Source organism: Tenebrio molitor, chromosome 1 (genome assembly GCF_963966145.1).
Source record: "Tenebrio molitor chromosome 1, icTenMoli1.1, whole genome shotgun sequence".
In the NCBI taxonomy this organism is placed as follows: domain Eukaryota; kingdom Metazoa; phylum Arthropoda; class Insecta; order Coleoptera; family Tenebrionidae; genus Tenebrio; species Tenebrio molitor.
Window position 1 is genome coordinate 29,897,172 of NC_091046.1, and position 125,680 is coordinate 30,022,851.

General features: G+C 32.7%; 1 protein-coding gene and 1 long non-coding RNA gene across 3 annotated transcripts; both read left to right on the forward strand.

Moving 5' to 3' along the window:
• Positions 1-4,847: 4,847 nt before the first annotated feature.
• cmpy (crimpy) lies at positions 4,848-95,922 on the forward strand. 2 transcript variants are annotated; one of them, XR_011160481.1, is made up of 4 exons: positions 4,848-5,643; positions 55,345-55,530; positions 88,820-89,008; positions 95,564-95,922. XR_011160481.1 is itself a non-coding variant. In XM_069051616.1 (3 exons), the coding sequence occupies exons 1-2, from the start codon at positions 5,492-5,494 to the stop codon at positions 55,502-55,504; spliced, it is 312 nt and encodes a 103-aa protein (XP_068907717.1). In that variant the 5' UTR covers positions 4,848-5,491; the 3' UTR covers positions 55,505-55,530; positions 95,564-95,922. The 2 variants fall into 2 exon arrangements, 1 of the variants encoding a protein (XP_068907717.1); XM_069051616.1 differs by lacking the exon at positions 88,820-89,008.
• A 12,117-nt stretch (positions 95,923-108,039) lies between these two features.
• On the forward strand, positions 108,040-108,935 carry LOC138122364 (uncharacterized). The gene is made up of 2 exons (XR_011156450.1): positions 108,040-108,241; positions 108,618-108,935. It is a non-coding gene; the product is annotated as an uncharacterized lncRNA (long non-coding RNA).
• The last annotated feature ends 16,745 nt before the right edge of the window (positions 108,936-125,680 follow it).

The following is a 125,680-nucleotide window of genomic DNA, read 5'->3' on the forward strand; positions in this document are numbered from 1 at the left end:
GTTGGTGAAGTAGTTCAATGTGCCGCAAGCATTTTTAGAATGTTACTAGTCAACGTCTATCGAAAAGTAACTAGCTGATAAACGAGGCAAAAATGAATGGGGAATTCCACAATTTTTCTTGGAAAGAAAAATAATTGCCCCAGTCCTCCCACGTCTGTATTCTTAAACACTAGATAAATTTGAAATGTTAAAGGTACTTGAAACATTACATTTAATGTGTATATAGGGTGTCCCAAAATTGGCGTACTAACTACTCACTATCTTATCGAGGATGTTTAAATGTACAAAATATGGAAAAAAAAAATTCAGACAAAAAACACTGTGGAGTACTTTGTTGGTCCGGAATGAATGAGGCGGCTTGATGCGGATTTGAGTTTAATGTAACAACATGGTGAACGGCGTGGTTGGTGGTGCCGTGGTTGAAGTTGATCGGCGAGAGAGCGAGTCTAAGGGATGCGACGTCTTTTATCCCTTCGGTTGGCTCCCCCTGATGTCGACACGTACGTGTTGTGGTGCGTCGATAGAGGTCGCCACAACACTAATTATTATATTACAATTCGTATCCCACCTCCACCCGGCGGCACGGCAATTTTGCCGGAGTACATACACTATTACGGATAATACTATCAAGTAATAGTGCAGTGCTTATCAACATAATTACCGGCGTCTCGCCTCCACATTTTGACTTTTTTGTGTTTTATTTTCTGTGTCAATGTTAAGGAATTTCCTCACGATGTGACATGAGTATAATAATATACCTTTTTGAATTTCAACCACCAATGTGTTCTCTAAGTCCAAAATTTTTAAATTTTTAAAAAGAGATTGCGGTACTATTCCTGTTGCTGAAATTATAAATGGTAAAATCGAAATTTTTTCTAAACACCAAAGATTTCTCATAGCAACGGATAGTTCTAAATATTTATTAATTTTTGTATTATATGTTTGTGTTATATTGTGTGAATTTGGAACAGCTATATCTAAAAGATATGCTTGCTTTTGTTGTTTATTTAAAATAATAATGTCTGGTCTGTTATGCTGAATGTGAATGTCAGTTAAAACTGTGCGATCAAAATATAATTTGTAATTGTCATTTTCTAAACAACTTTCTGGTTTATAAATGTAATGTGGTTGTGTATCCTTTAATAAATTGAATTTAACTGCTAAATTCATGTGTATAATTTTTGCGAATATATCATGACATGACGTTTTTTATATTCGCTTTGAGCCAAAACGGTGCAAGAAGAAATGATGTGTTCAATGGTTTCCCCTTCAGTTCCGCAAATCCTACATTTATCGATGATCGATTGTAAACCGCATATGTGTTTTTTTATAATTTCTTGTATTTATAACACGATCTTGTATTGCAAATATAAAACCCTCAGTCTCAGGATGAATATTTGATTTTTTAAGCCATGCATGAGACGCTTGAATATTAATTTCTGGCTGTTCTAACTCTTTAAAATATCTCCCATGTAAAGACTTTTGTTTTATATTTGCTATAGTGTCAGGTATATTTGGCTCAACAATATCTGAAATTACATTATCACTTAAATTTAAAGGTGTGTAACCTTTATCCGCTGAAACCAAAGCATTAAAAAAAGTGTTATCACGAGCTCTATTGAGAAAATAATTTTTTAGTGAAGCAATTTGATTGTGTTGTAGAATTTCTAGATTTGAAAAACCCCTACCACCATTTTCGCGTGGTAAATTAAATCATTCAATAGCAGATTTGGGGTGATGTTTACAAAATTTTGTAAAGAGAACTCTAGTTTGAATATTTATATTCTGTAAATTAGTTTTGGACCATTTTATAACACCAAAAGAATAGGTCAACAATGGAACAGCATATGTATTAACTGCTTTAATTAAATTATTACCGTTTAATTTTGATTTTAAAATAGGTTTAATTCTTAAATAAAATTGTTTTTCTAAATTTTCTTTTATAATTGAATGTTGAATATTATTTGATTGATTAATACCTAAATATTTATAAAATTCTCCTTTATTTAAATTTTTAATGATTTCTCCTTCTTTAGTTATATATTCTAAATTTTCGTAATGACCGCGACATATTGATTGCGTTTTACACTTATCAATACCAAAACTCATGCCAATATCATTTGAGAAATTTTCAGTTATTGTTAGTAAAGATAAAATGTGATTCTTTTTAGATGCATAAAGTTTTATGTCATCCATATAAAGAAGGTGGTTTAATTTGGATAGTGTGGTATTATTAACTCTAATATTGAAACCATAAAAATGTTGTTACACAGTCTAGGACTGGTTTACAAATCTATGAGGGGCGTGATGACCAACTCAATAGACCGGGACCAATGGCTTAACGTGACTTCCGAATCACGAGATAGAATATAGCCTTTTTTTTTAATTTCGGAATCGAACCCGCGACCCTCGCGTCCCTGAGCCGAAACGGACTCCCTTAGGCTATATTCTGCCTTATATTATATTATTATTAACGGTAAAACAATGTAAACAAAGATATACTCGTACATCATTATTTTTCGATTTCCAAAGCTTCTAAATTCTCTATTATGCAGGATTAGATATTGGCAGTGAGTGATCTTGTACTTTGTGATAATATGTATGATTAGAGGTAGCTGTCATGACAATTTAATACATATATTTCGAAATTATTGATCTGTTAAATGCCACTTTCAAAGACCGCCAAATCAGCAAGGGCTGGTTGCACCAACGCCAGTTAAAGTTAACTGTAGATTAAAATGCTTCGTTTAATCTGTAGTTAAATTTAACTCACGTTGGTGCAACCGGCCCCAAATAAGTCCAATAGAATTTTTTTAAACATTTTTCTGACGTTTACGGTAAGCTCTTCTACACCGTAGTACACCGTTAGCACTCCATTTTTGGGACACCTGTATTTATATATTTCTAACACATTTCTCAAACATTGTTATAACAATAGGTAATTAAAGTAACGAAGCATTTTAACCTACAGTTAACGTTAACTGGCGTCGGTGAAATCGGCCGTATGTGATTTTTATTCTAATGCCGATTTGTTTTAATTTGTGTGAGTGAATAGTGAAATGATTCCGAGTCGTACCAAAATCATTGTAAGGGAACACCAGCTTGAGTGTTCAAAAAATAGGAATACTTTTTAATTTATAAAAAAAAGATTACAAAAATAATTTACAATTTTATTTTTTTCGTTTATTTAACCGAGTTTTAACATTCAAATTTTGGCTAAAACAATTTGAATAATAAACAAATTTAAAAGTATCGACTGCAGCCGAGTGTAGAACGTACGTTGTCTTTATAAAATAAATTGTGGATGTTCAATTAAGTATTCGCAAGTGTTGAATTCGCAATCAGAGGGGGAAAATGAACAAAAAGTACAAACATTGAGGAAACAAACATCTATTAGTTTAATTAAAGAGGCGTCTCTCATTTCATTGTACAGTTCGGATTTTCTTTTGATGAGTGAACTGAAACACCTCAGAAATCGTCTCACTTGAAGACACAGTTATTAATATTTTTTCACAAAGAATTTAACATTTTCGGTTTCAAACATTTAAATGAGCACAAAGTACATGAACAATAAAGAAAATTAATTAAAATTAACAGTTCGCACATCTCTCGGTGGTTTTGTCTACCTCTCTATCTCTATTTATATGTGATCAGTTCGACCTAGTTTTGACTCAAGCAACTCATAAATTAACACAAATTAACAAACTGCTGGATTACATGTGTATTACAATAAAAGCCCCAAATCCTATTTGGAGGATGCTAGTGGTCAAAATCTCTGATCTACCCAATCTCTAAACCTTTTATCATTTCTTTAAGTGATGTAAATTTTTTTTGCAATTAAAATTGTTTTATGGAAATCTTTCAACAACACTCGAAAACATGATGTTATTCAAAATATTTCTGTATATCTCTTTGTTAAAACAAGCTCCCTGATCTTCTACAGTTATCCACGCCCATACATTAACTGAAAACCGTTTACCATCATTTATATCTTTCTTCAAACCGTTGATTTCTTGGTCTATAGATCCGAAAACACAACGCTGCTCCAGAAATCATCTCTGTTAAAGTACTGGAGTGCAAATCCTACTCTAACTCTATTGTCTTTGTTTTTTTAACTTAAGAATTTCTTGGGGCTGCACTGTTTATTAATCCAGCTGTCCTTATACGTCTCCGTGCAGTTCTAACTGAACCTGGAAAATGTGCTTCGTCTAGGGCTTTCACTGCTGTGGAAACGGGTTCCTGGGAAATGTAATTTACCGAAGCAGCATCTTCTGCTTCGCCAGAGTCACTTGGACGTCCAGATCCGGGACGATGTTGAATATTATGCTGTTGCTCGTATTTTTTTATTATTTTTTTATTTTGGATATGCAGCTTACACTTAAATCAGCTGCAACGCGTCTTTATGACCAACCTTTTTCTAATTTTGAAATTGCTCTTTTCTTTTCGCTTTCATTCAAATGTCGAGGCATTTTATGGCTTTCAGGTTATTTTCATGTAGGTACTTAATTTGACATTGATATTTATGTAAATGAAAATCTACAACGCCTATGTTTGAATATCCTAGAAAAGACTTAATTACAAATCTAAAAAATAGGTTTTTCAATTTTTCTAGTCACAATTGTACCTATCTTATTTATTATTTTAAAGTAGTTTTATGTAATACTTTTGTTGTCACTAGATACGATTATATATTTACGGTATTGCAAGACTATTAGATTATAATGTTCGAATATATAATTACGGGGGTAGTGTTTTATTATTTTATAATTTATGTATGTACAAGCGCAAGCGCATGTCAGGGGTATTTCCGTTCCTCTAGCGCAGGGTACGCAGTGTTTCCCATTCGTTTTTCCTTAGCACCGGCGAAAACATCACGAGAAAAGTGCGCGGACCACGTGAAACCTAACATTTCATATAAAATAAATCTCATAGTGCAATTTAAAATTAATTGACTTAAAATTTGCAAATTTAATAATTCGTGTTTATAAAATATATCAGACATTTTTATTAGACCTAGGACAACGATTTACAATAAATAACTCTAAAAGTGCGTTAAGTGTTAAAATGTAAAGAAATTTAAAAGTGATACGTTGACTTTCATCAGCTTTCAAAAGATTACTCGCACTGAAAGTAAAAGTCGTTGCGTGAGATGAAAAATTAGGTAGCTGGAGCAAACTAATATCGTTTTCTATGGTGTTACCTATACGCATCAATCATTTTTACTTATCTAGAGGCTAAATCGATTTTTGTAACTTTATGCAAAACTCCTATATTAAATTTTCTTTTTCAAACGTTTAAAATATGGAATATTTTTTAAAAAAAGGTCTTCTGCAAATTCTTACATAAGGTTGAAGTTTTAATAAATTATAAGTTAAAATAAATTTAGTGTACACCAAAACCTAGTGTCTACTTAACATTCGTCAAATTTTTTGAAAGATTATTGCAGTGTAAACTAAAGTTTGTATAGATAATGTAAAATTTAACGGACACAATGAAAAGTATGTTAGTGTTAGCTTTCGTGGCCATCATTGCATTTTGTGGTGGTTTAACAGCTCCTGCTTGCGTGTGCGATAAAAGAGAATGTGAAATCGTCAACGAAGTGGACTGTCCTGGACTTGGAATCGTTGTCTGGGATCCTTGCAAGTAAGATATCACCCAACAGTATTTTGCTTCATCGCAGAGAATCGCAAAGTAAAAATACTACTTACAAATTATTTTCTTTCCTTCATGGTTTCGTCTATCGGCTAGAGTGTATTAACTCTCTTAAATGGGTATTCATAATTTATAATTAGGTCAAGCGACGGTCAATAAGCAAAAGCAATAGTGGTATATTCTACTGAAACCTTGAATACAGGATACATGTAGCTATATTTACCAAAGTGTTTTCATGACCTGTTTTGTTGTAGTAATTGTTGTTAGTAGTAACCACTTGAAAACCACAAAAACATCGACTAACAGAGCAATTGCTGTAATTTCGGTTTTATGGGTATTTTAGAGAAAATTTAATTAATAAATAATATTCTACCGCATATGTTGTAACTTATTAAATAAAATAAATAATAAAACTACCTACATCGTAATTGTGAATAAATTAACTTTTAAATACATAATCTTCCGAGAAAAACTTGTCATAATTTTTTAATTGTAATTAGCAGAATTTTGTATTTATCCGTTTTTTCGTTATTATTTTGCATCAAATTCTAAATACAATATCTATTTGAATTTTCGGCACTATTTCACTAGACTGTGTGCACTTTGTTTATCTGTAAAACTGAAATTGAATTTTTTGGTTTAAAATTTACGTCAATTATTTACATTACATTATAATTTAAAAATTGTTGTTTATGTACAGTCGTTCACCAAAATAAAATACGACAAAGTGTTACCTTAGACAGTTTCACAATTCAAAGAATTGTGTAGTGTAACTGGGACGTATGTGTCTCAGATTATAACTTGATTTAACTTAACAATTGATCTACAAAAAGTTAGGTTGTGTTTTTAGCACTGTATTTTTATTTATGTTTAATTCGGCAGCAATTGCACGTATTGATACCCCATTCCTTAATTTTGTGGTGATTACCGCTTTCTGTTCTAGCGTTAAGTTCGGCATTATAATTATCTAATACTGATTAAGTGATTAATATCGTCGTGATGACCGTTTTTTTTAATTGTTGACACTTTTGCTTCCTAAGAGATGGATTTTGCAGACATATCGAATTACAGAATCGAAATTTACTTTGTCCCATTTTATTTTGGTCAACGACTGTACGTATGACTATAATTTTCTAGAAAAAGTAGGTAAATATAATGTTTAAAGTAAATTTTTTTAGAATATAAGGAATAATTTTAGAGATTAAAAAGGTATGTTTTCTACGTGACATTTAGAACTTTATGAGCAAAGGTTATACACCACCTTATGAATTACGATGAAAAGACAACTCAAATATTTGTTGTGTCGTTGAAGATCGCATAGAAATCGATAATCTCTTATCTGAACATTGATATAAAACTTGTTGACATTGTCTACGCGAAGTAATCCATCGATGTAGTGCATTGGAATCATATTTTTTTTTAGTTGTTTGCTGCAATTATCTATATGCAAGGTGTCTCACTCAAATTTAAATTTTTTTCTAAATAGTAAATTTAATTGGAAATAAATTTTATGTTAACGTTTTGTCATAATGCAGAAGTTTAACACATACTTGCCTTTTAAATATTTCTTATAAATTGTCTCTTTTTTTAAAATGATTTATTTGAAAAACAGTGTTACTGTAAAATAAATATAAAGTTATTTTGGCTATACCCATTGTCTCTTTGCTAATATGTAATAAGCCAAATTTTTACAGTTTAATATAACGGTACATTTAAGTTTAGGAAAAATGAGATTTATAGAACACTAACCAAAAAGCTTTCGAAATTATTACATATTACATTAGCTGGTACATAATTATTAATTATCTTAGGCCCGCTTTCACCAACGCCAGTTAACGTTAACTGTAGGTTAAAATGCTTCGTTACTTTAGTTACCTATTGTTATAACAATGTTTTCGTATATTCCGTACATAACTCACGTTGGTGAAACCGGCCCTTAAAGTTGTAGAGTACCTAGTTACTGTATTACATTAATGTAAACTAATTGAAATGCCTGCAGCAATCAAAATGAACGAAATTTCGAACAGACTGTTATATTGGAAGCATTTAATTAGGAGTTTCACTTTTTGTAATTTGTCAGTTTAATCAGATTTCATTTTAAATAAATAAAATTAGTTTGGTAGTTTATATGAATTCGGTCATATTGACTTTTTGGAATAACAATTTTTGACAATTACTTACGGTCATAAAACGTGGTCACTAGCATTTTAGGATTAGATATTATGTTTATAAAACACACATTATTCGATTATTATTAGTAAAAGGAAATAAATATAAATAGTTGCACTATATAAATGTATTCGTTCGTGAACAATTCAGCAAAAATACCGGGTGATCAAGAAGGACTGTTTAAGTTGGTAGTACAATTAAGAAAATTTTTTAATTCGGTTATTTATAACACTGCAACTGGATATGTTTTGTTGGTTTATTTGACAAATATCTGATATAGGTATACCATTAATAACGACAAGCCACCAACAACCGGAAGTTACTCCTGTTATACGATTTAAAATACGATCCAGTGTTACCAACTTAAACAGTTCTTCTTGATCACCCCGTAGCTTATGATTTATTATTGTTTTTGTTGTTTAATGAATTGTTTCGATTGGAAGCATTTTTGATAATGACAGGAATTCTAATTTATGTATTTCATCATTTTTGAAATGCGTGACAAGTTACACATATTTTACAACTGCAATTGTATAAAAATGTTTAATTTTTTATATTACCGGGTGATCAAGAAGGACTGTTTAAGTTGGCAGTACAATTAAGAAAATTTTTTAATTCGGTTATTTATAACACTGCAACCGGATATGTTTTGTTGGTTTATTTGACAAATATCTGATGTAGGTATAGCATTAACAACGACAAGCCATCAACAACCGAAAGTTACTTCTGTTATACGATTTAAAATACAATTCAGTGTTACCAACTTAAACAGTCCTATTTGATCACCCCGTATATATTTAAGTTAAATTTTATTACTTAGTATGTATTAGAATTGATAATAAAACATCGATTAATTTCCATCCGCGGAGGACTGGTTTATTGTCTGTAAATTAAGTATAAATAAAAACAAGAGGGTGGTAATATTTACATTAAAAAAAAATCAGATAAAGTTGTAAGTTATACATACTAAAATATCATGGTATAAACATTGATACTAAATTGAATTGAAAAGGAACATGGCAGTCAAGTGGAATTTATTTTTCCAGAAATTCTTACTTGCTTCGGAATATGCCTCTGTTTAGAATGGCTAAAAACGTATTTTGCTGTGATTCCCGGACATCAGCTATTTAAGTTGCAAAGATAAGTTGGATATCGGTCTTTTTATATTGCCATGATTTGAACATATTATTTATAATTATGACATTAAGGCTCGGTTTATTCACCTTCAAGTAAATTTATCTGGCCAGCAGTTGCTATTGGTGGATCCATGGTAATTATCGTTCAAATAAAGTTACTTGAAGGTGAATAAACCGGGCCTTAGTCACAAGGCAAATAAATATTCGTAGAAAAAAATAACACTCACGAAACCTAATGTTAATTGCATTTTTTTAACGTACCTTCAGTTACAAATAAAGTTTTAGCCAATTAAGTAAATAATTCCCTTTGTTCTCTTATTTTTTATTTAAATAGATTGTGTAAACGATTGTGTAAACAATTCCTAAATGATGGAACTTATACAAAATATTTCACGAGTGATAATGAGGCCGGTGGAATTGAAAATGCAACCCACAATACAATACACAATACAATGTCAAAATTTACGAAACTGCACAGTTAACTATGTTTTATGTTTTTTAAATAAAAAAAAACAAATATCCATGTTAACTTTGGAAATGTATTTTCAATTCCGTCGGGCTCATAATCACTGGTGAAATACCCTGTATATAGATATTTTTTTAAAACTAAGTATGAACACTTATTATATAAACAATTAACAAATTGAATTTAACGAATGATGTTTTCAGAAGAATAAATATTAGCTCTAGTTTCAAAGAAACGGCATAATGTACGGTTGGCTTCAAAAAAAAACGGGAACTGTCAGAAAAAGTTCTGTCAGATTTTATTAAATTTTTATAATTTGAATTTAGGTTAAAAAACTGCACTTATGTGTCAGAAATACTACTGTCAAACAGACACAAATTGACATAAATTGACAAATTAAATTTCCAATTCACATTAGGTCAAATTTCATTTCCCGTTTTTTTTTAAGGCAACTGTAATACCGACGTTCAGTACAATTTTGCCCTTTGCATTAGCCATAGGTATATGTATATTGTTTTATTACATTATTAAGTCAATCATTCCTTCTTGAAGTGTAAAATGGTCAAAATAATTCTTTCAACTACCTCAAATTCGTTCGGGTACCATCATAAAGGAATTTTGTTTCTTTATTCAAATTTGAAGGTCCTACGTTAACAGAATGTAAAAAAATAATATTGCGTATATTCCAGACTGAAGCTAATTATTTTTTTAACCTTACTTTTTGAACGTAGTGTAATTAAAACATTAAACGACGAATAACTCGAGTAAAGAATAACAGTTTTTTTTGACAAGAAAATTGGCCTTGATAGTAGGTATACTTTTAAACACACAACATTTTGACTTTGTTGTGTTATATTATGTTCTGTGTCAATGTTAAGGAACTTCCTCACGATGTGACATGAGTATAATAATATACCTTTTTGAATTTCAACTACCAATGTGTTACCTAAATCCAGAATTTTTAAATTTTTAAAAAGAGTTTGCGGTACTATTCCCGTTGTTGAAATTACAAGTGGTAAAATCGAAATTTTTTCTAAACACCAAAGATTTGTTATAGCAACGGAGAGCTCTAAATATTTATTAATTTTTGTGTTATATGTCTGTGTTATATTATGTGAATTTGGAACAGCTACATCTAAAAGATATGCTTGCTTTTGTTGTTTATTTAAAATTATAATGTCTGGTCTGTTATGCTTAATATGAATGTCAGTTAAATCTGTTCTATCAAAATATAATTTGTAATTATCATTTTCCAAACAACTTTCTGGTGTATAACTATAATGTGGTTGTGTATTCTTTAATAAATTGAATTTAACACCTAAATTCATGTGTATAATTTTAGCGAATATATCATATCATGACGTTTTTTATATTCGCTTTGAGGCAAAACGGTGCAAGAAGAAATGATGTGTTCAATTGTTTCCTCTTCAGTTCCGCAAATCCTACATTTATCAATTTATCGATTGTAAATCGCATATGTGTTTTTTTATAATTTCTTGTATTTATAACACGATCTTGATTTGCAAATATAAAACCCTCCGTCTCAGGGTGAATATTTGATTTCTTAAGCCATGCATAATAATATTATTATTATTAGACTATAGTCTTAAATATTCTCATGGAATTTTTTGAAAGGTTGAAACACGTTGAGATGTTTCCGAGACTTTTATTTACTACATTTTATTTGAGTTTTATTTCAAGAGCAGAAGCACAGTTCAGTTATATGTAAGTTTTAATCTAGTAAACCTGAAATGAAAATCTGTTATTGTAAATTGTAACTTGGACACTTATTACAAATTTTTCGAAACGAAAACCATCGGTAGATCTCATTTATGATTGGCAAAATTGATTGGAAACCATTTTTTTTGCATTTAATGACCGCTTCTAATAAGAAGCTAATTAGTTTTTGATGAACAATCTTCTTATGTCACGACGATTCACTTTTAATCTATTTTATGAAGTTTTTTCTATCTTATTTTATGGTATTATTATATCAGGAAAATTTTAATTTATTTAAATTAATATTTGAAAAACCAATGTGGATTAGATGCTGTATAAAGAATATTTTTCACTCTAGGATTTGATCTAGCCGTGGGAGGATAAAAGATTAACACGTTTCATTTCTCGTTTGTATCACTTTCTTGTAGTAACTAACAAGACGTTGGGTTCTCGTGAAGAAAACTTTAATCAACGTGAAGTGTCGATCTCGATGCTGGTGTTGCGTTTTCTTATTTTACGTTGCGATCTAGAAATTTTTCCTTTTTAGCCGAACTGATTAAATTAGTTTTTTGGCATATTATTCGGTAGTTTTTATTATCCTTTTTAAAATAAAATTATTAGAATGGCTCATACGAGGCAAACAGGTTAATTATGTAAACCTAAGATTTTCACTTGGTAAATTCAACTTTATAAACGAGTTTAAAAGTTGGTTATCTAATTTTAAGGTGTAACCTGGTTACTTGGAAGACAAAATGGGATTTAGTCAGTTTGCGGGATCGATAATTCGTTTAATTGTTCGAAATAAATTCGAAAACCGTCGTCCTACAGCGAAAATTAAAATTCCGCTGCAATTCTGCAAATTCGACACAATCTAATTTACACTAGTGAAAAAAATCGAGTGGGGCCAAAATAATGGTGTTATTGCCGTCCTTATGGGACGTGATCCGACTTGAAATGGTTTCTGCTGCTACTGGATTATATAATGAAACCACTTGCTGTGGTATCATTAATTCTAAACACTCAGCTAGTATTAATTAGTCCCGGTTAAGTTAAATAAATAATGCAGTCTTCTAATGGATAACGAGTTGAAGGTTTACCTTCGCCAACCAACACTGGGCACTTTTGTAATTTCACTGAAACATCCTTATGTAGTTTTTAGTATATAAATTAATACAAATTAGCTACGCATCCTCATCTTATGAGATGATTTTCTTACTAGAAAATGAAAAATAAAATAATAAAATGAGGGAAATTAACGATTTATTGACGTAAAGTAAATATGTACTGGATTCTGTTAAGGCTTTTCAGAGAATAAAATCATAACAAAACTTATCGAATTTAGCTTAGATGAGGCGCTTTTATCCTCTTATCTCCTTACCACGAAGCAGTATAATGTAAACGCTGTGAAATCGTTCTATTTTGTATGATTTAAATTTTAAATGTAAATTAAAAATCAATGTAACCTAACCTATTGTATTCTTTTTTGCTGTTTTTTTTTTAATAAAACGCATTTACTTCTATTCCAAAATTGAGTGCTTCAGGTATGTGGGGTGTTTGATACACTGGACTGTATTGCTATATACATTTATTTACACAAATAAATATACACCATCATGTTGGGGTGTCAAGACCAGTTGTCTCGAACTCTACAATCTTCCTTTTACTGAGTTCTGTTCTATTCTGTTGTTACTCTACTTCACTACACTTTACATAACTATCACTAAATTCAAACAGGGTGGGGGTGGCTACCCCCGTACAGAGGGGCGCACATCTTCGGTACAGAAACCCAACCCTAGGTACTGCAAGTACCGTACAAGGTAGATCACCAAATATTTTTTTCCATTCCCACAACTGACCCGGCAGTGAACCGGCATTCAGGTTGAAATTCGTCATTAATCATTATAGATATTCCTTAGCTAAAGTGTACAGTATTCCTCGGAAAAACGTGGGGATTGTCAAAATCTACTTGTTTTTATTTTTATGTAAGAAAGTGTACGCAAAATATTATATTTTATTCAACACTTTTTATTATGAGGTCTATAAAACACTAGTGGACTTATATATACCGGGTGATTCAGTTTGGTATTCGCGGCCCTATATTTTTTTTGTTTTAAGAAAAAAGTATAGCAGACCATATACCGGATATCAACCACCAAACCTGGCCATAGGCACATTAGCACATTACACATATTAAAATAATATATGAGTTGCTATGAAATATATTATTGTGTAATGTCATATTGACGGCTATAATTATCATCCGTACAAACAATGCCATCAGGAAACTTTTGATGTAGGTAACGTAGAAAGTAGAAATAATTTTGAAATTTGGAAAAGGGAAGAACGATCACAGAGCAGTATTATGCTCAATTATTGGACAAATTTGACGAAACAATAATATGTTTCATAGCAACTCATATATAATTTTAATATGTGTAATGTGCCTATGGCCAGGTTTGGTGGTTGATACCCGGTATATTTGTAAATTGCTTATGAAACTACAATAGATGAGGTTGTCAAATCTTCTCTACGATGACATAACGGTTGTTTTTTTAAATTTGGCGTCGAAGTAGGCGTTGAACTGTCGATTGTGAACGCACTATACAGGTTACGGATCACGGATCAGCTGTTTGAATGTTACGCTTTTACACGAGTGGTGCGCTCTCAATCGACTCTGCAACGCCTACTTCGACGCCAAATTTAAAAAAACACCCTTTATGTCAAAGTTAAGACAGTCAACTTTTTATTTTTTATGAAGAAAAATACAATTAAAATTCGAAATTCACAAAATAATTATGGTAAATTATGAACCCATAATTAAACTGTTTTTATAATGAGAGAGAATTGAACAGTTTATTGAACATCAAAAAATGCAATACATAAAATTAGAATTATATGAAACAGGAATCTCAGATGAAATCATTTGTTGAGGCTTATGATAACATTTATATTCAGGCTATAAAATTTTTGGGGTTTGATGAGCAAGTTCTCATGGCTAAACATTTCTTTCGTGACTTATTTGCCTTATAAGATACTTGTATAATAAATAGCTATAATCAGTATGTACAGTTTCGTAATATTTGACATACATGCATAATCTTATTACTAGAAAAGGTTTAAAATTCCATCCACTCTATAAAAAGTGAGAAAGAAATTCCATGTGTTAAATTACATGAGATACCGCAACCAACCTGAAAATATAAGTACAGTCGATGGAACAATAAAACTGGGACAAAAATGACAATCACATAAGTCAAAATTTACAAATTTGCATCGTTTAATTACGACTTTATCACAAATAGGTTAACTTTGGTATGACATTTTATATAGACATTGACAAATATAATGACAATTCAATGGTCTGATCTACATAGATTACATAGATAAAAAAGTGTCCCAGTTTTATTTGTCCACCGACCGTACGTATATACGAGTATAGTATACCTACATGTACAGTGGCGAGCAAAAAAAGTGAAACATCAAATTCAAAGTGAGGTTAGGGTTAGGACCATGTATTGGTTAGTTCACGCCAAACGTCATGATAATGACTTTGATGTTTCACTTTTTTTGCTCGCCATAAGTACACAGGCGGCCACCCAAAACAAAGCATACATTTGTCATTAAAAAAATGCATTCATCACAAACGCCACTGGACAGGTCCCGTTTTAATCTAGGGAAGGAAAGGATACATCTTTCATTCCCCCCCGAAGGGGGGCGGGCTGCTGAGGCTTTTCAGAGCCGTTTCAGCCACACTGACGGGAAGATTCGGGATGGGTGCGGAAGGAAGGTGGTACGTACTGAGAGGTTGATACTGACCCAGCGTTCGCCTTATCTGTGATATGAAATATACCACGATGTGATGGTGTGGGAAACCTCAGAAAAAAAAATCCACACCTGGTCAGGCGGCACCGGGGTTAGAACCTGGGGTAAAGTGGCGCGCTAGGCGCTTGGCCACAGTACTCAGTTAATCTAGAGAAAAATTGAGAACCCTGTTCCAGGTTCCAGTAGTTACACACTTTTGTGTGGCCGCGTGTGTACATACAAGTCCTTTTTTTTAACGTTGGCTATAGGGATTTACATGGTAAAAAGTTTAGGGTCTGTTAATAAGCTTTTTTGCAGGAATTTTTAAATAAGATTTGGCAGAATATTAGAGTAATATATTTAACAAATAAATCTCAGTTTGAAATTATTTGACAATGTTAGAAATAAGCTTGAACCCCTGGAGGAACTGAAAAATAGAATAACTGAAGGCTGCCGTTTTATAACCGTTAGAGTTACAAAATGTTCGACGAAATTTTTATGATCGTCTTAACAGTAACTAGTTTAATATTGTTGAAGTAAGATTTTATTTATTTTGATGTAAATATGATTTCCTATGTTTTATGTTTATGAAATAAAACTGCAGATATTTCAAAGTCTATCCCATTCAATCATTTCTTTATTTGAAAAGGTGTCCATTGAAAATTATTACTGTTTGTCGTTTATTGAGTTTACACTATGTCATAGTATAGTCTACTTGGCAAGCTACGTGGTAAATTTAATAAATTTATTTTTGCTCTAATTCCATGATTATTTATTTTGTACGATGGGCCAAACTGAAATTGATATATAAAATACTAATCTAATATCCTGCCAAATTTCACTTGAAAATTCCTACTGTTATGTAGCTTATTAACAGACCCTAAACTTTTTAGCATGTAAATCCCTATGGCCAGCGTTAAAAAAAGGCACTGTATAATATCTACATACACTGGGGGAATTAGTTAACCAAGTATAGGTATGTACATACCAAATAACTTTCAGAGTACATATTTAGGTAATGTCAGGGGCTATGTTCTTATTTGAATTATCTTATTTCACACTGGGCTAAATAATTAGAATTCAGTTTAAAATAAATAATTTTTTCACAGAGTTTAGGGATGAAGAAATGATGTTATCTCCGTGGATTCATAGATACACAATCATTAAATACAAAAATATTTCGAGACGAATCTTGTACTATTGGTAACAATAAATTTGCGATTTGCGATTCAAATAGTTATTTGTGTATCAAGGCCCAAAAAGTGCATCTTTTTCGTCCGAGACTTGAAAACAAGCGAGGACAAAAGGCACTTTTTGGCCGAGGTGCACACAACGTTTTTCGTAGCATCGTGTAGCGCCGGCATAAGCATTGGCAGCATATCTGCACAATCCCATATGTCATTATGTATTTGTCATTTGTTTTTCCAGTTAACTTAAATTGGTTATTAGATTGTAACGCAATTTTGACAGCTTCACACTTGTTGCTCAATATTTGTTTCAAAAGGTAGTGTTATTAAAAAAAAATCTTATTTGAGGTTATACTTCTGATACATTGTTGTTTTCAGAATAAAAATCTCTTTCAGAATTACTAAAAAGAAGTAGGTATGTGTTCGCATTTGAAAAAAATATTTTGACAGTTTAACCTTGAAGTCCTTGGGGCTTTACGTGAATCTAGTAGGCCATTTTGTAGCCTATACACAACCATTTAATCTGGAGTCTAGATAATTAAAATCCTCCGATAAATTAGCGAGCTATGGACTCGTCTGATTTTTTGGGTTTTAAATCAAAAGGTAATTACATATTTCAAAAAGTAAGCCTGTAATCTTCGACCACATTTATTTCATATTTATTCTTTATTAGGGAAAGCTACTTGACGTAGAATTTAAATGAGTTAAATTAAAGCCGTAAAAACTGCTGTAAGTACCTATACCGTATAACGTATTTATTACACTGTCTAGAAGGCTTAGGTACTTGTGTCATATTTTGTTCGATTTTGCTTGTACGGGGTCATTATAAATGATTGTCTCATCGCAGTAGGCGTTGCTGACGTAGTTGAATGTGCCGCAAGCTTTATAACATGAGTGAGACTAGCATCGCCGATAGGTAGCGCTGCTGGCGGTAGTGCGAAGCTAGCGGCACATCCCAAATTTGTGTGGGTTTTCAACGCCAACTGCGATGGGACAATTATTTATAATGACCCTGTATTTTAGAAGCTATCAACTTGATTGGATGAATCGTGCAATTTCTCTTAGGCAAAAATTAATTATAAGATCGACACTAAGGCATAAAACACGTTGAAAATTAATGACAGCCAAAGTGTATTCGAACTTTCGTGAACGAGGAACATTTACAGAATTCACCAAGGAATTAGAAAAAATAGCCGTTTTTCTGTTAGGAAACCTTTACCATGCTTTTCGTTACTGTAGTTGACAAAAATGAAACCGACTTATCGGAACATAAATGATAGGTATCAGAAGCATTCGCTTCCTTTTATGACAATATGCGGCCTCATTCTGTCATTATGACTAGAAAGAGAAACAGTAAACACTACCCTATTCCGTGACTGTTTGGATTATCCAAAGAAGCAATAACAAAGGAAAGTATAGGTACTATAGATATATTTATAAGTTTACAAGTGTACATGTACAAGAAAGATATAAGCATTTTTTTCGTTGCCGCAAAAATGTCGCATAAACGTAGTCCCTGCCAGGGTGCCGCGGCACTGTTGTCTTTCGTTAATAATTTCGATATTTTTTGAGGTTGTAACAAAGGAGAGCAATTACTTGAATTTGTATCTTTTGAGATTACACATTGAGTTCGATTTCACGTTTGCTTTATTCGTCTACAATACAGTGGCGGCTCGTGACCTCTGGGTGAGGTGATGCCAAGCGTGACGCGCATTTTTTGGAACATTTAACAACGACATAACTAAATCAAATTGGGGATTCATGTTTGATGGTTGATCTACCTGTTACCTTACCAAAAATCAAAAATGTGCACTTAACCAAATCAAAATAACCACGGAAAATGACACAAAGGTGACCAGCACAGAAGAAATTATTATTCAAACTGTTACTGAATTATATTAGTTGGCGCGAAGGCGCCGCGTCACGACGGCCCGCTGGAGTAATAAACTGGCGTGATCTTTACGTCATTTTTGGAGGATGATTTCCTATTGGTTAAAAGGCGCGCGTTAAAAAATATGGTGTAGCTCAATGCATGCTGCCAAAATTGTAGTACGAGAGTCCACGATGCTCACCGGGAGGCCCCGAAAATTTCATACCACCTAGCAGATAAACCATTCAATGAGAGTCTTTTTTTCTCTGGAATTAGACCATAATACGCATGCGCAAAGTGACGTAAGTGATGGTGACGTAAGATCGGCCTCGATTCGTAGTAATTGACGCGGCCACTAGTGGATGCGGCGCGACGATAATAGTAGTTTATTTAACGAGTTCGTGTGTAATTTGGGCTTTTTTTGGCATGAGTGGGCCAGTTTAAAACTCGAGTGAAACGAGAGCTTTAAAGGTCCACGAGTGCCAAAAAAGGCTCAAATTACACAAGAACGAGTTGAATACAACGTTTTTTTGTTCGACGAGCCCCCCCAAAGGCTCCAAATCGCTGAAAATCCCTAAAATTAGCTTGACGTTTCGTTTTGACAAGTTGTCAAATTTATCAAAATCCGTTCACACAGGAGAAAATTCTCAAATTCTGACAGTGTCGAACAAAAAATATTAGAATATTTCCCGTTGCACTGGGAGCGCTGGATTTAAAATTTATCGCTCTCCAGTGGAACAGAAAACAAAATAAATGCTTTGGATACTACTCCTGATATTCTTGCTAGGATTTACTAGTTTGAAAATATATTAAATTATAAAATAATTATAATATCAAAACAAATCTGCAAAATACTAATTCTTAAAAATACATTTTTATTTAAATTCATGCTTAAATGAGGATGAGGCCCGGCCTCAGTTGCCTCACCTGACGAGCCGCCACTGCTACAATAGTATATTGGGATATAAGGTTAGGAAGTGCATTATAACAGAATCGAGAAAGAGTTTTCAACTTCCCAGATTCTGTTATGGCACTTACTAACCGTATATCCCATAACGTTTTTCGCACAATCGCTTATAAGAAAAAAAATGGCTTGGAACTAATTGTTTGACAGGAATATTTTGAAGAGATTAATGTCATTAATGACTTACCTCAGTAGGTATCGGTGTCGTTATTTACTTACAGCATTAGGCTTGTTAAGTTCAACTTTCAGATTGTGTCAACAACAATTGTAAGTAGCTATAATAACACGATTGCGCGAAAATACATATTCAATTGCTAGTTGTAAATCACTCAAGTGTGAACTATTTTTTTACTGCCACGCTAATGCTACAAAGCTCCTAAATTTTGTATCTGTAATTTGTCCATAGTTAGACTTGGTTAACATTAAGTATTTGACAGAGTGGACAATCGCACAGAAAACGTCATAAGCATCACGAACGTTAAGGACTACCCATCTCAGACAATAATTGGAGTCGTCGTTGCGTTCCTCCTCCAAACAATTGTCTTCAATCGGTATAATGTTAATAAGACTAAATCGGATGTATTGATTAACCTTAGCTCTGTTGAGTCGGCAGCAAATATCAGCAAAGTTAAAAATCTCAGAGACGGTGGTGTGATGCTTGGTTGTGGGGATGCGGGAAAAATCAAGCAACTGACGAAAGATAAGCTATCAGCGGCATATGAGATCAGTGAGGTGAAAACCTTTCGTCCAAGGATAAGGGTTGCTGGCTTCTCTAAGGACATAAACAGAGAAAACTTGTTAAAGTATGTGGTCGGGCAGAATCAATACATTTTTGATGATACTTCTGAATATCAGGTATCTAAGTTCTATCCTATAAGAAGCTCTAGGGATAATCTCTATCAAGCGATAATTGAGGTGGATATGACAACTTATAAGAAAGCCTTAGGAATAGGGCACTGTCTAGTAGGTTTGAATGGCTGTTCTATTTATAGTGCGATTGAGGTTACTAGATGTTTCACTTGTAATGGCTTTCACCACTCCTCCAGAAATTGTAAACATAAGGTGATTTGTCCTCGCTGTTCCAAAAATCATGATGTACACGAATGTAAAGAGGAAACCTTGACTTGTGTTAATTGTGTAAACCTTCGAGCGAAAGAAAATTCTGAAAACTCTGAATTAATTGCCGTAGATCATGTTGCCTGGGACTATAAGAATTGCCGTGCACATGAGCTGGTAGTCGACAAACTTAAAAAGGATTTATTTGGTGTCTCCTTATAGCAGACTCCCCTGTCCCACATGTCTCATTCTAGTCTTGATGTCACTTCCGAATCTGTCAGTTCCCTTAGATTAGCGTCAAAAAACTTTGTGCTCTATTATCAAAATGTTAGAGGTCTTAACTCTAAGCTACAGGATATTCGCTTGTCATCTAGTTCAGCTCCGTATGACTGTATAGCCCTGTCGGAGACTTGGCTGTCTGAATCTGTTTTGGATGGTGAGGTACTAGACTTAGATGTGATAGAAATTTTTCTACCTGCGGTAATAGAAGGGGAGGTGGTGTTTTGCTGGCAGTGAGAATAACCATCAGGGCTGTTTGCCTTCATATTAATGAACTTGATGACTCTAGGATGCCTAAACATGTTGATATCTTGCTGGTCAGAATTTTCCTAGATAGCTGCTCCGTCATTATTTGCCTAGTGTACATTCCTCCGGCTTGTAGAATCGACGACTATATAGTTCTCTTTGACTCCCTTATGGCAACTGATATGTTATTTGATAATAATCTATTAATCATAGGTGACTTTAATATGCCTGATTTCCTAACTTTATCACAATCGCGGGGTTATGCAACAACATCCGCCATATATACACATTTTTCTCGCTTTTTAGATTTCTTTAATATGAGGCAGTTTAACGAAATTGTGAATAGTATTGGCAGGTTGCTAGACTTAGTTATGTGCAATAAGTCCTGCCGTGTTGCTAAAGCAGACGATGTCCTTGTTCCGGAAGACAACTACCACCCGGCACTGGAGATAACTACGAGCTGGACGGAAGACACTCATAGCTTTCCGACTTTCTCTTCTTTGAACTATAACTTTAGAAAAGCAGACTTTTATAGTCTATATATTGAGTTGTCTAGTATAGATTGGTCGTTTCTAGAACAAGCATATGAAACTGAGAGTGCTGTCGATTTGCTTTATCAAAGGTTATACTCAGTTTTTGATAAACATATTCCGAGGAGGGGTGGGTCTCTTGGCACGTATCCTGCTTGGTTTGACAGGGAACTGATATACTTAATAAGGAGGAAGTATAAGGCATGGCAAAGATATAAGCGTTCAGAACGAATTCATGCCTACAATATTTTTAAACAACTCAGAGCCGAGGTTAAGGTGAAAGAAAGACACGCATACAATAATTACGTGAATAGGATGAGCGCCAGTGTCAAAGCTAATCCTAAATACTTTTGGAGTTTTGTGAACTCGATAAAAAAATCCACCTCAATTCCAGACGTCATGAATTATGATGGGTCTATATTAAAAGATCCTAAAGATATCGTAGATAAGTTTGCTGGGTACTTCTCGAAATCATTTATGGTAAATAATAAAAATCAACAATCTAATCAACGTCCTACTGAACTTGTGAACAAAAACGTGTTATACTTAAACGATATATCTGATGATGATGTACAAAAAGCTATAAAAAAGCTGAAAAATAGTCAAACGGCTGGCCCTGACCAGATACCCTCTTTTTTACTTTGTGACTGTAAAACAATTTTCTCAAGTCCCCTAAAAATAATCGTTAATCTTATTGTTAAAACTTCCGTGTTTCCAGCTAAGTGGAAGGAATCTCGACTCTGCCCAATATTCAAAAATGGTGATAAATCTGATATAACCAACTATCGGCCAATAGCAATAATCAACAACTTTGCTAAAATTTTTGAATTTATTCTGTTTGAAAGAATATATCACCACATATCGTCAAAAATCTCTGTTAACCAGCATGGCTTTATGGCTCGAAGATCTACCGTCACTAATTTGGTTTCCACCACGCAATTTTTGTGTGAAAGTTTGGATGCGTACGGGCAGGTTGATGTTATATATATGGACCTGTCCAAAGCATTTGATCGCGTGAATCACAGGTTACTGCTTTATAAATTTGATGATTTCGGTTTGTTCGATGGGTTGATTTTGCTCATTGAGTCATATCTTCAGGAAAGGGTTCAGTTTGTTCAATATAGAGGCTTCAGATCGGAATCTTTCTCTCAAACTTCAGGGGTTCTTCAGGGTTCTGTCCTTGGACCCCTGTTTTTTAATATATTTATCAATGATCTGACCTCTTTATTAAATGAAAATTTTCAAATGTATGCTGATGATTTGAAGATTTATCGTACAGTTTCGACACTTGATGATTGTTCTAGGTTACAGAAAGATCTTGACATCATTCAAAAATGGTGCAATGACAATGATCAGCTAATCAATACTAAGAAGTGCTATGTGTTGACTTTCTCAAGAAAGTTAGACAAGATTATATGTGACTACTGGATAGGTGGGGTAAAGATACTGCGTGCTACTGAATTCAGGGATCTTGGAGTTGTGTTCGATTGTGGTCTCACTTTTCGCAATCATATTGAATATGTGACATCTGCTGCCTACAAATCTCTGGGTTTTGTTCTTCGTAACAGGAGATTATTCCATAGTGCTGAGGCAATTGTATCGCTTTATAAGGCTTATGTGCGATTCAAATTGGAGTATGCTGGTATTGTTTGGTCACCAATATACAATAACCACACCTGGGCCTTGGAGAAGATTCAAAGACATTTTGCTAAATTTTTGGTATTTAATGAAACTGGTCAATACCCACCTAGGGGACTTCAGCAGGAAACCCTTTTAGAATGTGTTCAGCTTCATTCATTGGCGAGTAGACGGGATTTTGCTAAAATCAAATTTCTGTTGGATGTCCTCAGCTTTTCTGTTGAATGCCCCTACCTTTTGTCAAAGCTTCTTATTAAGGTTCCTGCTTTTAATTGTAGAAGATGTGAAGTTTTTGAACTAAGATCTGCGAGGACAAATATTCTACTAATGTCACCGTTATACCAGATGGTTAACAGCTGTTCAACCAAAGCTGACTCCAATAAAATCGAGATATTCTTTACAAGACCCTCTGAACTCAGGTCTGTCCTGACATATGTCTCTTAATATAGCAAGAATATATATAAGCTGGCAGTAAGTGTGATTCCTAATGGGAGAGTAGTATCATGCTGCTACTCATTCCACTTACTGCCTAACTAATGATAGCTTGCCTGTAATTAGGTCATTACCTGTTGGCAAGCTTAACTAAATAATAATAATAATAATAATGTCCTTACCGTTCTTGATACTTAATACATATACCTACTATTAGAAAAGGCAATATTATACTTCCTAATTAGCAGATTATTCGTATCGCCTTATGTTTTGAGTTGAATTTTTGATAATTTTTAACAGCCTATCAAAGTAGGAAAGGTAATTTCCAGAAGTTCAACAAAAGAGTTGTTATAATAAAGTGTTCTGCACGTTCTGACGCAAAGTTACCTTGGTTCTAGTTCTATCATTTCATTCTTAATTTATAAATCTCCATCCATACTTTTTCTCATTTTGATATTTAAGCAAGTTACTTACAGTTTAACGACAATACAGAGTGACCTTGAAGGTTGTGCAGATATTTGAACCTGTGATAGAACCCCTACAGAAAGAAACGATTGAGCCAATGATGCCTTATATCGGGTGTTTTTTTAAATTTCACCTCATAGTAGGCGTTGAAGAGTCGATTGTGAACGCACCAATCGAATAAAACGTAAGATTTTAAATAGCTGATCCGTGATCCGTAACCTGTACAGTGCGTTCATAATCGACTCTTCAACGCCTACTATGAGGTGAATGTATTAATGCCCAGCAAGGACCACGGGGAGGTATTATATGAGCATTCCTTGTCAAAAATAAATATCATTCCGCTTAAAAAATACAGGGTGTTAGGTAAATGTCCTGCCAAACTTTAACTGCGAGCTACTGGCTTCATGTAGAACTCGGAAAAAATATTTAAAAAATTCTATGTCAAAAAATAAATTGACATTTAATTTTTGAGGTACAATTTTTTTAACTGCTTTTAATCTTCTACGTTCTCCCACAACCTCGTAGGTAAAATTTCGGCATATTTTAAAAATACACCCTGTATATCATATTTTATAAAACGTACGCCAATGCGAAGTAACCTCTAGGAAATATGCTTTATATGTGTATTTTTAAAATATGCCGAAATTTTACCTACGAGGTTATGGGACAACGTAGAAGACTAAAAGCAGTTAAAAAATTTTTTTCCTCAAAAATTAAATGTCAATTTATTTTTTGACAGAATTTTTTAAATATTTTTTCCGAGTTCTACATGAAGCCAGTAGCTCGCGGTTAAAGTTTGGCCGGACGTTTACCTAACACCCTGTATAATAAAACCAACAATAATACGATTTGGACACTTCATGTGCACTTCCCCTCATAGAACACAATTTATATGTATACAGATGCATGTAAATTAGTCCGTCTCTGGATGATGAGAATGCAGGTGTTGACGCGAGCAACGCTGTCTACTAACCACTTTTTATGGTGACATGCGAATTTCGATCTTTGCGACGGATCTTATATCGTTACAGTGTACTATACTATACCTAGTTGTTCATAACGAAGAAAACAGACGACAACAGTATTGGCTGATTCAAAATGATTGTAGCCAAGTATGGCAACTATGTACGAAAATTTATGTGGCAACTGTGTGGCTGAGGTAGAGTTTTTGATATCATTATACATTGATTTGACAGTTTTCAAAATTGCGCGACTATGAACTGTCAAACAAATATCAATTCTACCCTACCTACACAGTTGCCACGTAAATTTTCGTATATACATAGTTGCCATACTTGGCCACAATCATTTTGAATCAACCAATATGTTAAATACATAGAACATGATTAGAAAGTATAATAGTAATTATCATTTTTATAGTAGACGACAAGTTAGGATTATTTAAAAGCAATGATACCAGTAACCACTTTAAATTTCAAAATGGAGTGTTTTTGAAATTGTTCCGTTTAAATAAAAATTGTGCACAGAATCTAATTAATACACTTCGCCGCAAAATTAACGCATACTGTTTAAAAACTTAAAAAAAGCCTGTAAATTTTAATTTTAAATGATGTATTATGAAAAATGAAGTTACGTTATAATAGTAAAGCATTTATTTTGTAATTTTTAATTAAATAAACGGAAATATACAGGGTATTTTGAAGCTTAACAAAATAAAATTCGAAAAAAAAACAATTTAATAACGCTTGTTTCATCCTCTTGCATTAATAACTGCTTCACATCGTCTACCCATACTCGATATCAACGTTCTAATGTCATTTTGATCGATAGTATTCCAAATTTCTGTAAGGTGGTTTCCAAGATCACCAAAACTTAATGCAGGTGGATACAAGGTTTTTAGGCTTCTGCCCATATTGTCCCATAAATGTTCAATGGGATTCAAAACCGCGCTGCGAGCTGGCCAATTCATAGTGACAATTATAACTTCCTGAAAGTACTGTCTCACTATCTGAGCTGTGCGAGGCCTGGCATTATCATTCATCAATATGGAATTTTCGCCGATGTAAGGTGCGTAAGGTAAAACATGAGGTTCCAAAATGGTTGTTACGTATCTGTCTGCTGTTAACCTTCCCTGTTTTACAATTACTAGCTCCGTACGGCCTTCTAAAGATATCCCACCCCAAACCTTAATTGAGCCTCCACCATAACTGACGGCCTGAGCAATGTTACATTGAACGTAAGGTTCCCCTGGTCGTCTATAAACCCTCATACGCCTGTCATTGGAAAATCTACAAAACCTAGACTCGTTCGTAAACAGCACTCTAGCCCAATCAGCTTCTTGCCAGTTTAAATGTGCATGAGCAAATTCTAAACGATGTTCTGCCGTTAAAAGTGGACCAGTAGCAGGAACGTAGGGTAGTAGCTGATGTTCTGCTAACCTTCTCCTAATTGTGTCTTGGCTGATCAGAGCGTTATACCTCAAAGAAAAGGCTTCTTGAAGGCTAGTACTTGTTACAAACCTCTGTCTTAACGTCTGTAATCTTAAAAATCTCTCTTGATTAGCCGTTGTCATTTATTTTCGCCCCTTCCCGGTTCGTCTTTTGTTGATTCCAGTTTCTAGGTACCGATTTATGACTCTTGAAATGGTTGATTGCATCACACCAAAACGTTCTGCAATACTTTGCTGCGTTCTTGCTTTTTCAGAAAGTGCTACAGCCACTGTACATTCTTCCGGTGAAAGATTTCTTGAATGTCGTTGATTACAATTCATTTTATTATAAAATATGACAGAAACAATGTCTACCTCACTTGGTTAATAAATATGTAGCAAAATTCTTCGATACCAATGAGCAAAAAGTGCAACACTTTGGTTTTTTTAGAATTTAACAAAAACTAATCAATGGTTTTTAATGAATATCGCACGAAAACATGAAGATAATCTGAATCAACATTTTTGGGTTCCAACTAGCAGTGAAAAAATTTGTAAAATGGAATACGATTATTTTTTTAAATTATGCGTTAATTTTGCGGCGAAGTGTAGTTTATTCTATTTTGGTCAATAATCGTCTTTGTACGCCCGCAAATTGGCCTTTATGGCACAGATCTGTCAAAAATCTGCCAAGCAACGGTTGGTTTAATTATTCAAACAATGGTATGAAACATTATTTGATTAAATAAAATCATACATTATATACACAGTAACCCTAACAACATCAAAATAGCTAACTAAATTTGCATGGACACAACTTTTAGTTGATTTCCTTTAAGGAATACGAAATATTTGTTTGAATCTTTTAGAAATTATAAAATAGAATAAAACGTTCCCTCGTGCAACGACCTAAAAGGATCAGTTCACTTAAGAATTCTTGATCAAGGGGGTTCTCAAGTAGGTACAGGTAATGGTTATTTTAGCCCAAAGTCAACCTGCTGTGAGCAGATGCATAGCAGAAGTGACAGCTCATTTGTTAAATGTGTGGATTAAATTTCCAAATTCAAATGAAGAAAGAGAAAGAATTAAAAGAGGTTTTTATGAATTGGGTCCAACTTTTGCTAATGTAGCTGGTGTGGTAGATGATGATACACATCAGAATTGTGACTCCACCTGCCGAACACTCATCATATTCAGGACACGCATATTACTGCAGAAAAGGATTTTTTTCCATAAATACCAAAACAATTTGTGATTCTAATTCTAAGGTTTTAATTTATTCTGTTCAATTTGTTGTAACAGAAATTTGTTGTTCTCATCATCTTCTACTTTTTGCTCATTCTTGTCAAACGACGCATTTTAATGCTATTTTTACAACAATATCGACGATATTTGAAAAATTAGTTCAAACGTAATAATACTTTTGGGATATTTTTAACGGGTGCGTTAATAGTATATTATACACCAAGATGGAGAAGTTCATGATTATAGTCAGAGCGCCAAGATTAGATTCCGAGGCGCGCCGTTAAAACCCTTTCTAATAATAATTATTAATTAAATTATTTTGTCCGATGTGACGATCCGAGTTCTCATTTTTCAACGGTTGCTATGGAAATTGAACATTGTTTGTCTACGTTAACCAATGAAATCAACGAAAATCTTTCGTTGCTAGGTGACGGCTGTTCATTATTAACCAGGAGGAGAGAAATTCTACTTCTGGGTTCAATTCGAGACTCAATAATGACTCCTTCTAAGACTAGTAGTGAAAAAAATATTTTATCGTATCATTAACGATTATGATCACTTTATGTTACATATTTATTGATAATTATGAAGTCCATAATATTAGAATAACTCAGCTTCCTTAGTTACTTATAATACGTTAGTTACTCATAATAATAATACATTAGTTACGCGCTCATTATACGTTAGATACAATGATACCATAAAGCTTTGAATATGACTCGAATATTGGCGATTTAAAGCATCTCGGACGTTGCAAATCGCAAAAAATTTGTTGCACAGTCTAGGACTGGTTTACAAATCTATGAAGGGCATGATGACCAACTCAATAGACCGGGACCAATGGCTTAACGTGACTTCCGAATCACGAGATAGAATATAGCCTTTTTTTTTTTTTAATTTCGCCTTGGGTCGGAATCGAACCCGCGACCCTCGCGTCCCTGAGCCGAAACGGTCTCCCTTAGGCTATACAGGGTGTTTTCGAAGTTGAGGCGTTCCTTGTAACACGAGGTACTATACATTATTCTTAAGAATTTTAGCCTAAATCTTCTTAGTAAAATGTTTGTATTAACGGAGATAATTGATTGTATATTTTTATTGTTTTCTAAAATTTAGAGTCCGGTCCTGTCTATTTCTCCGCTGTACTAGATTAATAATTGACGTGGCCCAGGATGGTGTCTTTCTGGAAATCGCTCTGCATACCTACTCTCTGGACGCCGCAGCTGCATTCTGATAACGTGATAACATTGCCCATACATTAGCAACATATCTGTGAGCTCATTATTTTCGTAAGGCTAAAGCCATTTCGACTAATTAGATGACAACTCTGACAGTATCAGCGCAAATTTTGTTTCACTCGCGTTTTAATCTGGCCCACTCATACCAAAAAAGCCCAATTTACACACGAACTCGTTAAATAAATAACTATTATTACGATAAACAATTTCTATTAAACGATTTAATTTAATTTAAAAAGGACAGACCAGAATTAAGAGATCCAGCAACAATGTACTTATTCAGAAAATATAACCCTAAACTGAAAACAACCTAACCTAACACAAAAAGTGTCAATTTCCTTTAGGGAATGTAGTTATCACCGAGGTACTGCCAACAAAATCACTAGATGGTCATAGCCAACTCGATCCCAAAAAGATCGTGAATGCCTTATACCGAGCGATCATTTAAAAAATAAATCGAGTTTGCTTTGGAGCCTATGTTATAGCATGGGTTGCCATAGGTAACACGCCGACTCGATTTAATTTTTATTTGATCGCAGAATATTTCAACCCTATATTGGAATGATAATTGATTTTTGCACTGCTTGTGTTAATTTTTGTTGACTGTATGCAAGACATTGCAGAATCATCACGTTTATCACAATACTCTATTTCGAACACTTCGGCTGCGCCGTCGTGCCCGAAAAATCGCGCATGTTTTAAAGACCACTTATCCACGAATACTTTACGCTATTTTCTTTTATTGGCACACTTTAAAATCATAAATACTGGTATTAATATTACAAAAAATGGAAATAAGAACGTGAATACATTAATGATGTCTATGTGACATCAGTATACCTTTCGTTGCCATGGAAAATGAAAAAAATAAAAATTAATTTGCAATCTGTCACTTAATTAATTTTTGTGACCACAGTTGTATTTTGCTTAAAAATGAGTTATACTCGTAACATTGATTACTTACATGGTGAACCAGAATCGCGGTTAATACCGCAAAAATCGGAATACGCTTATAAAAAGAATGCCACAAGTTTATCAAATGGATGGAAGAGCAAAAGATAACAGATACAGATGAACGAGTTATACTGTCGCGAGCAAAAAATTCTGGTTAGATTGTCACAAATTGAAAAATTACGCTGCCTGATCCCCATGTCGACAAAGTGTCAAAAAAAATGAGAAAAAAATGACAATTAATGTCAAACAACATGATGATAAGTTATGATATTTACGACCGTTTTACAATGGAGCATTGTCCATTGCGTCAAAGCATGATTTTGGCGACCAATTTTTTTTGCTCGCGACAGTACTTGCTTAACTTCAGAAAATGTCGGAAGAGTACAAGCCGTCAACTATGTGGGCTATCCATACAAGGTACTCCTGTCAGATCAATCATTAAAAAGTTGACTTCACGTTTCTCGGGTTCTCCCGGGTCGTTGCTGTTGCCATGGAAACTTAAAAAAACGCGCGTTTTTGCAAGTTGGATTTATACACGCTGAGGCGTACTTTAAATAAGCAAAATAGGTTACCAATAAAAAAAACACCATAATTAAGCATATCAGTGAGAGAAGACCTATAATTTCATGTTCAAGGTTAATTCAATTACAAACTTTGTTGATCACAGGATACACGAATGGATATGATTGAAGCATTAGGCAAATCTGTACCTACCTTAATTTTGGTTTATAGATTTTAAACTTGTTAGACGTCGTATTGCTCAGAACTGTTGTGACACATGAAAGTTACAATTTGGTTCATACTATGGGCCTCTATGACACCATTCACGTGGCATTTGCCGTAAAATGAGAAAAATTTTGAACGTCTAGCTGTTATCCTGATTAAGATACATAATTTACTATTTTAGCTTCCAATTTTGTAGGTTTCTCTTAAGGAAATATGTAAATAAATAACGTATAGAACCGATTAAATAAAATATAAAGTTTGAAAATTTGTGTAGACACGGGTGTTGATAATAATGATAGTATTCGACACCTGACGTTTGAACAAAATTTAGTCTTTATTAACGCAGAAAGATTTGTTACAGTGAACAAAGCTTCGGTTTGTTGTTTTTGTGATTTTAAGGAGTACTTTTGGTTGATCATTTGCTGTGCTGTGATCAGATGTAACAGGGGAGTAATATTCCAAATTAATTTCCAAAGCAGGTGCCGTTATTAAGAAATATAAAGGACTATTCCATTCACCTGTCATTTGTTAAAAATGGACTAATAAAAACACAATTTTACACATTTGTTACCATGGTTTAAAAAAATTGGACCGACTATTTCCACCGAAAAATTTAAGCCAATCAAAAAGCTTGAATATTTGAATTTTAGCCAATAGCGATCGAATTACAGCGATAATACTGTACTAGTGCAATTATCGATAATTTGCACTAGTGCCAAATTTTCGCGTAGTCCTAATTAAAACATCATTTGGTATTAATTTTATACTTTAAAAAGAATTACGTTTATTTGTACTTACTTATCATGTAAATTTTTCTCAGGAAATAGTCTGCCAAAATATCCTCTCGTGCATGTCAAATTATCGACAATCTGACGTGCACTCGGGATATTACTAGTGAATATTCCCACTCGTGGAAATTGTATCGGTAATACCACTAGTGATCCCAGCGAAAATTTTTAACAAATGAATGCAGCCATGAGAATTGCTTCCAAATGGACTCACGTGTCTTTTTTGTGTTGTAGGAAACATTTTCTTCGATTTCTGCGTTAATTTCTTCTTCCGATTTGCTGCCAAATTGCCAAAGCTGGTTCATGGAATAGCCCTCCGAATACAACTCGTAGTCCAAATTATGTAGACTATTTTTCAAACTGGTTTCGCTCATTCAATTGTGCTTGGGAATCTCACTCGTGCTGACGCACTCGTGGATTCATTCCTAAACACAATTGATAATTCCTGACCAGTTTGAAAAATAATCGACATAATTTGGACTACTCGTAGTATTATAAATGAAAATTTAGACGAGCTGTGCTACGTTCCCATAACTGCTACGTTTAAGAGCGGCTCGAGGCAATAAAAGAAAATCTTTTGAGGATAGCTCAACATCATTACACCAAACGTAGTTTGTCAGTCATAATCAACATATAGTCATATACATATAGTCATGTTGAGAAATAAAATTACGAGCGTAAATATTCTCAGTAAATTGATAATTGATTGTATATTTTTATAATTTTCTAAAATTTTGAGTCCGATCCTGTCTATTTCTCCACTGTACTGATGTGGTTCAGGCTTGTGTCTTTCCGGAAATCGTTCTCTGTGCCGCAGCTGCATTCTGATAGCATTGTCCATTCATTAGCAACATCTGTGAGCTCCTTATTTTCGTAATGATAAGCCGACTAATTAGATGATAACTCTGACAGTATTTTTGATTATCGTCCATGCTCATTTGATTTTTTTTTGTCAATTCTAATTTCTAACAAATCATCCTAAATTTGAGCAGGACAGGTTTCAAAGATTTCAAAAAATTGAACTTATTGTATCTTCACTGCTGTACACATTTTACTAAGGCGATTTTGGCTAAAATTCTTTAGAATAACGCATACTATTGCATGTTAAATGAAACGCCTCAACTTCGAAAACACCTGTAGGTATATTTTAATTTTATCCAACATACTCAACATGTCCGACATTACATTTGTCAAATTTAATCAAAATCATTATGTGGAATTATCACTTAAAACGCAAATTAAAAAACTATGGGGACATGTATTGTTGGTTGCATCAGAAATTTTCTTGGGCTTATTACTCGTGAATCACTTTGTATCTACAGTCCATTCCATTTAAGTATACAGTGTAGAATAGCATAGGGATTATTTTCCCGTCGTTGATTGGCCAAAATGAGAGAAAAGTTTACACTAGGCAATGTTCCATTTTTGATCCTACTGTCAAATTTTGATATTTGATAGATTTTTTGGTTATTAGTGTCAAACTTATTGTATCAAACCCTTGATCAAACGGATCATTAAACTACAATTTTGTTATTAAAATACCACTACCGTAAGTTCCTTTATTACTTTTTTTTTGTTAATTTTGCTTGGAATGTATGTTTTCAAATTTGCCGCGTTCGTTAGTGTGAAACGTTCTCCATTCTTAAATGGAATGGACTGTAGGTATATAACCTTTTGATTCTATCTCAGCAACAAATGATGTTACATACTTTGAAATCTACTATGGATGAGTATCCAAATGTTGACAAACAATTGTTAAGCTACATTTCATTTAAACAAATCTTTTTCGTATATTATGTAAACAAATCTTTTTCGTATATTCTTAATCGTAAAACAGTATTACGTGCACATGAGGGACTAGAAAAGTTCTACTTCAATTCACAAGAACATGGAATGAACCATTTACTTTTTCTATTTAAAGCTTGATTAACTCGACGACTGGAATTACATTTTTGTAAACTTGATGGTCACTTTACAAATAAAGCTTTGTTTCATATATAGTTGATAGTTTTTTCCTTTAAGTTGATCAATTTATTTATTACATATGTTGGTGCCCATTAAGATGCGAGACCAATTTATTAAATTGTATAACATTAATAAGCAAATAAAATAGCATTGATTAACTCTGCATTTCTTGATATTCTCTACCTACGTAAACAAGAAATAATGCTGCTCTAAGATTTTAGCTTTTAATTATTTATATTTACAAATTTTAGGCAATGTCAATGATAATAATTTATTAGCGATAAATCGAGTTATTTTATTTTTCCCGATGAGTCGAAAAGAAAATTTATTTCATTGATTTGTGGTTTAATCTTTCGTCGGTTATTATTTTTCGATAGCCAATAAATATCACTCAGGTTCACACATGGTCGTGTCTGCCATACAATAACCAATCAATCGGGTGCTAGATAAAGCTTCTCGAAACAGATAAGCCTTTATTTTAAGAGTTTAGCCCGAGGGAGAGATTAACATTCAAAGTTATAGGACTATATGTAATAAATACTCCGAAGGCTTTTACGTTTAATACTAAAATAGCGATAAAACTTAATAGACGAAACCTCTAATAATTTATGAAATATCACATTATTAGTTACGATGTTGGTGCTGTGTAAAAAACTTGATCGATTGACTTAGGAAAGTAGGTATTTTTAAATTATTCACTAATGTTAAATCAATGTTAAATACATCAAAGTAACTGTCTTTGTTCGAATAGTTGTTTTAAATGTATACTACAAACTTAATAATTTGTCTTGCCGGAGCAGTAATTGAATGCTGGTAGTAAATGTATTTTTAATGTTGGAAAAACGCCGTTGCTTGATGACTTGATAGCTACATCAATATTTATCTTTTGCTGATGCAAAATGAACAAGGTAGTTGAAGCTGAAAGGTATGAAATAAAATGCAAAAAGTAAACCAATTTCCATTTAAAAGAAAATGTATATTTGTGGAACAATTTGTCATTGCTCAGTAATTATCATTCGTATTTCAGATTAATTTATTTATGAGAATTGGTACTAAACATTACAACATTTATAACCGATCTCGTGCATATCGCAGCTCCGACATAACTGCAAAATTATTAAATTCTGTTTAATCAGTTTTGACTGGGCAAGGTAAGTACATACACACCGTTCACGTTGGATTGACCATTGCTAAATTCCATATCTATTTACAAGACTGATTTGATATTTTTTTTCAAATGTGTGTTTTTGTACAGTGTGGAATAAAATGATTTTCATCCAGTTACCTTTGCATTATTATTACCCTTGTAAAAATACGAAATGCCGCTCTACAAAAAAAAGAAGGCCTAACCTCAAAATATATATTCAAATTCCAAATGTGATTTATTGCGAAGGGATGATATGAAAGCAAAGTTGATATTGAAATTAAAAAGGAGCTAACAAAAACAAGTCACAGCTAGTGTTGAAAGTGGCCACCAACATTTGTTTATTCAATTTAGTAAATTGTAACAATTGTCAATTCGATTGATGACATTTATTGACAGAACTAATAGTTCGGCACTTCAAAAAAAAAAGTAGAGCGGTGCAGGAATATTTACATGTGCAAAAATTCCAAAGCAAAGATGAAAATCATTTTGTTCCACACTGTATATTATTTGAAATCAGAAACATTTTGGTTTGTTTAAACAATAATATTGCTATTTATGGAAAAAATTAAGTTTTTCACTATATTTATTGAAGCATTGAATAGTAATGGGAATGGGTATTTAAGTTTTTTTTTTTCATTATATCATTATGAAAAGCTTCAAATTATATTATAAATTAATTATATTTTAAATTAATTATGAATAGGATTTTTTTAAATTATACAGGTGATCTTTAATATTTCCAAAATGCTCTAATAACTTTATTTTTTGTCTAATTTCAATAAATGACATCAAATGAAAAGGCGTCTAAGAGACTATAAGCTGACATACAACAATTTTTTTAAAAAGAAGTAATGTAAGTGGGGTGATATTTAATTTTCTTATTTTAAATTGTGATTTTTTTATTTATTTTTAAATACATTATTTTTCTAAATCTTTCTGTATATTTATTTTTGAGAACGAATTAAGTATGTCATTTACTTTTTCAAAGCTTTAAAGTGGATTTAAATGATTTTACAAAAAATAATGTTTGCATTTCGGGCGTGAATGGCGATTTTGACCCTTTGGCGTCTTATAATCCCTCGGCCCTTCGCGCCTCGTGCTTATAATTCCGCCGCGGCCCAATATCACCTCCTTCACGCCCTTAATACAAAAATATCTATTTTATATATCAATGTTTAGAAAAAATAGAAAATATATATATATATCACAATTTGAAATAAGAAAATTGAATGTCGCCCAAAACTTACTATTTAAAATAATATACATATATACAGGGTGACTGACGAAAAACCTTTGACGCTGTATCTTACTTATTCTTTATCCGATTTGAATAAATGACACATCAAATGAAATAGTTCGAAAAACACTTCATTATTATCCTATTCGATATATTTTTCGACATCTATTTTTTGACAGACGATAGCCAACTTTTTTTTTTCAAATTACACTCTATATATTTTTTTATTCGTTCTTATATAGAATCTTCTTCTGAATATTCTTACATTAAAAGAAAAAACAAAAAATGTATTTTAAATGAAAAAAATTGAAAATCATAAATCAAGTAATCAAATTTGTAAACAATACAAAATCTATTCTAGTTGCTCAAAATTTCCTCAATGCTGTTGCAGACACTGTCGATACCTTCTAGAAATACCCACCTTTGCATTCAGTAAAAAATTTCGGGGTTTTTCTTAACATACTGGCACTATCTTTTTCTTAACTCTTTTTGGGTACCGGGTGGGGTCAAATAAACATTGTCTCGAAAGTTTCGAATGAATATAAAGAAATCCGATGGATTCAAATCTGGGGATCTAGCGGGCTATCGAATAGCTCCATGAGCACCCATTTATCGTTCACCAACACAATTTAAATGATTTAAAAATACAAAATTCATGCGTGCCTTATGTGGTATGGCCCCGTCCTGATGAAACACGACTCTATTCAACACTGCTACTGGTATCTCATCCAGAAAATTGCTTATTTCTTTTGATAATAAATAATATGATATTTTGTTTGATTGAGACTGCTATCAATAAAAAAGGGACCCACTAGTCCATTCTATCTCCAAAAATGCCACAACATAGACAGGTTAACATTAAATCGTCTTTGGAAATTTTCTTTCACAGCAACATTATAATATTATTATTATCAAACTGTTTTGACAAATGAATACTCAGAGCTTACTTAGTAATTTCGAGCATTTAGAACAAACTTCTCTCTTGTTTATTTTGGTCACTTGATTTTCAAATTTTGTACATTTACGCTTTAATTTTTTGACTTTTGTTTAATGAATGGGTATAGTTCTTCACATTTTTATATTTAGAAGACAAATCTCTACAATAATGAATTAAAAAAAATGTACAGTGCTATTTGAAAAAAAGAAGCTGATGTTCATCTGTCAAAAACTGGACGCCATATATTTTTTTTATTCAGTTGGTATTGAAGTGTTTTCAAAATTATTTCCTTTGATGTCAGTCACCCTGTAATTATATGACAATTGATAGACTTTTAGAAGCCATTTTAGTTGATACTTTATTTATTGAAATTGGACAATAAATAAAGGTGCTACAGCGTTTTGAAAATTTTAAAAATTACACTGTATAAGATTGATATAGAATTAATATATACAATAAAATTAGAAACGCTTATCTTAATTCATTCAAACTTTTGGCCATTTTAGCGCCATACAGTGTAAGAATACAGAGAGTAAGTACCTTAGTTGAAAATTACTTTTTCACTTTGATCGAAATTTCAGCTACTGCACGTAACTTGTTATCATAATTAAAAATTTTAACAAATTGATTTTTACCTTTTTTATAAAAAGCCAATATACTATCACATCCTGCGAACGCATGAATAAAGAAAAGAAGCCCCTTTTTGATATTAACAAACTGGTTTAAATTTGTTTTCGTTGAATAAATTCGCTGTAAGACATTATTTCTTCGTGGTACAATTCTTTATCATCTGGTGGTAGAGTCAACAGCTACATGAGGTAAGAGGCAATCTAGAGTTGATTGTACAATTATACGATCAGCCTGACTCTCTGCTTGACTACACTGAAAATTATTATTCGGTCAGTTTTTTGCAAAGAACATTAATAAATCTATTTTTATTTTTGCTGTTTGACATTTTAATCTGTGAAATAAGATACCACCATCAATTATGTAGAAAAACTTACTAACATCATTAACATCCGTTTTACATTGTTCAAAAATATCATATACCTATGTAGCGACGATTTAGTCGTTTTCTTCATTCCAGCAATCTTCTTTTTCACTTATGACCCTTACATTAAAATTTTTTAATACAATGGATGATACGTTTTGAGGGAGATTATTGGAAAAATCTTTTTTTGTTCGACACTGTCAGAATTTGGGAATTTTCTCCTGTATGAACGGATTTTGATAAATGTGATAACTTGTCAAAACGAAACGTCAAGCTAATTTTAAAGATTTTAAATGATTTGGAGCCTTTAAAGGGCTCCTCGAACAAAAAAACATTGTATTCAACTCGTTCTTGTGTAAATTGAGCTTTTTTTGGCACTCGTGGGCCCAATTTACACGCAAACTCGTTAAATAAACTACTATTATGCTTATATGTCATATGTGTGAGTGAGTGTTGGTTGAAACACAACGATAGCAGGTTGCGAATCACCTTAACAAACAGATTTCGAAATATATTTACGAATTTTCAAAATACTTTAATGATGAATTACATATCCATTCTGCTGTTTAACACAGGTAGGTACAGGTAGTAGTGCCAAAACCATATGTAAATAATATGTATACATAACGCATACGTATTTCTCGATTCTCATTGTACCGTATTTTTATGTTGTAAAAATTGAATTTTTACTAGAACTTTTAACTTAACTACTTTTTATACTACAATTTCAATATAAAATATTCCCTTTGGAATAAATATCGTGAAAAACTGATTTTTTTCCTTAAATAGCAAAATAATTGTTTAAACAATAGAAATGTTTATGTACCCCCACCAAAATGTTTCTGATTTCAAATAGTAGATATGTATATGAAAACAAATATTAAAAAAAAAAAAAAATCGGACCGTTCTTGAAGATTAAGAAGTAAAAACCTTGATTGACTCGACTAAAGGCTCGATAAAACAAATTCAAAATCATGACAACTAATATTGTTGAAGCATTGCATTTGCCGTTTCGTTAACGATTTGCAAATTATCTGAGTTTCGTGAATGACCCCCTTAGTCAGCACCCGAATGTTGACGTACTTCACATAATAGAATTTCTGTTACTAAGATATAATATACAACAATTCACTTTATTAATTAGAATAAATCGAAAAGGATTAAAGGGACGTAGACTAAAAATATATCGTTTCAATCAACATTAGCAAGCCATTATTGTTTATTTTTTTAATTCTTCTTTTAATTTGATAATATGTACATATAATTATCATAGAATTCTAGATATAATGGAATAATGTAATTTTCTTATTTGATTTGTTTCTTACTTGTCTCAGCATTCAATAAAAGTTTTTAGTATGATGTGTTTTCCTTTCAGACTGTCATTTTTAGTTAGTTGAACCTTTGATTTTATATTAATTAATTAATATAAAATATTATGTTATATAATTAATTATAATTAATATAATATTAATTAATAATTAATATAAAATCAAAGGTTGAACTGACTAAAATCTCAGACGAAAAGAAATAGTAATTTAACATTGATAAACTATTAGATACAAAACATTATACAGTGAGTTTTTTTTAAGACTGGCCATAGGGTTTTACATGCGAATTTTTCAACCCCCTGTTAACTTTTGTTCCGATAAAAATATTCAAACCATTTTTGGAACAAAGTTGGAAGATTTTTTAAACTATCGGATAGGTTACAATTTAATATCCCAAACTGTCGAAAAAGTTGTGAAAAAAGTACTTTTTGGGCGCCGAAATAATAGTACGTCGAGCGGCCGCCAGAGTAGCGCCATTGTTGGCTCAACCAGCACCTGACGATCTCCGCTTTTGGACGCTTTCGGCGCGCTAAAAAATATTTTTTCACAACTTTTTCGACAGTTTGGGATATTGAATTGTAATCTATCCGATAGTTTAAAAAATCTTCCAACTGTGTTTCAAAAATGGTTTGAATATTTTCATCGGAACAAAAGTTAACAGGGAGTTGAAAAATTAGCATGTAAAACCCTATGGCCAGTCTTAAAAAAAACTCACTGTATAAAGTTGCTGTTTTTGATAGTGTAGTAAATTTAGTGGCTTTAGTTTTAGCTTTACTTGATGGAACTTGAAAAAAAGATGCTAAAAGAAATATAAAGGTAACTTTTAAGAAAACTTTCGGGCGAAAGTATAAGATTAAATGTATTCAATGTAAGTACTATGAAACAAAGGAATTAATTACCTGCAGGCTCACTTTGTACTAAATATTTTGAACGTTTCATGAATAAGTAAGTATTTTAATTATTTTAAAATACGAGGGGAAGCTTTCTTGGTATTGAAAATTATAAAAGTAATGAAAATTGTAATGCAGAATTTAGTATGTCAGAATGTGAAAGAAGATAACTTTAAAATAATTACTTTATCTTTATACAGGGTGATTCTGAAATAAGTTTGGAAAAAAAATGTAGAGTATCCTTGATACAAAATAATTCTGCGTAAATGACTTTTGGAGGTGAAATCAAAAGGAAGGAAATTACCCTATGAATATAGGGAAAATTTGTCCGAATTTGTTCACTTCATTAGCAACCATTGTTACAACAACTAAATATGCCGCCAAAAACCAAAATTGATTGTGAAACGAAAAAACACTTACTTAGCGAGAAATACAGCCATATGCAACTGTTACAAGGAATTCGCTGCTTACGGTTACTATATCTTTTGTTTGTCACCAAAAACCGCATAGCCTCCAACCTGACCAAATTTCTGGCAACCTTGTTACGAATATCCCTAAGTCCTAGGAAGTAATTAATTTTTGACACGATTATAAACTACCGAGATAATCAGGTAATCACCTTTCACTCAGCAGCGTACTAGCAATTTTGACCAGATTTTCAATCATTTGTATCTCGAAAACGAAAAAACTTTTATAAGAATTTTTTTTTGTCTATCACTTCTTTTCATCATCACCAATTACCGGTTTTTTTCAAACTTATTTCAGAATCACCCTGTATTGCGTCTACATTACTACATAGATAGTCCTTCGTCTGAATAAGATAAGAAAAGATCGACAATAGAAGTATGTAATATCAAGTTTTTTTATAGACAAGTTATGTCGTAAAAAATAAGTGAAACTGTTTGGTATAAATGTGAATTTAATATGTCTAGGAAATGTATACCAATGTAAAGTACTTATGTATTGTATAAAAACAGATTTGTTCTTAATGCAATTTTTTTCTAATTTGCTGTTTTAACAAAGCTGATAACGCATCCATTTTGAATGCGTTAATAAGCTATTAACACATCCGAAATCTAGGACCTTTTTTCAGTTGGTAACACACATTGCCGGCAGCAAATTGACTCTGGTATTCTCTGCTATTTGTCGCGTTTATGTATGATTCATCTTTAATTGCAATTTTACTTGCGAAAAATTACAATTATGTTTAGTCTAGATTCAAAATTTGAATGATTTTATTTGTAAAAAGACATGTACTTATTTAATATGCAAATTAGAAAAAATGGCATAAAAAATTAGTTTTATAAAACTTAATAGCACTCGTCATTTACAGGCACTCCTGCCTGCGGCAGTCGTGCTGCAAATCTGACTCGTGTCTTAATATAAGTTTTATAAAACTCATGTTTTAATATACTATTACCACATCATAATATGAATTAATGTTTGTCAGTCACATTGATCAGAATCTAAATTTTCTTTTGTGATTGTGAAATATTATACAATACAATACAAAGTTTACATCTGGGTAAAATTATCCGTAAAAAATATCCTCTATGTTGTTATTGGCTTTGTTGCTGTGTCATATAAAAGTATTATTCTATGAGTTAAAAATATTAGCAATTGTTATGTGGTTTATACATACCTATATAACGTGTTTCACGTAAGAGTGTATTGAAAATGCAACCCAATATTCAATTTTCATGAGTAACTAGGTGTAATACTCGTAAATCATATTTTGCGGGAAAGCTCCCCAGCGATTGTGTTAGTTAGGGATGTCCAAAACTACAATTTACAATTTTTAATGTATCTGGTTCCCATTGTCAAATATATTTTGTGTTGCATTTAGACATCGCCAGGCTCATACTCTTATGTGAAACACGTTGTATAGTATAGTAATAAATTTAAATTTTACGTGAATATGCAACAAGCGTTATTATTACATTTTGAAAGTAGATTATGTACTTCAGAAATATTTTATCTAGATCTGGGTTTTTAAATAAAAATTGAGTGGAACGTTTTGACGTTATACGGCTCGACACCATTTATTATTTTTCCCCTAATGGTATATGTCTTGCAATATATGCTTAAGTCTTTTTTCATGAACAACAATGAAAACACAAATCATTTATCTTTTTTCTCTGAGAGAGCGTATTTTATCTATTATTGAACGGATGCTCGTTAATAAAAATATATCGCATGTTTAATTGTGTCGAATTGTGTCGGCTTTAGAAAACAAAATCTGAAAATGTGCGGCGTATCTTAATATACTGTCTCTTGCTAATTATTTATTTATTCGTCATTACTTGGTAGTGTAATGCCTGTTAATGACAGTTTAGCTCGAAGAACGGTTAACTGCCGGATCAGTGGAGGATATGAATAGTATTACCTTTATTTATTTATTTTCTTTCTTACTATTTAGACGTAATGGTAACCGTTCACCGACTGTTTAATGAAAATGTTTTTTTACACAATCAGAGGATTTTAGATTTTTTTACATAGGGTATTAGATTATACAGTACATTGTACTTTTTGGTTGTGTTGTTAATTAAAAACGTTATTAAGTCTTCTAAGTAAATTTCTATTTTATGTATGCTTTACTACTGTACCTACTGTACTTTAGAGAGTGTTTAATTATTTCCTGGAATCCTTGCTCAAAGAGAATAACCAATGATTTTAATAAGGCTGCATATAAAAGATACGTAAGATACAGTGGAGTGAAAGTAATAGTAAAGTGAGAGAGATATGTATATATGTGAGTTGAAGTTCGTGATTAAAGGTTGTGGAAGGTAGAAATTGGCGAGCGATTGAGAAATATCGTGTCTTGTGAGGAAAATCTATACCAATGCGTGAACCAAGGACGTTTATGTTGGTTCTCCATCTCCATCAAAGTCGTTTATGAACAAATAGCTCTTTTACTTCGATTCTTGCTTGTGAGAACAATAATATAAATTGATCGAAATGTCTATAAAAACGTTGCCGAAAATGACAATCGATAATGATAATGAACCGACTTTTTACAACTTTATCAGACAACGCCAAATTAAATTCTATTCCAACTGTCCATTATGCAAAGTGTCTATTAAAGAACGTATATCAATGGAATTCGAGTATACAGGGTGTTTCACGAGTGATAATCAGCCGGGCGGAATTGAAAATGCAAACCACAATACATTTCCAAAGTTAATTTGTGTATTAAATACATATACTGGGTGCCCAAAATTCGCGGACCAACTCAATGAGGCAATGTCAATTCATGTTAGAAAATAATGGGAAAAATAATAAAAAAATTCTATACCTCTCAGATTTGAAGATATGAGAGCACAAAAGGTACAGATTTGATCTCATTTATTTTAAATATAAAAAAAGTTTTTGACTATTTGGCTTTTACTAGTCAGTGGCATAATAATTCTGAACGATTATATCAGGTAGTAATTTTATGTCCGTTTTACCTCAAATAATGGACGGCAAACATGGCTTTGATTTTGCTCTCTCATTTCCATGGATACAATAAAAATGAAATATTTGCAGACTATTGGGATCCATGACTGGGATACATAGAATCTTTTTAATAAATGTTGCCACATTTAGTGTAACGAATAGGTCCATATCTCCAACAAAAACGAAGATTGATTTTTTTACACATTTTTACCTGATATTTAAATTACTACTTAAAAACGTACTGTAGAGCTGTTCTGCGAATTTTGGGGCACCCAGTATACCTAATTGACAATACCGATTAAAAGCCTTTTTTTGTAGTAATTCTAATAGAGATTTTTATTCTGAAAATAACAGTGGATCACAAGTATACACTTACATACCAAAAATACAGAAAAAAAGTAAAAAATAGCTACTATCGTCTATGCTAAAACTGCGTTCTGCGCAATCCCATTATGTTATTATTTTTGTCATTTGTTTTCCCAGCTAACTTAATTTGGTTATTAGTGTTATTACACTGTAACGCAATGCATTTTGAAATCTTCTCGCTTGGTGCTCGTCATTTGTTTTGTCATTTGTCATTTTTTTGGGAACACCTCTACAGTACCTATGTCCCCGGATTGAGTTTACAAGAGGAAAAACATTTTTATTTTTGATTTTACGTAAAAACTTCAGAGGAATAACATTTTTTGCCTCATCCGTTATTAAAATCACAGTATTGATACACTGTATTCTTAAATTAACATTTTTTGTTAAAATTTGGACTTGGAATTAATTTTTATGTTATAAATTTTATTAAAATTGGCCTGGTTTTTTGACAAACAAATGATTACTGTTTAAAAATGTGTTTAGAACAAAGAATTCATTTAATCCAATGTTGGACCGGTTTTTGTCACATAATTATAAAATTTAATGAAAAATTTCCCAACAGTTATGCATCAGGCATGGGTGTTCAGAAGCTTAAACTTCGATACAGGTTTGAATTATGTACAGAAAACGGCGCATAGTTAATAGAATAATTTTTTCTTCAAACGTCCGTAAATTATGACATTATCCTGCTGCATTGATAATGCTAAAGTGTCACTTCATTATCATGGCATCTAACGAACTGACGAGCGGCAGATAAAGTTATTATCTCCGCTGAGAGCGGCCGATAAAGTTATTATCTCCGCTGAGGGCGTCCGTGAAGTTATTATCTCCGCTGATGAGCGGCAGTAAAGTAAACTAGCTAAATCATTTGAAATTCCTACCTGGTTTCTTAACATGTCTTAAATAATTTGTTATGAAGGTTTGAAGAAAAAATAGTATATGTTATTCGGAGCAAAAATGGTTTTATGTGCTTTGGCTGGTTTGTCTGCCTCACTGCGTTCGGCAGCCAATCTACCAGCCGCAGCACATAAAACTTCATTTTTGCTCCTCATAACATAATATACTATTATATTCAATTATCATTTGATTTTTTCAAAAAAAAAGTAAAATATTTTTTCTGCATTTTCTTTGATTTTAATGTTAAGTCTTCCTCTGTGTTGAAAAAGACTTTTTAATAACAGAAATGGGGGTTTCAAATGAAGCAAAAAATGTTATTCCTCTGAAGTTTTTGCGTAAAATCAAAAATAAATTTTTTTCCCCTTTTGTAAACTCAATCCGGGGACATACTGTATAAGAATACTAAAATTTTGCCGAGACTTATAGGCTGTGCCAAACCACCACCTGTTGAATTAACTTGGTAAAATCAAAATTATAATGGCAATTTTGATATTACTAGGATGCTAGACCAATCAAATCTAAGTACCTACACAACGTTGCCGGTTGATTTTCTGGGTAGAATGCAGTGTTGGTGGTTATTTGGTTTTGGCAAAGACTGACTATAGATGCTATTGAAAACCGCTTATTGAACATTAAAAATTTTTTTTTTGGTCCGTAAGTTTTTAAAATACAAGGCCAACTTGATTTTTTTACATAGCAACATGGTTCAAAATGGGTACCAAAAAAGAGTTTTTTTTTCTGATTAAACAGTTTAATAGGTTCGCTTTTCACTTTTTGTGACATTTTATTTAAAACATATTGTGTATGACTATGAAACGATAATTTATTATCGAATATAACACCTAAATACTTAATCTCATTAACCCGCTCTAAGACAATTTTATTTATTTGTACTGTCATGCCTATGTTATTGATTTCAGACTGGGAATATCTGTTTTGAAATATAATATACTTAGACTTGTTTACATTGACACTAAGGCTATTGCTACATAGGTAATGATAGATACTCATTAAGTCTTCATTAATTTCTGTTATGATGTTTTCAATATTTTTCCCAGACTTGTATGAAATATGAAAAATCGGAACTGCATTACCCCGAAGTTGATCTAAATTAAAAAAGGTAATGTATTCATGACATTAAAATCACCCAAGAAAATTATTTTAGAACCATGCAGAAACCGCAAGGAAAGGAAAGCATAAGAAAATTCATTATATCTATGCAAAGTCAGAGCAGGAGGAATATATACAAGACAAATGTAGATAGTGGAGTTGACATTATGAATCTTAACACAAATGAAATCAATTTCCCGTAAATTATCAAAGGCTAAATCTACATCCATCAGCTTCACTGACAATATAGATCTAACAGCCAGAGCAACACCACCACCTCTGGACTGAAAAGTTCTACTAAAAGTACGATCCTTTCTGAACACAATATAATCAGAGGAAAACAATTCGGTAGTTAACACATCGTCTTTTAACCATGTTTCCGTCACAGCAACCACGTCAACATCAAGAACAGATACAGCATTATAAAATTGCACCAATTTGGTGTTAAGGCCACGTACATTTTGATAAAATATTGATAAAGTGTCTATTATTTTATCACACTGATTGGAAGAAAGATTAGTTAGTCACTTATTAGAGCTATCACCAGCCACAGAGTGCTGTCCATCAGAAATTTTGCTCACAGGCAGCTCAGTTGTGATGCCAAACAGATTTTCTTTGAACTTCGCCGTGGCAAGTTTGAAAGCAAAATATTTCTCATGCTCAAATGTTGCATGATTACAGTCAATATCTAATTTTTGCGACATGCGAATGTTCTTACAGTTGCGGCATTTGGGATTAGTTTCATTATCAGCACCTACGCAAGCATTTTCTTCATGAGATTTACCACAAAAAGGACACAATTGATTGTTCTTACAAAATTTAGCACTATGGTTAAAACCGTGGCATCTGTAACACCTAGTCACGCGTCGTAAACAGAACAACTGCTCAAACCAACAAGCACATGACCACATTCAAGCAAACATTTATACCGGGTGTAGAATTGGTTTACGAGACATAGGATTTTACATGTAAAAATAAGGAGATCCAATTATTGGCTCCCCTAATAATTTTATGGCAAAATGGTTAAAATGAAAGTTAGAGAGAATTAAAAGTACTGTCTAATTCCACTATTTGTTTTTTTCTAACATCTTATGGTACTGAAAGAAAAGCAAGAAAGGAGTTAAGACAAAAATACTAAAAAGCAGTACTAGCAATGAAATTTGACTTCTAAAATTATTTGTCGGGTGGTTTCACTATTATTTAATTTTCTTTTGATCTGAAATTGGTCGGTCTGGGAACCTGCTTGGAAGTTTCTTAAAGAAGATCCTCCATAATACCATTTAAAGAAAGAAATAAAATCATGCCTAGTAGTACTTTTTCGTATTTTTGTGTTAACTCTTTTCTTGCCTTTCTTTCAGTACCACAAGATGTTAGAATAAAACTAAGATTGAAATTAGACAGTAATTTTAATTCTCTCTACTTTCATTTTAACTATTTTGCCATAAAATTGTTAGGGGAGCCAATAATTGAAACTCTTTATTTTTACATGTAAAATCCTATGTCTCGTAAACCAATTCTACACCCGGTATGTATCCAAATCAACAGAAATTTCAGCTTGAAAAATTTTACCGTTTTTCTTTATAGCCCAAAATCTATGCAAATTGACGACAGAACCATCAGTGATTACACTCGGATTTTGTTTCCTGAAGTAGTCAAGAAATTCGGAATTACCAATATCCTCAGATATGCCCACAATTCTAAGACGAGGCAGAACGGGAGCCAACTTCTTAATGTCATAATATGACAGATCTATAGAATTGAAGTATGTAATTTGTTATACAGGATCGCTACAAAGTATGGCAACAGATAAATATCTCGAGAATGGTTTCTCGGAAATCCTTGAGATTTAGAATGGAGTTAAAAGCATTTGAATTCTATTCTTTGCAATGTTTTCAGTTTTATACCTTCATTTGTTTTCGAGATACAAGGCTAACTTGAATTTTTTTAAATAGAAACTGGGGTTAATTTTATGAGTTTTGAAAAGAGGTTTTTTTTCTGAATTCAACGATGTATCACATGTAATAATAGTTTACATAAGAATGGTCAAAAACATTTTTTTAAATTTAATTCAAAAATAAATAAACATAGTTACCTTTGAAAACAGTTTCTATTATTAATTTATGTCAAAGTGTGTGCAATCTAATTAGTTATTTATTTATTATAAAAATGCCTCATTTAAGTGAAACCGACCGGATAGAAGTTCTAATGATTGGATATGGTGATAGGAGACGAAGCTGTGCTGAAGTGATGACACTTTTGATGACACACAAAAAATGAAACGGTCATTGTGTGATACAGTGTTGAATTAAAAAAAAACACTCTTTATCATGAAATTAACCCCTGTTGCTATTGAAAAAATTCAAGTTAGCTTTGTATCTCGAAAACAAATGAAGGTATTAAACTCAAAAAAAATTACAAATGATAGAATTTAAATAAATTATAGAATTAAATGCCCATAACTCCGTAGCAAATTTCAAAGAATTCCAACAAACGGTAGCTACTTTTATTTATTTTTGAATTAAATTAAAAAAAAAAAATTAGGGTTCCTATGTAACCTAATTATTACTTGTGATACATCGTTGAATTCAGAAAAAAAATCTCTTTTCAAAAATCATAAAATTAACCCCAGTTGCCATTTAAAAAAAATCTAGTTAGCTTTGTATCTCGAAAACAAATGAATGTATAAAACTGAACAATTTGCAAAGAATAGAATTTAAATGATCTTAACTCCATACCAAATCTCAAGGATTTCCGAGAAACCATTCTCGAGATATTTAACTGTTGCCATACTTTGTAGCGAGCCTATATAATGCAGTTCCTGAAAAATGGTAAGGGAGACGAGGAACTGTTGAACGGCTGGCTAGATCCCCTGGTCTAAATTGTCTAGACTTTTTCTTTTGGCTACATTTGAAGAGTCGTGTATACATTAACATACAAGAATTTTTGGATTATTTAAAACAGCGCACTGAAAATCATATCAGAAATATTCCTCGAAACTGGTTAAACAATAACATCAAAAGGTTTTATCCGTTCGTTAATCTTCTACAGGGCCTTTCACAATTCGCGCCCCAGGGAAAATGAGAAAACGCGAGAAGGCATTAGGATGTGTAATTTTAAAGAAAATAAAATCTAGCTTGAATAGTATTCGAAAAAAGACAACTAAAAGTTAACCAATCAGAAGCCCCTGCCCTCCAGGTGTGTGTGTCATATTTTTATGTTAGGTACTAGGCTTTATAAAAATGCAAATATTAAAAAAAAATAGTTAGGTATTTGTATATCAAGGATGCGAAATCGTACTTTGACGAACCGAGAGAAAAATTGTCGCCAAGGCCGCTTTGCGGCCGAGGCAAACAATCTCGAGAACGTCAAAGGATTTCGTAGCCCAGGTGTACACAACATTTTGTGTGCAACCCGAAAATTTGTAATTATAAAATGAACAAGTAAAATTCCCGTCACTGTCAATAAAAATAAAGTCGGCCTACATGGCGCCATGTCGCTGTGGAAACGACATAAATAAAACAATTCACTTTAAGAAAAATTGCAAAAATGTCCGAAGAAAATTACGATGTTTTAGTTCCGTGTACTCATCCAGAGTTAAAAAAATATTATAAATTGTGCAGTGTCGCATTTGAAACCTGAAAAATCGAAACGGCAATATGAAAAATGTTACAGTACTTTGATGTAACAAGAAGAATGTGAAAACCGTGTCGGATAATGTTGTACTGGCTTACCTATTTATTGGAATGTATTTATTGTGGAAGGTAAATGTTCAGTTCTGTTATACTAGATTAAATTGTCACCGGCCCGGCTTTGAGAGAATTCAGTAATGAAGAAATGAAGGTTTTATTTAATTCAATCAACAAAAAAACAAAAGTTGTTAATACAAAAATTAAAAAAAGTAAAGTCAACTTGACAGCGACCGCGTGCTCCTTGATCGGTGCCTAGCGTCTCGCTTACTGGTAACGTCATCTGCGCCTTTTTAGGTTATTTTAAGCGTGGAAATATCAGGAGCCGTGCAAAGACACAAATAAACCAAAATGTTACAAGATATTTCTCTTTTTGATCGGTGAAAAATTAACCAAAATTGACCTAATTCACATGTGTATGTTTTATATAGATGATAGATCGATAATAGGGATCTTTCTTATCGACTCCTTCTCATGCGGCTGTCTAATTTGAAATTGGTGGGAATTTCAAACCGGATGAAAATTCTGTCCTGACACAAAATCAAACTTTAACTGTAACCAATCCAGATTTTGTAAGATTACACCGGAAATATGCGGAAATATGCAGATAGATATGTTGTAATTGTGATAATAAGTAAATATAAAAATGACTTTTACTTTTGCGGCCGTCGTCAAGGCTGCGAAATTCAATTTAGCGGCCTGTTGTACACACGCGAAGTGCTCATTTCGCGTAGGGTTGCACACAAAATAGGTTGGTGGCCGGAGCTTGTGAAAAATGTCAGTGTCAAATTAAATTTGACAAGTCAATGCGTAATTTGCACATAATCATCATGTATTCAGCCACTGATTATTGAGAAATGATTATAATTTTTAATTACTGGACTAAAGAGAGAAAATAAGTTAAAATAATTTTCAATGATTTTCATTATGCCTTAGCAATGGTGTTGAGTATATTCATGTATACGGCGAATAATAGGCTCAATAATTCAATAAAACTTATACATGTCCACGGTTAAAACGAAGATGGATCTAATGTTATTCTAAGCATGCGTCGGAATATCAAGAACTTTTAGAAAACGATTGATATCCTTGGAATAGTCGACACATTATTCAATAATTGCAATAGAGCTTAAAAATATCTAATTCCTATATTACTATATTTTATCTGTTTCCTCTACATATAAATTGAACAGCATCAAATCGTTTTAGGTTCTAGCAGATCTACGAGAATCAGAAATAAATTCCCTACATTCTTTATTTCAAACACTGTATGTAAATGAGGTTCAAAGTTTGTTTAAGTTAATTTTAATTAAATAGAAGTAAGAAGATGTAATTATTCTTAAGTCCTCGATTAATATTGCTGATGTCAAATGTCTACCTATACTTTTTATTTGTTATTTATTACTCTGAGAAGGTAGTTAAGGTAGTTGAAGTAGTTGAAGTAACTGAAAAAAATTGCTAATAGTTATTTTTTTTTAATAATATTCCAAATTTGTGACCTCAGTTACTGGAACAGAGTGCTCAAGAAATAGAATTTCGGAAAATCTGAACGTCATGGACATTATGAATTATGTATAGTAGTTTTATTATGTATGTATTTACCAAACGTTCACTTTAGAAAATTCATAAATTTCATCGTAAGATTCACTAAGCATCTGTCTTTTATTGCATTTTTTACTGATTATTTTATTAATTTACTTACCAAACGAAAACATATTAGTTATAATTTATTAATGATCTAATACTTATGATATGTCGACATTTGATCAAACATATTGCTACTGATCCTTGCGATATAAAAATTACGTCTACAGTTGTTATTATGGTTATTGTAATAAAACCTGCTGCAAATTGTTTTTTCTGTGGTGAATAAGATTGATTACTCTTTTTTAAAAGAATGGAAAAACAATGTGATTAATAGCATTTTTTCCAGGATTGTGAATAAAAGCATATAAAAAATATTTGAACAGAAATGCTGCGAAGGTCAATAATAAAATGAATTGCAACTGCAAATGAATTAACGTCGCCTTCCTGAAACTCCGATATTGTGTTCAGAGAATGCGAACCAACAAGTAACTATAATGTGAATAGTAATATACCTACGTATTAAATTAACACATAATTACCATTTATCAAAATTTACTGATGTACTGTTTGAAAATAAATATTACAAGTACTAGGTAGCAAGATTATGAATGCGTTTTTATATTACAATTGAAAATTCCTAATCAATCTAAAGCGCTCTATTGATTTTATATTGTTACCCTAGTTTCTTCGCTGACGCATCAACAATGCAAAGTGTTTTTAAACACAATCCACCAATAATTATATATTTGTATTTTAAGAAAACGTGTTTTGAATGTTTTATACTTTTTTAAGTTGTTTTTAAATGGACGTCACTGCAATTCGTTAAAAATGCTCCAAACAAAAAGCTATAAATTTTAGTTTACTGTTTTTTGTCCCTAGATAAAAATAATTTTATTAATTATTTTATGAATTAATAACAATTAACGACCTGCACTCCAATTTTTTTCATGAGGTTACTCTTAATACTCCTAGTATATTGGGATATAAGGTTAGTAGGTAAGTGCATTATAACAGAACCGAGGAAGAATTTGAAAAATCGAGACGAAGTCGATTGTGCACTCGTAGCTCCATGTAGCTCTACCACAAACTCGGGAAATTCCTCCCAGCATACATTTAACATTTACGAAATGGATACATTTTGATAGATAACGGGTGTTCAAATGAAAAGTTCATCAAGTTGGCTATGACTTTTTGATGAAAGAAGATACAGCGAAAAAGGGATGATGCCTTCTTTGACAGATGTTGGTTGTGTATTGCGTCTTTTTTGGAGTTGTTTTGTTTTCTGTGGAATTATAATAAATGAACTGCTTTCACAAGAACTTAAAAAATTGTTTTTTTCAAACACCTGTCGCAAATTTGATCGACCCACAGTAAAGAATTCAACATAAAATAATGGAAACGGACAATAATCCGATAATGGTGGAAAATCTGAAGAAAAATTTTCACCGTAGAGTTTTAAAATGTATCAATGACGCTGGTCAACATTTTCAACATCTTCTATAATTTTAAAAATTGTCTTGGTGTGTATTTGATGTTTTCAACATAAAGAAAAACACATCTAACTTAAGATTTTATAGATTACACATCGCTGCGACTTTCGTCAAATTAAGATTCAATGTTACCAAACATGTACCCAGAGACATGTCCTGCTCTAATTATAAACCTTTTTGATAACCTGCTACTCACATTACATATAAAAGGAAGTTAGTCAAAAATGTCACTTCTTAACACGATCCTAACCTAACTTTTTTCATTAGTCTTACACTTCACTTGTGAAAAATTCAAAGGCTACTTGATGAACGGATATGTTAGTACATATCGTGCGTTCATTTAAGTGTAACCTCAAAGTTGGCGTTGAAAAGTCGATTGTGAACGCACTACAGGTACGTACGAGTATTATGGATCATGGATCAGCTACGAGTGGTGCGATCACAATCGACTTTTCAACGCCAACTTTGAGGATAATTTAAACGAACGCACGATAGTAATGTTATTTAATTTTTTTTATTTAAATTAATTTGATTGCTTATTTTTAACTTATAATTTTAGGATGTACGAATGTGTTAGATTAGAGGTTCACTACAGGTGAACAAAATATTGAACTTAATTTGTCGGGGAAAGTAAATCAAAGCTAAATGACACTGACAATTTAATTTACATAGAAATGTCACGTTGACGATGACTTTAAATTTATGAACTCAGCTTACTCTTTCAATTAAATATAAAATAATAATTTACACTGATTTTTGAGTTTATAATTTTTTAAATACTTAAATATTAGTGCGACCTATTATACAGTATGAGTCAATTGTGGCTTATATCTGAAATGGTCTTTGATGCAACCAAAAATACTAATTCCAGCACTCACTAGATCTTTAATTTAAAACAAATTAAAATATTTTTCCAACATCGCTTATCAAAATGATACTTTCATCACTCAATTTAGTGAGGAAAATAGGCGTTTGCATCACTAGTGAGGAAAATGGAGAAAGTAAACTCACTAGTGAGGAAAATTTATTTAACAATCTACTACATTAACAATACTTATAAATATAAAAAAATTAAAACACTGTTATTTGAATTAATTGAAATTCCAGATCCGGAAGATTAAAAAAATAGGGGAGTAAAATAATTATAAAGAAATTTAAAATTGAGATTCATTTTCATAAGCGACGTTGGAAAAAATAGTATACACATTTCGTGATCAAAGTGCAATTTTTCAACTCGTGAGTATATCATGTATTGCTCGTTGAAAAATCAGGCACTTTCATCACTTATAGTGTAATATACCATAATCCACGATTACATTGCTTGGAGAATTGTCAATTTTGCCTTGACAGTTTTGCTAAAACTGTTGTATGGGGTACCTATGTCGTAAAAATGCCATGGTCGTTGCGGATCTGTATCTACAGAGATATCCAAATGGCAGGCATATTTTCATTTTTGATTTATTTACATTTTTTACAAAATGAATTAGCCCTTATTCCTGAAAGAGTTGGATTTAAATATACGAACAAGATAACTACCTATGTGGTTCTAGCAATGGACTCAACCTCATTTTCATAGAATTGTCGGACAATATCTAAAAACATTTGTATTGTTGCAATAACCTTTGGCCACCCCGAAATTCGGACTTAACGCCTTTTGATTTTTTCTTGTGGGGCGTATTAAAAGAAAGAGTCTACCAAACATCGGTACTTACGATTGAAGAACAAAATATTCGTGATGAGTGCATGCCCATAACTCCAGAGACATTACGCCACGTTCAAGGGTCCTTTTTAAACAGGGTTGAAGCGTGTTTACTCCAAAATGTTGAACAATTTTTACGTTAGTTTTCTTTTTACGTTGTCATTTTGCTGATTAAATTTCCTACATTGTCATTTTGACGTTTATAGCAAAAAACGCTATTTTGATTCAATTTATTATACCGTGTGAGCAACAATTACTGTTTGAGTTGGCAATAAATTCTGGTGACTTTTGGTGACTTTTATGTCATGTTCCAACGAGAAAACCATTTTATTAATAAAAGATTACAAAAACCAAGACGTTTAAATTTGAAATGCATGCCAGCTGTCAATAATGTCAATAAAACAAACAGAAATAGATACAATTCACAATTTTGAAAATTTCATGTAAAATTTTTTATTGCCAACTGAAACAGTTGTTGTTGCTCACTCGGTAGTAAATTCATTTCTGTAATGACGAATTAGCCGGAACTTTTTTTTTGTTAGATTTTTTTACAAAATAAATAACAATTTGTCTAATTTGTCTGTCGTTGGCAAAGATTTAAATTGTCATATAAAAATATTATTATTGTCGCTGCCAAAATGAATGAATTTCCAAAACGGAGTAAAGCGTCAATAAGCAGGCAGACGAAGCAGCACATTTTAAACTTTCAACAAAACAAAAGAAATTACACATGGAGACAATGGAAAAGTAATGAAAAAGTACAAAATTGTAGAAGCAAATGACGTGGCCCGCATCAGTATTTTTCAATTGTTTCATTGCCAACAGATTCAGTGATTGTTGATCACGCTGTGCACTTTAAAATGTGAAATCTGTAATTTCTGCATTTAAAAATAAATTTCCACGCGAATAGTACAATTGAAAAAAGACTTTCCAAATATGAACTTGCAGAAAGACAAATTACTTTCGGTAACAAAGTGCCTACATAATAGGTATATATTTTTCAAGTAGAAATAAGAAAGAAATGGTTTGAATGAACAACATAACTGGTCTGGGAACTGATTTACTAATTTACTTTACATAGAACAAATATAGGATTGTTAAACAAAAAGCCATAGAAAAATTAAAAGCATGTTTTTTAAATTAAACATGTAATTAACATAACGTTTTTCATCTATCGTCACTGCATTCATTTGATATAGCTTTTCATAATATGTTTTGATTACATTTGATGATTTTAAGTAATTTATTTTTCACTTTAGTATAATTGCATGATAACTCCTAGGATACGAAATACGTAAACATGTCCATAACAACCGGGGAATAATACAGGACGTAATAAGAATAAGCGGGCGTAATAAGAATAAGTGGGCGTAATGAATTCATAACGCCCTCATCAATTCATAATTGCAATGATGCCAGTTTTTTTTTTTTGTAGAACACGTATAGTGAAAAATAAAATCTTGTATGCACCACGGCGTCACCGAATGATTACGCCCATCGAACGATATCCATCTCTCGGGCTAAAGCCCTCGAGGTGGATTCATCGTTCTCCGGGCGTAATCATCGTTGTAACGCCCTTGGTGCATAAATAGCTAATCCTTAATTACAAATTTTCTTGTGTTGTTGCAGGTGTTGTCAGGAATGTGCACGTACGGAAGGAGAACCCTGCGGTGGAGATTTAGGATTCAGTGGAACTTGTGAACCGGGACTGTCATGCCAGCAACCAGGGCCGTCGCCAAGTGAAGGCACTTGTAGACCTATCATTTTTGACAATCACGAGGACACGTGAAAAATACTCTTCTTCATATTTTTTGTGTAAGTTTATATATTCGCATAACGTATGAACTTGATTATTTTTCATAAAATACTATATCATAATACCTATTCGAATAATGGATTTGAAAAAGTATTTCAGTGAAATCAATTTCAATTTCAATTAAATTCAATTCAATTCAAAATTACTAAATTCTACGTAGAGAAAGTAGTACCTAGCGCATGTAAAATTAGCAGTAACATTTTTGCTCCGAAATTATGCTCTAATTAATGTATTCTAACGCATTTTGTAGTGATGGGTTAATTTAATAAAATTTAAAATCTCCCAATCTCTCGCTGGACGAAGTTTATAAGAACTATAAGATTTTTACGTCTTGCATAAACATGACATAAATGACATAGACACATTTTCCATATCGTAAAATGGGATATAAAGCGCTTCAAGAAAAATACAATTATTCTTTTTTTTTAGACAATTTGCAACCAGTAATTAAGTATGAATGCACCACTGCTAAAAGAGTGGAAATATGTCAAGTTGTCTCTTTTTATAATAATAATAATGTTTATTTGCTCAACAGTTCTAGAAGAACCAATTACAGAGCAAAAATGACAAAAAATGACATTACTAACAACCATAATAATACATGAAACTAAATTAACGCTGAATGATATTCATCCTAACTTTTATTTACAAAATAGACCGTAAGAGATTTTCGACAATAACACCCAGAAACGTAATAGATGTCAAAATCTTTACAAACTGCATTATACAGACCCGACATAGGTGCACGAAGTAGGGTGTTAAATATAGGCATAGCCGCATAGAAAAGCAGAACGTTTCTATTAATTAATCGAATTAATCGAGGAATACAAAAACATAATCTCTGAAGTAGATCATCACAATCAATTCTATAATGGATCAGTTTATGAAGGAATAATAATATAATAATTTTTCTCCTATTAGCAAAAGACAAAAAGTTAAATTGCTCGCGAAGAATATGATTATGAGTTCCTACCAGAGGAAATACACCAAATGCTTTGAAATGCAAGTAGATTAAAATTTTTCTTTGAACAGCCTCAATAGAATAAACAAGATAGAAGCAGTTGGCTTACTGTGGAGCCAATTATTACACAAGAATTGTCACAAAAAAACATTTCGAATGGTCAGGAAGAAATAGTATACTATGCACGGAGGGAGTGAAGTGGATGATTTTTACCCGAGGTGCAGTTTGTAGCCCGAGGGTTCTACAAAGCACTGAGGGTGAAAATCATTCACTCCCGAGGTCCATGTACTATTTTTTTGCACGACCCAACGATTTTAATTGAAAAAAGCCGAATTTGTAAATTATCACTCAAGCTAAATTTAAGTGTCATGTTGACAGTTAAAAATAATTTTTAACTTTCCGGCTTTTTCCATGAACATTTTTGGATCGTGCAAATAATAGTATCTGAACCTCGGGACTGCATGATTGTTACCGTCGGTGCTTTGTAAGACCCTCGGGCTTCGCCTTCGGGCTACAAACTACACCTCGAGTAAAAAAAAAACAAATTATGTAATTTGAAATAAATATAACAGGTTGAATTGGCCATGGTCTTTTGCCCAAGGGGAAAAAAGATGACTAAAAGCTTGAGTTGGCTATGGTTTTTTGCCCAAGGGGAAAAAAGACCCGGTTTACTCCATACAATCAGGGAGTAAAGTTGCTCATTATACAGGGTTATTCACGAGAGGGGTATTTCTGAATTTCTTTTTACCGCAACCAATTATACACATTGCAACAATATCTTGATTTCAAATTTTGAAAATAATTATAACTGAATCCACGATGGCTCTTAGTTCTGTCTCTTTGACGTTAAAGCAAAAAATCTTTGTCAATTCGAAAAATGTGTTTTTACAATAACGACGAAAAGACTGACATGCTCCTCATTTATGGAGAGTGTGGAAAGAATTCTGTCGTCGCTGCAGATGTTTTGAAGCCGATGGTAGACACTTCGAATACCTTTTACATTAACTTAATTTGTTAATTTATATATTGAATTTTGATTAAATACAGGTTATCTGCCAATCTGACATTTCTCACAAAAATATCCAACTTACTTTGATTTCTAATTTAAAAAGAAATAACACATTTGATTTAGTAGTTACTGCCATTGGTATTGTTGGTTGCACCAAAGTAAAAATTCAGAAGTACCCTTCTCGTGAATCACCCTGTATACAGGTCGTGCAAAAATATTGTTTCACTAAAACAATTCATACGTTAGCAATTGTCTGAACTCTCTGAACTTCATAAACTTTAGTATTTGTTTTGTTATCTACCACATGAGAACGACGAGTATAGTAAGAGAAAAGGGAATATGTTTAAATTCAAAAAATAATAATGTTTCAGCCCATTGCAGAATTGTTAATTACTAAATTTAAGGAATGAAAATTCCACTACTACATAAAACAACAATAAAAAAAATTCTTGCCATTCATATTTGCAATATTATCTGTGTCAGTGATTTTAAGTTTTTTAGAGGTTTCCAAATTTGACAATGTCATGTCGAATTGCAAATTCTTCACAGTCCTTTCTGTTGAAACTTCACCATTTGTTGTTTCTTTTAAAATCCGTAGAAGTAAATCCACGAAAATCGTCTGAAAATTGCTTCAATGATACGATTTTCATAAAACGCCTCTAAAGCTTTGACACCGTTAATTTCAATTTCGAAACGTCGTCCATTTATTTGGGGTGCTGTCGAGATTATGAGGGGAATGCGGCACAGTTTTGATCAAAAAAAGTGAAGAACCAGAACCACCTTGCAATTCGCAGCTTTCACGTCCTTCGGTAAACTCTTTATCCCATCGAAATAGCTATTTACAATCCAGTGTGAGAAGTGACATTTTGCACCGCGAAGTATAATTTGAAACACGACGCCCAGCGGAGTGTTTTATAAACTGAGCGTTGCAAAATGTTTCACACACAAAAACGCCTAAAAATGTGTTGCGAAAACTTCAAGAATAGGCTTTCTTTCTACCATTCGCAATTTATTCTTCGCAAAAATGCGAATTCGCAAATAAACGATCATAGTCAAGAATTGACCTCCTGGAAACATGTTCCAAATTTATATGTTTCGTAGTGCTAGCAAATTTTTTAACAAATACTTTTCTTGTTGGCCCTTTTTTCAAAACATGTTTTAAAATATGTAAATATTACTTTGGGAGTAGGTTTGGATTAGTTGATATAAATCAATCAGAATGATGATTTCGATTACATGCTGACCGCATTTAATTATTATACAGGGTCTATCAGAACTGGCGGACCAAAATAATACGGTGACATCAGCATCTTCTGGGAATAATAGGAAAAATATTTAAAAAAAATCCATCCTCATTGGATTTTAAAATAAGAACGTTGTTAATTGACCAATCGCGTGTAGATACAAAATTACCTTAAAAAATTATATTAGTAACTATCGAAACAAATTTGATTGTTGCAAAGACATAATAATTGAATATTATGTGATAATAAATTATTTCTGACAATTACAAACGTCATTAAAAACGCTTAATGTTTACTTCTTCAGAATATTTTGATATGCTTGTCTTATATGGACAGTGTTATGAGAGTGCAACAGTTGCTGCTCAGGAGTACGCAGTTCGTTTTCCCAATAGGAAAAATCCTAGCAGAAATACTTCAACCTGAAAAATACTAAAAACCTAAAAACGTCCGTTATTGACAAACAATGCGGATATCCAACAATGCATAATGCATCATTTGAAATGCATCCATAGTTACAAATAAAGCAGGAAAACTAATTTATAGGTAAATTAACATCAACAACAGGATTGGTCCGTTTAAACTGCCTCTTTCCTAATCACTATTTAAGATAGATTTTTTTGAACTTTTTTCCTATTATTCCCAGAATATGATGAATTCACCGTATTATTTTGATCCGCCAGTTCTGAGAGACCCTGTATTATACAGGGTGAATTTGAAATGCATCACAATATGTAAACCAGAGTATCTTCAATAATAAATTGAATAAACCGAAAATGTGATTAAACATTTTAAATTCATAAAGTTCAATTTAACTTAATTCCATCCCGAACGAGACGCTTCTGAAAGCTCTAATAAATCGAATCATGAATATCCACAAAAACGCTTTAAAAACAGAAAGTGACAAAACCCTACTATGAATGAAATAGCCGAAAAAACATGTAAGGTTAAAAGTGAAAACCAAGTGAAAGGAAAAGTCAAAGCAAAAACCATAATAACTAAACAGTACCTACCGTACTTACAATTAGACACATTTTTCAAAATGTTGGCCATGTTTTCTAATACACGCCTGTGCCCTTCGGTGTAGATTGTCCCGAACCTTTGCAAAACTTGCTGCATCGTCCCGGATTTGTGCTGATGAATATGGGTGTTAAAAACTCCGTTAATAAAACTATTCGCAAAAAATCTTGTCGGCGAATGTAATCGTTTGGTTGCATTGCTTGTACCCCCTGAAAATGATAGGGGTGCAACTCTTGCTCTTTAACAGTGCGACATAACCACAAACTGAGAAACTTGAAATTCACGAGTTAACTGCCGGGTACTTGTTGACCCGCTTTCTTCCACAGTCTCTAAAATTTGGGGTTCGAGATCTAACACCCGTGGCGTATACACTTGGCCCCTGTTCACACTTCTCGGTCGAAAAGTAACATATTCCCGTAGACAATAGCCAGAAATGTTTGCGAATGCGGAACACGACGCGCCGGAAACTTTTCACGATTAAAAAGCTTGTGCCCTTAAGGCAACACCATCTGCACTTCCGTAACACAGTACCTTCGGTTATTTCCCTATTGGTATAATTTTCCATGATAATGACACACTTAGACACAAAATTTCAAGCAAACAATAGCAGAAGGTCGCACTGAAAGCAACTAATCTGCATCCGCGTAACAAAACTTTTTGTACCTTTTTTGCGTTGCACTCGATAACTTTTTAAATCTTACTATCCGTCCTAACGTGACATCAGTGGCGTACTCAACTTTTGTGGTTGAACTTTACATGGCTTTTCTGCCCTGATGCGGATCTATAGCGCAAAACTGAAAGCACGTGATTTTCACAATTGGTCTGAAGATCCTGGGGTTTTAAGATTGTGACGTATTTCGAATTCACCCTGTATGTCTTATAGGATAGGTATATTTTCCTGCAGTAAAATCTACGGTAATTTCGTAGGTATGAATTTTGTGAACGAAAGTATCTTTTCAGATAAATGTTTTTTGTTGTTGTTAAATCTTTATGAAAATCATTCAGTGCCTTTAACAAATACCTGAAACCTTGAATTTATCTAACTTACTATACATAATTACAAATTATATGTAAAATTAACAAGAATGGATATGGTAATAATTTTTTGTTCTGAATATGTCTTAATTGTAAGTACCTATTCAAAGACGTTTTTCGTTCTTACCCATTAAGTAAATTTCATTGCTGTTAAATTTCAAAGTAGCGCTTTTTATTTCATGTAGGTAATCTCACCATGACTTTTATTTATGGATAACAATAACCATTTCCGAAGAGATGTTTCTACAATTGCCAATGATGTAAGGCTAAAATTGTAATTGGACAAATGTCTAAGTTGCAGAATTGATTTATTAAAGGTGAAATTATAATCCAAAGATTTAGTCTTCATGTTGTGAGAATGCATAGATAGTAGTCACGCTAAATCGACGTTAATGCTGTTTCTGTAAACGAGATCACATTCTGTTAACATTAAGGTATGTTAACAAATTAAGAGTCGTTACAATGCTATCAGGCAAAGAAATGTTGGTATAAAAACGAAGGTCATAAGATAATTTCGACCAATCAATAGCACTGCTTTGAAGCATGCAGAAATACACATGAGGTGGAAATATCTTTCCACTAAACAATGTTTTATTTATGAAAATGTTACTCATGGTTACAAATGGTCATTTCATGGTGGGTAACGCAAAATGTATTTTATTTACATTGATGGTGTTGTAAAAACTACATTTAATCATTGTTCACTTTCCTTGTAATGTAGGTATAGCTACCCCGTTAGTTATATCGGGTGTTCATTTAATATTCTGGTAGTCTTACCTATGGAAATATTTTGTTTCTGTGAAGGCATGTCGTCGTTTGAACTTCCCGTTAGTAAATTTACTAACAAGTTTACTATTTGCTGGTGTTCACGTTAGAGCAGAAAACGTTTTGATTGAAGTTATTTTCGCAATGGTTTGAAAGTGAATGGTTCATGGATCTACTCCGTACAAAACTGCTTAGAAGAGTTTGTCGCCGAATTTCCCAATGTTATTGTTGACGGAAAACCTTCGAAGATAACCTGAGTCGGTGTGTAAAGTTGTTTCGTGAAACTGGAGGTGTTTACCGAAGAAAAACTACAGGTCAGCCGCTAAAACGCACTGCTGCAGTTAGTGCAGTTATTGAAACTGCATGAGAAATAATGCAAAATGCTCCACTCAGTTATCGCAACGCAACAGACTGAACCTTATGTAGGAAAGCAAGAACGTGCCACAAATTCTTACGAAAAGAAGAAGGTAGACATTTCCAGCACCTCATTTAATTAATTGATTAATTTGTGCGTGAATTAATTGTGTTACTTTTTTATCATAATTCGTGTCATGCTGTTATTTTTTAGTGAGGTTATGTCGTATTTTAACGCTGCGACATTCGTTTTTCAAAACAAAAGATTTCCATAGGTGATGCTACCAGAATATTAAATGAACACCCTTTATCATGCATTCAAATGAAAACCTGGGCTGAGTACCTAAGTGTTGAAAAAAGTAAACCATTTAGAACAGTGTAAAATTTAAATTTCACGCCGTTTGACACGAATGATGAGTGATGACATTTTTATGTTTAATTGTTTTTAGCAAAGTGTGCCCTTAGATATTTGGTTTGAGAATAGGAATCATTAGTTATTCTATTTTTTATGTAAAACATTGCCAAGAAATAAACAAACAAAAAGATTTTTTGTTTATAAACTTTAGGTTAACTGTCAACATGCTCTAATTACAACTGTCAATTTACGCTTTAAAAAAGCAAAACAATTGACGGTTTCCAACGCCTTCCCAGCCTAGGATTTCATTTGAACGCCCGATACTATAATATGTAGGAAAGAAGATCAAAAGAAGTTGTGACAAATAAAAGATTTGAAAACGTTTGGTTTAACTTGAATAATAGTAAATATCATTATTACGATGGTTTTGTTTTGAGAACAGTTCCTAGATGAACAATCAACCGACTGAGCCGTTGTTCTGTAAATACGGTTCAATACTACTATAATTCGCGACACGTTCTCGATGTTTTTGTTTTTCGCAGCCGCTTTTGATCACACATTTTTTGAAACATACGGTACCTAGACTATTAATACCTACACATATTTGTCACACTTTCTTATAGTAAGTTAGATTAGACCGACGGAACTTTGTCAACGCATGTATTAATGCGGAAAAAAGCATATTTACAACAAAAATTTAAACTCAGTCCTAAAGCATTTTGGAACACAATTAAGGACTTTAACATTAAAATAAAAAATTCAGATAGTGTCAAATTTAGTATTGAAGAATTAAACAGTATTAATAAAGCATTTTTGGACAAACCTGCCAATTTACAACCGGGTAACTATAACCTTATAAAAAATCAATGTGAAAGTCATAATTTCCCTCATACGGACAATATAGTATATTACATTACGAGGCATGAAAGTGATACTTTGCAGACAAGGAGGCTTGTTGAAGAATACGAGGATGCGAAAGCATCCGAGTACTTCTTCAAGCCTTCGAGTCAAGCATAGACACTGTCATGCTGCGTAATGTATTTCATTTTGCATTTTCCGTTTAAGTTTATTATGAATTGATTAATAGATTTCGGTATACATAACATGAGAATGATAAAAATAACAGAAATACATGAAACGATAGAACCCGCTGTTTTTTTTGTTAAATTATGATGATTAAAGGCGGCATACTCAAGGAATCTGCATAATGGCAAAATATGATCATTATTTATTATTTATAGTATTTATTATGGTCACTTTCCGTTTAGTTGACAGTGAATATAAAATATACTGAAATAAGCGGAAGGCGCAAGGAATAGAGGAAGTTTCGTCGGTAATACTTTTTCTTTTCTTCTTCTGTTTCAGAATAAGAGATGTGAAACCGACTTGGGTTTACATGTTTACTCAAATTCTCACGGATATTGATAAATCTAAAGTACCTAGTACGTTTGAAAGACAATTTTTTATATTTCTTTGTACGAGTATGTAACTACACAGGGTTATTTACCGTAGAGTTCCTGCGAAAACTGAATGTTATGGAACACAAAATACAGTTTAAAACATCGCCTAGATTTAATTTTAAATAATTTATAATTTATAATTCATGATGGCATCATTGTTAATCATTTTAGAATCTCACATAATACGTCAGTTTTTACGCGATTTTATCATGTATTCAAATGATGAAAAAACAGATATGATTGTGATCTTTGGTGAGTGCCGTAAAATACTATTCAAGCTGCACATGTTTACTCTCAAAGATACCCAAATGGGCCTAGTTCTAAAGTTTTTGTCTAACATTAATTTCTTCCAATATTTCTTCTTATAACCTTACATAGAGGACAAAATGTCATTTTGACTTTTAAATGAAATTACTTTGATTTCTTATTTGTCAATTTTTTTCTTGAATATTTTCAAAGCCTACGTCCTAAAAAATAAAAAAATTCAAATGCAACAAATGTTCAAAATGGACACCGTTTGTTTCTTGGCCAATTGCAAATCGATAGTAATATGCATCCCTTACGTTTTATAACATTTCCGGTGTGATTTGCCTAATTTCATGCCTAAAACCGAACAGTATTGAAGATCTTGGGCAACGTATTAGAGATGAAATTAGGCAAATCACATCGGAAATGTTACAAAACGTAAGGGATACATTGTTATTATCGATTTGCAATTTTCCAAGAAAGAAACGGTGCCCATTTTGAGCATTTGTTGCATTAAATACAATTCAAATTATAAAATTGGTTTTTATTTTTTAGCACGTAGATTTTGAAAATATTAGGAAAAAAATAGTGCGTTGTATTTCTTGCAAAGTAGGCTTTCAAACGAGGTATCACTAGTCATACCATTTCATTTGAAAAAAAAAAGTTAGGGGTGGTTGCGCACTTCCAGGAAGAAATATGCAACAACCATATACGCCAAAATGAAGGAAGGAAAAACAAAAATCGACCTGTTTCGGGATTTTTTACAAAAATCGCCTATGTCCAAGATATGAATTTTATTCTAGTTAAAGTTTCCACACTGTATAAGGGGAGCTGAAGGCCCTTTTACTTCGACAAAATATTTGAAAGACTGAATATTCTGTGTTCTATTCTGTGAAAATACTCATTTGTTCGGACTAGATTGACTGACGAAGTGAAAACCATTAAAAAATTATGTACTTATTTTTATAAAACAATGGAGGGCATTCTGCAAATTTAATCGAAGAGCAAAGTGGAGATACATACATATGTACTTAGATATCACATTATTGATTTAGTACCATCAGAATGCTTTGTAAGTAACTATTGTAAAGTGCACTATACTCGTAGATGTGGAGAATAATTTATTATTAGATATTATCGAACGACGAAACGCATTTTATGAAACAAGAATGTCATGCGTCATTTGTTGGTGGTTAATACGTAGCCGTATTAATACGCTTGTCTAAAGCAAAAATGTTTAAGTGAAAATTGGGAAATTTATCAGATATAAGTATTATAAAAGATTAGGGGCTAGTTTACAGAAGCTAAATTAAGTTAATCGTAATCAAATGTGAGATTAACTGATACGTGATCGAACCGGCCCATTGTCATGTTATTTTTGGAAAAAATAATTCCAGAATACAAACTTTAACGTTGGGTAATTATTTATTGATAATACAGTTATTAAAAACACTTTGAGACCTGATAGGAGTAGCATGCGATTTTAATCACTTTTGACAGATGACAGAGGAGTGGGACGTTTTTATCGCTATAAACATTTTTGATTGGATGAAAGCAAGCGCTCTGATGGGCTTAACACGCACGTTTGATGTACGTGGGAATTAATCTTCAAAATACCATAGCTACCTACTGCAAATGTGCTTTTAAGCAATTTATAAAACGTCAGACTACACATTAAACATACTTAATTCAATGTTATGGTACCGGTGAGCTTTACTATCGTGAGGTAATCAACAAATTTAATGAAATATATCCTAAAACCACAATTTCTCATGTGGCCTTCCGAAAGTTAGTGAAAAAAATTGCGAAAACTGGTTCCATTTTAAATGTTAAAAAAATAAGAAAATATTTAGACGAAAATGGTGCAGTTGAAGAAAACCCCCAAATGTTACTTAGAAATAGAGCTTTACAAACGGTACATTAAAGAATCATTTCGCGATATTGATATACAAATTGCAGATATTACTTATTTTTATATGTCAAAATAAAAAGAAACAGATCCGTTATTATTTAGTACTAAACAATTTTTTTTTTTGTTCGACACTGTCAGAATTTGAGAAACTTCTCTTGTGTGAGCGGATTTTGATAAATGTCACAACTTGGCAAAACAAAACGTCAAGCTAATTTAAAGATTTTAGGCGATTTGGAGCCTTTAGGGGATTCGTCGAACAAAAAAACGTTGTATTCAACTCGTTCTTGTGTAAATTGGGCTTTTTTTGGCACTCGTAGGCTGGCATACTCATCCCAAAAAAAGCTCAATTTACACACGAACTCGTTAAATAAACTACTATTAAACTTACTTTGGAATCGTAATGGAAAACACAAGAGATGCCATTAATATGTTCAACAATAAATATTTACAATAGATTTTTTATTGAAAAATTAAAATTAAAATTTTAATCATACCCGCTCAGTTAACAATTTACCAATTCGTTATTCAAGAACACGAAATAAATGATATAAAAAAACATTCCAATTGACAGTGCCCCTCCGAAATTATTTAAATCGGATTATACTTATTTCGGATTAGGTAAAATTGTGGTCCTTGATGCCAAGGTCTGTTGTTATCAATTAATCAATTTCGAATGTGAACGCCAATTGGTTAGGCACCTTCTTGATTTTTCTGATATGCCTCACATTCAGGGAGTTCTATGATATACAGGTGTCTCAAAATTCGCGAATTCCGAATTCAGAGCGTGGTAGGGAAGAACCCAGTGGAGCTCGAAAAATACTTAGAAGAAAAAAATTCGCTCTTCCTGAAAAAGATATAAGCACTTTAATTTTGTTCAATACATAGCAGCCTTCATATCCACTGTGACAAAATACTATTCTAGCTACGTTGCCGTTCCATTTTTAAGAAAAATTACAAAAATTTAAGATTTTTTTACTCCAAAGTAAAGCTATTTTTCAAAAAATTGTTTTACGTTATTATTTTCCACAATCATCTACACCATAAATAACAATAAGCACTGAACTTTTCAGCCTGTATTTGAAGAAAACGCACTTCTAAGAGTGCACCTTCAGACCAATGTATTTTTGTGGGGGGAGTCTCGATTGTTTTTATTTCCATATTTGGACTACTGAAGTGATCCCTTACAACGCTCTGAATTCAGAATTCGCGAATTTTGAGACACCCTGTATGGGTTAATTTTAAGTAGAAGATTTTTTTCAGTGGAATAAGTGTAAATAGAGATTTAATTATTAAGGAGGTCATTCACAAAACTCGGTAAGGCTCGATAAGACATTGCAAATTCAAAATCATGACAACTGACATTGTTGACGCATTGTATTTGCCGTTTGGTTAACGATTTGCAAATTATCTGAGTTTCGTGAATGACCCCCTAAGTGGTTAAATATGAAATTTAATGTGGTCGACCTCCTAACTTCAGTAACGACTCCAGGAAAACTTAAATAGGGACAATTTTTTTTAACTTTAGTTTTGCTGGGTAATTACATTTTTAAAATTTTAATAATGGCGTAATAAATATTCATTCAAAAAATGATCTCAATGTTAATTACATAGAGATACGAAAATGTGTAGTGTTGTATAAAAATGAAAGAATAGAAGTAGAGCACTGTGAACAGTCCAACAATATTATCAATGAAAAAAAGATAATTTAACAAAAGAAACAATCATGGTGAGTACCTAAAAGTAACGATTCACTCTTCGAACTTATTGAATTCCTCTTAGCATTCGAAAGTCAAGAGCGTATTTAGATATTTGTGTCGTAATGCGAATGTTTTGCACAAGTCGCTTTTTGTGCAGATTGCTTCTTACCCCACGTTTGCATTTTAGAATGATGTTTTAGAGATGGATTTTCTTATTTTCAAAGAGGCGTAGAGAGGTTTCTAGAAAAGAAAGTTACATACACAAATTTCGTATTTTATAATGCAAATTTTCCTAGATTAAAATATATTGAGTTCGGTGTCTCCTGGGTGTATGTGACAGCTGCGAACGTGCCACAGTAAGTAGGAAGTTTCGTTGTCGAGACAAGTTTCTTCTTTACAGTATTTTGTTATCATATTTGTATAGAGTACAAATAACAAACCTTCTTTTGTACATGCCGGTTTTGTATTTAACTTTCTTCACGAATAATAACTTTGTTGGTAGAAATTCAGGAGTGACGATGTAATAATCAGGGAATTTATTATCGTCTGGAAGAATGCTTAAAACATTTTCGGTTTCAAAACAAAATCTTTTGTGAAATTGCGTACAATACTCGTTACAAAAGAAAACGATAATGAAATGCTTTTGTAACTGATAAAGAAACTTTTGCTCATAATTTATTTCACTATAAAAGTTGCTCCTTACTTTATTTTAAAGCTAGTGTGTCAAATTCAAATTTTGTATTGTGTCACAATTTAAAATGTTATGAATTTTTATATTTTTATATTTGGTAGTTTGTAGATCTCGAAATCGTCCAGAAACATAAATGTCTCGGCGACTTAGTCCGGCAAAAAGTAGGGATTTGTCATCGGTTTCGGTTGGCATGTGTCAAGCGTCAACGTCAATTCTATGCACGGCTTATTAAAAATGTTTTTCTATTTACAATAACGTACAAACTAATAAGAAGCAATATTTAACTAAAATTAATTAATTAAAATTACGTTTTAAGGGACTTCTACGTTAACCAATGAAATCAACGAAAATCTTTCGTTGCTAAGTGACGGCTCTTCATTATTGACCTTGGTTAATAATGAAAGTTATTAATTATTAACCTTGGGAGAGAAATTCTCCTTCTGGGGTCGGTTCGAGAGTCAATAATGACGCTTTCTGAGACTAGTAGTGAAAAATAGTATACAGGGTGTTTCTGAAATAGGTGCATTAATTTTAACTGGTAATAGAACTCGTCAAAAGGAACAAATTTTCTATCTACCATTTTGCCGAAAAACGATGTTTAACTCAAAAAAAAAAAATTGGAGAGATTTTTCACTAAAATAGCCCTACGCCACTAAATACTGCAATGGCTAATTGAGATCAGCGCTAAGATAAAAAAAACGTCCATTTTCATCCAGAAAACGTGTTTTAACGCCGAAATCGAAATTCAAACAAATCTACCCGTATACTAAAAAATCCACTTCGTAAGAATCTGGTTGTTTCACGTTTTTAGGTAGCTTAGTTTTGGAGATATGAATGGTTTTAGGAAAATATTTCCTATTTTTTTAAGCCATTACGCAACGTTTTTCGCCAAAATGGCAGAGAGAAAAGTTGTTCCTTTTGATGAGTTCTATTACCAGTTAAAATTAATGCACCTATTTCAGAAACACCCTGTATTATTATATTGAGGGAGAGAAATACATGATCCTAAGGTGCAGTTTGTAGCCAGAGGGGGAAGCCCGAGGGCTACAAAGCACCAAGGGAAAAATGAGCATTCTCTCCAGAAGTATATATGTATACTATTTTTTTCACGGTAGGGAGTAAAAACAACACAAAAATCTCAAATTTTAAGAATAAAAAAATGATGACAAATGAGTTGTCATCTTTCGATGAATTTAATGGAATTAGTAGTCTTTGAGATTTATGCCTTGACAACACAAATTCCTTAATAAACAAGTTGAATTTTCCGAAAATTTTGTGTTTTACGTGACTGCGTAAATGGAAAACGAAGAACCCCTGAAATAATTGCCAAACAAATCAAGAAAGTTGTACGATGCCGCTTACAACCGATTTAGAGAGTGGTGTGTGGAAAAAAAAGCACGCATTTATACCGAGAACGTTTTGCTAGAGTATTTTGGCGAAAAATCCAAAGATTATAAATTCTCTACGTTATGGGCCCAATTCTCTATGATATGATCGTCTCTAGTAGTTATCACTGTTTGATTTCTTATTTCGTTTATATAAGTGGTTATAAAGACGTTTATGTTCGCTTAAATCAGAGCGTGTCAGAGGCATTGCACATTGCACCCGCGATATTTTGATGTTGCCCCCGCGATATTTTGATGTTGCACCCGCGATGGCTTCAAAAGGGTATAATTTATTGTTTGTGTGTGTTTTCTATAATACACTCCTGGACAAAAAAACCCGGACACTTAAAAAAAAATTGATTTTTTAAAATTTACCTTAAAATACAAGGGAGATACACATTTTTTCCAATTCTCTAATCATGTGTACATGTACATGTACATGTGTAAATGTCGATTGTTATAAATAAAAGTTTTTGTTATCATTTATTATTATTGTTCACTTTCTTAAATCTTAAATTAATTAATAAATGAAAAAATGTTAGTGTCCGGGTTTTTCTGTCCAGGAGTGTATTATTCGTATCCCACCTCCACCCGGCGGCACGGCAATTTTGCCGGAGTACATACACTATCAAGTAATAGTGCAGTGCTTATCAACATAATTACCGGCGCGGCGTCTCGCCTCCACATTTTGACTTTTTTGTGTTTTATGTTATTTGTCAATGTTAAGGAATTTCCTCACGATATGACATGAGTATAATAATATACCTTTTTATATAATTGATTCAAAAAATTGAAATTCACGCATAGTTATCTGTGCATGAAGTGGGTCATTTTCTTACGTGTCTTTCTTTTTACATTGTTAGTAAGATCGAATCCATAGAAACCATACAAAACAGTGTGTGAAATGCAATTTCACGCATACGACTATTTCTGTTTTTCATTTCACGCACTGTTTTTTATTAGTTACCTAGCAACCTGGTCACTGCATTGAAACTTCAGAGTTCCTTCAAAAATTTGAATTTTTAATTTCAATTTTTTGAATCAATTATAGAAAAAATATTGTTTATATTTCGTGCGCGAAGATGTTTTTGTGCATTCAAAGGCTTATACTGCCTCGACCTTCGTCTCGGCGTAAAAGACCTTTTCATGCACAAAAAACATTCTCTTCGCGCACTTAATATAAAAATAACTATTTTGAATTTCAACCACCAATGTGTTCTCTAAATCCAAAATTTTTAAATTTTTAAAAAGAGATTGCGGTACTATTCCTGTTGCTGAAATTATAAATGGTAAAATCGAAATTTTTTCTAAACACCACAGATTTCTCATAGCAACGGAGAGTTCTAAATATTTATTAATTTTTGTATTATATGTCTGTGTTATATTGTGTGAATTTGGAACAGCTATATCTAAAAGATATGCTTGCTTTTGTTGTTTATTTAAAATAATAATGTCTGGTCTGTTATGCTGAATATGAATGTCAGTTAAAATTGTACACTGTACGATCAAAATATTATTTGTAATTGTCATTTTCTAAACAACTTTCTGGTTTATAAATATAATGTGGTTGTGTATCCTTTAATAAGTTGAATTTAACTGCTAAATTCATGTGTATAATTTTTGCGAATATATCATGACGTTTTTTATATTCGCTTTGAGCCAAAACGGTGCAAGAAGAAATGATGTGTTCAATGGTTTCCCCTTTCAGTTCCGCAAATCCTACATTTATCAATGATCGATTGTAAACCGCATATGTGTTTTTTATAATTTCTTGTATTTATAACACGATCTTGTATTGCAAATATAAAACCCTCAGTCTCAGGATGAATATTTGATTTTTTAAGCCATGCATGAGAAGCTTGAATATTAATTTCTGGCTGTTCTAGTTCTTTAAAATGTCTCCCATGTAAAGACTTTTGTTTTATATTTGCTATAGTGTCAGGTATATTTGGCTCAACAATATTTGAAATTATATTATCACTTAAATTTAAAGGTGTGTAACCTTTATCCGCTGAAACCAAAGCATTAAAAAAAGTGTTATCACGAGCTCTATTGAGAAAATAATTTTTTAGTGAAATAATTTGATTGTGTTGTAGAATTTCTAGTATTGAAAAACCCCTATCACTATTTTCGCGTGGTAAATTAAATCTTTCAATATTTGTGATTACTTTAGTTAATTGATTTATTATTTTTCAAAATATGTAGGAATAATACAGGATCTATCAGAACTGGCGGAACAAAATCTGTGGCGGTCGTGAAAAAGTAGGTAAGTCGAAAATGTTAATTTTTCAGGCCAACGATTCAAAATTCCACATCATTCCTAAAATCCTGTAATTAAATAGAAACTTCTTTCTACCTGTACTTGCTTTCAATATAAGTAAATTTTAAACTGTGAAAATCTGAATTATTTAACTCCATGATTTATTATTAAGGTGTAAACATCGTTAACTCATTTTTGAAATTATTTGACTTACCTACTTTTTCACGACCGCCACAGAAATAATACGGTGAAATCATCATCTTCTGGAAAGGAAGGCCAATTTTGTTGCAACCGCGATAGCACTTTGAATCTCCCTCGTGAGTGTTTATACAGTGAGTTTTTTTTAAGAGTGGCCATAGGGTTTTACGTGCTAATTTTTCAACCCCCTGTTAACTTTTGTCCTCATGAAAATATTCAACCCAGTTTTGTAGTAAAGTTGTAGGATATGATAGTGTATTGAAACAATTTCAATTTAATAATCAGAAGCAAGAAATAAGTTAGCAAAAAGATGTTTTTTGAATTCCGTTTGCTTCAATTTTAAATTTTCAGTAGGCTAAAATTTCACCTGATATTTCTAATTTTGATAGGTAGGTAATTGATTGTGTAATTGCTTAACTGCCTATGGAGGCCATTTTGAACATTTCATTTCATTTTTATTGAAGTAAAGAACCTTGTTGTAAGTTATAACATAAACAAGTATTTTTATTCCATCCTAAACGATAAAATGGTATTTTATCTACTGTTTTCTTCATGGTAAAATGAAGTTTTATCGTCTAGAAAAATAAAATAATTAATGTTTAACATCCATTGTTGTTTTTCTGTTTTTGACGTTTTTTTGATTGTTGAATTTTTTTGACGTTTATAATTGTCATAATCAAAATAATTCAGTAATTCAATCGAAGTAATGGAGGATGGAATAAAATTTTGTATTGTACACGACGATAAAATTCACCATTATCTTCTCGAGCGTATTAGCCTCTCGGCTTAGGCCTCGAGGCTTAAACCGCTCTCGAAGATAAAATAAAATTTTATCGTCTTGTATAATAAATAACTATTTCGTACTCGACGCGTTTTTAATCTCGACTTTGTCTCGATTAAAAATCCCACATCTCGTACGGAAAAAAATCATTTTTCCTAACTTATTGCACAAATAGCTATTATCGTTATTGAAGTAATGGTCAGACTATTTTTGCAATTAACATTTTGTGTGTAAATTGTCTATTACAAACATTTTGGTATCACAAAATGAAGTAAATGGTGGTAAATGACTAGATAATATTATTGTTTAATCTAAAAACAGCGCTAAGCTTTGTAATTTTCACAAAAATAATAGTTCACAGAGGGTTGAAAAATTAGCATGTAAAACCCTATGGCCAGTCTTAAAAAAAACTCACTGTATACAGGGTGTCTCAAAAATGGCGCCCAATCTCTTGAGGGGATAACATATTCGAAGAGTAGAGTTACGAGTAAATTTCGTTGTCAATTTTTTTGTCCTTTGGCTAGTTTCCAAGTTATACAGAGTTTAAAGTAAGCAAATGTGGCAACATCGGTTGGTATGCACAATCAAATAAACCAATTCTCCTTTGAGGTCAGTGTTGCCGCTGTTATTTTAGCCTATTTTGGTAGGTCATTACTCTAAAAAGAAGGACTTCTGTGTTGTTCCACTACCCAAAGGGGTCTTGGAAAAATTAAAACAGTAAAGAAATTTATAATTCACCTGTAAAATTTGTTAATAAAGGAGATACATCTCTTTAAAATCAGCATATTTAAGAGCAAGTTGTACAAAATATATTGTTCCGATCAAAGTTTTGTATTGAGATTTACCTTACAAGACCTCTATTCTTTAAGACCCTTAGGAGATTGGGCGCCATTTTTGGGACACTCTGTATTTCATAGAAATTTTTTTACACAAATCCAAAGGGAACAGGTAGGTTAAGATGTTACCCTTCAAAGATTAATTTCATTTAAAATTGGAAGCTTTTAAATGTGTCTAAATGTTCCACCCGCGATAATGGAGTCGCCCAAATGTTTCAGGAAAATGTCAAAAAAAAAAAAACAAATTAATTAAATTGATAAATGTCAGAAATCAAGAGCGATGCTGATTTTAAACTTTAAATGTTTAAGTATTGAAAAATTAAATTAATTAGTATAATTCTGTGATACATAAAGACTCGGGGCTAGTTAATAGAAAGAGAATTAAATATTTAATTCGAATTAATTTGAATGCGCGATTAATTCATGAATTCGAAACTTTGATTGGTTCAATCTGATCACGTGTTCAGTTAATCTCGCATTTGATTACGATTAACTTAATTTCGTAGAAATTTCTGTAAACTGGCTCATGTATTTAACTACTTTCTAACTGCATAGTTAATGATCACAGCTTGAAGTTGAATATATTTGTTTATTTGTGAGTAGCTCAGGTCCTTGTTGAACATTGTGAACTTCTGTGCTGTTTTACGCAAAGTTCTCTCTTTAAAATCTAGTATGTAGTTTGGGAAACAACAAAAAAGTGCCACAAATCTCAGTCCAAATCATTATCTCTTGTGTGTGGCATAATGGTACTCAACAGGATTATGTTTGTTTCGTGAGAAATTATTTGAATAGATGTTTCGGTGATAGATCCACCGGTTGCGTGGGGCCGAAGTCTTAGCCAACCCGATCACTTGACTTGACACCATATTATTTTTTTGTGGGGATATGTAAAAGAAATACTATATAAGACTGAGCCAATAATGCCAGATGTTAGGAAGCGTAGGATTGCAGATGCTTTTTCAGACTTAACAGTGACACCAGTATTTTAGTGTTTAGAGAAAATTAGTGTTGAACAAAGAAGGAAGGTTTTTGAACATTTTTTTTATAATCTCCTTAAATTAAGAAATGGTGTTTTTGTGTTTTAATTTGTTTGTTATTTTTTTTTTTTTGACTTTCTACCCACTTCACGACAAACATGTGTCAAATTAATGCTTCCTACGAAGAGTTAACATTCCTTCTTCCTCTTTACCACTTCGCTATATTAGTTAAAATGAATACTTATTAAAAATTCAAATTGATCACCATAAAAGTTTTGAAGAATTTTAATTTCCTAGGAAAACTTCTTAAAATGTCCCACGTTCTTTAACTTTAAAATGATATTAAAGTTCTTGTGGTCGGAAAATTAGTAAATTAAAATAACCTTTGTTAAGACCCCATGAACTGTTATGGGCTCCAAATGTCCTACAAACTCTCAATTTAACGCTGAATAGCAGACGTTAGCTGCACTTACCGTTTTAATTACGTATGCACAGTATTGTTTGTTATCTGAACAAAAGGCACTGTTCGGTTCTAAAGAGGTCACGCTGCACAGGCTCACCGAATGTTATTAGCAACTATGCAACCTTTTACAGACCTGGTTGAGTTTTTTTTTGTATGTAATTACATTCTTTCAACCTATAATCATTAAGTTTCGGTATTAAATACATATACAGGGTATTTCACGAGTAACAATGAGCTCGAGGGAATTGAAAATGCAACCCACAATACATATGCAAAGTTAACGTGGATATTTGTTTTTTGATTTAAAAAATATAAAACATAGGTAGCTGTGCAGTTTCGTAAATGTTGACATAAACGTCATTCGCTTGGTTAAATGAAATTGCGAAAGAACGAAGTGTTTTTGGGAAAAAAATATTGTCTGCATAAACACGCAATCGCTGAAGCATTTTTATTGCATTCGCCATAAATTAGGATCATGTCTGTTTTCTCATCGTTCGAATACATTTTAAAAGTCATATTTTAACTGTTTTCTTCAATGTCAGTTGTGACTAATAAAATTATTGGAAGAAAAGCCATCCATCGTGGATTCATAATTTTATTTTAAAACAATACGATATTTAAATATTTAAAATAGCCACGTTCACTTTCCAAATGTATTGTGGGTTACATTTTCAATTGCTACCCTGTAGGTGGTATTAATAGATAATGCTAATAATAGTTATTTATATGACTCATAGCCGTTAACACACGTGTGTCATATTTAACTTTATCCACTCTCCAGAATATCGTTGAAAAATGATGACAATTGTGACAATTTTATTTGACAAATTAATTTGATCGACGATGCGAGAATCAGTTCACTCGTGATTATATGGATTTTAGATCACTAGTGACTTATGTGACACTTTATTTGTTTAAAACCACCATAGTTATTGTCATAATATAGGTATATGAGATGTTGGATAAAAATAATAATCACGACAGACTTCCGATAAAAATTTCATTATATGCAACCCAAAATACCAAAATAAGAAACACCTAGAACTTGATATTTTGTTTAATTCGAAATAAGTTAGCAATCTAAGTAGCTTGGCGAATAACTCTAATCATGACACTTTCTCTTAATTGAAGTTATGAACAAAAGGTTTTACAACAAACATGGATGTTGCCTATTTGGAAATCGCCGTCTGCAAATAAATGCAGCTTGTGCACCATTTTTTTTTTACATTCTCCATATATGAGAATTTTTTCATCTTTTGTATACATTATAAAAAAAGTCTTGAAAAATTATAATTAGTGTGAAAACTGACATGACAGACAATAAGGGCCAGTAATCGTTGATTTAAGTATTACTTTTTATAAATTTAGGAAGCTAGAAACTATTGGAAATTGTAGTTTCGGTTGTACATAACGAAATTTTCATCGGAGGTCTCTCGTGAATAACCCTGTATAAATAGTTGTAACGGAATTTTCTGTGATTTGTTTGTTTAACATAAAATAATGATTGATAATTTGTCCGGGATTTTCTACGGGATGGTATTTATAGAGAATGAATGTACGAGTATAAATACCTGCATATTGCAATGAAATTTTACAGGCGTCCACCTACTAATATTAGGTAGTTTATCAGTTACATACAGATATCATATCCAAAATTATGATAGGAGTAGGTATAGATAAAATGTTTTCATGATACCATACTGTTAAACGTGCTTTAACAGTACTCTTGATATGTGTGTAACAGTCACGGCCGTTATTTATTAACGGTATTCCTTAAGACAATCATGCATAAAAAATTGGTTAAAATATATCGTATCTTCAGATGCAGAGATTTATAAAACAAATCGCACTCCACTGGTGATAAGTGATGTGTTATTTACTACGACGGCATCCTCTTGGGGTAAATGGCACAAGATCTCTTACTTCTTCCATGTGACGGTTAATAATTACTGCAGAAAAGATAAATTTTCAGCAATTGTGGAACTTTTTGTGGTCGAAACTTCTTTCACCAAAGTAAATTCTTCACCGGTGCGTTTCACGAGTTATTTCCACATGGTTTGTTCCACCGTCCCAGTTTCAATTTTCCGCTCTAAGCTTCGCTAGATAAGGTCCAAAGTCGAAGAAAATTAGCTATATTGTAGGAAAGGATTGAAATTCACCTGGACGCAATGCTCTTTTATTTATTCTGCTTAAGCGATGTGATTCTTGCTTTTACAGTGACCACAATTTTTATTACAATAAAATGAAAGTGTTTATAATATAGTCCAATCAATAGGGACTTTTACCTTGCAAAAGGTACAGAAACGTTTATACTTGGCAGATATCTTCTATTAGGCATATTATTAATATTGCAGAGTTTGCGACCTTAGCGGGTTGCCGCTCGCCCCGCTATATTGGTGAATAGGGGTGGAAAATCACATTTTCGCGATTATTTCATTATCCGCGCGAGATACGTCTATCTAAGTTATTATAAAAAATGTAGAGCATGCAATTCTCTATAGTTTTTGTTCTTTATGTTTTTTTTTGTCAGATCAATAGTTTCGTAGTTACAGCGTGTTGAAACCGGGCATTTTTATTATTTTTGTACTTTTTACTCTTTTCCACACCACCACAGGGGAAGAGCAATAGGGTGCGTTTTTTTTAACGTGGTGTCGCCAGTAGGGATAGTCCACGATGTAGTGGAAGTTTACTGTTTAATCTTTTCCATCTCTTTGTGAACATAGACGGACCCGATTGATTTGGATTGATCGGTATAGATGAGCTGAATTCGTCAGAGTTTATGAATTCCTCTTGAGAATTTTCCTCTTGTTCTTCTGGATGATCATCATCATCATCAGGATCATCTTGCATTTGCCAGAATATAAATTCATTGATTTCAAGCATTTGCTCGTCTTCATCTTCAGAGTCAGGGAGTATTTCTGGAACGTCCGCGATTATTTTATTATTATTATTTCACTATTATTTTCTTGAAAGCCTTTAAATGTGTTGCTTCGTATGCTTGCTTATTGATGCCCTACTCCGTTTTGGAAATTCATTCATTATGGTAGCGACAACTGTCTAATTTTTTATTTATTTTGTAAAAAAATCTAAAAAAAAGGTTCCATCTAGTTCTTCATTACAAAAATGAATTTACTATAGATGCAGATTCTTCGTCCACTGCTTGAATTACAGTTATGCTGTCCTTTGATGGGATCTTCTGTCTGAAGAATAGTTCCGTATCAATTTTTTTTTCTAGTATCCTAACGAATTTTGTCAGGCAAAGCAATCGTGGATTACATGTTTGATTTTTTTAAGTTGATGAAGCAAATAATGGACGATACATAAAGGATGTTTTTTTAAATTTGGCATCGAAGTAGGCGTTGGAGAGTCGATTGAGATCGCACCACTCCACTCGTGTAAAAGCGTAAGATTTAAACAGCTGATCCGCGATCCGTAACCTGTATAGTGCGTTCACAATCAGTGAACAGTGACAATTCAACGCCTACTTCGACGTCAAATTAAAAAAAACACCCGTTATACATATGTATTTTGGGTGGATTTAAAAAAAAATCAGAAGTAACTCTTATGTGACTAACCTCCTGTATGTGAATAAGGAAATAAACACCGTTCACACAATTGACACTATTCTGACAATTCACACCACATTAGAGTTATGTTTAAATAAAGCGGCAAAAATTTCATAACATGGGTATGGCTTGTTTCGACTCCATGTTTCGACTACAATCATTTATAATAACCCTGTATAATAAATATGTATAATATTTCAGAATAATGTGAAACTTCAGTTCTCGTTGTGATGCAATATTTGAGCTAATTGCATTCGTACAAATATCGTCTGATTAAGAAAATTAAAGTTCTAGTAAATTATTTTGAAAATTGACATATGTATTTTTAATAAGTAATTAAATTTAATTTAAAAATTATCATCTACGCAATTGTTGTTTCATTTTGTTGGATTGCTGCAATTCACTCACGCAAATTTCCACGGCTCATTTGATCACAAATTTTCTAGATCACACCACATAAATATTCGTAGCAGACAAAAATTTCGCAACAAAAATCGCCCATCTACAAAATAGAGTTTTTGTGGTTCTTTATTAGAAAATCGCATTCATGAATCTATTGGGTGATTCAAAATGATTGTGGCAACTATGGCAACTATGTATGAAAATTTATATGGCAACTGTGTGGGTGGGGTATAGTTGACATTTGTGTGACATTTTTTAAGCGTGCATTTGATTTTTTTTATACTATTGCACATTGATTTGACAATTTTCAAAATTGCGCGACTATGAACTGTCAACCAGAGTTGCTATATAGATTTTTGTACATAGTTGTCATACCGGGCGATCCAAAAGTCTTTCTATCAAGTGAGCCATGACATTATTATAATTACACCATAAAATAAAGAAATGTGAAATTAAAAATATCAAAGAATACGGACAGACTATAAAACATATTTTTAATTTTCATATATTATACAACTAGAGGATTGAAAATTCTCGATTATACGAGACGTGTTGCCCGGAAACACCACGAGATCGTAGATCGCGTGGTGTTTCCGGCAACACGTCGAGTAATCGAGAATTTTCCATCCTCGAGTTGTATACGGGTAGACTATATCATGAATAAAATAAATAAATAAATAAACAGGTTCCCGAAACCGACTGGGCGCATTCAGTAGCAGAATGTGACGGCTAGCGCAAAAAAATTTGTAAGTTAAGGCGGCGAGCGAAAATACAAAGGTTGGTATATTCGAATATACAAAGGTTCGTATATTCGAAATCGCTCTGGTTACTACAATAACCGCTGTAATACATGGTAACTAAAGAAAATCAAAGATTCTTATTGGTTTATAAAGTAATGAATGATATAGTCATTTAAATATGCGCCAAATATGCTGCAGCCCAACGGCATTCGTGTCCACTGTCATTCATGACCCACTTGATAGAAAGACTTTTGGATCGCACGGTATTTTAAGTCTTTCAATAGTACCGTAGTACCGTAGTAAATGAATATTACTTTTTTCTTAAGTTGGGAACATTTTTCAAAAATCACTTTGGCGAACCTGATATGTTTATCAACACATTGGCATACGTACGTTATTTTGACATTTTATGTATTAGTAAATTTTGTCAAAAAGGCGAGTACGCCTATGTTTGTGTCAACTATTATATTAAACAGCAGAATAACCAACAATAGTATTACCAACCTATGAAAAAAAAGTTATTTATAGTCACCCGGTCCCGGTATATTAATGCACCTTTTAGTCTTAACCTTAGTGTTAGTCTTAATGTTCTTTTTAGTCTTTTCATAAAACAAATCAAAGTCTAGTTTGTGAGTTTTGAGGGGTGTTACAGCTCTTTTTCCTAATGCTTATGCAATCTTATTAGAATTTAAGTTCAACAAAACAATTTTTGGAACAGTCTTGAACTTAAAGACATTATTTGACTTTAAAAACCTAACCTGCTACAATATTTTCTTGTATTGATAACTTACATGACATTATTGATTTTTACTGTAGTTAGTCAACAATGTGAATGTAAATGTTGACACTAAGTAATTAAAGATTTACTTGGGTTTAATGTAAAGTTTCATGAACCTTTTGAAAACAAAACAAAACTCGTACCTGTTTATTAATGTATTATAAAATGCTTTGGTAAGGTTTCATATCCACATAGGTATTTAAATGGAATTTTGTGGTTTCACAAAGAGACAAGTTTATTATACTCCGCACGTTTTCAGCTGTCAGATATACAGTCGCGGACAGAAAAAAGTAGGACAATTCTTATTAACAAATTTAGATAAAATTGAGTTGAGTAAACCGGGCTTACTATAATAAATAAATAAATATTTTTAATAGTAACCATAGAAAAACGAAACAGACTTACATTAGCGAAAAAACATTGTCGTACTTTTTTCTACCCGCGACTATAGGTGCATACTTTCAAAACGTTCCCTTTAAAAAAATACACCCAAATACGCTTTATGAGTAGGTGTATAAATGATTAATTATTATGGTTATTAAAAATAATGATGTTCATGTCTTTCATTCATTAAATTGTTCATTATCTAAATTTATCGGATAAATAAGAACAGCGGTAGCAAGACCAAAAACATTTATCAAATCAAATACGTAGAACCTTAAATATAATAAATTGATATTTTAGCAATAGTAGAATGCTTTGGTTAAATTTAAATAATTTGCAACGTAAAGTTTAATAAACATTATTTTTCAATTTCAATATTGAGGAAAAGCATTACTCAATGTCATTTAAAAAATATATCTCCTGTCGGTATCATTCATCATTATCATGACATAATCTCGCAGTAATTTGTCGTTAACAAGTAAATTTTCATTAAAATTTAAATTCTTCGCTTTAGACAAAATAAGATTTTAAATAATTTCGCTCTAAACAAAATCGTCAAATAATCATATTCATTGTTAAATATTCTTAATATTGTATCTGTAACTAACATAAGAAGATAAATTGTGAAGTTATCGATATTATTAGTAAATAAGTAATAAAATTAATAACAAGGGAACAGCACAAATTAATTAACACCAGAAGGATTCGGGGAAAATGGTGACAGTATATGGACAGACAATTATTATTAAGGGTAGGGTTTACCTGATGAAAATTTCACAATTCGTGTAGTGTGGGTTGCATTATTGGAAATGTTTGAAATGAAAAAAACGGCTTTTCAATTGGCCTACTTTTACCTGAAATGGGTAAGTACCTGCCAGAAGGTGTAGTTAATCAGCAAATTTCATTACTAAGCTTTTAGATATTTTCGTCTCCCAAATAAACGTTCAAATGTGAATTTAGTGGTAAAATCGTACGTACGTATGTTTATGTATAATAAGATCTGTGATTTTTTTGGAAGCACGGTGATGGCACCAAACACTTTAAAATTCAATTTCCGAGGGCCCCATACTTTTTTTTTGTTAATTTCGAATTAGGTTTTAGTGTTACAGCTTCCTGGATAGTCCTCAAATTGAAATTTATTTTATTGTTATTTATAACGAAATCGAAAAAAGAAAAGTATGGGGCCCTAGAGGAAAGACGTATCTTTCAAATAAAAAAAGGACCTTGCCTTCATCTGTTGTGGTTTTAAAGATATGGATGTTTAAAAACACCGTTTTTCGACCGTTTCAAATCAGGTAAACCCCACCCTTAACTTAGAGACATTTGTTTGGAAAATTACCAATATAGCCGTTCGGTGTTCAATGTTTTGGACCGTGGAGGGAGAAAAGACTGGAGATGGCATTTCCTATGCTTCCCATGTTAAAAATCCGAACCCTCTAAAAGCACGTGCATCAACCTTTTATGACCCAGTCCACAATGCGCTAGATAAAGAAGCACAATGCGCCTGGAAGGAAGGCGAAGGAAGCTATTGGCCTAGCGTCTATATTCAGAAACCTTTTATGACTCTGTACTTTTCGCGGGCCGGTACACTTATTTGAATTAGTGCCATCTCCAGTCTTTTCTCCCTCCACGTTTTGGACAGACACTGAACTACAGGGTATCTATAAATGATTGTCTGGTCCAGTTTGCTATGAAAACTTGCCAAATTTTGAATGTGCCGTTTTATACTTAGGTATGTAGAATAAATTTGACACTGAATGTCACATTTTCAAGTTAGGTTGTTGGTTGTTAACCAGAGACAAGTTTCAACTGTGTTTTGCTCCCGCTAACATTAATATAATGTATTTAATATGGACACCATCAACAGAGGAATACTCATCTCCCCATCATACCATGTCAGAAGTGACCGTTAATAATGAATTAAAATTGGACATCTGTTTCAAAAAGACGGTACAATCATTTTTTTTTTGTTCGACACTGTCAGAATCTGATAATTTTCTTCTGTGTGAACGGATTTTGAAATATGTCACAACTTGTCAAAACTAAACGTCAAGCTAATTTTAAAGATTTTAAACTTTTTGGAGCCCTTAAGGGACTCGTCGAACAAAAAAACGTTGTATTCAACTACTATTTACAAAGCTTGACACTACAATCATTTATAGATACCCTGTATATGCTTGTACACACATACGACTACACTAGAAATTTGTGCTGTGTAAATTTTCAACATTTCAATAACGTCATTGTGACAATTGAAAAATTCCGCAATTAACAGATTTTTCTAAAAAAACATTCTTGAAACCCGAATACATGATGATGGTACCATTAGAAATATTACTGCCGACCTGGGTGTTAGCAATGTGTTGCGGCGGGTTTATTTTCACGTATTCTAAAATATGTCTACTAGTTTGTGTAACGTTACGAGGCTGGCGGCACAACGAAAATTTGTGTGGGTTTTCAACGCCAACTGGCAATGGGACAATCATTTATAATGAGCCTGTATAAATAAACGTTTAGAAACCGTCACCCCACTTTCGATTCCACTCATTTTGACATGCATATTGTTATTCTGCCAATCAATTTAAACTGTTTAAAGCTCAGATATTCCAAAAATCCGACCTGAATGAACAAAATTAGAGCACTCGTACATAGATAACCTGAGGTAAACGTTCTGTGTAGTAGAAAATGACAAAATAATATTTCGAGTTTTGAAATCTACCACCCAAAAAATACCAATCATAATCAAAACGGTAATCGTAATGGGCCGTATCACGAAACCGTTACTAAAGTTGCTGTTAACTAAAGTTGTGATTAAAGTAAAATAAAACGATATAGATTTATGAAATTATAACCTGCGAGAAAGAGATGAATTCGCCACCATAGTAATTAGAGTCAGAGTCAGGATTAAATTTAATAAGGGTGTCGTGATGATACGGCCCATTGTCAATAAAGTATGGATTATAACTTTTTTTTTTAATGACAGAAAATGACGGCTAAAAGTTTTTGGCCGGCATAGTACGTTCACTCAGCCTAAACTTTCAAAAAATCTCAGTGGCGTCCCAAGTTAACTGTAGTCGTTTTTTATTATCACGATGGTACTCTAGGTAAATAGTCAATCATAATTACTTTTTGATTTACTTTCTTGATTGTATTTTCTGAATAAAATTATTATTATTATTATTAAAACAGATGAACATGACACTGGAAAAACGACAGGGCTCACTACTTTTTGATAAAACGGCTTATAGAAATCCAAAAATATGTCAAAGCAGGTAGAATATACCGACATAGGTTAACTGCATCACTGAATGTTAAGAAGTTATTCATGAAATAATATTTGGCGGTGCCCATGTCAAAAACACAGAGTTGATGCCAACATAGTAAAGAAGATTAAATCCCACACACTTACTTTTTTTACGTGATGTTGACGAATAAATTCCATACCGGGTCCCCAAAACAACTCAGCGAGGCAATGTCAACTCATATTAGGAAATTATGAGAAAAATAATATACCTTTTAATTTTGTTGACATGGGGGCTCAAAATGTGCAGCTTTCATCTCATTTATTTTAAATATTAAAAAAGGTTTTGACTATTTGTTTTTTATTATTAGCCAATGCTATAATAATTCTGAATGATTGAGATCTGGTTTTCAATTATTTACTTCATTATTTCCAGCATTTCCAAGAAGTGATTTTATGTCGGCTTTACCTCAAATAATGTAAAGTAACATGGCTTTGATTTTTCTTTCTTATTTCCATGGATACAACAAAAATGAAATATTTGCAGAGTATTGGGATACATGGAATGTTTTATATTAAATTAATTTTAATTAAACTTTAAATGTTGCCAAATTTAGTGCAACAAATAGGTCCATATCTTCTACAAAAAAGAAGATTGATTTTTTAAAACATTTTTACCAGATATTTTATGACTACTTAACAACGTACTCCTAAGCTGTTCCGCGAATTTTAGAGCACCGGTATAAAAATTATAAAATGTATACGCCCCCGTGTCACCGAGTTGGACCACCTTCCCTAATTTGTGTTAATCTGATGGTCGAGTTCGACTTGTTTTTGCTCTTTTTTCAAAACTCAACAGTTTATGATTTATCGAATTGTTGCGTTACTTTTGCCCCTCACTGTATATTAAGGTTTAATAGGTTTAAACCAATACCTTCTTAGTTTTCTACGTTCTATATATATGTTACGGGTAACGTGTGTAGCGGGGCGAATGTACACATTTACCGGTAAACGTTCATAATGACCGGTTTCGTTGGTAAATGTGCATAGCAATCTTTTTCAGTCACCGTTTTCGCACATTCACCTTACAAACATGGATTGTGTGTACATTTACCAAAGGCGGATGGTAAATGTGGATATAAATTTACTACGACTGAGCCGACGCAGAATAACCGGGAAATCGTATCAACGATTTCGTGTTAACAACCTCGTTAGGGTGGACAAGGTTTTAAGAAATGCAGTTGCAGGGGAAAATGCGAAACAAAGAAGTGCCAGCTTCTACTATGCCACGGTAACAATCCCTGTCGCAATAAGGACTAAATAGCAATTTGGGTTTTCTTAAAAATTGTATATTGTTGTTCCTTATGTTTAGTTTATTTTCTATTTTAATTTGTTATTTTGTTGTTTTTTAAAAAACATACATATCTAATTACATGCATCGTACAGACCTTTCAACATCTTGGTATCAATTGCATTTTTATTTAAGTACTTAAAATTAATAAATCTGCTGAAGCCTGCTCTAGTTCACTAAATAGTGGAAAAGCACTAGGACACTGTACCGGGTGAGTCAAGTTTTACCGCCCGCACGATTAACCCTATTATAGTATTTAACATTACTACATGTACATGTACACTGCTATTAAAAAAAAAAAGCGTACAAGTAGTGAGCACAATTTTGGCTAGATTGCCATATTGTAAACCTATCCTATGTTGTTACTTAGAAACCTGTGACAAAACCCATTCTGATAGCCGGATTTGATAGATGTATTTTTCAGAGATTTTAATGTTTGTAAATGTTTTGCCTTATTTATTAGGCAAGTATTACCAATGACTGAATTACTACAAACACAACTCAAACTTTTATTCGTAAATTTATAGATAAAGGCAACTCTCAACAATCTAACAACAATTTAAAAATTTATAAAAAGCAATTTTCACACATTTGACATACATACAAAATGTCAGTAATACCGTAATACGTTTTCTTGGAAAGGATTAATTAATTTTTTTCACTACTAGTCTCAGAAGGCGTCATTATTGACTCTCGAACCGACCCCAGAAGTAGAATTTCTCTCCCAAGGTTAATAATAATTTTCATTATTAACCAAGGTCAATAATGAACAGCCGTCACCTAGCAACGAAAGATTTTCTTTGATTTTATTGGTTAACGTAGACAGACGATTTTCAATTTTCATAGCAACCGTTGAAAAATGAGAACTCGGATCGTCGCATCGGACAAACAAATTTAATTAATAATAATTATTAGAAAGGGTTTTAACGGATCTAGTAGTGAAAAAAATAATATATACACCACGCTAGAGAAGACAATTTTAAGCCTCGCTTCTTTATTCCCTACTACTACCTCGGCTTAAAAAAATGTCTTCTCTACCTTGGCGTATAACATACTAAATTACTCAAAATAATTAAAGGGTCAAACTTTTGAAAGGCAATATATATTTCATATTAATCTTGAATTTAATAAAAATGATAAATTCGAAAAGAAGGAACATTTATGATCAAAAGCTTAAAACAGTTTTACAGTGGTACCAACAGTTTCTAACAAATTGCAGATAATTAAAAATAACTCCAAAAATTAACAAATAATGCTGAATTGGCATAATTGTTTTTGATGCCATTTCGTGTTTATTTTTTCGGTTTTGACTTTTCAGTACTTGGTTGGACCCCCTCTTGCTTGAATTAAAGCCGCACAACGTCTTGGCATACTGCGGATAAGTCTGCGGATGTTTTCTTGGGGGATTTGTCTCCACTCTTCTAAAAGAGCATTTTCCAATTCCAGCAGTGTGATTGGTGCGTTTTGACGGTTTCTAATTCGTCTGCCCAGTTCGTCCCAAAGGTGCTCGATGGGATTCATGTCGGGGCTGCACGCTGCCACTGCATTATGGCGATGTTCTGTTCCTGAAGGTAATCAGTAACAATTCTCGCTACGTGTGGTCGGGCATTGTCTTGCATTAAGACAAAGTTCTCACCGCCAGCATGTGCACGAGGTTGTATCTGGGTCTGCAGCACCTCGTCAATGTAACGCCGTGCATTCAAAGCACCATTTCTTATGACGACGAGATCACTTTTATCGTCGATTGAAATACCGCCCCACACCATGACGGAACCATTGCCAAACGGGACTACTTCTTGGACTGTACTGGGCAAAAATCGTTCTCCTGCGCGTCGCCATACTCGGACTCGTCCATCATTCGAACACAGAGCAATCCTAGACTCATCAGTGAACATAATCCTTCTCCGGTGACGAATTGGCCAATTATGATGTTCTTGGGCGAAGTGCATTCGCGCTTGCCGCTGATTTCTCGTCAAACGCATTACTTTCGCTGGACGTCTGGATCTCAGGCCTGTTTCTCGTAGTCGATTTCTTACGGTCTGGTCAGAAATTTGTACACCTCTGGCACGTAAAAGATCATTTTGTAAAGTGCGTGCTGTGTTTGTACGTTTCCGAAGAGCTTGTAAACGCAAAAAACGGTCATCCAGCAGCGTCGTCGCTCTGTGGCGACCTTGTCCAGGAAGACGAGTAACGCTTCCAGTGTTTTGGAACCGTCTCCAAAGCCTCCATATAACGGATTGCCTTACTCCCAGCTGTTCCGCAACATATCGCTGTGTTTTGTTTTCTTCTAGAAGAGTAACAGCTCGAGAAACTTCTACTGATGTTAGTTGTCTTCGTCCACCTTGATGGACCCCTCTATTGCGTTCCATCTCTTCAGAACGTTTTCGGAACAGTAAAAATAAAATCACTCGATTCACAATTATCACTTTGTTTTTGCAACGAAATGACTCTAATTGGAATTTTTTAGAAAGTAAAGCTTTTTTGACAATTTAAGTTTTCCTGATTAACAAAAGATTGTCATAGCAACAGATAACCAGCCACCCAACATTTTTGCCCACTTTGTTTAAAACTGACAGCCTAAATAAAAGTTGACCCCTTAATTATTTTGATTAGTTTATTATCCCCATTTACATTAGCTCTCAATACGTGTACGCTTTTTTTTGAATAGAAGTGTAAATGACCAAGATTTACAACTCTATAGTGTCATAAATAAATATCTCATTGTGGGGAAACATCTGTTGACAACTTTTCTAGTAATTCTTAAGCCCCTAAAGGGCACCTTAAACAACCTACGTCAACTTCGTAGCACTTTAATATCAAATTCATTTATTTCAAAAACCTGTGAAATTTTCATGATTTTAATGCCACCAAATTTTTCCTAAATGTTTGAAAGGACTCTCAGGGAAAATTAGGTATATTAAAGCTTTACCTGTTTCATTAAAAATTTTGAAATTTTTACAGATTGTTCAGCAGTGATATACAATCATTCCTGAATTTTTTGAGAATTTTAGATTGATAAGAAGTGGGTGTTTTCGCTCGGGCGGTAAAACTTAACTCATCCGGTACATCTTTACGGGTCAAAGTGCATATAAGAGTAATTTACGTACATTGACCGGTTCTGCTGGTCAATGTACACATAATTGAATCTTTCTCAACATAATGTCGTTTATAATGATTTAGGTAGACTACTTGATCTCTTGGTTGCTGATTCCAACTGTGAAGTACATCATGATTTCATGCCTATGTTGATTGAAAGCAGACATCATCCTGCCCAGTTCTGTTCCTGTACTATTGAGGTTGCGAAGTCGTTTGCTGCACGTTAGATTCCGGATGTTGCCGCTTACAATTTTAGGAAGGCTGCCTTTGTAGGTTTGTATAGAGAACTTATGGGTGTTGATTGGAGTTTCGTATCAGTTTGTAATGATGTTAATGTTATGTGTGAACGTTTCTATTCTAAACTATATAAAATTTTTGTTCTTCATGTACCTACCACTCAAGAAATGTGCGACGGGGCACTATCCTGTATGGTTTAATTCTGCGATCATTGCTAAAATCAGGAAGAAGAGTAATTTTTTCAAAAAATATAAGCGCACTGGTCTTCCATCGTATTTTATAGAATTTAAGAACGTAAGACGTGACGTGAAGCCTGAAATTGGTGTGGCTTTCCGTGATTATATTTCTAAGGTCCAAGAAAACTTAGTCCGTGATCCTAAGAATTGTTGGTCATTTGTTAACAACAGGAAGGGTCGGAATAGGATTCCTTCCCGTATGAGCAATGGTGGTCATTCTTTAAGCCCATTTTTTGAAATTGTGAATAGTTTTGCGACTCATTTTAAGAATTCCTATGATACTGTTGATGCTCCTGCGAACTTGATAGATGTTCCTGGAAATGCTACATTCCATTTGTATAATTTTTTGGATGCTGATATTTTGGAATCCATTGGATTGCTTAAATCGGGCCTATGTTCGGGTGATGCTTCCTGCTTTTTTGATTAAAGACTGTAAGTACTTATTTCTCCATCCCCTTCGTGTTTTATTCAATTTTATTCTAAGGTCAGGTGAATCATGTGGAAGGTTGGACGAGTTTGTCCAATATTTAACTCTGGAGATAGAAGTCTCATCAATAATTACCGTCCCGTCACAATTCTGTCTAATTTTTCTAAGTTGTTTGAATCTGTCTTGTCTGTGTTAAGTGTCATATTTCGGAAAGTCAGCATGGTTTTGTCTCTTCGCGTTCGACGATTACAAATCTAGTATGCATTACGGACTACATTGCCAATGCTCTCGATAACAATACTCAGGTTGACGTGATATACACTGACTTTTCGAAGGCTTTTGACAGGCTTAACCACAACATCCTTCTTAGTAAATTGAGTACCTTCGGTTTCAGTCCTTCTCTTTTATATCTAATTAAATCATATATATCTGATAGGGTACTATACGTTGAGTATATGGGATTCAGTTCGTTTCGCTTTACAGTTAATTCTGGCATTCCACAAGGATCGAATCTTGGTCTTTTGCTTTTATTGTTGTTTATAAATGACATTAATGAGATTTTCACCGTTGATTCCCTTTTATATGCCGATGACTTAAAGTTATTTTCGAGAATACATAACATGCATGACTGAATAGAACTACAATCGAATGTTGACTTGTTGTCCGATTGGTGCTCAAGAAACAAATTGGTTCTGAATAAGGACAAGTGCATTTCTGTTTCATATTCGTGTAAGCATGACATTTGTCGATTTGATTAGAAGATAGACAACCATACTTTGTCTAGTCGTTCCTCCGCCAAGGACCTCGGTATTTGGTTTGATTCCAGGCTGGTTTTTGATGTGCATATTAGCTCTGTTGTTGCTGCATCGTTGAAACTTCTCGGATTTCTATTTAGATCTTGCAATGAGTTTCGTTCCGTCAAATACGTTGTATTTTTCGCTTGTAAGATCTGGTTTGGAATATGGTTCTATAATATGGTCTCCGCATTATGTAACATATATTAACTCTATTGAATCTGTGCAACGCAAATTTCTAAAGTACATATCTGTCTTTTAAGGAAGACGGAATTTATCCGCCGATTGGTGTTGATTATGATTTTTTGTGTTCCAGGTTTAATTTTACCCCCCTAAAAGTTAGACGGGTCAAGTACGGTGACCATCTTCTTTAAATTATTCCACAATAAAGTGGACTGCTCCAGTCTTTTGAGTGGTCTGTGCATCAGTGTTCCTCAGATTTTATCAAGATATTTCTATGTTCCTAGAGCTAATACAAATGTTCTTAATCATTCTTCTTCGTTCAGAATGTGTTCCATGTTTAACTGTTTTAATGATATTTGTGATCTTCATGCTATGCCACTTCCGAGTATACTGGTTGTTATATTGTGTAATTTGGATCGATTGTTCTTTTATAGACACTCTGTACTTTTCCTGCAACAATTTAGCTGTCGTGTTCCAAATTGTTTTCACACTGTATTCAATATCACTGATGGAGTCGTTTCCGAAACAGCAGTAATAATTGTAGTTGACTGTTGCTGAATTCTGTTTATATTTTTCCTGTTTTAGTCAACTTTCATTTGGACAGTAGTCTGTTAGTTGACATATTCAATAATAATAATAAGCCGGTAAATGTGCACATTGACCCTTTTTGGACTCTTACCGTAACATATACATCTCTGTCACCTTCCTCCTCAGGTTGGTATAACAACAAGAACAAGAAGATAACGCGTAAAAAGAAGCATAATTTTCCGTCATGGAATGTGATGAGAACAATATAAAACACAATTAACGTTGATGTTCCCTGACATTATCAACATACGAGTATGTACTGTCAAACAGCAGTTTTTATTGACAATATTTAAATTTTTTGAATTTAATTTAAGTAACATATCGCTGTAATCCACGACGAATAAGAGCCCTAACGACATATGGATCTATTAAAAAAATGTTTGATGACATTATAGCGTCACAGTGGGGGTCGGCAAACTGATCAAAAGTTTCCTAGTAAAGCTCCTTTAATTGCCTGAGTGTGTTACAGCAGTGCTTTTAAAAGTGTGTTGCATTTAGGTGTTTCTGGGGGGTTTTTATAATTAAATGTGTTTAAACTATTTTTAAGTTATATTGTGGTTAACAGTCTTCCCTAACGATCACTCGATTTGAAAGGTACACGTCTTCAATAAAAATCGCCACATATTAAAGAAAACAATTTAACAAAGTACACATGGATGTTTTAACAGAATAATTTGTAGGTACATAGGAAATTTGTAATTTTAGAATTTTATAAAGCACATGAATTATCCCTTACCGATTGTAAAAATGTAAATTTTAACCAATTACATACCTATCTGGTTAATTATAAGAGCATGTGAATTAAAAAAGCATAGCCATTTTTGCAATTCAGATCAAAATCGATCGTGTTGCGTTGTTTTAAAAACTCACGAATGTTAACTGATTTGAAAATGTATGAAAACCAAAATTTGTGTGTAAAAAATTTCAATTTTTAACTTAACAATTTAAAATCTAATAGAAACTAATCGTCCAATTATTCTTTTATTTATTTTTTCTAACACTAATATCTTATACGCTTTCCATGGTGCATTTGAGCTCACACCTTATGTTTCCCATAAAATACGCTTTTCTCTATAAGACACGTCGTCAATCTTATAGAATCATAAAATACGCTCACACATATTATTCAAGTAACATTTTATTCATCATTTTTACAGTAATTATCACAAAAGTGAAAAGTACAATTATTGAATTGGAACTGCCACATTAGCTTCGTGCTCTTGTTGCTAACATCTTCTTCTTCAACTTCTGCTGTTTCATCCAATGCAAGTGCCCGGCCATCGAAAACTGGCAATCTTTACATTTTCTTCAAATGATTCTTGCCGTAGTGTGAATTAACTTTTAATGAAGTTTTAGACACTTACCCCATATCAAAAAAAGCCAAAATGACATCTTCCGTTACCTCCGTGATGCTTTTTATTGTTCCGGCCTTGAAACGAAACATACATCTTTTCGTATTCACTTTTAGACCTCATTGGTAACAAGTTGCCCCTTTTTTCTTATTTCTTCTGGAACGTTTTGGCACATTTCAACGATGAAAATTGTTTTTTTCCAAATTTGTTGATATTATTACCATAGTACTCACGGCAACCTCCCCATTTTGTGTATTGTGACGCGCCTCGAATAATTTCTGAATTTATTAAAATTTCTGATAAGATGTTAGTGTTAGAAAAAATCTTGAAGACAACGCGTGTTTTATAGTTTAAAAATCTCGATCTATTACATCCTCGCTCCCTGCGGTCGCTCTGATTTAAACTACGATCTCGATTTTTAAATCGTCTATAAAACCCTTGTTGTCTTAATAGCTAAAACACAATGCACTATATTCTATTCTTTTTCTTTTAATTGTTAATTGCATTTTGATATGAAACAGTTAAACTGTTAACTCATATTGCATGACTTTTTTAAAAGTTGAACGGTCTTTGTTTATCTTTAGTTTATCGAAATTTATGAACAATAATGTTAGTTATTTGATTAGTAAGTTTACTTAGTATAATATTATAAAGCTTATTATGCTTTACGTTTTTTATATTTTCTCGATATTAATATTTTAATAATACAAATATGGATTCTTGCAGAAATAGATTATCATTCAATTATTTTTTTCTATTTTGCACCTTTAACACAGTCAGTATAACACTCAAACCGGTTTCGAAAAGGAGTTCTTTTCGATACGGGTTTCAGGAACATTTACTTAAATTTTTAATGTTGGCAGTGACTCACAGTGCCTAGTTGCTAGGTGATCATTGCACTTCACACTTCACGACACTTTAAATTCAAAACTTGCAATTGTTTGTCTAGTTACCAGTGTTACCAACCCTTTATATCTGCCAAATTAATTTTCCTAGCATTGTTTTGAACTTTTTTTAATTTAAAATTTAAGATAGGGGCAACATAGAAAAAATATTGTATTACACTCGTTTTATAAGCCATTTCGTCGCACTTGTTTTCTTTATAGCACTTCTCGCTGCGCTCCTCGTGCTCTAAAAGACCCGTGCGACAAAATGGTGTATTATAAAACTCGTATAATAAATTACTATTATCTTACAGTAGCGGTTATTGCCATACGTTATAGATCTGTTTTCATAGCCTAAATGAAGTTTACTCACTAATGATATAATGGGTAGTATGAATAAAAGTGAGTGTATAGGTACTTCATTCTCTAAAATGTGGAGTATACACTCCCAATCCTAATAATAAAATATGAGTATCACCCCAGACAGGAGTACATACTTTTATGTAAAATTTGGAATGAGTAGTTACTCCTTTTTCATAAGATTAAAATTTTTGTTCGTGCTCGGTTCATGTTCAAATTTGTGAGTAGATTCTCCAGTTCAGTTGAGTCTGGTCCGTTGCAGACCTCCACTTCGAAAATTTCGAAATGATGGAGTTCATAAATCCGATAAGAAAATTGACTTGTACTCGAGACCACACATCTTTGTATCGATTTGATGAAGTGAATGTTGAATGGATGGCAACATATTTTATGGGACAAGAGAAAAATTTAAAAAGAGGCGGTGCTTTATCATATGTCGATAAGCTTAAAATATTTTTGAGATGCGTGGGTGATCCGAGCTTCCAGACAGGAGTTGTTGAAGATATAAGCATCCACCAGACAACTGTTTTGAAAATGATTATCGAAATAATGGATAAGATTTTACCAAAAGCATCAACTTGGATAAAATTTGCTCAAAGGCAAAGGGAAGGCTGTAGAAAAAAAAATTACATGTACCTATAAATAACATCCGTTTTCGTGGCCAACACAAAAGACGAGAAATAGTAGCTCATATTATCTACAGCAAAATTTATAGGAACTTTGAATGAATTTTGATGAATGTATGAAGTAGTTTTTTCAATGTTACGGGCCGAATCCATAGTTATTGTAATGTTTATTGATTAAGTCAAAAAATTAGACGAAAACGTTTTTTTAAATTCCTAATTACTTTTTTTTTCTATAAATGCGTAGTAATAAAAAACGAAACAACAAAATCAATTTGAAATTATCTGTGAAACGTGTATGAAAAAATCACGTGCAAATTTTTAAAAACATTTTTTATAAATTAAAATAAACGGGTCGCTGAAATGTTCATTTTCCTGTTGTTTCGCTTGGAGAAGGTTCTGCTCTTTTAATTTTAATTCTTATGTTGTTGCAAGAGCACTAATCTTTGTAATGACGTGCCTAATCGGCGGGCTTCTGATGTTTCATATTCGTCCAATATTTTCTTAGGAGGTATCTCGTGCACTGAAGGTGTGGGTCTTGTGATATCAACCCTTGAGTTGTTTGAATCATTAATATGATTTATATTTGAAACAGTTCCTACAGAAGTTCCTCCTTGAAAAAGCAAGTATGTACATACCACAGAAAAAGACAAGGTCTGAAACATTTTACCCGAAAGAGAATGTATTGAAAGGTTGCTGTTTTCTTTGTAGTTATTCCAGCAATTTTTGTTCCCAATCTCGAAGTATTATTTTCTTATTTCCTGTACGATTTATGTCCGATTTCTTCTTTAATTTTGTTTTCATGTAGTTTACTTTCTTGAGTAATTGCAGAGCACTAATTTTTTCTCCCATATTTTTTTAGTACATCTCTTAAATTTTTCGCTAATATAAAAATACACATTTATGTATTATGTCCAATATATGATTGTTTTTGTTATTTTTTGTTCATTCATTCCAATGCTAATGTGAATAACTTTCTGGTAGCCTTAGGTACATACTTTTATAAAGTTTTAATTTTACCTTTAATAATCTTGAGGAAACAAAAAAATCAATTAAAAATTATTCAAAAACATTTTTAGGCGTAAATTATATTATCATATCGCGTGACTTTATATATTACAGTATACTAAGGAATTCTTTTTAGTTTGTTACAGCACGAAGATCGTGATTGGAAAATACGACGTGAAATGAACTCAAGTGGTGAAAAACTGTAAAGCAATGAATGAAGTTGAAAACTACAGTATGAAAAAACAAAATATAAAGTGTAAAGTGTAGTTGAAGCTCAAGAAAATCTTCAAATGAAGCTTACAAGAGAATGAAAAAGGATACCATGGATCCAGTTTTAGTTTATCGTTATTTGTGACTGCAGAATGGAGACAAAAATCGTGTAAATTTGTGACAATACCATTAGTATATAATACAAATCAAAATGTGTAAGTAAATCAATAACTTTGGTAGATTTTGTGTTTGAACATGTAATCAATAAATTGGTTTATTTATTTATACTGACGTTTTAATGAAATAATGTGGATTATAAATTTTCATTAAGATAAAATGTAACAGTTTCAAGAAGCCATAATATTTCATTTAAAAAATTAAATTATCCCAGTTCGTAGTTCATTTTACTAGTCGTGTTCAGTGTTAAACCCTAAAAGCAAATGAATTCTCAAATGGCTAACATATTTCATTTCTAAACCGACCAAGGCGTGCGTAACTAGTAGAAGCTCGTGAATATTAACATTTTAATCATGTGATCGATGTTCCTCTGAACTTCTGATACATCCCTCTTTGTGTATTTCCAGATCTTAGAGGCATCCGAATTAATTAAATTTTTATAGAGGTATAAAATTTAGAATATCTTTTGAAGAATGTTGGTTATCGCTTTTTCGTAGGAACGTAATTTCTGTTTTAAGTTTACGTGTTTATTTTCTATTAAAACCCAAGCGGAATCTAATTTATACATCGAGCCACTTAATTTGCTTTTGTATTTAACTAAAATTACTTGGTCAATTTCACAAATATTGTCAGAAGTGTAATACTTACTTGCATACATCAAACTAAATTAAATCAGCAATCTTTGGTGTTTACTTTCAACAATGCATCTATTTACAGCAAAAAAAATAACTTTTAAAGCAATTAACAGAAAATTTGCTTGACCTTACCTGTATTGATTATATGACTGTATATCTTTAGATATGTCCAATAAACATAAAAAAGGTGCTTGTAATGGCAGTGGGGGTTATAAAAGCTAACAGACAATTAAGCAAAGTACTTAATTTGAAACCCCGGTAACAATAAAACTTTGATCTGCATCACTTTAGGGAGTAAAAGTTGAAAACTATGTGTTCCATTGCAAGATCTTGAAATATCTAGTTATGTTTTAACATAAAATTACTCTAACAATAAGAAGTAACTTAGTTTATGCTCTTTATGCCGTTGAAAGCTGTATAATAATATAATAGTTACAATTATAGCGTGCTTAAATAATAAATAAATAAAAAATTAAAAAATACCACTTGCATATTTGAATTTGCACGTCAAACTTAAAAATCCATCGAAACGAAATATCTCATTAAGCGAAAAGGACTTGACATTTTCTGCAATCAATAAAGCTAAAAAAAAAAGGAATATGCAGTCGCAGTATAATTCACCATCTTTACATATAAAATTAGGCATTCTAAAAAATTTCGTTGAAGCAAAAAATCGATGCTACTGCTTCTATGTATGTTATAAAAAAAATATAAAATTTAGCGAGGTTTAAATAAAATAAAATATTTTAACCAAATAATATTCTGTTTAGGCACCCTTAATGACAAAGGTAATTTTACGTACTCCCATGCGGACAAGAAGTAACTCTTTTTCGGACGCACTTTTCAAGGCATTGACTGTGGCGCCATCTGTTGGTCTATTTAGTAAGTTAACAACGAAACCGACAAAACCGAGTAAACCGACTGCAAATCAACGAATATTTGACAGTTAAATTTACCTCACCTAATTGTTTTATTTGCAAGTGTTGTATCGTTTACTTTTGGTAGTGGTTATTTGGCGAAAAAGTAAGAAAATGAACGATACGCCGCCGGACATTGCAGACAAAGCAAGCGCTGCAAAACAAGACTTGCTTCCGAAAAAATCTGGAGACCTGTATAACATTGAAAATGTCGACCATAAAGTCGAAGATTTATATTTCTTCGCTTTTTGTGAAAAGAAAGCAAGTAAGACATTTTCACTGGATTTAGTTATTTTCTTCTTGTTGCACCATTGTTGTTAAAATGCATTACCATAATGAAATTATAATTTTTTCAAGGATGTCTTTTGCTTTGTAGTTCGTGCGGTTGAATAAAAAATTTAATGTGCACCTCGGCCAAAAAGTGCCTTTTGTCCTCGCCTGTTTTCAAGTCTCGGCTCCGCCTCGACTAGAAAACCCAGACTCGGACAAAAAAGTGCATTTTTTGGCCTTGATACACAAATAACTATTTTTTGTTCGACACTGTCAGAATTTGAGAATTTTCTCCTGTGTGAACGGATTTTGATAAATGTCACAACTTGTCAAAATGAAACGTCAAGCTGACTTTAAAAATTTTAAGCGATTTGAAGTCTTTAAGGGGTCGTTGAACAAAAAAAAACGTTGTATTCAGCTCGTTCGTGTGTAAATTGGGCTCTTTTTGGCACTGACCCACTCATGCCAAAAAAAGCCCAACTTACACACGAACTTGTTAAATACTATTATGGAATGACAATGACAAACTTCTTGGAAAATAACAAGGCGCAAGGCGAAGAAGATTTTATGAGAGAACTGCTGTTTATTCCTTAAAGCAACATTTAATTAACGATGTTATTTTTATGTTTAACATTTCAAATGATATAATTCTTTAAATAATTTAATTTCAGAATTTATTTGATTTATAGTTATTTAAGATATAAGTGTAAAAAGTTATCCTTTATTGCACGAACGGGTTTAAAATACGACCGAGGTACGAGGGAGTATTTTAAAGGATGTGAGTGCATTTAACAGAAACACAACATATAGAAATTTTAATTTTAATTGGGTGCGGGGATAAAACTAGATAAAACTAAAACAGGGGGAATTTCTTCATAAACTTGCTTATTGTCAACAAGCTAGGGGATTGCAATTCGAACATTTAATTCCATAATTTTAAGTACTTACTAATACAGTTTGTAACTTGTTTTTGTTCGTTATAAAATTTATTTTGTCCAAATTTATTTTTTTTTTCTCAAAAATTTCCTTATGTAAGGTAACAAAATTTTTATACTGGCGTTTAGACAATGAAAAGGGCTATCAGAATCAAGAAGAAAAATAGGGGGTTTCCATTTAAAAATAGTATCGATGACGTCATAACTTGAAAACAAATGAGTGCTTGGAATTTTCATTGATACTAAAACATGTATTTTTATAAACTAAAATTGACCTGTCCAAAGATTTTTTTGAAAAAAATTTAGTTTAATTTTTAAGGATTTTATTCCATACTTTTGCCGCTCACTGTATATTTGCATACGTAGAAAACATTTAAAAATGAATGTTTAAGTGAAAATAATGATATTCGTTTCTTTCAGTTTTCACAGGTGGTTTTGACCCGTTGTTAATATAAAAGTTAAATGCCTATCAGATAAAAATTATACTTTAGAAATAAGATGAATAACTGATAGATTTTAATCATAACACGACAGAAATAAAAATAGTAAGTATTTTATAAAATTTTGCTCCAGTTCAAGTCGACTTTTGTCATTTTAATCGTAATTTCCTATAAAAATATTTTACGTGCAGATAAGGTATAATTATAAACACTTATAAATCAGTAAGAAGTGTTGAAATATTTAATTTAACAGTGCAAAATCATATTTAACTTAGTGGAATAAAAAAGACGTCCGTATTTTCACTGTCGGCCTTTTGTAGGTATAGAAGGTGCCATTAAATTAGATAAATAATAACAAGAAAACCAAAAAAATCTCATGGGATTTAGAGTTCAATTTGCACTCGACTTGTGGAAGCGGTTCTTCGCTTCCCGAATTGCCTAAAAAAACCTCTTCTCAGTTCTCTGTTTACCGTGTTTCTGCCCACCAATTTTTGATCCTCGCCGCTCTGAATGACCATCACCGGAAATAGGTTTCTCTTAATGACTTAATTTTATAACGCGGTCCTCACATTTCATTCCCAATTTACTAAAACGTTTCATTTGTGCGCCAGACTTTTTCTAATGTCTTTAAATGAGAATAATTTCGTTAAATATTCCATTTCGTCGTTGCCAAGATTTTTAGAAAATAACGAGAGATCTGCTTTCATTAAAAAGTTATATTATTGGACTTATTGTTCGTTTATTGCGGAACTGCTCTGAGTAACTTAAGCTTCTTTGCGTCTTAGGGTGTCTGTTTAGTGATAAATGGATGCAACATAGTTGTCCTTTTAACTAAATCAATCAAGCAACCAAATTGTATTGGCCGTATCTAGTGAGTTAAATGAATAGTTAACATCTGACGAACAGCTCACAGACATGTTCCAATTTACATGAAATAATAGTCATGAATAGTCAAGTCCAACTTGAATACTGATACAATAATTACAAGATCGATCGCCTCGTGTCTTAACCTCCAAGGATCGAACTGTCCTTAACTTAAATATATCGTGAAAATTATTGCAGTGCGACAGTAAAATTACACACATACCTATTAGATGTGTACAATGATACACAATCTGGAAGGTATACGAATTGAAACACAAACTTTATAATGAAAGTGTATTTTCTCACAAAAGCCCACAGATTCGTATTTGTTTACTTCATTTAAGAATCAAATATGTAGAACGTTATTATATGTACATATAACACATTAATACAAAATGCGTCTCTTTTCATCGGATGAATACATTTTGTGTTTGACATGAGGAATTTCACGGGATTATTGTCTTTTTTTGTTTTGACAAAGGAATATTTCCAAACTGGATGAAAACGATAAAATTTTTGGATGCATGTTATTTTAGGTTCTTTAGAATTGACGCTTTTGTTAGCAGAAGCTAAATTTGCATATGGTTTAATGGTTTAACATGGGTTGAATACTCCAGTTGTTTAGTTAACATAATTTAATCAGAAAACCGAAAAGGGTGAGGATAGGAAGGTCTGGCAAAAATTCACACAGGAAAAGCAGGATTTCGCACAATAACAGCCAAGTTAATATCAACGGACTAACAAGATTACAAGATGTAACCGTAGACTTTGTCGATTGTTTTAACCATTGCGGTTTGTTACATCTTGTTGTGTGTTCCGGTTCCGCAAAGCGGAGATACCACTTTACCGCTCTGTCGACCACTATACGTATATATAATGAACTGTTTTATAATATGTGTCTAGATAGGTTCTTCTTTACACTATCACATTCTGGTGTCTAAATAACTTTCAAAGTACAGAGTAGTAACACTTTCAGAATAAATTAACGAGATTGCATTTTAGTGTTGGAGATAATAGCTTAAGTAATTATATACATACTTTCTAAATGAGTTCTCGCTGACTTGCCGTTATTCTAAGCGAAAGTGTTCTCAACAAGGACTCAATAAAGTAAGCGTGGCAGACCTGAGAGTTATACGTTTCATCATGTCTCCGGCTCTAGTCTCTAGCTTGAAATTTGCATGTACTAGTTGAAATTAATTGGCCTTTTAAACATGTATGACTGTATAATTATTATCCAAAAAATATTAAGTAAATATTATAGGCTGTTTAATACGATAATGTGAAGCAATTAATTATGAAAGTTTGAGGTGATGTTTCTTTGGTAATATTGCTTAACGACTAGATTAATCTAAAAAATAAAATATCTATTTTTTCAGGGTTGGCATGTTTCAAACATTATGTTTTAATCTACAGTTTTAAACAGTGTTTTAAACATGTTGTATAAAAAACACATGTTTTAAACGTGTTTTAAAACAAAAAAAATCAGAATAAGAATTCAATTTTTTTTTAGTCACAGTATTTTTAAGATATTCATTTTGGACTTAACAAAAGATATTAAAAAACCATTTATTCAGATTATTCAAATTTCAAGTAGGTACAAAATTAAAATAAAAAATAATAACTGTACATTAAGTAAATACCTACAATGAAATTATAGACTGTTTTATTGGCGACTTTAGTCATTCTCATTTTCTAGGCTTTTTTCAGGCAGACTTGGAATCTTCCCATTGAAGGCCTGCATTATAATTACAAGTTTGGAAGCTTTTTCTGTACGGAGCATATTTCTTAATTTAGTATGTACGTAGGTACTTAACCGAAAGTAGAGAAAATACGTTCTATTCCAACAGAAGAGGTAACTGCTGTATGTAACCAACAAAAATCGCAGAAATGTTGAACAGCTACCTTTAGCCTAGCTATTTGTTAAAAGTTGTTTGTACTTTGTATAGTCCGTACGCTGATCGATTGCACGTTTTTAAATTCTAGTTCCAAAACATAATGTAGTGAAAACTACTAAACTCTCCATCTCAATTGTCTCACGTTATTTAGAAAACCGTTGTAGCCTTGCAGATTAATTTCCGTCACACTTGTCTCTGTATCTGTCTTCTATCAAAAAACGTGCAATCTGCCAGCGTATGGAGTATACCACTAGGACTAGCGGATAACACGAGAAAATAATAAGAAATCTACATTTCGGTAACTGCGCAGTTTGCATTGCAATATTGCAATACAATGGCGCAGTGCGCATGCCCAGTGGTCGAGTGTAAAAGTACAGCAACATAATAGTTTAAAACATGTTTTAAACAAACAAAAAAAAAGTAAAAAAAAACTATATGTTTTGTTTTAAATAAAAGAAACATGTTTTTTTGCCAACCCTGAATTTTTTTTGCAGCCATGTTTGTTGCTTTTATTGATGATGCGATTGGGCTGTACCGGAGGCCGAAAAATTGAAATTATGAATCCATGATGGCTTTGCTTGCAATAATTTTATTTGTCACAACTGACATTTACGAAAAAGTTAAAATACGACAATTAAAATGTATGAGATGAGAAAACAGACATGACCCTGATTTATGACGAATGTAATAAAAAGTTTCTGCTGTTGCTCGTTTATACAGACAATGGACATTTTCCCAAAATTCTCCGTGTTTTTACAATTACATTTAACTAAGCGAATGATGTTTATGTCAAAATTTACGAAACTGCACAGCTTACTAAAACAAATATCCACATTAACTTTGCAAATGTATTGTGGGTTGCATTTTAAATTCCGTCGGACTCATTATCACTCGTGAAATACCCTGTGTATTGTAGAAAATGATTGTCAATTTTATTTTAGTTTCATTTTAAATACGACAGCGTATTCTTTACAATACTACACTTTTTTGCAATATTTTCGTTTCTAAAATTAAGTCCAAAAAATCCCTGTCAAATTTGAATTTCAACCAATGACAACGAGGATCATGCACAGTGCAATTATCGAATTACTATTATTCGAATATTCGCTGTAATTTGCAGATAGACGCTGAAATTCAAATTTGGCTGCAATCAAATTGGATAAAAATTTTTGAAGAAAATACGTAATCGTTATACCGGGTATTAACCACCAAACCTGGCCATAGGCACATTTAAAATTACACATAATAAATAAAATATATGAGTTGCTATGAAATATATTTGTTTAATGTCATATTTATTGACAGCTGTAATTATCATCCGTACAAACTACAATGCCATCAGGAAACTTTTGATGTAGGTAGACGTAGAAAGTAGAATTACTTTTGGAATTTAAAAAACGGAAGAATGATCACAGGGCAGTATTATACACAATTATTGGGCAGATTTCACGATGCATTGAAGCAAAAACGACCCCACTTGGCGAAGAAGAAAGTGCTGTTCCACCAAGCCAATGCGCCGGCACACTGATTCCTTGTTGCCTCAGCGAAATTGGTGGAATGGGGCTACGAATTGCTGCCACATCCACCGTATTCTCCAGATTTACAGCCCTCTGTGACTTCTTCCTGTGTCCCAACATGAAAGAATGGGTCGGTGGAAAAAGATTCGCATCGGACGAGGAGGTTATTACCGAAACTGAAGCCTATTTCGCAGTTTGACAAATCCTATTTTTTGGAGGGCTTGAAAAAGTTAGAAAGTCTATGTTGAAAAATAAATCGAATTTTTTTTTTAACTTTTTGCTTCTTGCCTAACATGGGTACTTATCATACTCGTACATACATCCCTCGTAGGTGCCAGAAATCATGCAAAAACTATTTTCCATGTTAAATCCCTATGGCCAGGTTTGGTGGTTGACACTCGGTATATTGTAGTGATTAAGTAAAAGTAATAGTATTTAACATTACTAGCATTCGTGGTGTGGTAAGAGCTGCCACTCCACAACTGTCACTTAACGGTTCAAGAGACAAATTTCTGCAAGGTAAAATGCTCGAGTTCTTAAGCAAAAACATATCTGAATAAAAGAATTTCGAGTGCAATTATATGAGAGAATTTTGTGATTCTGAACTAAAAAACTCATAGTTTACAGTACGAGTGAGACGTTTAAGGACGAGGCGATGAAGGAGCCGAGTCTTGAAACTTGAAACGAGTACTGTAGAAAGAGTTCACGGACAAATGTCGTTATGTATTTTATTTCATCCTGACTCAAGTTTTGTTTAAAAGAAACATTGCAATTAATTTCAAAATAATTCAACAAATGCTACAATAATGAAACAAATCTAGTCACATTTTTGGAACATGATTAGCAACGGCTGTTTGGCAATTGTTTATTTTGTTGATTTTGTTGAAATAATTTGGTGCGTCAAAATGACTTCTAAAGCAAAATCCTCCAGAAATTGTAAGAAAATCTGCAGAAGCCTGTGCTGAATTAATACCTAGCAAGTCTGGTGAAAGGTATCGAAAATAATTCAGCCATATTTGTAAATGGAAATCAGAAAATAATGTGAAGAAAATTGCGGAAGAGGTTATGCTGGCTGGCCTATTTTTTAGATTTGGTTTAAATGGTTGTATTATTTTATTTGTGAACTAACGTTTTTAGTCTGAGAAATATGTAATTGTTATTGCGATTGTTACTTTTGTGTTTCCAATAGCAACACTGAACCGGCGTCCGGCCGTTTTTTGCGTTTTCCCGGATTCAAACTGATGACGTAAAGTATTGAAATTTGACACAGGATGAAATAAAATATTATAGCTATTAATATAACGAGAAGTTTATGGGATTTATAACATGCGAGGACGTTGCCAGGTGACGAGGCGATTAGCCGAGTCACCTGCACAACGTCCGAGCGTTGTTTAAATCCCATAATATTCGAGTTATACATATTTCAAGCTTTATCGTATCATTGTATCTAACGTATTACTAGCGCGTAACTAATGTATTATTATGAGTGACTAACGTATTATAAGTAACTAAGGAAGCTGAGTTATTCGAATATTATGGCCTTCATAATTATCAATAAAAATGTGTAACATAAAGTGATCATAATCGTTAATGATACGATAAATTTGATTTTAGAACATTTATTTCATCACCGCTGAAACAAATCGTGTTGTTTAGTAAATAGTCAACAAATGTATTTTCAGACGACCACTATGAAATATGGCACATTTCACACGGTTTTTCCTTAGTGAAAATTGCAAACGATTTCAACACGAACACGAACGAACAGCCTAACCGTGTACAATGAAAAATTTGAGAAATCTGATTGGCCGACAGCTGTGTGTTTTTATATTGTACACGGGCCGATGATTAACGATGTCTATCTCCGCGCAACGGCATAATTATTTTGTCCGCAGCTCTGTCGAATGATATTTGAAGTTTGAAGGGATGCCGAAGATTAGCGTTTTTTTTGTGGTCGTCGGAAAAATATCGTGTATACCACGTGTTGAAAATTCGATTTCACACTCGTTTGCTTAAGCCACGCGCCTACGGCTTGTGGCTCAATTCTGCAAACTCGTGTGAAATCTTTCATTTTCAACTCTTGATATACAATATACTATTTTATAATCTGCGTCTCTAATAGGTCTATTATTGTATTCAGTTTGCAGTCGTTTATGGCTATCTATTAAAGCACTCATAGTTTAATAGATCTCTAAGAAAATTTTTATCAACATTTCAGTGTATTATTGTCATTTACACCAAAAGACTTCCAATATTAATGTTCAAACTCTACTTTTTAACATCTGCTGCAGATGTAGTTGCATCCGTTACCTTGAATTATCAATTAATACAAAATTCCCTAGAATTTGAAAATTTAATTTTTTTATTTAAAAATTAAAACAAGGGTGCAAATTCTAAAAAATAACATAAAAAAACTCGTTTTACAAAGGCATTGGCGCACTCGTCTCATACAAAACTCCCCTACGGCTCGTTTTCTACACTTGGGACTCGTGCACCAAATCAACCCTTATAAAACTTGTTCTCTAATATACTATTATCGCTTTCAAAAAGCAAAGCAGGTTTTCATCAATGGCAAATTGATCAAAATGCCTCGTTTCTTACCTACTTACTCGTATTAGAGACGGATACAATTGTGATCAAAATCGCTATTGGATTTATAATGCATGCTTTAGTATTAGCTTTATAATAAAAAAATTTACATTATTTAATCTGTATTAAATATTTAAATCAATTCATCTACTTCAGAAACGGAAATTTTGGAAATTGAGAATGGAATTATACTGCCAAATCTTATTTAAATATAAGAATTTAGAAAACGCTTTGTAAATGTGTTCATACACTACTTACTAGACACTTGCCCATTGTGTAGTTCTATGTATAGTCGCAGAATTTTCGAAAAAGTGGGTGCATTTATGTGAACGGTTGTTTCAAACGTAGGTACAAATAAAAAATGAAACATTAATTCAAGAGTTTAAAGCGTTAAAGATGATATTTTTTAGATGCCTAAATAAAAAAGGACTAAGATTGCATGATTCCATCTTCTATCAAATCCATCATCGCAAAATTTTGCCAGGTAATGAACTGTCAGATTAGCTGTATCATCCGTTGTGCCATTCTGATGGAAGTAGTCTTCAATTATCTCGTCAGCGTTTAGTTGATTTGGGAAAGGATTGCAGTATCAGATATCCTTCTCCGTGTCCAGGTTTCGAATCATTCTTTTGTTTTCAACACTATAACCTAAAATAATCAAAGTGGTACAACAACTTAGATCAGATGTTGGTATCGATAAAATAAGTTAAAAAATGTTTTGCCTTATTGTTTTTTTTTCTAAATAATATTCATTAAAAAAAAACCGTTCTGTTGTAATTTCAATACTTGATAGCTTCATTACTTGATTTCAGTATTGTCTGTAATCCGTAATGGCGTACTCGTATAAACAACTTTGACGTAGATGTCATGTAAAAAGTGGACCTAATGCAAAATAAATTATAGTGCTTTCAAAGAAATTATCATTACTTGATAGAAATAAATATTCATAATGATTAATAAAATCCAGCCTCAATGCCGTATCCTCTTCTTTTATTAAATTAATAAATGGAAAATATGACATTGTCAAAATATTCTTGACGTCAAATTGACAGGTGAGTAAAACAAAACCGATCTTGTTGCCGAGTTATTGTTTACAAACAATAATTTGCGAAAAATTATCGGAAAGTTTTTCCGCATTATTTGAAAAAATGAAAGATTCCTGCTATCGAAAATGCAGCAGAAGCCGCCATGAATACCCTTATACAGGGTGACTGACGAAAAACCTTTGATGCTGTATCTTGCTTATTTTTTTATCCGATTTGAATAAATGACACATCAAATGAAATAATTTTGAAAACACTTCAATACCAATTAAATAAAACAAATATATTGCGTCCAGTTTTTGACAGCTGAACATCAGCTTCTTTTTTTCAAATAGCACTGTACATTTTTTTTATTCAGTATTGTAGAGATTGGCTTCTAAAAATAAAAATGCAAAGAACTATACCCATTCATTAAACAAAAGTCAAAAAATTAAAGCGTAAATGTACAAAATTTGAAAATCAAGTGACCAAAATAAACAAGAGAGAACTTTGTTCTAAATGATTGAAATGACTAAGTAAGCTCTGAGTATTCATTTGTCAAAACAGTTTGATAATAATAATATTATTATGTTGCTGTGGAAGAAAATTTCCAAAGACGATTTAGTGTTAACCTTTGTTGTGGCATTTTTGGAGATAGAATGGACTAGTGGGTCCCTTTTTTATTGATAGCAGTCTCAATCAAACAAAATATCATATTATTTATTATCAAACGAAATAAGCAATTTTCTGGATGAAATACCATTAGCAGTGTTGAAGAGAGTCGTGTTTCATCAGGACGGCGCCATACCACATAATGCACGCATGAATTTTTAAATTATGTTGGTGAACGATGAATGGGTGCTCATGGAGCTATTCGATGGCCCGCTAGATCCCCAGATTTGAATCCATTGGATTTCTTTATATTCATTCGAAACTTTCGAGACAATGTTTATTTGACCCCACCAAAAAGAGTTAAGAAAAAAGAAAAGTGCGAGTATGTCAGGAAAAACCTCAAAATTTTTTACTGAATGCAAAGGTGGGCATTTCTAGAAGGGATCGACAGTGTCTCCAACAGCATTGAGGAAATTTTGAGCAACTAGAATAGATTTTGTATTGTTTACAAATTTGATTAAAGTCCATTCACGTTGGATTTTCCTAGTCAAGGTCAAATAATTCAATATTATGGCGGTGTGATTTTTACTTCAAAAATGCTTTAGCTGTGTATGTCACCAATACGGGCTGATAAAGTAACCAAGTCATTCGTAGACTATAGAGGTTATGTTATTCGCTGTCAGCAAAGAAACAGTCATTTTTCAAATATTGTTTTTAGAGGATAACAGTAGGTAATAATACATCCATTTTGTTATCATTTGCACTAAAAATAGTGTCAGTTCTTAATCGGTATGATAGGATTAGGAACATACAATAGGTACAGTCGTTGGACAAATAAAACTGGGACAAAAATGACAATCACATAAGTCAAAATTTACAAATTTGCATCGTTTAATTACGGCTTTATCACAAATAGGTTAACTTTGGTATGACATATTGTATAGACACTGACAAATATATTGACAATTCAATGGTCTGATTTACACAGATTAAATTTTAAGTGTCCCAGTTTTATTTGTCCACCGACCGTACCTAACTCCTACCTACTGGTGTTGTATTTTTCTGCTTGCGCTGTTGATTAAGTGAAAAAACCCTTAATGACTACAGTGATGACTGATGAGGAACCAGAATAAGTTATAGAAAATGAACCCAATAGAAAATTGTGTGAAGTTTCTTTCATTGGAAGCGATGGAAGTAAGGAATGCATCTAAATGATGGAACAAATTTGGCAATAAAATTTCAGTTATTCAGAAACACTTATACGTTTTGATTGTGGTTGTGACGTTTCAAGAATGTATTGTTACAATTGCATACCACAAAAGAAAGGTGTATTTTGATTTTTTAAGTTTTTTCGATGTACACATTACCTTTAAAATAACGTTGTATTGTTAAAACTGCTCAATAAAGGTCGTAAATAGATTATAATCATGTTAATACATACAATACATTAAATATTAAAGGATTCTGACTAATTAATTTTCGAACTGAAGCTATTTTTTCTTGAGTCCGTATTAGCTTGCGAGTTTCGTCACATTACGTCAGTTGTGGAAGGTTAACGCAATTTTAAAATTAACCTTTTTTCTTTTCGCCATGGTAAAATCACCCAGAAATAGAATTTTATTAAAAAATCTGTGACTTTATTTCACACGTCAAACTAACATTCGAAATTAAAGACGTCAAATCGATCTCAATCGCTCTATCACGAATAAAACACGATAATGTAAAAATGACTAGGAAAGGAGGCGCAGGCTTGCAACGTGATAACAATTTGACAGGGAAAATCCAACGTGAATGGACTTTACTTGATTTTTGATTTTCAATTTTTTTCAATTAAAATACATTTTTTGTTTTTTCTTTTAATGTACAAATATTCAGAAGAAGATTCTTTATAAGAACGAATAAAAAAATATATAGTGTAATTTGAAAAAAAAAGTTGGCTATCGTCTCTCAAAAAATAGACGCCGGAAAAAATATCGAATAGAATTAATAATAATGAAGTGTTTTTCGAACTATTTCATTTGATGTGTCATTTATTCAAATCGGATAAAGAATAAGTAAGATACATCGTCAAAGGTTTTTCGTTAGCCACCCTGTATGTACTAGAGAGATCAAAATCAGCGTATCAAGCGACACATTTGAAATTTGATGCAAGCAGAAAAAAGTGGTAGGTAACGGTCACAGAAAACGTAGTAAATAGTTAATATACATGTTCTGTACTCATAGCCTCAAAATTGGTATTTCCCGGTTGTCCTCGGAGTGCGGAAGCAACGATTTCTCGCACTCCCTGTTTTTTACTTTGCAAGCAGAAACTGGGGGAAATTGCATTGTAAGGTTGGTATTTAATAACGTAGACAGACGGAAACGTCAATTCACTTGGAACAAAATGGACGTTTCATCACATTTGCAATTGTAAAATTAATTCTCGTCAACACAAAAAATAAGAAATTCAAAAAGATAAGAGTAATAACAAGGGAATAATTTGTTCAACGTGTTGTCTGATGTAATAGACGGCACCGACGCTTTAAATTTTAATAATCTAGTAATCAGCGGGAAAGGTCCTACCAACCCAATCGTAAAAAATTACCCATGTTAAGTGATTCGCATTTTTAATTTTATTTTTAAATATTTTTGAATTATTAGTTAAAAAAAAATATTGTACCTAACTTTTGCGGCAAGAAATTTCCCGCGTTCGCACTAAAACAAAGTGCTCGCGTGGGAAATTTCACTTCCCGCATACGTTAGGTAAATAACTATGTATTTTGGGCACCCTTAATGAAAACGGTAATTTTACGTACTCATAAGTGGACGAAAAGTAACTCTTTTTTTTCGGGCGCTGACCGTGGCGTCACTGTTGGTCTGTTTAGTAAATTAGCAGCGAAACCGACAGAACCGGTAATTGTCTTGTCACAAAAATAAACTATGTAAATATGTACATAAGTAATTGTACTGTAAATAGTAAATTTCTAGTTTTGTTGGCAAGCTGATAAAAATTACTATAAAAAAATTGTTAATATTTATAAAAAAAGGCTATATTCTGTCTCGTGATTCGGAAGTCACGTTAAGCCATCATGCCCCTCATAGATTTGTAAACCAGTCCTAGACTGTGTAACAAATTTATTTATTTTTTTTTATTAATAAATTTATCTATTTGAAAAAGCTGGATATAAAATAAATTTGTAATTTCCAATGATGTCTTTTTCTTTGTAGTTAGTGCGGTCGCCTAAAAAATTTAATGTGCACCTCTGCTAACAAGTGCCTTTTGTCCTCGCCTCGGATAGAAAACCCAGACTCGGACGAAAAAAATGCACTTTTTGGTCTTGATACACAAATAATTATTATTTTATCATTGTCAGAAATCCGAAGCGTTGAGAATTGTTATCGCTGATCATAATAAAAAAAGGACAAGAACGGGACATTTTTATCAGCTCGTGATTAACACACTTTGACACATTAGAAAGAAGTCACTGTGCGACATTTTTTTATGTTAGCATTATTCTATCAAATAAACTTTTACTGGAGAAAAATTTTACGAGTAGTCCCACTCTTTTGAGAAATCGAGGAATTCAAAGTACACAAACTAATCTAATCTAATCTAATAATTTTTTCACAAGAAAGATGGTTTTTGGTGTAGTCATTTCAGCGGAATATTTGAAATTAGGATCCTTAGGGTTAAAATTTTTGTTATAACTACATACATATGTACTTTTCATCACCGACAAACAGTTGTCCGATATGGACAGCCTTCTTTAAGAAAAGTCGTATTTTCCCAAGACTTTATAATTAAATTTTATGAAAAAAAAAAAATTCTCGTGACAGACATAAATTCGATCATTCTGTTTTCAAATTGGTATATTGTGAAACTATGCGGATGGAGCATCAAATATAAAACTAAAAAATAGTATATTATTATTAGATATTATTATATAAGTTTAATAAGAAGGGTATTGGCGTACGTGCGTGTTTGGGACACGACGAGCGAAGCGAGGGGTGCTCCAAAGAAGCAAATGCGACAATACCTCTTATTAAAGACATGTAATATGCTGTTTTTTATATTTTGCACCTTTTGAGCCGTTTTTAAATCAAAAGTAAGAATTTTAAAATTCTGGGGAAAAATTATGATGGTTGTAAAAAACGATTGAAACTCATTCGCGTGTATTGGCTGACGCCGCCAGAATCCTCTAGACTTTAGAGAATTCTGGCAGAGGAGTCTGGCAATACCAACATGATAACCGTAAATTGTACTATCGCTATTACAGAACTATCAGCTATTGTGATAATGTTTTCGGTTTCACAATGGAGTTATTGTGAAAGCAAAATATAAAAAAAAAATTGTTTTTTGTTCGATACTGTCAGAATTTGAGAATTTTCTCCTATGTGAACGGATTTTGATAAATGTCGCAACTTGTCAAAACGAAACGTCAAACTAATTTTAAAGGTTTTAAGCGATTTGGAGCCTTTAAGGGGCTCGTCGAACAAAAAAACGTTTCACTCGCGTTTTAAAATGGCCCACGCGTGCCAAAAAAGGCCCAATTTACACACAAACTCGTCAAATAAACTACTATTATTGGGTCTTGCAAAAGGGTTAGAGGCGAGTTGTCTCCCGTGCTTCAGGTAAAGGCATTAGGATTACGACTAGGTACACTAATTGCAGTTGGATGCATTGAAATAGCTGATAGATAATTTTTAAGGAGGAACAAACAAATAAAAATTCTATGAAAAAATACAACTTCAAGAATACAAATATACATATAAAAATATAGGTACTCCAAATATTTATAAATAATATTTATTTGTTCATTATAACGGAAATAATAGGACATCTTTTTCACAAAATCAACGAAACTATAACTTCCATTAATACTATTTTTATGTTTATTAATTTTTGTTGGATATACTCGGAAGTGTCTTTTTGAAAATTAATGAGGATATCGATTATCTATAAATAGAAAAATATTTGTTAGCGAAACAAAGAAACTTGCATTAAATTTGGAAAAAACACTTAATATCTTCACTTAGAAATACGAAGATTACCACCGCATAGGGTTAATTTGAGTGGGAGACAATTCGCCTCTTGTTAGGAGACAACTCACCTCTTGGAAAAACTACCTGTGCCGTTCTGGGAGACAATCCGCCTCGTCCGCTATTATTACCATGACCACTGTTCTGATTATTTGTATAATGATTTACAATCCATGAGCATCATCGGGACAACCAACAGATATAGTAATAACCCCCCCCCCCCCCCCAGTGCCCGCAGCTTCCAAGTGACTTATTCAAAACGTGCGCATATTTTTGAAAGTCTGTACATCCACAAAAATTACTTGACGGATCTCATTAGTTTTAACCTCGCTTTGGCAGTTTGACCACGTGTTCATGTTTGGAGAAGATGTGCACGTCAGTGAATGCAACATTCTTCTGTACGGTCGGATAAAGAAAATGTTGATGTTACCTTGTACGTTGTTGTAAGATGAATTGCAAACTTCAATACGCAGTCAACTTCACAACAAAAGCTGGCTTTTTATCCGTAAATAAATAACACTCATACAGCTATCTTCAGTCGTAATACCGTGCCTTCAAATAAATTCGGAATTAGAGTAGGCGTTGATTTTATTATGAAGTTGGTAACATGGAATTTTTGAAGGCACAGCAGTGACCTTGGACAGCACAATACACGTGTTTGAACGTCTATTACCAACCGTTAATATAGACAAAATATATAAATCACATTCTACTCTAATTCCGAATTTATTTGAAGGCACTGTATCTGCAACATTTGCTTCACTGCTTAGCTCCCCAGCGTAACTTACTTGTGAAGAATCAAGCTATGTAACACGAAAAATATTTTGGAAATCAAACTAACGGCTCTCGAGTTTACCCGGAACATATAAACATAGGCGAGATTAGTTTTATACATACCGGGTGTAGAATGGATTTTGGTACATAGGCACTTTACGTGTAAAAGTAAAAATCCTCGGATATTGGCTCCCCTAATTATTTTAGAACAAACCCTTAAATACAAAAGTTGTACAGTTTTAAAAATGGTTCCCAATTCTTATTTATTTTGTTTTTTTAACATCTTCCGGAAGTACACAATAATAGAAAAAAGAATTAAAGAATCCGCTCCGGATAGAATACAGGAAATGTTGCTTGCATGTCTCTAAAAGACATTGCGGAGTAATACCATTTTACGAAGTTAACTTTTTATTCTTTGTTAAAAGAGTTCATTCTTTGAGGAATCAGCAAACTCGTTACGTTTGTAAAAATGAACTTTATTGTTGTCGGGAGTCATGGCTATTTTATCGGTAGATTTTTAATATTTCATTTTTCTTGTCTAACAGAATCAGCAGGTGTTAGAAAATAATTAGAAAAGGATTTAGGTACAATTTTTTTTACTCTACAACTTTTATGTTTAAGGTCTCGTTGGAAAATAATTAGGGGAGCCAATATCAGAGGATTTTCACTATTGCACGTAAAGTGCCTATGTACCAAAATCCATTCTACACCATGTATATTGGTACTTACGTTACAAATTGTTCATGTTTAAATATAAATAAATAATAATTTCAATAAAAATAATGGTTATCCATAATTGCTTCAAAAAATTGATAGTCACGCACAGTTGTCTATGCGTGAAGTGAGTCATTTTCTTACATACAATTTTTTTTTACACTCTTGTAAGATCGAAACTATAGAAACCATACATAAGCTTTTCTGTTTTTCACTTCGCGCACCGTTTTCTATTAGTTACCTAGCAACATGGTCACTGCGTTGATACTTTAGATTTCCTACAAAATTTTTAATTTTAAAATTTAGTTCTGAAAGCAATTTTAGAAAAAATATTGTTTATATTTCGTGCATGAAGATCTTTTTTGTGCATTCAACGGTTTCTACTGCCTCGACCTGCGTCTTGGCGTAAAAGACCTTTTCATGCACAAAAAACACTCACTTAATATGAAAATAACTATTTTTATGTTTAGATGTTTAAATTGTATTGAAAAATAGTACATATGTTGGGATATAAGGTTAGTAAGTGCATTATAACAGAATCGAGAAGGAATTGGAAAAATCTCGACTTCGTCTCGATTTTTCAACTTCCTAGATTCTGTTATGGCACTTATCGCGCGTTCAAATGAAATCCTGGGCTGGGAAGGCGTTGGAAACCCTCAATTGTTGTGCTTTTTTTAAGCATAGATTAATTAGAGTATGTTGGCAGCTAATCTAAAATTTAGAGTCAAAAAAATCTTTTTGCTTTTCTTTCTTTGCAATGTTTTACATTAAAAATAGAATAACTGAACGATTCCTATTCTCGAAGCAAATATCTAAGGGCACTCTTTGCTGAAAACAAACATGTTCAATTGTATCCCGATTAAACATAAACAAATGTCATTCGTATCAAACGGCGGGAAATTCAAACTATACACTGTTCTAAACAGTTTAATTTTTCCAACGCCTACTCAGCCCAGGATTTCATTTGAACGCGCGATACTAACCGTATATCCCACAACGTTTTTCGCATAATCGCTTATACGAAAAAAAAGGCTTCGAAGTAATTTTTTTGACAGGAATATTTTGAAGACATTAATATGTCATTGTTAATAAATTACTGTGTCGTTATTTACTTACAGCATTAGGGTTGTTAAGTTCAACTTTCAGATTGTGTCAACAACAATTGTAAGTAGCTATAACAACACGATTGCGCGAAAAAACTCTTAATGATATGCCATAAAAAATAGTATGTTACCCTTTAAAAATGTTACAGGTTGTCGGTAAGATTTAGCATTGGCCGTGCTGTTGACATTTTCAGAAAATAGACGTTATCGAAAATGATTGATTTCTTCATACATAGACTTCAATACTATAAATACCCCCAAGTGTGATCGGGCTTTATCGCGAGAAAATATAAAATTTTTAGTATCAATAAAACGTTTGCGATCGTATCATTATAGTTATCTGGAGTTGCACATAAATACGACTGAATACCAGTTATATTCATTTTTATTATAATTTTTGAGTTACCCTTGTGTAGCAAATTTCTTCTTTCAATCCTACTTCTGATTAAATTGTTATAAATTTCTTCTTGCTCTTGTCAGGATGTTTAATAAATTTCGAACACTGAATTTATAACATGGATGACTCTTAACTCTAAATCCTAAGTCTAGTCAGTCTTTGATTCACACTCTCTCTCCTCAACTTACTGTAACTCTCTTAATTTTGTATTCATACAGGTGTCCCAGATTTGCGAAAAAGCTCCATAAGCTCCATAAGCTCCATAACTTGTTTGTTATTAAAGATATCAACTTTTCCTGTTCTGAATAATGAAATCAAAAATTAAATTCATGAACTGTCATTTTGACATTTTTAGCCAAATTATATACCTGGGTAAAAATCACCAAGGTGGCAAATTATAAGTTTGGTTTTATGATGAAAAAACTTGGAAGCTATGATTATGAAAATTAGCTTAAATCGTCACTAAACTTGTGTATAAATAATATTTAAATTGGGCAAGCACAAAACACATTAATTTTTTTCTAATTTGTTTTTCAAAAAAGCCATCGCTAAAAATCGTCATTTCGAGCACTTTCTTTTTCTAGCATTAGCTTTTTTTCTTCGGCGCAAATTAGCGCAAATAAGACGAACTATCTTTTTTTAGTAACTTTTTCGGCCTTTTTTTGGTATTTTCAGCCTCGTGGTGCCATATTGTTATGATAAAAACAACAAGTATAATATCTTGTTGAAAATTGTGTAGACACAACATAAACAATACATTTGTTGAGAATTTGCAATAGCAGATATCACTTTAGGAACGAAATAGTCATCCTGGGAACATCATTATCATTTTGAGAACATGCCATCATGTCCGGGAACGTTCCCGAAATGACCGTTCACGAAACGACGTTTTCAACTAAACGCTGTTTTTTTTTTTGACGGCAGCCATTTTCGACGCGGTCTGACATGGTTAATGTAAAATATTTGAGGATATTGTTTTAATGTTGTAATCTAAAATGTATTTTTTCAATATTCCAAACTTATAAACGCATTCCCGGAATGATGACCTATTGATGTACGCTCTGTAAATAGTGAATTGAAAGGTACTTATCACTTAATTATAATTAATTTGGCGAAAAACACTTATGACAGCCGGTTATAATATCATCTCCTACCACAAATTGCGGCTAGCACCTAAAGGCTGTGTTCATTATAAATTCTTTTCAGCTAGTTACAACTGCGTTCACTGAAATGATGCGTACTTTGTCGGACAAAATATTTAAGCATATTTCTATTTAAATTAATTAGATTTTTTGAATAATACTTTAAAAAATTTGATGGTAAATAAAATTGGCCGCTGATAAGTAGTGGAAACTGTTAAATATCGTTTATTTTATGGGAATTCCTGGTGTATGTTTCTAAGGATCGATCCTTGGGACGCGTTCTCGAAATGACTTTCCATACATATATCTTCAAATAATATTAAATATTATTTACTTTTGAAGTATATTGTATGATGTACAGTTAAAGCAAATTAATTATAGTATTTACTAATGTTCACTTGTGCAATAAAATGGTAATTTTTGTAATTTATTTGCTGGCGAAGCAAATTTGCCACCTTGGTGATTTTGAGCCACCTACGTTGATTACTAAATTAAAACACATTATAAACGGTATCAAGTGGTCAGCGTAATTAGCAGATATTTTTGGTTGCGTACCAAAGAAATTCAGAAATAAACCTTACGTAACTTGCCCTGTATAAAAACACTAAAGTTATGTTTTTTTAAATGAAACCTACCCAGTTTGATTTCATTTTTGGATTCTATGCTAAATTGTGAATCAAATCTACACAGGTCATTTTTATTTATCAGCCATCATTTTTGATCAGTGGTGCTTTTTTTTACCAGAATTCCGAATTGCAGGGGTACTTTCGAAAATTCGTACCTTCCAAATAGTTGCACATAAATTAAAATAATTGACGCTGTTTGATTTCTGAATGTTTGCCGCATCTGTTAAGTGTTTACTCAATAACGTACTTAGTCGCATATGCCTACTGCGATTTTTTAAATATAACAAACTATAGAGCATTCATTTTAAATGTTGGGTTTTGTAATAAAACTTGCCTGCTTTGACACTTGTGAAACTCAGTGAATCTAAAACTGTGTTCAACATATTCGGGTCCAAAATTAAAGAATGGTGGGATCTGGATCAACTTTTAGCAGACCAAGTGGAACCATTAATATTTGTTGGCAATACTGGTGAATCATCACATAAAAAAAATCAATAATGGCGGAAAAGATCAGCCAGGGGGTGTATTCTTCAATCTCGAGTGATAAATGTCGCATGCGGCATTTGTCAATTCTCGTTTCATTCGCGTTTTAAACTGGCCCAATCATGCCAAAAAAAGTCCAATTTACACACGAACTCGTTAAATAAACTACTATTCGCGTGGTATTCAAGAATGGAAAACATTTGTAGTGTGCGACAACAACCGTTCGAGATATGTCGTATGCGACATGAACTAATAGAGATTGAAGAATACAGCCCCTGGTCTTTAGGAATTCAACTAAAAAAAAATCAATTATTTATTTCCGATGGTTCAAGAGTTAAAATTTGTTAATGAAGCCCTGCAACCTCGCTTTTTTGCAAAAAAGATGAGATAGGTCAAAAACGATGACAGATAAGTGTTGACAAAAAGACGTTCTAAATTCAAAATTTAACGTAGAATCGAAATGTGAAGTCAAAATCAGGCCTTTCCTTTAAAAAAAAAAGATGGCGTCGATTTCCAGAACGGGCGACGTGAATCGGCTTGTATACCGGGTGATTCAGTTTGGTATTCGCGGCCCTACATCTTTTTTGTTTTAAGAAAAAAGTATATCAACCCATATACGAGTATATTTGTAAATCGCTTGTGAAACTACAATAGATGATGTTGTCAAATCTTCTCTACGATGACATATGTCAAAGTTATGACAGTCAACTTTTTTTTTTAAATAGTACACTATACATTTCTTAGGCTATTCTTGTAAAGCTTTTTTTTCTACATTTGGATGTGTAAAAAAAGTTGACACTTACATCAGAAAAAAATCGAGAAAAATAATAAAATATGATTTAATTTATTCGAAAACGTTATTTTCTAAAAAGAGCCAAACATTTGTAAATTCGCATTATGTTGGTTCCCTGCATGTCACTTTACAAAACAACCACATAGCCAAAAAATAAAATGATTTGACCTTGTTTGTTTTCAAGCCTCGGGTGCGCCTCGGCCAAAAAACTGAGACTCGGACGAAATACCAAATCTATACTGAATTTACTATGCTAAATTCGCGTTATGTTGGTTCCCTGCATCTCACTATTTTAAGAATTACATAGCCAAAAAATAAAATTATTTGACAGTGAAATACCCGATCCATCCTGAATTTACTTTATTCGAATATTAGAATTTACACTTATTCGAATTTTACATAGTCAGCTATTCCCAAGACTCATCATGTCATTCGTGCACTATCAAAATTCAACTACATATTTTCATCGTGTATGCATTCAAAGCGGTATAGTCAGGAAAAAGTTAGGTTTCGAAGCCAGATGTTATATCATAGTTATTTATTTAAATGTAGGTTATAACATAGCTATTTATTTAAATGTAGGTACTTTAATAATTGACGCTATTAATGTCAAAATTCAATGGTCTCCATGGCTAAGTAGCTCTTTTTAGAAAATAACACTTTCGAATAAATTAAATCATATAAGTTGAAACTTTTTTTACACATTCAAATGTAGAAAAAAAAGCTTTACAAGAATAGACTAAGAAATGTATAATGTACTATTTAAAAAAAAAAGTTGACTGTCTTAACTTTGACATATGTCATCGTAGAGAAGATTTGACAACATCATCTATTGTAGTTTCATAAGCGATTTACAAATATATATGGTTTGCTATACTTTTTTCTTAAAATAAAAAAGATATAGGGGCGCGAATACCAATCTGAATCACCCGGTATACCGCAATATTTTCCGAATGTGCAGTAGAAGCGTAGCTATCATCTAGAAAAAAGTAAAAGTTGATATCTTTAATAACAAGCTATGGAGCTTTTTCGCAACTCTGGGACACCTGTATATCCCCATTTCATTCAACTACTCACATTCATTCTAGTTTCAACGGCCAAAATTACTAATCCAATAACAATCGAATGCTCAAATTTAGAAACAATCCGTTGAGATCAACCGACTGTCTCAAACGACAATTTCTCTGTTAAAACTAATTCGTTCTATTAGCATTCACTCATCATAACCAATATATATTAAAATATAAGCACGAATTTGAAATTCCGAAACGAGCCGCGTAGCGGCGAGTTGAGGAACAAATGAGTGCTTGAAGGACCTTCTGCAACGAATCTTTTATACTATTTTTTTCTATTTTGCCGCTTTAGTTATACCATTTTATAAACAAAAAAATAAAAATTATAAATGTAGGGAATTTTGCGGTGGTTGGTGACATTTTTTATGTGGCATAATTTTAGCCGGCTGTGAAAAAAATTAATTTAAAACGTCATTTTTTTTTTACTTTCGCATTTGAAGAAGAATGTTTATCACTAACGCCGCCGCAAATTAGGCAAATTGCACAAAAGACGTTAGAACATTTAGGTACTTCCAGAGAAGTCCAAATCCCAGAATGAAAATTAAACGTTTTCTTCATTGTTATTTATTAATTTGCTTTCTTCTCTGCGAGATTTATTTTTTGACGTCTGTCAGTTGACACTTCACGCTACCAGCATCAATACAGTAAATTTTACTAGTCTATTCTAACACGCCAAAGACCTATTAAAGCACTCAAATGACGTCATTTGGGTGCTAGAATAGACTTATTCTAAACGCAAAATAGAAAAATACAATTTTACATTCCCTTATGACTAACGGATTTTTACAAACTTACCTATATCCACAGTCAACAAATTACAACACTTGTTACGGTAGAATATTTTGTTTGTTATTCTGTTTACGAATCTTTCAGAATAAACTTAATTAATAAAAAATAAACTATTTGTGGGATGATAAGCAGCTCATCCTTAAAAAGTTTAGCTGCCATAAGTTACCACTGTATAAGGACTTTTGTTTTAAGCAAAGAATAAATTACATAAAGTCCGACAGTTTTACAACTAAGATCTATTTTTAAATAATAAAATTAATAAAATATATCTTTGCTGAATTAGTGGTTTCAGATTTAGATGTAGATGGGTTTTATTACAGAAACTTTGTTTTAAAATTGGCGTTTACGACGAAATTTAATTTTTTTGAACTTTGACTTTTGAACTATTTTCTATTTTGGCTATAATAACGCGTTATGGAATAACTGAAATACTGTATCCTTTTTAATCGACACCAGTAGCTCAGGAATAATTTGACAGATTTATTGTATTTATGGCATCGTTACAACATTTGCAAGGTCAAATTATTGAAACATTTAATTTGACGAAAAATATAAACCTTGTTCACGTTGAGCTGAACATTTCAAGGTCAAATTATTTAATTTTTTGGCTCTGTAATTATGTTTTGTAAATAGTGACATGCAGCTAACCAACATAATGCGATTTAGTAATGCTTAATCCAACGTGAACGGTGTTTATCTGCATGTCACTATTTACAACACATAATTACAGAGCCAAAAAAAAAATTATTTGACCTTGAAATTGTCAACTCAACGTGAACAACATATACCCTGTTACAAAGACCAATTAATTACTGAATTGACCTAAGAGAATGTTTGAAGTTATTTAAACATTGATCATAGACGTGGTTAAAGAAATATTATTAAAAATGTCGTACATTATTGATCCATAAATATTGTATCTCATAAACATTAATAAAGAAGTAAAGATTTGTCTATATGTCCATTATGTATAATATTACCAATTGAAATTTTACAATTTCATTTTAAGTGCCTTTTTTGTATGCCATGTAAATGTAAACGACATGATCAATCATTTATTGTGACACTCACAATAGCAAGAGGAACTGATGCCGTACCTTTTATCAAATCTCATGTGAGATGTGAGATCAGAATTTGTATACATATTACGAGAAGATCTAATACTCGTATTCTTAAATATTGCTAGATTCGAATGAAAACGAGCGAAAACATTATAGCGCAGATAATATGGTGCTTTTTCTCTCCCATAGGTACTTTATGCGTTATGTCCATACATTGGATATTTCCTTTGATAATGGTCGAGGACAATTCAACTGATCCGCCACTAATCCTGCGTCAAAGTGTACACAGTCCATTTCTCTTTTTCGCCGTCCACACAATTCGTTGACAACACAGTACAAATGCTAGCAAAACATTTAACAGTATGTATCAGAGATACGATTTCTACAAGAGAGATATTGTTTAAATTACGTTTTTCAACTCCTATACTTTAATTGATTTATTAGACATTTACTCTCTGTACTTTAATGAAATTCATTAAGATACAATTTTTTCATTAAGATACAAGTTTATAAGTTATAATAACCAATAGAAATGCAACATTACGGCAATATGCGGTCGAATATCAATATCAAATATAATGCCAATTTGGCAGTTCATAGTTACTGTTTACCCGGTCGTAGAAAAAATAGTGGATGCTATTTCATGTGTATAAAATCTTGGAAATAATTGTACAATCCACTATATGGTTTAGAACGTGTTAAAGCATACCAACAACTTTTTTTCCGTAAACCATTTAGTCATCGAGTTAAAATTTAGTTATTATATTATATTTTATTGTATTTTATTGAGTTAGTGGGAAAGGTCGAAAATCGGATAATTTATAAACCTGTATAGGTATTAAATATACATACAACAACATCGAGTTAAAATTAATTGTGAAAACTTCTATGATGCTCGTTACTGATTTTAAGTAATTGTATCTATTCTATAAAAAATATATCATTATGGATGATAGTACTTGGAGGAATAAGGAGCAAGGCATAAATAATTAATATTATTTAAATCCAATGCTGTTTTTAAATAAACATGAAAAATCTGTATTTTTCAATAGAAACTGCAAATACGTCCGCTTTTAGAGGTACACTCCGGTAAAATTTGTGAGGTTAGGTTTGGATGTTTAAGTTTTATTTTCTTGACGATGATATTGAACACAACACAAGTTTTCATAGCAATACCCTGTATTATGATAATTTGTCCATTTTCCTCTTCACATTTTGCTACACAAATTTTTCCAATAGATGAATTGTTGAAGCCATATAATTGAGAATTCCTACATTCATCTGTAAACTTACAATATTTGTTGTGTCTTTATCGTTTATATTATATAAAAGTATATAGGGTATTTCACGAGTGATAATGAGCCTGACGGAATAATTAATTCAACCCACAATACATTTTCAAAAAAAAGCCGGACATTTAATGTCAGTAGCCAGCTTTTTTCGGAAATCTAGTGTGGGTTGCATTTTAAATTACGCCAGGATTATTATCACTCGTGAAATATCCTGTATACAGGGTGATTCTGATATAAGTTTGGAAAAAAAACCCGGTAATTAGTGATGATGAGAAGAAATCATTGACAAAAAATTTTTCTTATAAAAGTTTTTTCGTTTTCGAGATACAAATGATTGAAAATTTGGTCAAAATTGCTAGTACTCTCGTGTCAAAAATGGATTACTCCCTAGAATTTGAACTTTTAGGGAAATAACGTTTTTCATTTCCAAAAGTTATTTTGAATGCCTAAGGTTGGTTACTATGAATTGAGAGATTAACTCCAAATAAATATGCCGCCAGTAACCAAAATTGATTGTGACACGAAAAATCATCTATCACTTAGCGAGAAATTAGTCGTTTGCAACTGTTACAATTAATTTGCTGTCGTACATTTTTGGGATATCTTTTGTTTGTCACCAGAAACAACATAGCCTCCAACCTAACCAAATTTATGGCAACCTAGTAACGAATATCCCTAAATCTTAGGGAGTAATCCATTTTTGACACGAGAGTACGTTGCTGAGTTAAAGGTGATTACCTGATTATCTTGGTAGTTTAGCAACAATAATAATCAAAGGTGCCCGTCAGTCACAAACGTAATCTTACTCCTCTCGATCATTTCCATAGAAATATTTACAAAGCCGTGTGCTTGCACCTACGACTTTATTGTGGAGTTGATGTAACAATGGTTGCTAATGAAGTGAACAAATTCGGACAAATTTTCCCTATTCATAGGCGTTGGAAATACAAGGATATAATTAATTATAGTCCAGTCAATATAAACATAAAAAAGGGTCCGACCTTGCAAAAGGTCATGTAGTTATTATTTTTTAATATGTTATTTGGACCCCAGCCAAGAGTGAAAAAACAAATTTGCAACTTCCAAAGACATGTGCGCGTTGCATGGTGGCCAAAGAACAGTAACATTTTCGCACTATTTTCAGTTTTTGCTCAATAGCTCCTAAGATATGAGTCTCATACAAAACATTGAAGTTACCTTTTTTAAACTAGATTAAATTCAGTACAGTTTGAGGCCTAAGCGAACTTTGTGAATCCAGCAGTTTCCGAGAGAGAGAGTAGAGCTCTTCAAAAATTGGGTATATTTGAGTAATTTATCGTCAAAAATACTCGCCCCATGAGAAAAGTCATGGGCAATGAACTTGAAGTATACAGTGAGTTTTTTTTAAGACTGGCCATAGTGTTTTACATGCTAATTTTTCAACCCCCTGTTAACTTTTGTTCCGATGAAAATATTCAAGCCATTTTTAGAACAAAGTTGGAAGATCTTTTGAACTATCGGATAGATTACAATTCAATATCCCAAACTGTCGAAAAAGTTGTGAAAAAAATATTTTTTGCTCGCCGAAAGCGTCCAAAATTGGAGATCGTCAGGTGCTGGTTGAGCTGACAATGGCGCTACTCTGGCGGCCGCTCGACGTACTATTATTTCGGTGCCCTAAAAAATATTTTTGTAATTTGCCTCCATTTTGATTCTGTAATACACATATTAACGAACGCGACGTCATCATCTGGGATGTCCTTATAGCCATTATTTCACGGAACATTTTACGAAAATTTTTAGGTTGGCAAAACTTGATTCGTCATGCGTGTCAGTTTAAATTACAAAATGTGCAAAGAATTATTTATCAGGATTTATCAAGCAACAAATTCGCGACCGTATTTTTGGGAATTTCACGTATTTCAGCGGGCGTACATGAAAGATTATCTTTCATATTCGTGTTTTTTGACAGAATTTTGATAAAACAAAAGGCGACTTTGAAGACTTGATCAAATTTTCACTTTTAAAATTAAGACATTACCAACCGCCACGAAAATCTCTAAATCGAGGAAAGTAAACATTTTTGTTTAAAAACGGCTTAAAAAGGGCTAATTACAAAAAATAGTATAAAAAACTCGTTTGATAAGACCTTGAAGCACTCATTCTTTAAAATCTTGAATTCGTGCTTCAAGACTGGTCTTATGAAACTTGTCTTTTAATATACTATTTTTTCACACCTTTTTCGACGGTTTGGGATATTAAATTGTAATCTTCCAACTTTGTTTCAAAAATGGTTTGAATATTTTTATCGGAACAAAAGTTAACAGGGAGTTGAAAAATTAGCATGTAAAACCCTATGGCCAGTATTTATTTAGGTTTAAATTGAAATCTGACGAGCAGCTGCAGGTCCAATGCTTCTCTCGAAAGTGACATATAACCGAAAACCTCAAAAAATGGAATTTGGGAAAAATCAATGAAATCAAGTTTTCAGCGCATCAAACATCACGTATAGGGTCTAAACCGATCAAATAAGTTATTTAGAATGTGTGATTAACAACTTAAAGGGAGTCTGTGAAGTTGGTGGAGAAATACTGCCGTCAGCACCAGACTTGTTCTGGTTCTGATTGTATGGAAAATCATCGAACACCCCAAGTATATGCTCGTTTGAAACGGGTTCATGGAGCAGGTGACAAGTGGTCTTGATTTTTATCGCTCAAGAATTATTCTCCTCTCATTCGTCCAGCGGGTACATGTCCTGACATATACGAATATGTTTACCATGAACACCATTCCTACGGTCCACCGTGCTAGCACACTGCTGGAGATTCCACGCGCATGTGTCAGTCCACCGTAGCTTTTCATAGACCACATCAGCAATCAAATCTGACCACACCCCGGACCAAAACTTATCGAATCGGCGGATTG

Excerpts from the sequence above, each read along its gene's own strand:
- cmpy (XM_069051616.1), top strand. The coding sequence starts at position 5,492 with ATGAAAAGTATGTTAGTGTTAGCTTTCGTGGCCATCATTGCATTTTGT. Across the intron at positions 5,644-55,344 it reads GTTGTCTGGGATCCTTGCAA|GTGTTGTCAGGAATGTGCAC; the intron begins GTAAGATATCAC and ends GTGTTGTTGCAG.